This window comes from Eublepharis macularius, chromosome 4 (genome assembly GCF_028583425.1).
Source record: "Eublepharis macularius isolate TG4126 chromosome 4, MPM_Emac_v1.0, whole genome shotgun sequence".
NCBI lineage: Eukaryota > Metazoa > Chordata > Lepidosauria > Squamata > Eublepharidae > Eublepharis > Eublepharis macularius.
The window spans coordinates 170,450,514-170,562,808 of record NC_072793.1 but is presented as its reverse complement, the minus strand read 5'-3'; the positions used below and the strand labels follow the sequence as shown (position 1 = coordinate 170,562,808).

The window sequence follows — 112,295 nt, the reverse complement described above, 5'->3', positions numbered from 1 at the left end:
GTAGGTATATTTATACATTTCCAATAAAATGCTATCCATATTTGTGCAGAAATTAAAATTTTCAAAATCATTTCAAAATCAGCATCATGGACTACATTTTTGAGAAGGCATAGTAAAACTACTTTTGGATTTTGAGAGATAATATATCCAGTGATATATATTAAATTTAATATTGAACCCTAAAATCTCTGGATTTCAACAGTCCCCAAAAATATGACCTAAATCTGCACAAGCAGATTGACTCCTTCAACATATATCAATTGCTATATTATAAATCCAAGCCAGTTTATGTAAAGTTAGATACCAGCCAAATAATATTTTGAAAAATTTTTAGTCTACTAAATTAATTTTTAAGTACTATTTCCCAACCCATTGCCATTCCTCAATAAAGATTTATTCTCCCAATATCCTTTCTTATTTTAATGATTATTTGCTAATGATACTGATCCAGAATTAATTTATACAGATAGGAAAACTTTCAGCGATCAGTCTTAATACAACTTTTTCATAACGGATTCTTAAAACAATACTGCTGATATTTATCGTGAATTGCCATTACAACATATCTTATCTGAAAATAACTGATACAATTTTGGTCTTATTTCTTCCATCTTATCCCTTGGTGGTGGGGAATGCCCTCAAGTCATAGCTGACTTATGGCAACCGCTGGCAGGCTTTTCATGGCAAGAGACTGACAGAGGTGGTTTGCCATTGCCTGCCTCTTCAGCCCTGGCCTTCACTGGAGGCCTCTTATCCAATTACTAACCAAAGCTGACCTTGCTTAGCTTCTGAGATCTGATGAGATCAGGCTTACCTGGGCTATTCAGGTCAGGGCATCTTATCCGTTACCTGTTCAAAAGATAATACACCTTTTACACTGACTAAGCTCAGCTCTCAAACGTTGTCAGGTCAACCTTTTCCCATAATGATATTTCCCCCCCAAATTTAGAATTGCCCATGTCAGATCGTCAGTTTAAATACACATCCAGCTAGTCAAGTGATTGAGGGCTAGAGACCAGGGCCAATAAAAGAGAGGCTGAAGGGTCATGAGTCTGACAATACCCCCTCAGAGTTCCTTGCAAAGATCGACTGGAGAGGGTATTCTCTTGGAGCAATCTGTCTCGGGACAGAGAAATAGTTTGGTTTCCTGGGGATTTACAGATCCTCTTCCTTTCTTTTAGAATGCCCCTGAGCATCTTTGGCCATCTTGTGCCCAGCTTGACTCCGAAGAAGATATTCAGGAAAGGGTTGCCAGCTTCCAGGTGCAGCCTGGAGATCTCCTAGAATTACAGTTGATCTCTAGATTCAGAGATCCCCTGGAGGAAATGCCTGCTTTGGAGTTTGGATTTGATGGCTTTATACCCCACTGAGATCCCTCCCTCAAATCCACCCCTGCCTAGGGTTCACTTCCAAATTTCCAGGAATTTTCCAACCTGGAGTTGGCAATCTTAATTCAGGAAGGGGCCAAGGAGTCTGGAAGCCAGCTGTACACGATACTGCTGAGCTGACGGAGCAAGTAAACTGGGGTGGATGAGGCCACTGCCCTTTGCTGTATCAACCCATTTCATGGTACAGCCCAGGGTAATCAGTCTACAATCTCTGCTTGCAAAATTGTCCACCTCCTCCCTTAATACCTACTGAGTTCTTTCCAAGATTATTCCGTATGAGTCTGCAAATCTGACTCAAGACATGTGCAGTTGAATCAGATGCATATCTTGATGCGCCTTTCACCTTCTCCCAATGGCCCCACCCCATAAGCCAACAGGAAAGGTGAACATCTGCACCCAAGAGCATTGGACTTTCCCTTTCCAAAGCCAGACTTGCCTCAAACCACTGCCAGGGCTATTCAGGAGAAGTTAGACAGGAAGGGGAAGGGAGAGAAGAGACCACTAGATGCAGAGTTCTTTCCAAAGGGACCCCAAGGTTAGAAAGAAGAGAAACTGTGTTGGGCAGGCAAACTGACCTTGAATCCTGTTCTTCCTCTCAGGGCTCAGTGTCAAGAACACCCCCATCCTGTGGCACCAGGAAAATGGCAGCCACGGTGGGCAAGATACCTGGACATCATCCGCATTGGTGAAGTGATGGAAGGGCTTTTCAAAGGCCACCTCTCTGGAGAAGCCAGAGTCTCGGGCAAAGGGTGTCTTTCTTCCCCTCTGCACCCAGGAAGCACAAAAGCCACTATCCAGAAATTCTTTGGGCGGTGGAGTACAGACACATCAGACTCTACCTTTATTTTTATTTTTACTGAGTACCCATTACCCTTAATTCATCATGCCCTTAACAGAATAGCAGGAAGAGATGAGTCCCTGCCCCAAGGAGCTTCCACTCTTCACTCTGAAAGGTGGGGGACTGTGGATGAAGGAAAGGCAGAAGCCCACGTCTCCACAGGAACACATGACAAGGCAATCCCAAGGCTGCAGGTTTCATCACAGCCCGGATGAGAAAAGCCTCAAAGGGTGTCTTGCTGTTTTCTGGTGTTCAGGAAGCCCTTCATTCCCACGCAGGAGTCAGAGTTCCTAAAAGCCACGTGGGACACCATCAGTCTCCAGAGCCAGGAGCGGGTGAGGGTGGGGGGCCTCTACCTCTTCTTCATGCTCCTGGGCCAGGCGCATCAACTGTTTGCCATGGCAAAGAGGCATGCTGGTCCTGTGATACCTGGGACCAGGTCTCCTCTTTCTGCTGAGGCTCAGCATTGGGCAGAGACAGGCATGTTCCTCAGCTGAGTCAGGAAGAGGCCCAGGAGAGTTTCTTTGCTATAGCAGACAGACCCTCCTTGGGCCCTGAATCCAGGAATCTGTTTAAGCAACAGGGCTGGTCTTCAAGTCTTCCCACAGCCAACATGCAAGGAGATCCAGCAACCCACACTCCATTTCCTGGTGGTGCACAGAAGTCCCAAGGCAAGCCTGGAGGGAAGAGCTGATCAAAGCCCCCACCGGGCTGTACCTTCACCAGCCACTCTGGAACTCCACAGCACAGGACTTGCCACTGGCTGTTATGCTGTGGTGGAAATTTCCTGGGAACACACCCTGTTGTCTCCTGGAATTTCAGGTCTGGTATCTAGCAATGACAAGCCCTCCATGGACTGGACCTCTTTGGGGTGCAGGTAGGAGAATGGACCTTTTATGGCTGACTCATCCGAAAACATTTCTGAGTATGGCGAAGAAATTTGTTCAGGAGATAGGTTTAATCTCGCCTTCATCTGATTGGTTCCTTGCTTTCTTCCCGCTGAATTGCTCAGGGATACCTTGTTGGTGCCTCCCTGCCATCCTTAGGTCACACCAACCCTGTGAGGTAGTTTCAGCTGAGAAATAACAGCTGGCCCAAAGTTAATTAGGAAGCCTCTGAGCAGGTGGAGTCTGGTTAGGTAGTCGTGCCCTCTTAGCCAGGGCAATGGTGCGGAGGGACTGCTTCCTTGCTTTTCTTCCACCTACTGGACGCCCAGCAGATGGGTCGTGGGGTGGTGCATTGCAGTGCTGTCTGCCTCATCAGCTCCCTGCTGCAGTTTGCTTTGTCTCTGCCATCTTTTCATGCAAGTAACCCACTCAGCTCTTGCTCTTTGATATAAATGTAATGGGAGAGAAGGGGGTGGTGTAGATGGGACCTTTCTGGGGTGTCAAGGCAAGCCTGGTGGAAACAGATGATCCACTCACTGCTCCACTAGCCCTCTGGAACTCCCCGCCACATGACCTGCCACTGGCCGGTCCACTGACCAGAATTACTGGGAGTACGTTCCTGGAATCTAGCACTGTCAGATGCTTCACTAACAAGTTGGAGATCATAGACTTCATCATTATTTTTGCCTTATATATTATCTGCTGCTTTAAATATGTACACCTATGTACAACCAGCGCTCCATGTTGTCGAATGTTAGTCCTAGAACTGATTATGTTTTGCTCCAGTATTTTTTCTACTCTGTCTTGGATCCTGGCTAATCCTATGTCTTTTAAACTTCTATCTGTTTACCTTACGGTATTGTATTGAAATGTACGTACTTGATACTGATTGTATTAACCTCACACTGTGTAATCTGCCTTGAGTCTCAGTGAGAAAGGCGGACTATAAATGACGTAAATAAATAAATAAATGTATGGGCTGCACCACTTTTGGGGGGGCAGGTGGATGAATGGACCTTGCATGGCTGACTTCTCTTTAAAAATCCCTGAATATGAACTTGTTTTGGAGGAGAGTTCAGCTTCACCTTTTCTATGTTGGTTTCCTGCTTTCTTCCCATCCAAGTCCTCAGAGATACTTTGATGGTCTCCCCCCCAACCGACTTCTGAACAGTCACACCAAGCCTGTGAGGTAGTTTACACTGAGAAATAACAGCTGGCCCAAACGTACCCAAGTGAACCTCTGATCAGAGGGAGACCAACTCTAAGAAAGGTTTGCCAGGGGTCTCCTGCTCAGCCTCCAGCACAGATCTCGAAGACAGTTAAACTGCCAACTCTTCCCAGAACATGGAACAACAACTAGAATACAGAGGCGGAACCTTAAAACTCAGAAGTGCCCCAGTTCCACCCACTGGGCAAAGGGCACTTAGATAACCATTACAGCTTTCCTACCTTAATTAAACATATAACCTAATACTTAGGAAGGCGCATCATCTCTCAACCAAATCTCTGTCTCTTGTTGCTCAAGTTCTGTATTCAGAAGAGAAGCCTGTGTCTTTGGCAGATGGAGTTCAGGACATCTTATGTGGTCCAAACTCTCTGCTATGGCTCTATTAATGTTTGTCAAATGTATCCTGTCAGAGTCACCAGAATTTTCTGGAAATTCCTCCTCAGGGACTGGATACCCCTCAGAAGGTACAAGAATAGAAATAGAAAATCTTTTAACAATATCTATATGCCAGGCTTTTTTTCTGGGAAAAGAGGTGGTGGAACTCAGTGGGTTGCCCTCGGAGAAAATGGTCACATGGCTGGTGGCCCCACCCCCTGATCTCCAGACAGAGGGGAGTTGAGATTGCCCTCTCAACTCCCCTCTGTCTGGAGATCAGGGGGCGGAGCCACCAGCCATGTGACCATTTTCAAGAGGTTCCGGAACTCTGTTCCCCGGCGTTCCCCCTGAAAAAAAAAAAAGCCCTGTCTATATGTACTGCTGGGCCAAGTGTGGCCTTTCCAGCCTTCACATCTGCCAAGTTCTTTCCAAGATCCTTCTGTAAGAATGCATCATCTGAAAGTGTGACTCGGAATACGTGCAGCTGACTCGAATGCCCTTTTCTATCCGCCAAAATAGGTCTGCCTCAGCACCCGTGAGCACTGGACTTTCGCTCTCCTAAGTCAGACTCAAAATCTTCATTTCTTAAGTCTGGCCTCAGACCACTTCCTGATCTATTCAGGAAGGGGTCAGAAGGGGAAGGGTGTTGAGAGAAGGGAAGATCTGCCCATCAGTGCAGATGGGGAATAACAAATCCTGTTACCTTCATGCCAGGTCTCAGTGGCAGGGCCTACTCCCTTTTCTGGAACCAGGAGGGGAAAGAATGGCAGCCAGAATAACTGGACGCCATCTGTGTGGATGAGATAAGAAGAACCTTCCAGGGGTGCTGTGTTCGGTGGAGAGAAGCTGTTGTAGCACAGCATGGTGGGATAGGTGCACCTGCAGGTATGTGGCTCACAGGCCATTCAGGGCTTTGCAGGTGATGATCAGAATCTTGCCTTGAATGTGGCAAATGATCAACAACCAATGGAGCGTTTGCAGAAGGGCGTTGTTCCGCTTGGTACCTGAGAGTAACTAACTGGAATTTCTGAGTTGCCTTTAAGGGCAGGCCCATGTAGACTAGTACACTAGTCTTGAAATTACTTGGAAAACATTCCTTACAATGTAGAAACTGCCAGACTGACCTAATATTGTATTGGCAATTTCACCAATTGCGCATTATTAATTTTAGCAAGCAATGAATCTTTAGAAATGGAAAAATCAGAGAAACAAATAACGCAAAGGAAAATTTTCCACCCCACATCTTTGCTCTTCTTGAACCGTACAATCCAAATCCTGCTTGGATTCCGGATTCGTTTTCGTTTTCTCAGCCATGCCGGACGCTCCTCTCGGCTGGTCCGGGAGGAAACGACCGGGCACCCTGACCGGGCGGCTGATCCGCAAGGATTAGCCCCCAGGACTCCCAGGGAGGGAGCCAGGGTCCGGGACGCGGCGGGAAGAACTCCCCGAAATCAATGCGGGGGGGAATTGCCCGTTTGTCCCTATGGAGGCCGGCAGATGTGCGCGGCGCCTCGAGTGCCGCCGGGCAACGAGAAACGGCAAGTAAAAGAAACAGGCGGAAGCCTGTAAACAAGCGAATCCCTTCTGTTCTACAAGCGTTTGTGAAGGAGAGGTTGATCTGAAGAAGACTCGCTCTTCCCCTTCGTTGAGTTCCAGAATTTTGTTGGCGCCCCCCCCCCAAATGGCAGCAAAGAAGCAAAGTCCCGCTCTCGGTAAGTCAATCTCGGCTACCTTGAAGGGGGAGTCGCTCGAAGAGTTGGTGCGCAGGGCGGTGGTGGAAGCCATAAAACCCTTTGTTGACAAGCTGAACGAAACTGATCAAAGGGTGGGCTTAATTGAAAGCGAGGTGAAAACCATTAAGGCAGCGGGGGGGGGCAGAAAAGTCTGCTCTGGAAAGTGCGTCACTTGTGAAGGCTACAAAAAAGGAGCTGAAGTTGGTGGAGAACCAGCTGATCGGGCTACAGGTGGAACGAACGCAGACAATTTTGCGTCTCCAAAACGTGAAAGAGGAGGAAAATGAGGATCTGTGGGATTTGGTCTCGGAACTACTGGCGACACCCGCGAGGACGACTAAAGAAGAGGTTAAAAGCGCCATTTTGGAGGTCCGTCGGGCTTCTTCAAAATATGCAACAAAGCGACAGTTGCCTCGTGAGATCATTATTGACTTTTCATCTAAAAAGATTCGGGACACCATCCTATATAACTCATACAATGCGGATTTGGACTTTATGGGTTTGAAAGTCAAGATTTTGAAGGACGTTCCATTTCTAGTCCGGAAACGGCATTTTAAATATAAAAAGTTTGCAGCTCTTCTGAGGGACCATGGAATAAAGTACAAATGGTTATTCCCGGAAGGAATATGGTTCAGATATAAAGATCAGGCCTATAAGATATTATCAGAAGATCAACTAAAGGATTTTGAGAATAAAAACCCAGAATTCTGCTGCACCAAGAACGAAGAAAAGGAGGAGCCGGAGGGGGGGGAGGAGGAGGAGAGCATCGCAACAGCAGTTGCACAGAGAGAATTGCGTCCGGGACCTAGAAGGGGGAGGAAAGTTTAATCAGATTTTGAAATGTTTATTCTCTGTATGATTAACCACTCCATCATTATTCTATGGAGCTATTTTTGTATTATGACAGTATGAAGGGAAACATTGAAGTGTAGTGTTTAGTGTTTGTAGTTCATTCCCCCCCCTTTTCTTTTTCCACCCCCCTTTGTCCCTTCCCTCTTCCCTTTCCTTGTGATAGTCTGTAGTGTTTTGTAGTTATGAAAAATAAAAAAATTTATAAAAAAACAAAAACAAATTCTGCTTGGATTCCTTGACTTCCATGGGCTTAGTAGAGTGACCCAGCTCAGTCTCGTGCTGTAATTCTTCCAGGCTCCTTTTCGAATGAAGGAAATGACACTGGACAGAAATCCCATTCAGTGCCTCAAGGAGCTTCACATGCCAGGCCTGAACAGACACTCCAGCAGAGATACCACTGAGAGTCTCCAGAATCCAAAGCATGGAGGATGAAATCAGGTCCTCTGAGACCATGTGATCCATGTCAAGCAGGGGTGTCTCAGCCCAAATTCTGGGACCAATCAAATACATTGGGCCAGAAGCATCAGAGGATGGTGCCCCTAATTACTATCTCTGCTACTTGACAGAGAAAGATATTGTCATCTAATGTACTAACAGAGAGTCAGCAGGGCACTCTTCACTTGCTCTTCCTTTCTCAGAGCTGGTCCTCTTCACAGACACTGCCTGAAACATGGATTGAGAAGGAACCCATATCCAGACATTTAAACGTGTCAGTAAGAGACAGAAGTTGATGTATTAGATTTTTTATGGGACACTTGAGTTCTCCTTTATTTGAGAGAACATTTCAAACATGGGGCGAGAATATCTTTGCACTAACCAAGAAATTTAGCACACAACCAGTCCTGCACATACCTCCAAAGTTCTAACATTCCTGTACTTAGCAACCCATTCCTTGCAAGAAGGGTCTCCCACAGATGCACATTATTTAATCCTCACAGCAATCTTGTAAGATACACAACTGACTGGCCAGAGGTCAGCCAGTCAGCTTCTATGCCAAGTGTGGATTTGAACCCAGAGCCACCCAATCATAACCCCAAACACTAATTCAGGCTTCCCCAACTTGGTGCCCATGGGCTCAGTTGTGCACACCGACACCTTTCCTAGTGCCCACCAAGTGTTTTTAGAAAATGGGTGGAACCCAGTGGGGCTTTTGCCAAGCATGGCTTCTGATTGGCCATTGGTGATTTGATTGGCTGTGCAGATTTTTAAAAACATTGCTTTGGCAGAAGCTGCTTTCACAGCACAAGGATTTTTACTGTGTGACTGAAGGTAAGCTGTAGCAGCCATTTTGTGGCTTGCTCTGCTGTCTGCAGCAGCCATTTTGTAGCAGCTGTTTTCCTATGCCCACCACACCATGTCAGAATTCCAAATGTGCCCGCAGGCTCAAAAAGGTTGAGGACCCCTGCTCTAATTTAACACATCTCAATTAGCTGTGGCAGAAGGTGCCAGTCTAAAGCATTTTCAATAACATTTCTTTATTCTAAATTACAGACAGCTTTTAAAAATACATACAACAAATTTCCGCTAGACTAACATTTCCTTAATTTTAGCCTGTAAAAACCCCTCGAAACACAGAAATGGATATTTGACTTCTCCCGCTTGACTCTGTCTGGGAAAATCAAGGGGAATTCATGTTCCACGACATTCACCTCCCAACTCCAAGGATACCCACCCGCTTCCTGGATACCGGATATTGTTTTCAAGTTATTGACCTTTCTTTTCAATCTGAATTAATCCCCCTGATGAGACCTGTGAGAAGCTCACAGCAGCCTGAACTGGGGGGAGGGAGCCAGATTGGATTGGGGAGATGCCTCCTTACCAAATAGCGCCATTTGTAAACTAGAGAAGCCAGCTGTTGACAAACTGTCGTACACTAGTCACAAGCTACAGATAGCTACTATTCTCAACATCTATTTCTTGATAGCCAGTTTAGTGTAGTGGTTAAGAGCGCGGGACTCTAATCTGGAGAGCCGGGTTTGATCCCCAACTCCTCCACTTGAAGCCAGCTGGGTGACCTCGGGCTAGTCACAGCTCTCTCAGAGCTCTCTCAGCCCCACCCACCTCACAGGGTGATTATTGTTGTGGGGATAATAATGACATACTTTGTAAACTGCTCTGAGTGGGCATTAAGTTGTCCTGAAGGGCGGTATATAAATCGAATATTGTTATTATTATAGGATTTGAAGAGCATAAATGTTTATGCCAATTTTGCAGATGTCAGAAAGAGTTAGCTTAGCAGATTTCCTCAAGTGGTAGGTTTCACAAAGAAGGGCAACCACTGGAAAGGTCCTTCTTCATCTAACTACTTTTTGAGTTTTCAGTGCCTGGGCAATCAAAGAAGAATCACTGGAACCACTCAACTATAGGTGAAAGTTTTACCCTTGTATGAATTATGAACATGATCTCTGCCTAAAGATCTTGCCGTGCACTGAGCATTGATGAGGTTTCTCCCCTATGTTGACCTGTTACAGGGGGGCAGAACTGGTCTTGAATCTCCTTCCATCTTTGCTTTCTTCCACAAGTGATCTATTTGAGGCTAAATTTCTTTCCACTATCTGAGCATTTACATTGTTTCTCCCCATTTCATTTTCTTCCTGTGGTTACAGCAAGGTTTCTGTGCAGATGCAAGCTCTTTTCAAGAGTTTGTATGGTTTCAACACTGTGTGGAGTCTGCAGTTTTCTTTAAGCTGTGAAATATGAGGCTAGCTCTTGTTACAGGCTAAGCAGCTATGTGGTTTCTCCTCATGTGGGCTCTTTGATGTTGTTGAAGGCTAGATTTCTGGACAAATCTCTTTCCACACTCTGAACATTCAAAAGGTTTCTCCCCTGTGTGGGTTCTTTGATGCCGTTGAAGATCACCACTCCATTTGAAGCTCTTTCCACACTCTGAGCATTCAAAAGGTTTCTCCCCTGTGTGGGTTCTTTTATGCTGTTGAAGATTGCCATTGCAGTTGAAACTCTTTCCACATTCGGAGCAGATAAATGGCTTCTCTCCTGAATGAATTCTTTGGTGTTCTATAACGTTTGCTTTACGTGAAAAGTTCTTGCCACAGTCTGAGCAGGTATACGGTTTCTCTCCTGTATGGATTCTGTGATGCCTAAGGAGCTTTGATCTGCACCTGAAGCTCTTTCCACACACCAAGCATTTATGGGCCTTCATTCCACTGTGCATTTGCAAATGGATATCATATTGGGATTGATCTGAGAAGCTCATCCCACACTCAAAGGATTTGCATGTTTCCTCCGACAGATGAATCATTTCATGGAAATCCCTTCCTTGGCAAGGAACGGGGTTATCCCTCTTCTCGACCATGTAGATTCCTTTCTGCCATGTAGGTCCCCCTTGATTCCTGAAGTTTCCTTTGAACTCTTCATCCTTGGCTTTTCCTGGTGATAACTGAAGCAGTTCTTCATCCTCCTCATTCTCCTGCTCATTCCCTGTGGGAATAAAGAGAGAGGTCTCATTAGCAATCATGCAAGAAGGCCTGAGCCACAATTCAATTCTCCCTCCACTCATAACATTTCAGCGGCTTCTTCCTGCTGTACACTGAAGTGTACATTAATGGACTTTCTAAATGTACATTAAATCTAGCTGCATGAGAAATCATTCCACATGTTTGAGTGATTTATACCTGAGTGAATTCTTTGATAAGAAGTAAGAGTTGTCTGATGACTAAAGTTCTTCCCATATGCCAAGCAATTATACAGTATCTCTCCTGAGTTAATTTGTTTCTGGGAAACAACATTCTTTTTCTGAAAGAAGTTCTTTCCAAAAGCCACACTGTCATTTTCTGTTTCCCTGGAGTGGATTCTCTGGCTAGCATGGAGGCCTTCCTTTCTTCTGTTTTTGGTCAGCCTTTCTTCTTTGACTGTGATATCTTGGGAGACCCCACCTTGGCAATGAGTGGGTTTCTCCCTCCTCTCAAACCCATCATTCTCCTCCTTCCTCTTTATTCCGTCTTGATTCCTGAAGTTTCCTTCAGAGTCTTCGTTTTTTACTTTTCCCCATGATGGTCCCTGTAATTCCCCGGCCATGTCACCTGCGCTTCCTGCTGGCATAAAGAGAGAATCCAGTCAGCGGCCACGCAAGAAACAATCTCTCAAATCCTGTCTCCTGGAGTGTATTTGAATTCCTCCCAGAGAGCCTCCTTCAACACCCAAGTAAGCAACTGGTCACACCATTGCCTGGCTCGGTCCTGCAACGAGACTGGTTTTATATTCTGCCTTTCCCTCCCCTCTCCCAAACTCCCAATTTGTACATTAAGAAGAAAGGAGCCTAAAGATTAATTCCACCACCCTTCGTATTTGACCTGCCATGTACATCTGATTTTCTGCAATAGATGGTTAGGTACAAAAACTTCTTGTAAAATCCTGTCCTGTGACCAGACAGAGAGTTTTGTGATAACTGTTATCCATCTCTGAGGACAGGGAAGAAGCCAGGACCTCGTCAAGTGAACCAAACAAGGGAGGCCTGGAGGAAAGAGTAAATGGGGCTCTGGACTTGTCCTGTAGGGATGTCTTATGTCATCAGAATATCAAATACTCTGGAGCATCTAAGCACAGTGAACCAGCCCTTGAAAGAAGAGAAGGCACCACAGCTGAGCTCAGTCCCAGAAGAAGCCTCCAAGCCTCCCTGATCTAAGGCCCCAGAGGGCCTCCTGCTCCCTTCCTACCCAGCAGGCTGGACTCTCCATCTTCCTCTTCCTTGACTCCCATCAAGAGCTGCCTCTGCTCAGTCTCAGATAGATCTTGGTCCACTTCGGAGACACTCCCAGCCTCCTCCTCCAAGGACACCTGCAAGAGGAGAGAGCGACCCTTTCAGGGCAGAGCAACAAAGATGGGTGGGAGACAGAGGGAGGATTTTCCCCCACACAGAACTCTGCAGATTCATTGGTTCGTAATACAGAGAAACCAAACCAAAGTTTCCTCAAGGAATACTGAAAACGTTGAGAACTACATTACAAAACAAAACCTACCCAAAGCAGCCTGGTTCACATGCAGTTAACCCAGGCAGGAAGAAGAATTTGGAAGGCAGGGTCAGGGACACGGCAGTCAATTCAGTTTTTGATTTGTTTATATTTTGATTGCTGAACATATCCAGAAGTTTTAATAACAAATGAAAATATACAATGTTAAAAGTAATATGAATACAGACAGGCTGCAGACGTTACGAATATGTACAGCCACCGAGATAGGGCCACTAATGTGAATCAGACCCCTTCAGGATAGACCAATTCCCTTCCCAAAACATTTCTTTATAACAAGACTCCTAAACACAAGAAATGAGCTGATCACAGCAAACTCCCAGGGTAATGAATTCCACAAAGGTGCCACCACCAAGAACATCCCAAACATGTTGGCAGCTCCCAAAATACATAGGAGGGAGATGAGAGGACTCCTGTGGCCCAGACCTGCAAACGGTGGTCCAGCCAAGCCTGTCAGCTGTGAAGATGCCAAGGGGGCAGGAATCTAGGGCATCCAGAATCCCATGACCTCTTCTTTCAGGGGAGGGTCACCCCATCAAGGCTGACAAAGCACTCATCCTAGACTGAGAGAGAATTCCTCCCCTCCCCAAAAACTCTGGATACAGTTTCCTAGTAAACAAGGCAAGAGCCTCTTCTATTACGTCCCCTGCCACACTCAGGACCCACACTGCAGAAGGGCCGCACCTGATTCTCCTGTCTCTCGGCTTCTTGCTGCCTTAACAGGAACTCCTCAGCCAGGGCCACTGCCTGGGAGCAGCTCTCTGGGCCGCTTTCCCTCACCCAGCTCCGGATCTCTGGGGGCAGGACAGTCAGCAGCTGCTCCAGGATCAAGAGCTCCAGGATCTGCTCCTTGCTGTGGTTCTCCACTCTCAGCCAACCACGGCACATTTCTCGGAGCCGGCTGTAAGCCCCCCGTGGCCCCTCGGCCTCCTCATAGGAGAAACACCTGAACTGCTGACGCTGCTTTTCTCGGCTCAGGGCATCCCCTCGCAAGATGGCTGTCTTCACCTTCCCATAATCTTCTCTGTCTCTGATATCCAGACCAAAAAAGGCCTTCTCAGCTTCTCCACTGAGGGCTGGCAGGAGTCCAATTACCCACACTTCTTTGGGCCATTGACAGGCTTCGGCCACTTGCTCAAAGGAGGCCAGAAAGCCCTTGGCATCATTCCAGGGTGAAGGTTTCTCTGGCAAGTGTGGGATTCCCCATCCAGAGTGAGGGCTCTCCAGTGTCCTGAGGAACTCCTGCCACTTGTCTTCCCACTGCTCAAAGGAGAGGGAACCCTCCCTAGCTTGCAGATTCTTGGGATCTCCCAGTTTCCTTTCCAGGAAATCCTTCATACTCCCAACCTGGAGGACCTGAGGACTTTTTCTTCTCCTGTCTGATACCTCCCCTGAATCTAACTGGAGGCTTGTGGGGGTCTCTGCTGTATTTTCACTTCAGAAGGGTCCCTCTGTAATGTTGCTGTGGAACTGAAAATTCTAGAATATGTTTATCTTCTTCCCAAGTGGGCTTCTCCCTGAAGAGATGGGAAAGAGAGAGAAAAGACACACTCAACTAATAATGTTGCACTCCCTCCACGATTGTTCTTTCTGTATGCACAATAAATATGAAAAACTGCATCACTTTTCTATGCCTACTACTTCAAGAAACACATAAAATAAGATGCTAATTAAAAGGTTCAGGATTTCTTTTTATGCCCTCAGAACTTTATCGACTTGCCTTGCCTATACATTTATGTCAATCACTGGAACAGCTGTTAAGCTGCCATATCATTAAACACCATCCAAGATGGAGTCCCGTGAAGTGACCTTATTCTGATCCTGACTTTTGGTTCACTGACTTTAGGCTCAGCACACATTACAAACTTTTAAAAAGTTTTAAAAACAACCAGTCATCTGTTACCATGCATAAGGGGAGTATCCCCTCTTATTCCCTTCTGGATATGTACCGTAATGCGGTGAGGGGGTTTAGGTATGTCCGTGAAGCTGAGAGCAATACCATCAGGAGCCTGGATTCTGTCAGGAGTCTAAACTCCAAGCAGAGTCACTCAAGACTAAGATGCATCCACCCCCTTCAGGAATCAACGGCCACATCAGCAGAAGAGAACTGACAGTTCCAATAGCAATGGGGGCAAACAAATCCCTGGAGGGTACCTACTGGGTAGCAGCAGAAGTGGAAGTTGACACTGGCAGAGGCTCTTTCACAGACAACATCAGTGACACTTCAGCTAACCCTGATTAGTCCTGTGCAGAAGAAGGCAAGGGTAAACTACTTCTGATCATCTCTTACCTTGAAAATCCTATGATGGGACAACTGAAAACAAAAGACGATCCAGTGCTGGTAGACAAGACGCCCCAGGTCAGATGGCACGCAAGTGGCTACTGGAAAAAAGCAGAGGACAAGTACGAATACTGCTGTTCTTAATGAGGGGACTGGATTAAAGTTGAAAGGATGTCCAATTGCTGATGTGAATAGGTGCAAAAGGAAAATCCACAGCTGGGCAACCCATATCATAGGAACATGGAATGTGAGAAGTATAAAACCAGGTAAGCTCAAAATCATAAAACAAGAAATGGAACATTTAAACATTGTAATCCTGAGAATGAATGAACTAAACAAGCAGTCAAGAGCTATCATGCTGACCAAATAATATCAATTAGACTTCAGGGAAAGCCTATTAATGTAGCTATCATTCAAGTTTATGCTCCAGCTACAAATGCTGAAGAGCTTTTGAAAGTTTTTATGCAAGTGTCCAGGAAGAAATTGATCATATGCCTAAACTAATCATCAGAGGAGTCTGGAACTGAATCAAATATTGTTGGAAAATTTGGACTTGGGCCATGAAATGAAGCAGGAGAGCAACTCATATAATTTTGTGAAGCAAACAATTTGTTCATTGCAAACATATGCTTCAAGGAACTGAACAGATGATTGTATATGTGGACATCACTGAATGGCCAATACAGGAATCAAATAGATTACATAATCAGAAACAGAAAATGGAGAAACTATTCTTGCTGCTAAAACAAGACCAGGATTGTGGTATAGATCACCAAAGTTAGACTGCAGCTGAAGAGAAATATTAAAACAATCATAAATATAAATCATAAATATAATCTAATTAACATTCCTGAAGAATATAAACTCCATGTAAAGGACAAATTTGCACTACTAAATTCAGTTGAATGTGAACTGGAAGAACTGTGGGCTGAAACCACAGACATTATCAAGAAACAGTGTGCAAAGACTATTTCTGTAGCCAAAAGAAAGGAGAAGCCTCAATGGATGACTGAGGAAACTCTTAAATTGCTAAAGATAGACAAGAAGTAAAAGTACAAAGGGACAGAAATAGAACCAGAATTCTGAAAGCAGATTTTCAGCAGCTTGCAGACAGAGACAAAGAGAATGTTTATAATAACCAGAGAAAAGAAACAGAACAACAAAAAAGGAAGAACAAGAGATCTTCTCCACAAGATCCAGGAAATCAAAGGGAAATTTAAGCCACGGTTCAGGATGCTGAAAGATCAACATGGAAATACGATATCTGATCAGGACAAAATAAATAAAAGATGGAACAATACAACAAAGAACTATACAGAAGAGAAAGAAGGATGACAGATTCCTTCCAAGACGAATCTTTTGATGAAGACCTTGCAATTTTAGAAAGTAAAGTGAAAGCTGCACACAAAGCAATTGGGAGAAACAAATCACCAGGAGTAGATAGGATATCAACAGAGCTATTTCAAGCTACAGAAACGCAATCCATCAAAATCTTAACAAGAATATGTCAACAATAGAAAGCAAAACAATGGCCCATAGACTGGAAACATTCAATCTACATTCCAATTTTAAAAAATGAGAGATCAATTTGTAGCAACTATCAGACCACCGCATTAATTTCCCACCAAAAACAAAGTGATACTCAAAAATTTACAACAGATTCTTACCATATATGGAGGAAGAAATGACAGATATTCAAGCTGAATTCAGAAAAGGAAGAGGCGTTGAAGATCATACTGTAAATTTACTATGGTTACTGGAGCTTACCAGAGAATTTCAGAAGAAAATCAGTTTGTTATATTGTTGAAGGAAATCTACAACTAAAAATCAGTTTGTGTTTTATAGATTACAGCAAAGCCGTTGCCTGTGTGGATCATGAAAAGCTGAGAACGTTTTAACAGAAATGGGTGTACCACAACATCTGATTGTGTACATGCACTACCTGTACTCTGGACAAGAGGCTACTGTTAGGACTTGGGGAACAGAATGGTTTCCAACCAGCAAAGGTGTCAGACAAGGATGTAGATTATCTCCCGATTTATTCAATCTATATGGAGATCGTATAATAGGGAAAGATGGATTCCATTTAGATGAAGGTGGAGTGAAAATTGATGGATGGAACATTAACAGTTTTAGATATGCAGATGACAACTTATTACTGGCAGAAAATAACTAAGACCTGAAATGACTAGTGATGGACACTGAAGGAAAAAATGCCAAAGAAGAATTACCGCTGAACATCAAGAAGACAAAAGTAATGAATAACATGGAATTACACAATTTTAATGCTGACAATGGCTGATTCCGCACACGTTGGATAATGCACTTTCAATGCATTTTATCAATCGTTTGAGGTGGATTTTTTGTTCCGCACGTGAAAAAATCCGTTCCAAATGATCTATAAAGAGGATTGGAAGCGCATTATCCAATATGTGCGGAATCAAGAAACTGAAATTGTTAAAAGTTTTCTATTTCTTTGCTCAATCCTCAACCCAAAGTGAGACTGCAATCAAGCAATCAGAAGGAGACTGAGACTTGGAAGAGAGGCCATGAAGGAACTAGTAAAGATCCTTAAGGATAAGGAAGGGGCGCTGGGGACCAAGATCAAGGTAATTCATAATATGGTATTCCCCCCTATAGATGTGAAAGTTGGACAATGAAGAAAGCTGACAGGAAGAAATTTGATTCATTTGAAATGTGGTGTTGCAGAAGAGTTTTATGGATAACAGGAAACACCAGAAAGACAAATAAGTCCATTCTAGATCAGATCAAGCCTGATTTCTCTAGAAGACAAAATAATTAAACTGAGTTTATTGTACTTTGGCCAATCGTGAGAAAAGACTCGCTGGAAAATACAGTAATGCTAGGAAAAATGGAAGGCAGTAGGGAAAGTTGAAGACCCAACACGAGATGGCTTGACTCAATAAAAGAAGCCAGTCACAGCCTTCAGTTTGTAAGACCTGAGCAAGGCTGTTAACAAAAGGACATTTTGTAGCTTAATTCACTGGGTTGCCACAAGTTGATGATGTGTTGGGAGACACTGGCAGGCAGGCTACTCCACCCACTGGGGCCATCACAAGGGATGCTCTGAATGGGCAGCCAGCGACCAATCACACATGTCTGAAAGTGGCCCTTTCAAAAGGCCCAGCTCAGATGGGCACAGCTGCTGCGGCAGAGGATGCGCGTGAGGAGAAGCAGGCCTTCAGGGTTCTGTGTTCAGGCGAGAAATTTATCAGGAGCCAATGTAGCAGCTGCAAAACTTCTGGAACGCACTCCCTCTGCCTAACCCCTACCAGGCTGCAGTCACTGAGAATTCCCTCCTTTCCCAAAAGAGCCCCAGGCCACTCCGGTTAAGGCATCCAGCCTCTTGCTCTGAGGACCTCTCTGAAAAGAAAAGGTTTTCCCTTTTCCCACTCTCCAGTTCTCCCTTTTGGACTCTCCTGTCAAGGGTGATAAACAAGCTACAATCCAGGCGTCAAAAAGGATTCAGGAGTGCCTTGAGGGCACCACAAGAATGCCTTTGCCATGCAACATCTCCACCTCCCACCCTCCAAACAAGGAATCCCTTTTCCCACAACAGGAGAAAGATTCCTTTCAGGAGAGCAGATGGTGACATCCTCCCACCAGCCTCACCTTTTGCCCCGGATACCCCACGCGGGTTTCAATTCCCTTCTAGCCCTGCAGGAGCTCAATTCAGAGGAGACCCAGAGAGGGCAGGCGCCCTCCTCTCTCTCAGACTGGAAGGGGGCCTCCGTGGGGCAGCTCCAGCCCCGCGCAAAACCCTCCCCAGCCGGGCGCCCTGAAGCCCACATGCCTTTCCCCTCGGGTTGCTAAGTGACCGGGCGAAACTCCAGCCTGCCCGGCTCCTCTGCCTTCAGCAGAAGTTTCACACGCAGAGGACCGGGACGGGAACGCGACCCCCTCCTGCTTCCTGCTGCCGAATCAGGGCCGGTTCAAGGGCCCGGATCCAGAGCCGGCAACCCTCCTTGGGAACCGAGACGAGGCCAGTCCGCCTTGCTCCTTCCCGGCCCTGATTTGGACGAGGAACCCAGAGAGACCCCCTTGCGGGCTGCCCAGCATGGTGGCGCTTCTGCCCCTTTCCCTGCCCTGCCCCGCCGCCCTTTACCCTTCCAGGTGTCCCCTAGTCCGCCTCCAGTCTCACTCCTCCCGCTCTCCTGCAAGCAAAGCCGGATCCCAAAGAGGAGGATTATGCCAGGATTTCTCCTCCCCCTTCGGCATCCAGTCTAGGAAACGCAACTCTGTCAACTTCTTAACCTTTTGCTCGCCTTTGGAGGCCAAAACTACAGAAATACTCTTTATTTGAAGGAAATAGGGTCCCCTCCCCCTCCCTTAAATAAAACGTGTGCCTTTCATTCAGGTTCTGGCGAGGAAAGGCTGCTCTGTAATGCGAGAAGCGCAAGGGCTGGATGTGGTTGCTCTGTGTGTGGTGATAGGACTTAAAACGGAGACGCCTTCCCTCACGCTCCTTACGGAAATGCTGGTTTGAAGACTGGCTGTCCCTAAGACCCCAGGGCCTTGGTTAGTTCTAGCAGAGGGCTTAGAGGCTGTTGTAGGTGAAGGGCTTTTAGTTGCTCTTCATACTAACCTTCTTTTATGCCATTCCTTAATCCGTGGAGGGGGCCCCGATTCTAGCACCCCCTAAGGAAGCCTGTTCACAGAAATTGTTTGCAGCCAAAGGGATTACAAAGTACAATCCAAAAACAGAACGCAGTTCACACAATAAATAAATGGTTTTTATTAGGACCAACCCAAAGACACTTAACAGCGTGCGAGGTTTTGAGTTCTCTGGAACTCTTCCCCAGGCTGGAAGTTTGTTCATGCTCTGAAGCTAGGGTTTCCAACTCCAGGTTACAAAATTCTTCAAGACTGGGGGGGGGGGAGGCTTGGAGATGCCAGGTTTGGTGAGAGGAGAGACCTCAGCGGGGTTTATTGCCATAGAGTCCACCCTCCAAAGTAGCCATTTCCTTCAGGGAAACTGATTTCTGTAATCTAGAGATCAATTGTAATTCCAGGGGAAGCCCAGGTCTTTCCTGGAGGTTGGCAACCCTATCAGAGGCATCGTCAGCTAGTGGAGAACCAGGTTAAAAATAAAAAAGGGGAATGCAGAACGTGATCAGGAATTCACACAGAGATCTTTAGGCCAGAGAGATTGCATGCTTTCCTGACTATCAGGCTATATATTTATTTATGTCATGTATAGTCCACCTTTCTCACTGAGACTCAAGGTGGATTACAGTTCAAGATCAGTACAGTCAATTTCAAGGATATTTCCATAAAGAAGGAAAAGCTGTAATGGTTATCTAAGCACCACCTGCCTGTGGGTCGAGCTGGGGCATGTTTGAGTGTCTGGATTCTGCTTCTACAATTTTCTAGTTGCTGTTCTGTGTTCTGGGGGAAGTTGACAGTTTAACTGTTTTAACTGCCTTTAAGATCTGACCTGGAGGCTGAGCAGGAGACCCCTTGGAATCCTTTCCTGGAGTTGGTCTCCCCCTGCCCAAAGGCTCACTGGGTATCTTTGACCCAGCTATTATTTTTCAGCCTGAGCTACCTCACAGGTATGGTGTGACTGTTGCGATGCTGGGTGGGGGGAGACCTTCAAGGTATCTCTGAGGACTTGTGGTGAAAAGCTGGTCTGCTTCTGGTGGAAAGAAGCTCTGCTTCTTTGAGTCAATTTCACTTGTCGGCTAAATAAGCCTGGAATGTATTTGTGGTAGTCAGTGTGGGTAGGGGTTTGTGTGTTGGACTAGGATCTGGGAGGTATAGGTTCAAATTTCCACTCTGCCAGGGAGCTCTTTGTTCAGCTGGAGTTACACACCAGGCCAAGCAATGCTTCAGCAGATTTAGTTCCCCCCAACAAAGGAACTTCTCCAAAGATCCTATATCCCCTCAGAGCTTGTCTCCAGGCTCCGGTTAGACTAACCCTCCCAACTCCTCTTGTCAAAACCTGACACCTTTCCCCATTCTTCAAAACCAACTTCTTCTAACCAACAACCTCTCCTGGTCAGATCTTAACTTTCCCCATACAGCTGTTGTGGGTGGATTCAGGATACACTTCGTTGGCTGATCTGACTCTGGATACGTTTCCGAGACTGACCTGTCAAACGCTTCCACAGAGAAAGTATGGGAATATGCAGCCACCAATCACACCCATTTGCTAACCAAAGTTGTTGCAGTGGGCATAGAGGGAGAGGTGGCCCGGCAGGTGTTTGACCTTAGGTCATTCAGGGCTTTGTGGGCAATAACCAGCACCTTGACTTGGATTCAATAACTGACCGGAAACCAATGGAGTGTTTGCAGAAGGGTCTTTTCATGCAAGTTCTGCCTGGTGCCTGACAGGAACTAACTGGAATTTCTGAGTTGTTTTTAAGGACAGAGCCATGAGGAATGCATTACAGTAGTCTAACCATAAAATTACTTGGACAACATTCCTTACAATGTGTAAACTGCTGGCCTCCCTAATATTGAATGGGCAATGGCACCAATTGAGTGTTATTGATTTTATCAAACAATGCATCTTTGGACATAGAAAATGTTCAGTGGTAAGAAATAAAGCATGGGAAAATTCTCCCCAACACACATACACACCTCTGCTCTTAACCTTTATGAACAGTGCAATCCAAGTCCTATTTGAAGTCCTTGCTTCAGTGGGCTTAGAAGAGTGTGCTCAGCCTTACACTGTAGTTATTCTGGCTCCGGGATAAACCATGAATGAGAGGGATTGCGCCCAATGCCTCAAGGAAGGAGCCTCACATGCCAGCCATGAACAGAGACTCCGGCAAAGAGACCACTGAAATATCCAAAAACCGAAGCACGGAGGATGAACTGGAGCTCTCTGAGACCAGGCGGTTCATGTGAAGCAGGGGTCTCTCAGCATCCCTGCTAGGACCAATCGGATAGATTAGACCGGAGCCACTGGAAGATGGTGCCCCCAGTTGCCATCTTTGCTAGTTAACAGAGAAGGATAACAACATCTAATGTATCAACGGAGAATCAGCAAAAGCACTCTCCAACCACTCTCTCTTTCCCAGAGCAGGGCTTCCTTCGTAGCCGCTGAAGCAGCTGCAGTTCCCAAACATGGGTTGAGAAGGAAACCCCCTTCCGATGTTTAAACATATAAGACATCCAGAGATGGACGTATTAGGAGATTTTTTTATCCTATTAATGAAAGATTTGAGTTGTTGTTTTTTTTTGAGAACCATTCAAGAATGTGACTAGATTATTTCTGCACTAACTAAGAAGTGGAAATTTGGCACCCAACCAATCCAAGTCCTCTCGTAAATCAGCAAAGTCCTGGGATTTCTGTGTTTAACAATCCATCCCACATTTGTGGCAAGATGAGTCTCCCCCAGAAAGTACCATTTCTTTCTTTCCCGGAAAGAACTGCGTGAAAATTAGCGAAGCAGGCTGTTTTACACAAGTCACAGACAGGCTGCAGATATCTGTGCTCCCTCCCTCCCTCTTCACAGGATTTGGAAAATTGTAATGTTTTTCCCTGCAGATGTCAGAAAGAGTTAGCTTGGCAGATTTTTTTGCAGTTGCAGGATTCAGACAAAAGGGACACCACTAAAAAGGCCCTTCTTCATTTAACTACTTTCTGAGCATTTGACACCTGGGCAAGCACAGAAAAGCCTCGTTGGAACCAATGACTGGAAAGGTTTACCCTTGTTTGGATTTTCTGAGGAACATGAGCCTTTGTTTATTTAAAACATTTATTAGCCTCCTTTCCACCTCATGGAACTCAAGACGGCTTACAATATAAACAACAAAGCAAACATTAAAACATATCAAAACCAATTTAAAAGCATAATTTTAAAACACCAGTAAGTAATACTAGCTAATCAGATGTCATCTTGAATAAAACTCTTCAGCTGTACCCTGAAGATCAAGAGTGAGGGGAGTAGGCACAACTACCTGTGGAGATTGTTCCATAGTCATGGGGCTGCCACTGAAAAGGCCCTCTCTCGTGTACCCACCAATGGCGCTTCTTTGGTTGATGGAACAATCAGGAGGGCATGGATGAGAGAAGTCGTTCTTGCAGTTACCTTGATCCAAAGCCATATAGAGCTTTAAAGGATAGAGCCAACACATTGAATTTCGCTCAGGAGGGATTAGCAGCCAGTGCAATTGCAGCAATACTGCGGTCTCATAGTCCCCGTAGTTGGCTCCAGCCACCAGTCTGGCCGCAGCATCCTGCACTAGCTGCACTCTTCATGAGTATCCCCAAGTACAATAGTTCAGTCTAGATGAAACGAGATGCACTTATGAGGTTTCTTCCCTATATGGATTCCTTAATGATTAAGGAAGGCAGAGCTTATCTTGAACCTCCTTCCAACCTCACAGCACATGCTTGCTTTCTTCCCCATGAGATCTATCTGAGGTTTCACTCTGGGCTAAAGCTCTTTCCACAGTCCCAGCATTTACACTACTTCTTCCCAGTTTTAATTGTTGTTGTTGAGCTGCAGTAAAGTTTCTGTGCAGATGCAAGCTCTTTGTAAGCATTGCTATGGTTTCAGCGCTGTGTGGACTCTGTGGTTCTCTATCAGGTGTGAAAAGCGAGACGAGCTCTTCTCACAGGCTGAGCAGCTATGTGTTTTCTCTGATGTCGCTGCAAGAAAGATTTCCCAATGAATTTCTTTCCACACTCTGAGCATTCAAATGGTTTTTCTCCTGTGTGGGTTCTTTTATGCTGTTGAAGACTGCTGCACTGGTTGAAACGCTTTCCACACACTGTACAGAGAAACGGCCTCTTTCCTGAATGAATCTTTTGGTGTTCAAGAAGGTTTCTTCTACATGACAAGCTCTCGCCACAGTCTGAGCAGCTGCATGGTTTCTCTCTTGTATAGATTTTGTGGTGTCTAAGGAGCTTTGATCTGAACCTGAAGCTCTTTCCACAATCCAAGCATTTATGGGACTTCATTCCATTGTGCATTTGCAAATGGATATCATATTGGGTTTGATCTGAGAAGCTCAGTCCACACTCCAAGCATTTGTATGTTTCTTCTGCCATGTGAATTACTTCAGAGAATTCCCCTCCTTGATAAGGAACGGCTTTAAACCTCTTCTGCACCATGTGGCTTCCTTTCTGCCTCTTGGGTCCATCTTGATTCCTGAAGTTTCCTTTCAGCTCTGGATTCCTGGTTTTATCTGGTGGTAGCTGATGCAGTTCCTCAGCTTCCTCATTCTCTTGATTATCCCCTGGGGGCATAAAGAGAGAGAAGACCTTAGCAAGTGACCTGTCACTCAAGGGATCTGCACTGGATGTTCTCTCACATTCAGAACATTTCAGTGGCTTCTTCCTGCTGTACATTGAAATGCACCTTTATGGACACCCTAAATGTACATTAAAGCCCGCTGCATGTCAGAAGATCATTCCGCACGCACGAGTGTTTCACATGGCGCCTCACCTGAGTGAATTCTTTGATGAGAAGTAAGGGCTGTTCTCCGGCTGAAGCTCTTTTCACACTCCCGGCAATGATATGGTTTCTCTCCTGAGTGAATCTGTCCCCCGGAAACAACACTCACTTTCTGAATGGAGGTCTCTCCAAAAGCCACACTTTCATTCTCCGTTTCCCTGGAGTGGGTTCTCTGGCTAGCATGGAGGCCTTCTTTCCTTCTTCTTTCAGCTGGCCTTTCTTCTTGGACTGGGGTCTCTTGGAAGTCCCCTCCTGGACAAGGAACGGGTTTATCCCTCTCCTCAACTGTGTTGTTTCCCTCCTTCCTTTTGATTCCATCTGGATCCCCCATCTGGATCCCTGCTTCTGAACCTTCATTCTTGTCTTTTTCCAGTGATAACCCACGTAACTCGCTGGCTGACTCCTCTTTGCTTTCTGCTGGAATAAGGAGAGAGATCCAGTCAACAGCCTTGCAAGAAACAACGTCTCAAACTCATCACTCCCATCTCCTGGAGTGTTTTTGGGTTCTCCCTCAGAGCATCCCTCAACTCCAAGCTAAGCAGCCAGCTACACCTTTTGCCTTGTCTGGTCCTGCAATGAGACTGGGTTTATTTCCCTCCCCTCCCCAAAACTCCCCATATGGACATTAAAGGAGAAAGGAGGCTAAACATTCCTTCCTCTACCCTTTATATCTGACCTGCTATGGACATCTTCTGATTTTCTGCGATTGATGGTTAACTACAAAAACTTGTCATAAAATCCAGTCCTGTGATTGCACAAGATTTGTGTTAATGGTTTTCAGCCTCTGAGAATCAGGGGAGGAGGCAGGACCTCGTCCAGTGAACCAAACCGGGGAGGCCCGGAGGTATCTCGGTGATGCCAGCAGGAAAGAGTGGGGGGGGGCCCTTTGGTCTCAGTCAGAAGGGCTCTTCTTAAGTCACCAGCCCGTTTTCCTAGAATACTCGGGAGATTCTGAGGACATGAAGCAGCCCTTGAAAGGAGAGAAGGAGCCACTACCAAGCTCAACCCCGGGAGGCGCTTGCAAGCCTCCCCGATCTCAGGCCCCAGAAGGCCTCCCACTCCCTCCTCACCCAGCGGTCTGGCCTCTCCATCTGCCTCTTCCTTGACTTCTATCAAGAGGGATTTCAGAGGGGTTTTAGAGGGCTCAATCTCAGAGGGATCCCGGCCTGCCTCGGAGACACTTGCAGCCACCTCCTCCAAGCACACCTACAAAAGCAGAGAGGGACAATTTCAGCCCAGAGGGACAGGGTTTGGGGTGGGGAGTGAATTCTGGCAGTGTTCCTCCAAGAATGTTGCAGATTAAATTGGCATGCAATACGGATGAAACAGGACAAAGTTTCCTTGAGGAATATTGAAAATGTTAAGCACCACATTACAAAACCAAACCAATCTGAAGCAGCCTGGAAGGAAGAATAATTTGTTAGGCAGGGTCAGAGATACTGAGAATGATTTGGGTTTTGATTCATTTCTATTTTGACTTCTGAATGTACCCCAAAATTTTAATAAAAAATGAATATACATGATATTAAAAGAAACATGAGCAGCTCAAAGTCAGCTTGGAGACTCAAGTCCAAGCTTGGCTCATCTACACTGGCTTCCTATTTGTTTCCATGCTTGGATTAGGACCAGCATACCCAAAGGATCGCCTACTCCCTCATCAACCCTTACGTGACTACTGTGGTCATCTTCAGAGGCCTTGCTTCAGGTGCCCATACCATCCGAGATTAGGCAGGTGGCAACCTGGGAGAGAGCTTTCTCAGTAGTGGCATCAAAGCTCAGGGACTATCTTCCCAGGGACTTTCACCTGGCCCCTTTCGTTGCTATCCTCGGCAAGTGGGTGAAGACTTTCTTTTTTTCATGCAGTATTGCCCCAGTGGTTCCTCCTTCCCCGCCAATATTTTAACTGTTGTTTTTTATCATTTGTATTTGTTTTAAGTTCTGGCTTTTTAATGGCCCCTCCCCAGTGGAACGGCCTTCCTGAAGAGGTCAGGAGAGCCCCCACTTTCCTGGCTTTCTGAAAACAACGCAAAACCAAATTATTCAGAAAGGCTTTTTACTCAGATAGGAGAGCAGTATTGTAGGGACCTATGCTTCATGTTGTCGAATGTCAGTCCTCGAACTGCTTATGTTCTGTTTCATAGATCCAGAAGAGTTAGCCGTGTTAGTCTGTAGTAGCAAAATCAAAAAGAGTCCAGTAGCACCTTTAAGACTAACCAACTTTACTGTAGCATAAGCTTTTGAGAATCGTGGTTCTCTTCGTCAGATGCAAGGAGTTAACTAGTTTCTGAGCATTTGACCACGGTTCTCTTTGTCAGATGCATCTGGCGGGGAGGACTGTGGTTATCGAGGGCTTGTGCCGCAGTGGAATTGGATAGTCTAGGTGCTGCTGCTGAACTCTTTTTGATTTTGCTACTACAGACTAACACGGCAAACTCCTTTGAACCTTTACACAAGCAAACTGATCCCCACACCAAAAGGAGCTGTCTGCATCTCCATATCAAAGGAGTTGTTTACATCCCCCCTCTCCTCCTTCCCCCCTTCCCCCCCTCTCCTCCTATATATTTGGCCAGTTTCCTTCTGCCCTCCATGCATCTGACGAAGAGAACGAGATTCTCGAAAGCTTATGCTACAATAAAATTGGTTAGTCTTAAAGGTGCTACCGGACTCTTTTTGATTTTGCTCTCTGATGAAGTGAGCTTTGACTCAGGAACGCCTATATCCTGGAAAGTTTTGTTAGTATTTAAGGTGATACTGGACTCAAATTCTGTTCATCAATATGAAAGAAATAGGAAATAGGACTTAAAACAAAATCCCCTACATTTCCAGTACAAACTGAACACATGAAGCTGTTTTAGAGCAAGTCAGTCCTTTACAGTCCATTGAACCCCATCCTTATATTGATGTTGGGTTTTGTCAGTGCAGCCCAGTGCCCAACTCCAAAGGTTTTACACTGGGGTGACTGGCCTATCTGAAAAAAGCCAGGCCCGGTGCAGAATTAGGGGGCAGCAGAGGCGTCTCATGGCAGGGTGTGGTTTGGCTCTCCGAGCCCCTTCAGCCCTAGACACATTCTGAGGAGCTATATAATCCTACCATATCTAAGCCAAGCCATATTGGTGACAACTCAGTTCTTATCCTGGTACACCTGTACAGAGGCCACAGTGGTGGGAAAGCCAGGCAAGGTGGTGCATCCCTCCAGAGGCCGTGGCGGCGGCAAGGGCAGGTGCGGTGGCGCATCCCCCCCAGAGGCTGCAGAGGTGAGGCAAAATCAACGACTGCCCGTACACGGGCATTCTTGGTTGGGGTCTCCCTCTTATGGAATGGCCTGCCTGAAGAGTTCAGGAAAGCACCCTCTCGCCTGGATTTCTGCAAATTATGCAAAACCAAATTTTCAGGAGGGCCATTTATGGGAATTAGACCCATTCATAATAGAACAGTTCACTTCTGTCCCCTTCCCCCATCGACCAAAATACTTGTCAGTGTTAAAATGCTTCATGAACCAACTTTGGACAAAATCTCTCTAAAGGCCTAGAGTCTTGTGGTCTCCATTTTCACACATGGTTAAAACCTGCAGATGGTGCCCCAAGCCTGTCACCCGTGGAGATGACACGGTACAGGAACCGAGAGCACCTGGAACCTCTTTCATGGGGAGGGTCACCCCATCAACACTGATCAAAGACCGACTCCCTGACTGAGAAGTCCCCCTCATCCAAAAACTCTGGACTGAGGCCACTCCACCATGCCCTGACATTCCTCTTCTCCCTTTTGAGATGGACAGCAATCTCAGCCCCTGCTCCACCTCAGGCCCTCCCACACTCAGGACCCACACAGCAGAAGGGCCTCACCTGCTTCTCCTGCCTCTTGGCCTCCTGCTGCCTTAAGAGGAACTCCTTGGCCACGTCCACTGCCTGGGAGCAGCTCTCAGGGCCGGTTTCCCTCACCCAGTGCTGGATCTCCAGGGGTAGGATGTTCAGTAGCTGCTCCAGGATCAAGAGCTCCAGGATCTGCTCCTTGCTGTGGTTCTCCACTCTCAGCCACCCTCGGCACATTTCCCGGAGTTGGCTGTAAGCCCCCAGTAGCCCCTCGGCCTCCTGGTAGCAGAAACGCCTGAACTGCTGACGCTGCTTCTCCTGGATCAGTGCATCCGCTCTCAAGATGGCTGCCTTCACCTTCCCATAATCCTCTTTGTCTCTGTCATCCATCCTGTTGAAGGCTATCTCAGCTTCTCCTCTGAGTGCTGGCAGGAGTCGGGTGATCCACGCTTCCTGGGGCCACTGACAGGCATCAGCCACTTGCTCAAAGGAGGCCAAAAAGGCCTTGGCATCGTCCCAGGGTGAAGGTTTACACGGCAAGAGTGGGATTCCCCACTGAGAACGAGGAGACTCTAATGTCCTGATGAACTCCTGCCACTGGGCTTCCCACTGCTCAAGGGAAAGGGAACCCAGCTACATGCTGATCGACTGGATCTCCCAGTCTCTGTTCCAGGAATTCCTTCATACTTCCGGTCTGGACAACCTGAGGGGGTTTTCCTCGCCCCTCTGATCCTTCCCCTGATCTGGGGCCTGTGGGGCCTTGCTGCTCCATTTTCACCTCAGAATGATCCCTCCGTAATGGCACCGCAGAACTGAAAACTGTTTATCACCTTCCAGACTGGGCTTCTCCCTGGAGAGACGAGAAAGGGAGAGAAAGCAGTTTCTGGTGTACTGCCCCCCCATGAGTTTTTTCCCCATTTCCTTCAAGCTCTCCTTAATTGGTAAGGTAAAGGACACATTACAAACAATAGTTTTCAAAATGATTAATTATCTGTTATGAAAGATGAAAATCACAACAGTATTCCCTCAATGAAACATCTGAAAAGATCCTTTTTATGCGCTCTGAGAAATGTCTTTCCAGTGGGAGACATTGGCAGGCAAGCTATTTCACCTGCCAGGCCCTTCACAAAGAAGGCTCTGCACCGGGGCCACTGATTTTGTGGGTTTTCAGGCAGCCCCTTCAAAAATCTGGGTGAGATGGGCAGAGATATCATGGCCCAGGATACCAGCAGAGGCATTCTGCAAAACTTCCGGACTGCGCTCTGGTTAAGACATGGGGTCTCTTACTGTGAGGAGCTCACTATGAAGTAAAGGGGATCCCGACCTTTCCCCACACCCCACTTCTCCATTTTGGACTCTCCTCTCCTGCCCACTGCGGGGCATGAACAAGCCACGAATCAGGAGGCAAAAGGGATTTTGCAGGACGGGCAATTGAAGACCCCACAAGAATCCCATTGTCATGCAACATCTCCCCTCAGCCCCAAGGAAGGGCCCTGCTGGGTCGCCCTCATCGGGGCTGTATTGGCACACCTCCCCCTGCTCCAAAGGAATCCCATTGACCATCACCGGGAAAAGATCTCTTTCAGGCGAGCAAATGCTGGAATTCTCCCCCCCCCCCCAGCCTCACCTTCTGCCCCGCAGACAGACTCCGCGCGGGACCCAGTTCGCCTTCAGCTCTGAGGAGACCCAGGGAGGGCAGGCCCCCTCCCCGCTCCCCCTCCCGGGGTCCAGCTCGCCCCTCCATCCCCCGGCAGGGCTGCCCGTCCTGGGGGCGCCTCGCCTCCCTTTCTCCCTCCCCGCCGCGCCGCGCTTTACCTTGCCCGGCTCCGGCCCCGACCCTCCCGCTCTCCGGCAGGCAAAACCCGGACCCCAAAGGAGGAGGGGCTGAGGGTTTCCCCGCCCCCTTTCGCAGCCGCCCTCGGAGACGCGACCCCGCCCCCTGGCTGACAATTTACTCTTCCCGCCCCGCCCCTTACAGCGACTCGTGCCTTTCCTTCAGCTTCTGGCGAGGAAGGGGCGCCCCCTTCGGCCTCGGTCCCTGGGGAAGCGCTGGGGCGGAGCCTGGCTGGTCCTACGAGCGCAGGGCCCGGGTCCCTCCTGGGAGGGGCGTAGAGGCCGCTGCGAAAGAAGAGCTTCGGGTGGCGCTTCTTTTGAGGTCTTCAGTGGGGCCCAGGCACCCTCCTCGAAGAAGTTACGTGCAGCTGTGTTGATCGCGAATTCATCTTAAAAAGAACACCCCCTGCCCAATAGCTCTGATTCCAATCAGTCAACACTTTACAGTCTGCTAGTTTCCGAGTTCTCTGGAAGTCTTCCCCAAGCCGGAAGTTTGTTCATGCCTGGAGGCTTTGTCGCCAAGTGTAGAATTAGGCAAAAAATGAAAAGCGGCACCCTCTTTCAAATGCCACGGAGTACCAAACGCTTTACGATGTTTTAGGAAAACTCTAAGCCAGTGGAGAACACACATTTGCCACATTTGGAAGAGCCTCATGATTCCTGCATGCCCTGTGACCAGTTCTCCTGGAGGACGGTTCCCCTGGAGAAAATGGCTTCTTTAGAGGTAGACTGTATGGCATCACTTCACCACGGAGCTCTCTCTCATCCCACCACCTCATCCTTCCCAGATCCCACCCCTCAAGTCTCCAGAAATTTCCCAACCTGGCGTTGGCAATGCGTCTTTGCCACCCCGTCTCCCTTTCCCAGATCAGGTCTTCCTTCACAGCCATGGAAGCAGCTGCTGCTCCCAAACCCTGCCATAAACCTGGGTAAGGAACACACAACTGGTGATGGGGAAATGCCTTGGGAACAGAGGAGTAGCTCGTGACCAGTTCCTGCCTACGTCCAGTTCTTTGTTTTCTTTCTTGACTCTTCTGTGCACAACCACCCACTTCTGGTTCTTGCCAAGATTTCCACCCACCCACCCCTGGCTTGATGTCAGAAGGTTCTCCAAGACCTTAACCCCAAAGGCCTCCCTGTCACACCCAAAGTGCGCAACTTCCTCACGGAGCAGCACTTCTCTCTTCTTGTTGGGCCACGGAAGGGAAACACAGTTTGCGTGAATATCCCTCAAGAGCAAAAAGCAATTGGGGTCTTCATGGCCTTCACCTCTGCTCTCCTTGTAAATAAAGCAAATACCTACAAATCGCAAAGGCTCTTGTGCTGTGAAGGGGCTGACTAATTTAAGCACTGGAATTTCTCGCTGCTAAAAGTGAGGAGCATGTAACATTACTTGAAGGAGTAAGAATTGTTCTCTGGGGAGAACAGGCTCCTGGGCATATGCAGAATTTTTGATATCCTGAACCCCTGCCCCACATTGTCCAGCCAACCCAGGGTCAACTTTTTAGGACCACCCAAACACCATCCAGCAAGTTTGTGGAAGAGCAGGTGGTGGCGCAGACAGGTCACTTCTGGAAACGCCCCCCCCCCTTCACTGGCACATGCAGGAGGGACAGCCATGGCGGGCAGGATACCTGGAACGTAAGGGAAACCTTTTGGTGGTGCTGGGAGGGGATACTTGGAAGGGGATACTTTTCAAAGGCCACTTCTCTGAAGAAAAGGCCACTTCTCGGGCAAAGATTTTCATTCTTCTTCCCCTCTAACCTCCAGGAAGCACAAGAGCCATCTCCCAGAATTCTTTGGAAGGTGACAGGAAGAGATACACGGCACTCTCCGCTTGCAGTCATTGTTTTTATGGATTATACATCACGCTCAATTTGCCTTGCTCTTAACAGGCCAGCAAGAAGGCAATAGATAAGCCTCTGCCCCAAGGAGCTTCCCATCACCATTTTGAAAGGGAAGGAGACAGTAGAGGGAGGAAGGGAAGAAGCCACAGTTTCCCAAGGAACAGATGCCAGAAAAGTCCCATGGTGAAGGTTTCATTTTGATGAAGAAGAAAGTCTAAAAAGGTGACTTGGTTTTAGATGCTTCAGAAACACTTCCACACAACAACAATGAAGTGATTTCCTGAAGCTCTTGTGGCATATCATGTGCCTGGGCCAGGAGGGGGTCAGGGAAGTAAAGCTCTTCTTCCTTTTCTTGCTTCTTGGGCCAAGCACATCAACTAACAAAGGAAATGGAGAAGCTGGCTCCACCAGGGTTGGAATTGGGTGGAATCAAACATCCCAACTCTTTCCTAGGATTTAACAAAAGAAGTTGACTTCACTGGGCTTAGACTGCTCAGCCTTGCGCTGTAATTATTCTGGCTCTGGGATAAACCATGAAGAAGAGGGATTGTGCCCAATGCCTCAAGGAAGGAGCCTCACATATCAGCCATGAACAGAGACTCCGGCAAAGAGACCACTGTAATATCCAAAATCCTCAACATGGAGGGGGAAATGGAGCTCTCTGAGAGCAGGTGGTTCATGTGAAGCAGGGGTCTCTCAGCATCACTTCTAGACCTATCTGATAGATTAGACTGGAGCCACTGGAAGGGACACCACTAAAAAGGCCCTTCTTCATTTAACTAGTTTCTGAGCATTTGACACTCGGACAACCACAGAAAAGCCTCGTTGGTACCAACGATTGGAAAGGTTTACCCTTACTTGGATTCTCAGAGGAAAATGAACCTTTGTTTATTTAAAACATTTATTAGCCTCCTTTCCATCTCATGGAACTCAAGACGGCTTACAATATAAACAACAAAGCAAATATTAAAATGTATCAAAACCAATTTAAAATCATAATTTTAAAACCCCAGTAAGTAAATACTAGCTAATCAGAGGTCATATTGAATGAAAAGTCTTCAGTTGCCTCCTGAAGATCAAGAGTGGGGGGCCAGGTGAACCTCGTTATGGAGATTGTTCCATAGTCATGGGGCTGCCACTGAAAAGGCCCTCTCACCAATGACACTTCTCTGGTTGATGGAACAATCAGGAGGGCCTCTCCCTGTGATCGTAACTCCTGGACAGGCATGGATAAGAGAAGTCGTTCTTGCAGTTACCTTGATCCAAAGCCATATAGAGCTTTAAAGGATAGAGCCAACACACTGAATTTCGCTCAGGAGGGATTAGCAGCCAGTGCAATTGCAGAAATACTGCGGTCTCATAGTCCCGGTAGTTGGCTCCAACCACCAGTCTGGCTGCAGCATCCTGCACTAGCTGCACTCTTCATGAGTATCCCCAAGTACAATAGTTCAGTCTAGATGAAACGAGACATACTTATGAGGTTTCTTCCCCATATGGATTCCTTAATGATTAAGGAGGGCGAAGCTTATCTTGAACCTCCTTCCAAGCTCACAGCACACGCTTGCTTTCTTCCCCATGAGATCTATCTGAGGTTTCACTTTAGGCTAAAGCTCTTTCCACAGTCCCAGCATTTACACAGCTTCTCCCCAGTTTTAATTGTTGTTGTTGCGTTGCAGTAAAGTTTCTGTGCAGATGCAAGCTCTTTGTAAGCATTGCTATGGATTCAGCGCTGTGAGGACTCTGTGGTTCTCCATCAGGTGTGAAAAGCAAGACGAGCTCTTGTCACAGGCTGAGCAGCTATGTGTTTTCTCTGATGTCGTTGCAATGAATTTCTTTCCACACTCTGAGCATTCAAAAGGCTTCTCCCCTGTGTGGGTTCTTAGATGCCGATGAAGATGGAAGCTCCGACGGAATTTCTTTCCACACTCTGAGCATTCAAAAGGCATCTCCCCCGTGTGGGTTGTTAGATGCTGTTGAAGATGGGAACTCTGACTGAATTTCTTTCCACACTCCGAGCATTCAAAAGGCTTTTCCCCCGTGTGGGTTGTTAGATGCTGTTGAAGATGGGACCTCTGACTAAATTTCTTTCCACACTCTGAGCATTCAAAAGGCATCTCCCCCATGTGGGTTGTTAGATGCTGTTGAAGATGGGAACTCTGACTGAATTTCTTTCCACACTCTGAGCATCCAAAAGGCTTCTCCCCTGTGTGGGATCTTAGATGCCGTTGAAGATGGGAATTCTGACTGAATTTCTTTCCACACTCTGAGCATCTAAAAGGCTTCTCCCCTGTGTGGGTTCTTAGATGCTGTTGAAGATAGGAACTCCGACTGTATTTCTTTCCACACTCGGAGCATTCAAAAGGCATCTCCCCCGTGTGGGTTGTTAGATGCTGTTGAAGATAGGAACTCTGATTGAATTTCATTCCACACTCTGCGCATTCAAAAGGCTTCTCCCCTGTGTGGGTTCTTAGATGCCGATGAAGATGGGAACTCCGACTGAATTTCTTTCCACACTCTGCGCATTCAAAAGGCTTCTCCCCTGTGTGGGTTGTTAGATGCCGTTGAAGACAGGAACTCTGATTGAATTTCTTTCCACACTCTGAGCATTCAAAAGGCTTCTCCCCTGTGTGGGTTCTTAGATGCTGTTGAAGATAGGAAATGTGACTGAATTTCTTTCCACACTCTGAGCATTCAAAAGGCTTCTCCCCTGTGTGGGATCTTAGATGCCGTTGAAGATGGGAACTCTGACTGAATTTCTTTTCACACTCTGAGCATTCAAAAGGCATCTCCCCCGTGTGGGTTCTTAGATGCTGTTGAAGATAGGAACTCTGACTGAATTTCTTTCCACACACTGAGCATTCAAAAGGCATCTTCCCCGTGTGGGTACTTAGATGCTGTTGAAGATGGGAACTCTGACTGAATTTCTTTCCACACTCTGAGCATTCAAAAGGCCTCTGCCCTGTGTGGGCTCTTAGATGCCGTTGAAGATGGGAACTCTGACTGAATTTCTTTTCACACTCTGAGCATTCAAAAGGCATCTCCCCCGTGTGGGTTCTTAGATGCTGTTGAAGATAGGAACTCTGACTGAATTTCTTTCCACACTCTGAGCATTCAAAAGGCTTCTCTCCTGTGTGGGTTCGTAGATGCCGATGAAGATTGGCACTATACTTAAAGTTCTTTCCACACTCTGAGCATTCGAAAGGCTTCTCTCCTCTATGGATGCTGTGGTGTCTAAGGAGATGTGATCTCCATATGAACCTCTTTCCACACTCCAAGCAGTTATAGGTCTTCTTTCCATTGTGCATTCGCAAATGAGTATCATATTGGGTTTGATCTGAGCAGCTCAGTCCACACTCCAAGCATTTGTATGTTTCCTTTGATGTGTGAATTACTTCACAGAAATCCCCTCCTTGATAAGGAATGGCTTTAAACCTCTTCTGCACCATGTGGCTTCCTGTGTGGGATCTTAGATGCTGTTGAAGATGGGAAATCTGACTGAATTTCTTTCCACACTCTGAGCATTCAAAAGGCTTCTCTCCTGTATGGATTCTGTGGTGTCTTAGGAGCTTTGATCTGAACCTGAAGCTCTTTCCACACTCCAAGCATTTATAGGTCTTCTTTCCATTGTGCATTCGCAAATGAGTATCATATTGGGTTTGATCTGAGAAGCTCAGTCCACTCTCCAAGCATTTGTATGTTTCCTTTGATGTGTGAATTACTTCACAGAAATCCCCGCCTTGATAAGGAATGGCTTTAAACCTCTTCTGCACCATGTGGCTTCCTGTCTGATATGGTTTCTCTCCTGAGTGAATCTGTCCCCCGGAAACAACACTCACTTTCTGAATGAAGGTCTCTCCAAAAGCCACACTTTCATTCTCCGTTTCCCTGGAGTGGATTCTCTGGCTAGCATGGAGGCCTTCGTTCCTTCTCTTTTCGGCTGGCCTTTCTTCTTGGACTGGGGTCTCTTGGAAGTCCCCTCCTGGACAAGGAACGGGTCTATCCCTCTCCTCAACTGTGTTGTTTCCCTCCTTCCTTTTGATTCCATCTGGATCCCCCATCTGGATCCCTGCTTCTGAGGCTTCATTCTTGTCTTTTTCCAGTGATAACCCACGTAACTCGCTGGCTGACTCCTCTTTGCTTTCTGCTGGAATAAGGAGAGAGATCCAGTCAACAGCCGTGCAAGAAACAACGTCTCTAACTCATCAATCCCCATCTCTTGGAGTGTTTTTGGGTTCTTCCCTCAGAGCATCCCTCAACTCCAAGCTAAGCAGCTAGCTACACCTTTTGCCTTGTCTGGTCCTGCAATGAGACTGGGTTTATTTCTGCCTTTCCCTCCCCTCCCCAAAACTCCCCATATGGACATTAAAGGAGAAAGGAGGCTAAACATTCCTTCCACTGCCCTTTATATCTGACCTGCTATGGACATCTTCTCATTTTCTGCGATTGACGGTCAAGTACAAAAACCCGTCATAAAAGCCAGTCCTGTGATTGCACAAGATTTGTGTTAATGGTTTTCACAGCCTCTGAGAATCAGGGGAGGAGGCAGGACCTCATCCAGTGAATCAAACCAGGGAGGCCTGGATGTATCTCGGTGATGCCAGTAGAAAAGCGTGGGTGGCCCTTTGGTCTCAGTCAGAAGGGCTCTTCTTAAGTCACCAGCCCGTTTTCCTAGAATACTCTGAGGACATGAAGCATCCCTTGAAAGGAGAGAAGGAGCCACTACCAAGCTCAACCCCGGGAGGCGCTTGCAAGCCTCCCCGATCTCAGGCCCCAGAAGGCCTCCCACTCCCTCCTCACCCAGCGGTCTGGCCTCTCCATCTGCCTCTTCCTTGACTTCTATCACGAGCTGCCTCTGCTCAATCTCAGAGGGATCCCGGCCTGCCTCGGAGACACTTGCAGCCACCTTCTCCAAGCACACCTACAAAAGCAGAGAGGGACAATGTCAGCTCAGAGGGACAGGGTTTGCGGTGCGGAGTGAAGTTCTGGCAGTGTTCCTCCCAGAATGTTGCAGATTAAATTGGCATGCAATGTGGATGAATCAGGACAAGGTTTCCTTGAGGAATACTGAAAATGTTAAGCACCACATTACAAAACAAAACCAATATGAAGGCGCCTGGAAGGAAGAATAATTGGTTAGGCAGGGTCAGAGATACTGAGGATTATTTGGGTTTTGATTCATTTACGTTTTGACTTCTGAACGTACTCCAAAAGTTTAGTAAAAACTGAAAATACATGATATTAAAAGAAACAGGAGCAGCTCAAAGCCAGATTGGGGACTCAGGTCAGTGCAGAACGATGCAACTCAATTATTATCGGAGCTAGTTGAGGCATTCATATTGCTCCCATTCAGCAGTCACTCCATCGGCTTCCCATCAGTTACGGAGCTCAAGTCAAAGTTTTGGCTATCAAATACCGGGCCCTTTGTGGCCTTGGTCCCTCATATCAGATCTTGGAGGTTTGACGCCTCCCATTTGCCTGTCTGACTCTTGCCCTTCCTGCTTAATTAAATCAGCCCAGGGTGGGGGGCTGCCTGACCGGGTTCAAGAAGGTCCCCACCACCTTCCTTGCGGAATATTGAAAATGTTAAGCGCCACATTACAAAACAAAACCAATCTGAAGCAGCCTGGTGTAGCTAGCTGAAGGTGGTGGGGACCTTAGGGGCAAGTGACCATGTCCTCCTTGAATTCCAGTTGCTGTGGGGGGCCAAGAAAGTTCAGAGCCAGACTTGTAGGTTAGATTTTCGTAGGGCCAACTTCGATGAACTCAGAGGCTTGATGAGATTCATTCCGTGGGGGAGTGTGCTGGAAGGGAAAGGAGCAAGTGAAGGGTGGGCCCTTCTCAAACACGAGCTTTTGCAAGCTCAAGCCCTCACTATCCAAGCAAGACGGAAACATGGTAAGGGCTCTAAGAAACCGATGTGGATGCAGAGAGAGCTCCACAACAAGCTAAGGGAGAAAAAGGAAATGTTCAGGAAATGGAGAGAAGGACAGACCTCTAAAGAGGAGTATATGAGGGTTACTAGGCCATCAGAGTGGCCAAATCTCAGTACGAGCTGGGTCTGGCCAGGAGGGCTCGCTACAATAAGAACAACTTCTACAGATACATGAGGAGCAAACGCAAGATAAAAGAGGCAATTGGACTGCTGTTGGGAGTAGATGGAGAAACTCTGATACAGAACAGAGAAAAAGAAGACAGGCTTAATGACTTTTTGGCCTCTGTTTTCTCCCTGAAGAACTCAGGCACATCTAGAGATAGTAGAAAATGTGGCAGGACACCTGTGGCTAATTGACATTGACAGAGAGGTAGTGGAGAGGCATCTGGCTGCACTGGATGAATACAAATCCCCTGGGCCGGATGGGGTGTACCCAAGAGTGCTAAAAGAACTTTCCAGAGAACTTGCAGAACCCCTGTCCATCATCTTCAAGGCCTCCTGGAGGACTGGGGATGTGCTACAGGATTGGAGAAGAGCGAATGTTATCCCAATCTTTAAAAAAGGGAAGAAGGATGACCCGGGAAACTACAGGCCAGTCAGTCTGACTTCTGTTGCTGGGAAGATATTAGAACAGATTTTAAAGGGATCAATTTGTAAGCATCTGAAGGACCGCTCAGTGATCTGGGGAAGTCAGCATGGTTTTGTTCCTAACAGATCTTGCCAGACCAACCTGGTTTCCTTCTTTGATCGAGTGACCAGCTTACTGGATCGGGGGAACTCTGTTGACGTGATTTATCTGGATTTCAGTAAAGCTTTTGATAAGGTCCCCCATGACATTCTGATAGGCAAACTGGAAGACTGTGGAGTAGACTATAGGGCAGTTCGGTGGATAGGGAACTGGTTGGAGGACCGCACTCAAAGAGTTGTGGTCAACGGCATTTCATCAGATTGGAGGGAGGTGTCCAGTGGGGTGCCGCAGGGCTCGGTTTTGGGCCCGGTGCTTTTCAATATTTTTATCAATGATCTGGATGAAGGAGTCGAAGGGCTGCTCATTAAATTTGCTGATGATACCAAATTGGGAGGAGTAGCAAACACCCAAGAAGACAGAATTAACGTTCAACAAGACCTGAATACTCTGGAGAAGTGGGCAGCTGTGAATAGGATGCAGTTCAACAAAGGCAAGTGCACAGTATTACACCTGGGCCACAAAAATGGGAAGCACAAATACTGGATGGGGGATGCACTTCTGGGCAGTAGTATATGTGAAAGGGATCTTGGGGTAAGAGTGGACTGTAAACTAAATATGAGCAGTCAGTGTGATGCGGTTGCAAAAAAGGCTAATTCAAACTTGGGTTGTATCAAAGGGGCCATAGCGTCGAAATCACAGGAGGTCATAGCCCCTCTCTATACTGCCTTAGTCAGGCCACACCTGTGTGCAGTTCTGGAGGCCTCACTTCAAAAAGGATGTGGACAAAATCGAGAGGGTACAGAGGAGAGTGACAAGGATGATCAGGGGTGTGGAGACTGAGCCCTATGAGGAAAAGCTGAGGGCCTTGGGAATGTTTAGTTTGGAGAAGAGGAGGTTGAGGGGGCACATGATTGGTCTCTTTAAATATTTGAAAGGCTGTCATTTGGGGGAGGGCAAGGAGCTGTTCCAGTTGGCAGCAGAGGGTAGGACCTGAAGCAATGGGCTTAAATTACATGCACAAAGGTACCGGCTGGATATAAGGAAAAACTTTTTCACAGTCAGAGTAGTTCAAAAGTGGAATCAGCTGCCTAGGGAGGTGGTGAGCTCCCCCTCACTGGCAGTTTTCAAGAGGAGGCTGGATGAATACTTGTCAGAGATACTTTAGGCTGATTCTGCACTGGGCAGGGGGTTGGACTAGATGGTCTGTATGGCCCCTTCCAACTCTATGATTCTAAGAGGTAGTTATCGCCTCCTTGAAAGAGGCAGTCGTTGTCCCAGCCTTGAAACGGGCTGTGCTGTGCCCTCTCCTAAAGAAGACTACCTTGGATGCAGAAGATCTTAATAACATTAGTCTCAAAATGTCCATTCTTGAGCAAGGTAATTGAAAGGATGGTGGCTGGACAACTTCGGGCTTTCCTGGAACTGGCAAAATGTTTGGATCCTTTCCAACCTAGATATGGTCCTGAAACAGCATCCTTTGCCCTGGTAGCTGACCTGCACCAGCAGATAGCCAGAGGGCGTGCAGCTCATTGATTTTCCCGGACCTCTCAGCAGCTTTCGATACCATTCATTATGGTATCCACCTGGAGCATCTTTCTGGACTGGGATGGGGGGCACCTTATGCCGAGGTTCTGGTGCTATCTGGTCTGTAAGAGTTCAGAAGGCAGTGCTGGAGGACTGCTGCTCACCCCCTGGGCCTTTGGCCTGTGAGGTCCTGCACATGCTCTTGTCCCCCATGCTCTTTAACATCTACATGAAACCACTAGGAGAGGTCATCAGGAGATTTGGGCTGGGCTGCTACCAATATGCTATAAGATGTGGCAGCATCTCGCACTGCAGAAACCCGCAACCAGTGGCTGGAGGCAGTTTTGGAGTGGAAGCGAGTTAATAAACTGATGCTCAATCTGGAAAAGACAGAAGTGCTATTGTTGAGTGAAAGATCTGACCAGGATCTACAGCGTCGCCTGTTCTGGATGGGGTTGCACTCCTTTGACGGAGCCGGTCCATAGCTTGGGGGTGCTCTTGGATGCAGGACTACTGCAAGATGAGCAGGTGGCGACAGTGGCCAGGGGTACCTTTTACCAGCTGCGAGCAGTTAGCCTCCTGGCTCATCTACACTGGCTTCCTATTTGTTTCCATGCTTGGTTTAGAACCAACATACCCACTCCCTCATGAACCCCTACGTGCCTACTGTGGTCATCTTCAGAGGCCTGGATTCAGGTGCCCTGAATTAGGCGGGTGGCAACCTGGGAGAGGGCCTTCTCAGTAGTGGCGTCAAAGCTCAGGGGCTCTCTTCCCAGGGACTTTCACCCTGCCCCCTTCTGTTACCATCCTCGACAAGTGGGTGAAGAATTACTTTTTGCACTCAGTATTGCCCCAGTGGTTCCTCCTTCCTCCCCAATATTTTAACTCTTGTTTTTTATTATTTACTTACTCAATTACACTTCTAGACTGCCCTCCCCGTCAGACAGGCTAGGGTGGTGTATTATCATTATCATTTTGTATTCATTTCAAGCTCTGGCTTTTTAATGGCCCCTCCCCAGTAGAACGGCCTGCCTGAGGAGGTCAGAAGAGCCCCCACTCTCCTGGCTTTCGCAAATGAGGCAAAACCAAATTATTCAAAAAGGCTTTTTACTCTGATCTTGTAGGGGCCTGTGCTTCACGTTGTTGAATGTCAGTCCTCGAATTGCTTATGTTCTGTTTCAGCAATTCTTCAACTCTATTGGATTTGCTAATTCTATGTAAACTTATATGGCATTGTTGATGGAAATATCCTTGATACTGATTGTACTAATCTCACACTATGTAATCCACCTTGTATCTCAGTGAGAAAGGCTGAACTATAAATGACATAAATAAATAAAATAATATTATGTATTTATGTGTTGTTCTTTTTTTTTGAACTTTTTATTTTCTGATTTTCTGGAATACATAATAATTTAAACAAAAATTTACACATAACATTCAAAAAACATAACCAGTGAACCTTGGAACAGCCAATAAGAGATCAGCTATCACTGAAAAGTACATTATTGTTAGAGAAGGTACAATACGAGAGAAGAATCATAAGATTGCCAAAAAGCTGAAAGTGTTTATATCTGCATTCAGCAGTTGATTGGTAGCATGAAGATGGTTCAAAAAAGGCATCCATCGTGTAAAGAAGGTTGAATGATGCTGTGGATTATCAGCAGAGTGAAGATTTTCTCTATGGTGAAGATATCCCACACTTTCTGGTACCACTGCTGCAATTTTGGAAGTCTGCCTTGTTTCCAGTATAATGCAAGAAGCATTTTCGCTGCAGCTAATAACAAGAGTAGTAAGTTTCTCCTGATCGTTCGTACTCTTGGGTCTTCCCAGAGACCCGGCAGGATTGTCTCAGGATTTTTAGGTACATCATAGCCTGTGATCTCTGTAACAGACCTCAAGATTACGTCCCTGAATGACTGCATTTTAGGGAACGTCCACCAGAGATGAATATAATCTCCAATTGGCCGCATTGCTTCCAACAAAGCGGGGGTATAGTAGGATTAAGGTGATGGAGGGAAATAGGTGTCACGTACCATCTCGGTATTATTTTAAAAGATGACATTTTAATATTGATTGCTTTAGTGTTTAGGTGTCTGTCTGACCAAATCAGGGCCCACTGGTTGTCTGTTAGTTTGTTCTTGCAATCCCTATTCCATTTCATTTGGTATTTTAAGGGTGGATGTTTATTTTTTAGGTTTAAAATGGAATAAATTCTTGCTATAAGTCCCTTACGTTGAGATGAGGTTTGTTTTAGCAGGAACTCAAAATCTGTTCGCTCACGTTTTAAAGCATTCGCAATTGGTTGGCTGCTTATAAGGTGTCAGTTGTAAGTACTGGTACCATGGCAAGGTATCAGCGGCATCTTTTTCAATTTGCCCTTTACTTAGGATGGCCCCTTGTTTGGTTATATCCCTAATTCTACTTTTCTTAAGTATCTTCCATTTCTGGAATGAGATTAAATCCTTTCCAGGTGGAAACCAAGAGTGGTCCAGGAAGGATGATAACGGAGAAGGAGTGGGGGCTAGATAGTGCCTTACCCTGTCCCCCAAGTTATTAGAGTAGATTTCAGAAAAGGATTAGTAAATGTTTGAACTGGTCTGCTTTTATGATCTGTCCAGATTATGTCATGTGGGGAAATGTGTGTTGTTTCAGCATAGCTCCAGTCTAAATTTTCTGTAGGATTTAACAAAAGCACTATATTTGCTACTTGATTAATTAAATTAATTAATTCGCTATATAATGATGTTTTAAATCAGGTATAGCCAATCCACCTCTACTGGAGGCACGTTTCATGGTTGAGAAGTTGATTCTAGGGCGTTTCTTAGCCCAGATACATTTATTTATGAGACTTTGCCATGACTGGATATCTTGATCCATGAGATGAATAGGCAGCATACGAAAGTTAAATAAGAAAAGAGGTAAAATCATGGATTTGACTAGCAGTATTTTTTCAGCCCAGGACAAATTTAACTTGTCCCAACCCTTAAACTTATTTTTAACCCTTACCTCCAGGGGTTCAAAATTAGAATCTTTTAGATTGGTTAAATTTAAGGGAATCGTGATACCTAAATAGTCCCAATTATTACAAATCCAGTGGTATACAAAAGTAGAAGCTATATGTGAAGGTATGGCTGGGGTTAGATTAACAGGGTAAATTTCAGACTTGGATTTATTAATTTTGAGGCCATGTGTTGTTCTTAATGGTTTTAAAGATGAGATTTAAATTAGATGGTTTAATTGGTTCGCCACTTTGGTGGCTTCATGTAGGCAAAAAGGTGGGATAAATATCTTGCCAACAAACAAACAAACAAACACTATTGGGAGGAATGCCTCCCTTCCTATGCTTCGTCACTGCAACGTTGCTCATCTGAGCAGGGCCTTCTGTAGGGGCCACTCTGCAAATGGGCAAAATCAACGACTGCCCGTACATGGGCATTCTCGGTTGGGGTCTCCCTCTTATGGAATGGCCTGCCTGAAGAGGTCAGGAAAGCACCCTCTCGCCTGGATTTCTGCAAAACCAAATTTTCAGGAGGGCCATTTATGGGAATTAGACCCATTCATAATAGAACAGTTCTCTTCTGTCGCCTTCCCTTATTGACCAAAATACTTGTTAGTGTTAAAATGTTTCATGAACCAAACTTTGGACAAAATCTCTCTCAAGGCCTAAAACCTTGTGATCTCCATTTTCACACATGGTTAAAACCTGCAGATGGTGCCCCAAGCCTGTCACCCACGGAGATGGCACGGTACAGGAACCGAGAGCACCTGGAACCTCTTTCATGGGGAGGGTCACCCCATCAACATTGATCAAAGACCGACTCCCTGACTGAGAGGTCCCCCTCATCCAAAAACTCTGGACTGAGGCCACGCCACCATGCCCTGGCATTCCTCTTCTCCCTATTGAGACGGGCAGCAATCTCAGCCCCTGCTCCACCCCAGGCCCTCCCACACTCAGGACCCACACAGCAGAAGGGCCTCACCTGCTTCTCCTGCCTCTTGGCCTCCTGCTGCCGTAAGAGGAACTCTTCAGCCAGGGCCACGGCCTGGGAGCAGCTCTCAGGGCCGGTCTCCCTCACCAAGCGCTGGATCTCCAGGGGTAGGATGTTCAGTAGCTGCTCCAGGATCTGCTCCTTGCTGTGATTCTCCACTCTCAGCCACCCACGGCACATTTCCCGGAGCTGACTGCAAGCCTCCCGTGGCCCCTCGGCCTCCTGGTAGCAGAAATGCCTGAACCGCTGACTCTGCTTCTCCCGGATCAGTGCATCCATTTTCAAGATGGCTGCTTTCACTTTCCCATAATCCTCTTTGTCTCTGCCATCCATCCTGTTGAAGGCTATCTCAGCTTCTCCACTGAGTGCTGGCAGGAGTCGCGTGATCCACGCTTCCTGGGGCCACTGACAGGCATCAGCCACTTGCTCAAAGGAGGCCAAAAAGGCCTTGGCATCGTCCCAGGGTGAAGGTTTACATGGCAAGAGTGGGATTCTCCACTGAGAATGAGTAGACTCTAATGTCCTGAGGAACTCCTGCCACTGGGCTTCCCACTGCTCAAGGGAAAGGGAACCCTGCCCTGCATGCTGATCGACTGGATCTCCCAGTCTCTGTTCCAGGAATTCCTTCATACTCCCAGCCTGGACAACCTGAGGGGGTTTTCCTCTCCCCTCTGATCCTTCCCCTGATCTGGGGCCTGTGGGGCCTTGCTGCTCCATTTTCACCTCAGAACGATCCCTCCGTAATGGCACTGCAGAACTGCAAACTCTCGAATCTGTTTATCACCTTCCAGACGGGGCTTCTCCCTGGAGAGACGAGAAAGAAAGAGAAAAAACAGACACACTCAGTTTCTAGTGTACTGGTCCCCTCACAACTTTTTTTATTCCATTTCCTTCAACCCCACCCCTTTCTTGGTAAGGTAAAAGACATGATACAATCAATAATTTTAAAAATGATTAATTATCTGTCATAAATGATGAAAATCACAACAATATCCCCTCAATGAAACATCCATCTGAAAAGATCCTTTTTACGCTCCTGAGAAATGTCTTCCGGTGGGACACATTGCCAGGCAAGCTACTTCACCTGCCAGGGCCTTCACAAAGAAGGCTCTGCATGGGCAGCTGCTGATCTTGAGTTGTAGGGCAGGCCCTTCAAAAGGTCCGGGTCAGATGGGCACAGATGTTAGTGCAGAGGATGCCAGCTGAGGCAGGCCTACAAGTTTCCCAGTCAGGGCCAGAAATGTATCCGGAGCCAATGTAGCAACTGCAATACTTGGGGATTGTGCTCCCTCTGCCTAGCTCCTTACAGGCTGCAGTCCCTCCTTCCCCAAAAGAGCCCCAGGCCACTCCAGTTAAGAAGACATGGGGCCCCTACCCTATGGAACAGCCTGCTTGAGGAGGCCAGGAGAGCTCCCACACTCTTGGCTTTCCGCAAACAATGCAAAACTGAATGATTCAAAAAGGCTTTTTACTCAGATCGGAGGGCGGTATTATAGGGAGGGGGTCTCGGATGTTTCGCCAATGAGTTGGGAACCATGGGCTCCGCCATTATGTTGCTTTACATATTATCTGTTGCTTTGAATATGTACTTGTATATACTGCTTGTGCTTCATGTTGTCTCTAATGTCCATCCTAGAATGGATTATGTTCTGTTTCGGCAATCCTTCAACCCTGTACTGTAAATTAACTATGGCAGATAGAGAATTTCTAGAAAGACCAATTGCCCAACAAGAAATCTTAGAAGCTATAAAAAATGCCAAAAATAATAAAATGTCAGGTCCAGATGGGTTCCCTGTCGAATTTTATAAAAAATATGCAAAGTTACTAACCATTCACCTAACAAAGACATGCAACGCAATAGTAACATCAGGGAAAACACCACCTACTTGGGAAATGGCTACGATAATAATCATTCTAAAGCACGGTAAAGATCCATTAAATCCAGCTTCTTACAGGCCTATCTCAATACTTAATCACGACTACAAACTCCTTACTGCAATAATGACAAAACGTCTTAATACCTTTATAGACAAATATATCCACTCAGATCAAGCAGGCTTCATCCCAAAACGTGACATAACTAATAACATTCATAGAACTTTAAATCTCCTGGCTCATTGTAAACTCAAAAAAATAGAAGCAGCCTTTCTGTCCTTAGATGTGGAAAAGGCCTTTGATTCAGTTGAAATCAAATACCTAATTAAAACTATGCAAATGATGAACTTTGGCGATCTATAATCCAATCTATCTATAATCAACCAAAAGCAAATATCAAGGTAAATGGGCAGTCAACATTGGACGTGGAACTAGGCAGGGATGCCCGCTGTCACCTATACTGTTTGCCATCGCCCTTGAGCCGCTAGCGATAGCGATTAGAGAAAATGACTCCATAAATGGTATAGATATAGGGACATCCAAATATAAAATCAGCTTATTCGCTGACGATATGTTGCTCTATCTGAAAAACCCCAATCAGTCTTTAAAGCATTTACATCACCTTTTAGAAATCTTTGGTAGAATTTCAGGACTGATAGTAAATCAAGAAAAATCCCAAATTTTGTCAGTGAATTTGCCTAGTCACAAGATAAATCAGATAAAAAACTCATATAACTTCCAATGGACTAATAAACAGTTAACTTATCTAGGTATTAAAATATCAGTGGATGTAAATGATCTTATTAAACTTAATCATGATAAAATAATTTCAGACATAAAATCAGATATGCAAAATAAGAAAAAACTGAACCTTTCTTGGTGGGATAGATTCCACATAATTAAATCCTTCTATGTACCAAAACTTCTATTCCTGTTTAGATCTATTCCGGTGAAAATATCAACAACCCAATTGAAAAAATGGCAATCAATTCTGAATAGATTTTTGTGGCAAAACAAATCTCCACGGGTCTCTTTTAATATCCTCTCGTTGAAACATTCAAAAGGAGGTTTAAACTTTCCTGACTTGGCAATTTACCAAAAAGCAGTTAGTCTGTTTAACATTCTACAACTCTTATCAGCACCTGAAATCTCTAGTTGGAATATACCATTGTGTTCACTCCCAAAATCATTCTCAGTTGGTGACTTGATTTGGAATCAAAGAAAGGATCGCCCTCCATTAAATAATAACATATTACTGTCAGCAGTACTATCAGAATGGGATTTAATAAGAGATAAAATAGTTCCTAAGATTTCAAGATTCTCTTCTTTTCACAATCAAACATGGTTTCCACCAGGAAAAAACAGTACTTATAACTTGGTCCTCAAAGATATGCAACTCAATAGGTTTATAGACATAACTTCTGGGAAAGATATTATGTCAAAACAAGAACTGGAAAATAAAACGCAAAAGAAAATTCATTGGTATGTTTACATGCAGATTAAAAACATGACAGAGAGTATAAATCTTTAAAAAGTTATGAGTACCCCTTTGACTGATTTTGAACAAATTTTAAACTATACACGGAGGGAGAACAAGGGGATGGTATCTAAACTATATGCTATTCTGCTCTCTTGTTTAAAAAGTACTGATTTACCTTGCCAATCCAAATGGCATCAGGATTGCAATATCGAAAAAACACAGGAAAAATGGGAGGAAATCTGGTCATCTTCAATATTTACATCAAAAGTAATTTCTGTAAGACTCCAATCGTTTAAAATTATTCACAGGTGGCACTTGACGCCTAAAAGATTGTCTACAATGTCATCCTCTTGCTCTCCCCTGTGTTGGAAGGGTTGCAATGAGGTAGGAGCCTTCTCTCATTGTTGGTGGGGTTGTTCACGGATAGCCACATTTTGGAAATCTGTTACCTGTGATAATGAGATAACCATTCATAGTCCCTATTCAGTCCCAGCTTGACAGAGTCAAATTTGCATATGAATTCCAATTCAGCAGCCTTGGATTTTGTTTTTGAAAGGTTTCTGTTGAACTACAGCGACCTTTAAGTCTTTGATGGAATGTCCTTCTAGATTGAAATGTTCCCCCACTGGTTTCTGGACGTTTCCATTTCTAATGTCAGAACCACTACTATACTTAAGATTCCTGGATGACATCTTCATCATTTGGACCCATGAGAAGGAAGCCCTTGAGAGATTTCATCAGGACTTCAATAACTTTCACCCTACTATCAACCTAAGCCTGGACCACTCTACACAACAGGTACACTTCCTGGACACCACTGTACAACTACGTAATGGACGAATAAATACCACTTTATACCGGAAACCAACAAACCGATACTCATATCTACATGCCTCCAGCTACCACCCTAAACATACCACTCGGTCTATTGTCTACAGCCAAGCCTTACGTTACAACCGTATCTGCTCCAATGCTCTCGACCGAGACTCACACTTAAGAGATTTACAACAAGCATTTTTGAGACTACAGTACCCACCAAAGATGCAGAGGAGTTAGCCATGTTAGTCTGTGGTAGCAAAATCAAAAAGAGTCCAGTAGCACCTTTAAGACTAACCAATTTTATTGTAGCATAAGCTTTCGAGAATCAAGTTCTCTTTGTCAGATGCCTGATACAGAGACTGGTCAAATATAGAAGAGGAGGGAGGAGAAGGGGAGGAGAGAGAAGAGGCAATTAGGGGGGGAGGGTGCAACCAAAACATTCCTTTGCTAGTATATGTAAACATCTCCTTTTGGTGTGGGGATCAGTTGGCTTCAAAGGAGTTTGCCCTGTTAGTTTGTAGCAGCTGTTTTACTGCTGCAAACTAACACGGCAAACTCCTTTGAAGCCTCACCCAAGCCAACTGACCCCCACACCAAAAGGAGATGTTTACATTTACTAGCAAAGGAATGTTTTGGTTTCACCCTCCCTCTCCCCCCCTAACTGCATCTTCTCTCTCCTCCCCTCCTCCCCCCTCCTATATTTGACCAGTCTCTGTACCATGCATATGACAAAGAGAACTTGATTCTCGAAAGCTTATGCTACAATAAAATTGGTTAGTCTTAAAGGTGCTACTGGACTCTTTTTGATTTTGTTTATGGAAATGTCCTTCCCATTGTATGGAAATGCCTACCCTTGTCCTTGCTACTGATTGTACTGATCTAACACTGTGTGATCCGCCTTGAGTCTCAGTGGGAAAGGTGGACTATAAATGACATAAATATAATAAAAATAAAACTTAAAAAATCTTGCTGTGAGGAGCTCACCATGAAGTAAAGGGGATCCCGACCTTTCCCCACACCCCACTTCTCCATTTTGGACTCTCCTCTCCTGCCCACTGCGGGGCATGAACAAGCCACGAATCAGGAGGCAAAAGGGATTTTGCAGGACGGGCAATTGAAGACCCCACAAGAATCCCATTGTCATGCAACATCTCCCCTCAGCCCCAAGGAAGGGCCCTGCTGGGTCGCCCTCATCGGGGCTGTATTGGCACACCTCCCCCTGCTCCAAAGGAATCCCATTGACCATCACCGGGAAAAGATCTCTTTCAGGCGAGCAAATGCTGGAATTCTCCCCCCCCCCCCAGCCTCACCTTCTGCCCCGCAGACAGACTCCGCGCGGGACCCAGTTCGCCTTCAGCTCTGAGGAGACCCAGGGAGGGCAGGCCCCCTCCCCGCTCCCCCTCCCGGGGTCCAGCTCGCCCCTCCATCCCCCGGCAGGGCTGCCCGTCCTGGGGGCGCCTCGCCTCCCTTTCTCCCTCCCCGCCGCGCCGCGCTTTACCTTGCCCGGCTCCGGCCCCGACCCTCCCGCTCTCCGGCAGGCAAAACCCGGACCCCAAAGGAGGAGGGGCTGAGGGTTTCCCCGCCCCCTTTCGCAGCCGCCCTCGGAGACGCGACCCCGCCCCCTGGCTGACAATTTACTCTTCCCGCCCCGCCCCTTACAGCGACTCGTGCCTTTCCTTCAGCTTCTGGCGAGGAAGGGGCGCCCCCTTCGGCCTCGGTCCCTGGGGAAGCGCTGGGGCGGAGCCTGGCTGGTCCTACGAGCGCAGGGCCCGGGTCCCTCCTGGGAGGGGCGTAGAGGCCGCTGCGAAAGAAGAGCTTCGGGTGGCGCTTCTTTTGAGGTCTTCAGTGGGGCCCAGGCACCCTCCTCGAAGAAGTTACGTGCAGCTGTGTTGATCGCGAATTCATCTTAAAAAGAACACCCCCTGCCCAATAGCTCTGATTCCAATCAGTCAACACTTTACAGTCTGCTAGTTTCCGAGTTCTCTGGAAGTCTTCCCCAAGCCGGAAGTTTGTTCATGCCTGGAGGCTTTGTCGCCAAGTGTAGAATTAGGCAAAAAATGAAAAGCGGCACCCTCTTTCAAATGCCACGGAGTACCAAACGCTTTACGATGTTTTAGGAAAACTCTCAGCCAGTGGAGAACACACATTCGCCACATTTGGAAGAGCCTCATGATTCCTGCATGCCCTGTGACCAGTTCTCCTGCAGGGCGGTTCCCCTGGAGAAAATGGCTTCTTTAGAGGTGGACTGCATGGCATCACTTCACCACTGAGCTCTCTCTCATCCCACCACCCCATCCTTCCCAGGTCCCACCCCTCAAGTCTCCAGAAATTTCCCAACCTGGCGTTGGCAATGCTTCTTGCCACCCCGTCTCCCTTTCCCAGATCAGGTTTTCCTTCACAGCCATGGAAGCAGCTGCTGCTCCCAAACCCTGCCATAAACCTGGGTAAGGAACGCACAACTGGTGATGGGGAAATGCCTTGGGAACAGAGAAGTAGCTCGTGACCAGTTCCTGCCTACGTCCAGTTGTTTGTTTCGTTTCTTGACTCTTCTGTGCACAACCACCCACTTCTGGTTCTTGCCAAGATTTCCACCCACCCACCCCTGGCTTGATGTCAGAAGGTTCTCCAAGCCCTTAACCCCAAAGGCCTCCCTGTCACACCCAAAGCGTGCAACTTCCTCACGGAGCGGCACTTCTCTCTTCTTGTTGGGCCACGGAAGGGAAACACGGTTTGCATGAATGTGCCTCACTTCACCACCGGAGCCACTGGAAGATGGTGCCCCCAGTTACCATCTTTGCTAGTTGACAGAGAAGGTTAACAACATCTAAGGTATCAACAGAGAATCAGCAAAAGCACTCTCCAACCACTCTCTCTTTCCCAGAGCAGGGCTTCCTTCGTAGCCGCTGAAGCAGCTGAGAAGGAAACCACATTTGGGTGTTTAAACATATAAGACAGCCAGATATGGACGTATTAGTAGGGTTTTTCTCCTATAAATGAAAGATTTGAATTGTTCATTTTTTGAGAACGATTCTAGAGTGTGACTAGATTATTTCTGCACTAAACAAGAAGTGGAAATTTGGCACCCAACCAATCCAAGTTCTCTCATAAATCAGCAAAGTCCTGGGATTTCTGTATTTAACAATCCATCACACATTTCCGGCAAGATGAGTCTCCCCCAGAAAGTACCATTTGGAAATTAGGGAAGCTGGCTGTTTTACACAAGTCCCAGACAGGCTGCAGATATCTGTGCTCCCTCCCTCCCTCTCCACAGGATTTGGAAAATTGTAATGTTTTTCCCTGCAGATGTCAGAAAGAGTTAGCTTGGCAGATTTTTTTGCAGTTGCAGGATTCAGACAAAAGGGACACCACTAAAAAGGCCCTTCTTCATTTAACTACTTTCAGAGCATTTGACACCTGGGCAAGCACAGAAAAGCCTCGTTGGTACCAACGATTGGAAAGGTTTACCCTTGTTTGGATTCTCAGAGGAACATGAGCCTTTGTTTATTTAAAACATTTATTAGCCTCCTTTCCATCTCATGGAACTCAAGACGGCTTACAATATAAACTACAAAGTAAATATTAAAACGTATCAAAACCAATTTAAAATCATACTTTTAAAACACCAGTAAGTAAATACTAGCTAATCAGAGGTCATATTGAATGAAAAGTCTTCAGTTGCCTCCTGAAGATCAACAGTGAGGGGGCCAGGTGAACGTTGTGGAGATTGTTCCATAGTCATGGGGCTGCCACTGAAAAGGCCCTCTCACCAATGACACTTCTCTGGTTGATGGAACAATGAGGAGGGCCTCTCCCTGTGATCGTAACTCCTGGACAGGCATGGATAAGAGAAGTCGTTCTTGCAGTTACCTTGATCCAAAGCCATATAGAGCTTTAAAGGATAGAGCCAACACATTGAATTTCGCTCAGGAGGGATTAGCAGCCAGTGCAATTGCAGAAATACTACGGTCTCATAGTCCCGGTAGTTGGCTCCAGCCAGCAGTCTGGCCGCAGCATCCTGCACTAGCTGCACTCTTCATGAGTATCCCCAAGTACAATAGTTCAGTCTAGATGAAACGAGATGCACTTATGAGGTTTCTTCCCTATATGGATTCCTTAATGATTAAGGATTAAGGAGGGCGAAGCTTATCTTGAACCTCCTTCCAACCTCACAGCACACGCTTGCTTTCTTCCCCATGAGATCTATCTGAGGTTTCACTCTGGGCTAAAGCTCTTTCCACAGTCCCAGCATTTGCACTGCTTCTTCCCAGTTTTACTTGTTGTTGTTGAGTTGCAGTAAAGTTCCTGTGCAGATGCAAACTCTTTGTAAGCATTGCTATGGTTTCAGCGCTGTGTGGACTCTGTGGTTCTCTATGAGGTGTGAAAAGCAAGAAGAGCTCTTGTCACAGGCTGAGCAGCTATGTGTTTTCTCTGATGTCGTTGCAAGAAAGATTTCCCAATGAATTTCTTTCCACACTCTGAGCATTCAAAAGGCATCCCCCCCATGTGGGTTCTTAGATGCCGTTGAAGATGGGAACTGCGACTGAATTTCTTTCCACACTCTGAGCATTCAAAAGGCTTCTCCCCTGTGTGGGATCTTAGATGCCGTTGAAGATGGGAACTCTGACTGAATTTCTTTCCACACTCTGAGCATTCGAAAGGCTTCTCCCCTGTGTGGGTTCTTAGATGCCGATGAAGATTGCCACTATAGTTAAAGTTCTTTCCACACTCTGAGCATTCGAAAGGCTTCTCTCCTCTATGGATTCTGCGGTGTCTAAAGAGATTTGATCTCCACATGAAGCTCTTTCCACACTCCAAGCATTTATAGGTCTTCTTTCCATTGTGCGTTCGCAAATGAGTATCATACTGGGTTTGATCTGAGAAGCGCAGTCCACACTCCAAGCATTTGTATGTTTCCTTTGATGTGTGAATTACTTCACAGAAATCCCCTCCTTGATAAGGAACGGCTTTAAACCTCTTCTGCACCATGTGGCTTCCTTTCTGCCTCTTGCGTCCGCCTCGATTCCTGAAGTTTCCTTTCAGCTCTTGATTCCTGGTTTTATCTGGTGGTAGCTGATGCAGTTCCTCATCTTCCTCGTTCTCTTGATTATCCCCTGTGGGAATAAAGGGAGGGAAGACATTAGCAAGTGACCTGTCACTCAAGGGATCTGCACTGGAAGTTCTCTCACATTCAGAACATTTCAGTGGCTTCCTCCTGCTGTCCATTGAAATGCACCTTTATGGACACCCTAAATGTACATTAAAGCCTGCTGCATGTCAGAAGATCATTCCGCACGCACGAGTGTTTCACATGGCGCCTCACCTGAGTGGATTCTTTGATGAGAAGTAAGGGCTGTTCTCCGGCTGAAGCTCTTTTCACACTCCTGGCAATAATATGGTTTCTCGCCTGAGTGAATCTGTCCCCCGGAAACAACACTCACTTTCTGAATGGAGGTCTCTCCAAAAGCCACACTTTCATTCTCCGTTTCCCTGGAGCGGATTCTCTGGCTAGCATGGAGGCCTTCCTTCCTTCTCTTTTCGGCTGGCCTTTCTTCTTGGACTGGGGTCTCTTGGAAGTCCCCTCCTGGACAAGGAATGGGTTTATCCCTCTCCTCAACTGTGTTGTTTCCCTCCTTCCTTTTGATTCCATCTGGATCCCCCTTCTGGATCCCTGCTTCTGAACCTTCATTCTTGTCCTTTTCCAGTGATAACCCACGTAACTCGCTGGCTGTCTCCTCTTTGCTTTCTGCTGGAATAAGGAGAGAGATCCAGTCAACAGCCTTGCAAGAAACAAAGTCTCAAACTCATCACTCCCAACTCCTGGAGTGTTTTTGGATTCTTCCCTCAGAGCATCCCTCAATTCCAAACTAAGCAGCCAGCTACACCTTTTGCCTTGTCTGGTCCTGCAATGAGACTGGGTTTATTTCTGCCTTTCCCTCCCCTCCCCAAAACTCCCCATATGGACATTAAAGGAGAAAGGAGGTTAAAGATTCCTTCCACTACCCTTTATATCTGACCTGCTATGGACATCTTCTCATTTTCTGCGATTGATGGTTAAGTACAAAAACTTGTCATAAAATCCAGTCCTGTGATTCCACAAGATTTGTGTTAATGGTTTTCACAGCCTCTGAGAATCAGGGGAGGAGGCAGGACCTCGTCCAGTGAATTAAACCAGGGATGCCTGGATGTATCTTGGTGATGCCAGTAGGAAAGAGTGGGTGGCCCTTTGGTCTCAGTCAGAAGGGCTCTTCTTAAGTCACCAGCCCGTTTTCCTAGAATACTCTGGAGATTCTGAGGACATGAAGCATCCCTTGAAAGGAGAGAAGGAGCCACTACCAAGCTCAACCCCGGGAGGCGCTTGCAAGCCTCCCCGATCTCAGGCCCCAGAAGGCCTCCCACTCCCTCCTCACCCAGCGGGCTGGCCTCTCCATCTGCCTCTTCCTTCACTTCTATCACGAGCTGCCTCTGTTCATCCTCAGAGGGATCCTGGCCTGCCTCCGGGACACTTGCAGCCACCTCCTCCAAGCACACCTACAAAAGCAGAGAGGGACAATGTCAGCTCAGAGGGAAAGGGTTTGGCGTGAGGAGTGAAGTTCTGGCATTGTTCCTCCCAGAATGTTGCAGATTAAATTGGCATGCAATACGGATGAAACAGGACAAGGTTTCCTTGAGGAATACTGAAAATGTTAAACACCACATTACAAAACAAAACCAACCTGAAGCAGCCTGGAAGGAAGAATAATTGGTTAGGCAGGGTCAGAGATACTGAGAACGATTCGGGTTTTGACTTCTGAATGTACTCCAAAATTTGAATAGAAACTGAAAATAAATGATATTAAAAGAAACAGGAGCAGCTCAAAGCCAGACTGGGGACTCAGGTCAGTGCAGAACGATGCAACTCAATTATTATCGGAGCTAGTTGAGGCATTCATATTGCTCCCATTCAGCAGTCACTCCATCGGCTTCCCATCAGTTATGGAGCTCAAGTCAAAGTTTTGGCTATCAAATACCGGGCCCTTTGTGGCCTTGGTCCCTCATATCAGATCTTGGAGGTTTGATGCCTCCCATTTGCCTGTCTGACTCTTGCCCTTCCTGCTTAATTAAATCAGCCCAGGGTGGGGGGCTGCCTGACCGGCTTCAAGAAGGTCCCCACCACCTTCCTTGAGGAATATTGAAAATGTTAAGCACCACATTACAAAACAAAACCAATCTGAAGCAGCCGGGTGTAGCTAGCTGAAGGTGGTGGGGACCTTAGGGGCAAGTGACCATGTCCTTCTTGAATTCCAGTTGCTGTGGGGAGCCAAGGAAGTTCGTAGCCAGACTCTTGGGTTAGATTTTCGTAGGGGCAACTTCGATGAACTCAGAGTCTTGATGAGAGTCATTCTGTGGGGAAGTGTGCTGGAAGGGAAAGGAGCGAGTGAAGGGTGGGCCCTTCTCAAACACGAGCTGTTGCAAGCTCAAGCCCTCACTATCCAAGCAAGACGGAAACATGGTAAGGGCTCCAAGAAACTGATGTGAATGCACAGAGAGCTCCAGAATAAGCTAAGGGAGAAAAAGGAAATGTTCAGGGAATGGAGAGAAGGACAGACCTCTAAAGAGGAGTATATGAGGGTTACTAGGTACTGCAAATCAGCCATAAGAGAGGCCAAAGCTCAGTACGAGATGGTCTGGCCAGGAGGGCTCGCTACAATAAGAAAAACTTCTACAGATATGTGAGAAGCAAACACAAGGTAAAAAAGGCAATTGGACCGCTGTTGGGAGTAGATGGAGAACCTCTGATGCAGGACAGAGAAAAAGTAGACAGGCTTAATGACTTTTTTGCCTCGGTTTTCTCCCTGAAGAACTCAGGCACATCTAGAGATAGCAGAAAATGTGGCAGGACACCTGAGTGGATAATTGACATTGACAGAGAGGTTGTGGAGAGGCATCTGGCTGCACTGGATAAATACAAATCCCCTGGGACGGATGGGGTGCACCCAAGAGTGCGGAAAGAACTTTCCAGAGAACTTGTAGAACCCCTGTCCATCATCTTCAAGGCCTCCTGGAGGACTGGGGATGTGCCACAAGATTGGAGAAGAGCGAATGAGCGAAGAGCGAATCTTTAAGAAAGGGAAGAAGGATGACCCGGGAAACTACCAGTCAGTCAGTCTGACTTCTGTTGCTGGGAAGATATTAGAACAGATTTTAAAGGGATCAATCTGTAAGCATCTGAAGGACCGCTCAGTGATCCGGGGAAGTCAGCATGGTTTTGTTCCTAACAGGTCTTGCCAGACCAACCTGGTTTCCTTCTTTGATCGAGTGACCAGCTTACTGGATCGGGGGAACTCTGTTGACGTGATTTATCTGGATTTCAGTAAAGCTTTTGATAAGGTCCCCCATGACATTCTGATAGGCAAACTGGAAGACTGTGGAGTAGACTATAGGGCAGTTCGGTGGATAGGGAACTGGTTGGAGGACCGCACTCAAAGAGTGGTGGTCAACGGCATTTCATCAGATTGGAGGGAGGTGTCCAGTGGGGTGCCGCAGGGCTCGGTTTTGGGCCCGGTGCTTTTCAATATTTTTATCAATGATCTGGATGAAGGAGTCGAAGGGCTGCTCATTAAATTTGCTGATGATACCAAATTGGGAGGAGTAGCAAACACCCAAGAAGACAGAATTAACATTCAACAAAACCTGAATACTCTGGAGAAGTGGGCAGCTGTGAATAGGATGCAGTTCAACAAAGGCAAGTGCACAGTATTACATCTGGGCCACAAAAAGGGGAAGCACAAATACTGGATGGGGGATACACTTCTGGGCAGTAGTATATGTGAAAGGGATCTTGGGGTAAGAGTGGACTGTAAACTGAATATGAGCAGTCAGTGTGATGCGGTGGCAAAAAAGGCTAATTCAAACTTGGGTTGTATCAAAGGGGCCATAGCGTCGAAATCGCAGGAGGTCATAGCCCCTCTCTATACTGCCTTGGTCAGGCCACATCTGGAGTATTGTATGCAGTTCTGGAGGCCTCACTTCAAAAAGGATGTGGCCAAAATCGAGCGGGTGCAGAGGAGAGCGACGAGAATGATCAGGGGTCTGGAGTCTGAGCCCTACAAGGAAAGGCTGAGGGCCTTGGGAATGTTTAGTTTGTAGAAGAGGAGGATGAGGGGGGACATGATTGCTCTCTTTAAATATTTGAAAGGCTGTCATTTGGAGGAGGGCAAGGAGCTGTTCCAGTTGGCAGCAGAGGGTAAAACCTGAAGCAATGGGCTTAAATTACATGCACAAAGGTACCGGCTGGATATTAGCAAAAACTTTTTCACAGTCAGAGTAGTTCAAAAGTGGAATCAGCTGCCTAGTGAGGTGGTAATCTCCCCCTCACTGGCAGTTTTCAAGAGGAGGCTGGATGAATACTTGTCAGAGATACTTTAGGCTGATCCTGCACTGGGCAAGGGGCTGGACTAGATGGTCTGTATGGTCCCTTCCAACTCTATGATTCTAAGAGGTAGTTATCGCCTCCTTGAAAGAGGCAGTCGTTGTCCCAGCCTTGAAACGGGCTGTGGTGTGCCCTCTCCTAAAGAAGACTACCTTGGATGCAGAAGCTCTTAATAACATTAGTCTCAAATGGTCCATTCTTGAGAAAGGTAATTGAAAGGATGGTGGCTGGACAACTTCGGGCTTTCCTGGAGCTGGCAAAATGTTTGGATCCTTTCCAGCCTAGATATGGTCCTGAAACAGCCTCCTTTGCCCTGGTAGCTGACCTGCACCAGCAGATAGCAAGAGGGCGTGCAGCTCATTGATTTTCCTGGACCTCTCAGCAGCTTTCGATACCGTTCATTATGGTATCCACCTGGAGCATCTTTCTGGACTGGGATGGGGGGCACCTTATACCGAGGTTGTGGTGCTATCTGGTCTGTAGAGTTCAGAAGGCAGTGCTGGAGGGCTGCTGCTCACCCCCTGGGCCTTTGGCCTGTGAGGTCCTGCACATGCTCTTGTCCCCCATGCTCTTTAACATCTACATGAAACCACTGGGAGAGGTCATCAGGAGATTTGGGCTGGGCTGCTACCAATATGCTATAAGATGTGGCAGCATCTCGCACTGCAGAAACCCGCAACCAGTGGCTGGAGGCAGTTTTGGAGTGGAAGCGAGTTAATAAACTGATGCTCAATCCGGAAAAGACAGAAGTGCTATTGTTGAGTGAAAGATCTGACCAGGATCTACAGCGTCGCCTGTTCTGGATGGGGTTGCACTCCTTTGACGGAGCCGGTCCATAGCTTGCGGGTGCTCTTGGATGCAGGACTACTGCTAGATGAGCAGGTGGCGACAGTGGCCAGGGGTACCTTTTACCAGCTGCGAGCAGTTAGCCTCCTGGCTCATCTACACTGGCTTCCTATTTGTTTCCATGCTTGGTTTAGAACCAACATACCCACTCCCTCATGAACCCCTACGTGCCTACTGTGGCCATCTTCAGAGGCCTGGATTCAGGTGCTGTTACCATCCGAGATTAGGCGGGCGGCGACCTGGGAGAGGGCCTTCTCAGTAGTGGCATCAAAGCTCAGGGGCTCTCTTCCCAGGGACTTTCACCCTGCCCCCTTCTGTTGCCATCCTCGACAAGTGGGTGAAGACTTTCTTTTTGCACTCAGTATTGCCCCAGTGATTTGTCCTTCCTCCACAATATGTTAACTGTTGTTTTTATCATTTTGTATTCATTTTAAGCTCTGGTTTTTTAATGGCCCCTCCCCAGTGGAACGGCCTGCCTGAGGAGGTCAGAAGAGCCCCCCCCCCTCTCCTGGCTTTCCGCAAATGATGCAAAACCAAATTATTCAAAAAGGCTTTTTACTCCGATCTTGTAGGGGCCTGTGCTTCACGTTGTTGAATGTCAGTCCTCGAATTGCTTATGTTCTCTTTCAGCAGTTCTTCAACTCTGTATTGGATCCTTGCTAATTCTATGTCTTTGTAAACTTGTATTTATTTACCTTATGGCATTGTTTATGGAAATATCCTTGCTACTGATTGTACTAATCTCACATTATGTAATTCACCTTGAGTCTCAGTGAGAAAGGTGCACTATAAAAGTCTGAAATAAATAAATAAAATAGAATGATGTATTTGTGTTTTTAACGGCTTTTGAGATGAGATATAAATGGTATGTTTTAATTCGTTTGCCACCTTGGTGGCCCCATGCAGGCAAAAAGGTGGGGTAAAAAACTTGCCAATAAATTAATAAATGCCAGGGAGAGGAAAGTCTCTCGCCCTATAGTTCATCACTGCCGCTCTGCTTATCTGAGCAGGGCCTTCTGTAGGTGCTGCCCTGCAAATGGGCAAAATCAACGACTGTCCATAGATGTGCATTCTCAGTTGTGGCTTCCGCCTTATGGAATGGCCTGCCTGACGAGGTCATGAAAGCTTCCTCCCTCCTGGCTTTCTGCAAATTATGCAAAATCAAATTATTCAGGAGGGCTTTTTTCTCAGATAATAGGGCTGTGCTATAAGTAAAATGTTCCGACAGATGCATTGGGAAAGGGATAGGGACTGTAGACTATACTACTGGATACTCTCCGTGGCTTCAAATATGCTCCTTTGGTGTTCTTTCTGGATTGATTAATAAGTCACATTAAATTGTTTATGCTTTGTTTCAGCCGACTTTCAACTCTTTATCAGATTTCTCCTTGTTTTTGAATTTCTGCAATCCGTACCCTATTGTTTTGTTTAGTGAATGTATAGCCATTGATTATACTGCATGATGCCCCTGGAGTCTCAATGAGAAAGGTGGACTATAGACAATGAAACAAAATAAAAAACTTGTAATACATTTAACAACAAAGATCTGGCCATTTATGCGAATTAGACCCATTCATAATGGCAAGGTGCAGGAATCTAAAGCACCTAGAAACCCAAGACCTCTTTTTTCAGGGGGAGGGTCACCCTATCAACACTGACCAAAGACTGACTCCCCAACTGGAAATCCCTCCTCACCCAAAAAACTCTGGACTGAACTTGCAGGGAAACAAGGGAACAGACCACTCCACCATGCCCTGGCATTCCTCTTCTCCCTATTGAGACGGGCAGCAATCTCAGCCCCTGCTCCACTCCAGGCCCTCCCACACTCAGGACCCACACAGCAGAAGGGCCTCACCTGCTTCTCCTGCCTCTTGGCCTCCTGCTGCCTTAAGAGGAACTCCTCGGCCAGGGCCACGGCCTGGGAGCAGCTCTCAGGGCCAGTTTCTCTCACCCAGCTCTGGATCTCCGGGGGCAGGACAGTCAGCAGCTGCTCCAGGATCAAGAGCTCCAGGATCTGCTCCTTGCTGTGATTCTCCACTCTCAGCCACCCACGGCACATTTCCCGGAGCTGACAGCAAGCCTCCCGTGGCCCCTCGGCCTCCTGGTAGCAGAAATGCCTGAACTGCTGATGCTGCTTCTCCCGCATCAGTGCATCCATTTTCAAGATGGCTGCTTTCACTTTCCCATAATCCTCTTTGTCTCTGCCATCCATCCTGTTGAAGGCTATCTCAGCTTCTCCACTGAGTGCTGGCAGGAGTCGCGTGATCCACGCTTCCTGGGGCCACTGACAGGCATCAGCCACTTGCTCAAAGGAGGCCAAAAAGGCCTTGGCATCGTCCCAGGGTGAAGGCTTACGTGGCAAGAGTGGGATTCTCCACTGAGAACGAGGAGAGTCTAATGTCCTGAGGAACTCCTGCCACTGGGCTTCCCACTGCTCAAGGGAACCCTGCCCTGCATGCTGATCGACTGGATCTCCCAGTCTCTGTTCCAGGAATTCCTTCATACTCCCAGCCTGGACAACCTGAGGGGGTTTTCCTCGCCCCTCTGATCCTTCCCCTGATCTGGGGCCTGTGGGGCCTTGCTGCTCCATTTTCACCTCAGAATGATCCCTCCGTAATGGCACCGCAGAACTGCAAACTGTTTATCGCCTTCCAGACTGGGCTTCTCCCTGGAGAGATGGGAAAGAGAGAGAAAACAGACAACCATACACGTGCTTATCTGTTGCTTTGCTGTCCACTCGCCCGGAGCGGCCACACCGCGCCTTTCCCTGTGTTCAAGATTCCACGAGTTTCTCCCAATCACCTCCAAGACGGGAGGCAGCATCCCATCCTGCTCCTCCATTTTGCACATGCTCAAACCGTCTCGCCAATAATTTTTCTTTCAGAAAACCTTTTCCTTAAATAACCACCAGGAGGCGCTCTAAGTAATTTCCCCTCTAGATAGTTTGTGTTTCATTCAAAATGTTAGCATTGCAAAGCTCATTAATCCCCCTTGTAGAGTGTAGTGGGGGGGTGAGGGAGTGAAGGGGAAGCGGAACGGCCATCATAAAATTTGCCAAAAACCTGGATTTTATTGTGGAACGTGGAGAGGTCATAGTTTGGGGAGAAGAGCCAGCTCACCGGGTTATACTGCTCTTATTTAATTACTGAATTTAATGCGGGGGTGGGGGTGGGGGACGGAGATGAAGAAAGATGGTCACTCAACGGTTCTGTATGCTCTGTTTCCCTGGAGTAGCAGACTGTCCCCTAAGCATTGGTCGCGTATTTATAATTTTATATTTAGGGGTGCTTAAGCCGCTCCAATCTCAGCAAAAGGGAACGAAGAGAGGACAGTTCCTAAGCCCGGGTTTGTCCAAGTCGAGTCCCTCTCTCTCTTTTTTCGCGCGCTGATAGTTAGGCAAGGCTGCACTCCCTCTTGCCTGCCAGCACACCAATACATTAAGATATTCCTGGCCGCATCTGCACAGGGGAAATTAGAGCATTACCTGCTCTTCGCCACTGTGCCAGCTTCCTAGCGGCCTGCACAACCCATGCTGAGCGACCAGCTGTCTGGGGATGTGGCACTACGATCGGTATACAGAAGCCATGGGATCACTTGGGAGAGTAGCTCTAATATTACAGCTGCTTCGATGCAGGACGGTTCCCTTCATAGCACAGTTTTCAAACACTTCTTTCCCCCCCCTCTTCCACCCCCCCATACCTACCAACAATTTTCAGTTCCAGCAGAAAATGGAGGGGGGGGGCAAGCAGGGGCCATTATGTGATGTGATGTTGACTCAAGGGGACTACAAGATCAAAATTCCCTTCCACTGTCATTGCGGGCCAGTAAGCTTTGTTCATGGAAAACCGAAAGGTTACCAGTCGGCTGAGATATCGTGGCTGGTATAATCTCTTCCGGTCTAGCGATGCAGGAAGAGAGATTTTCATATTCTGCCATGAAGCAGTGGATGGGTGAATTTCTTGGTTCCATTTGTAGCAATGGACATGTTCTGGAATCGAATGGTGGAGTATGGGTGGCCCACCATAAAAATCTAGAGGATCCATGAGGATCCGCGCTTTTGAAACATGCTTTTGCACTGTGCGGTTGAAGGCTGATTTTTTTTTTGTCCCATTTATGGCAGTGTACGTGATCTGAAATTGTATGCTGGAATATGGGTATCCCGATTTAAAAATCAAAAGGATCCCTAAGGATCTGTGCTTTTTAATCATATCTCTGCACTGAGGCGGTAGCACAAAGCGGTGGATGGCCGAAGATTTTGGTCCCATTTGTGGCCTGGACATAGTCTCGGATTGTATGGTGGACTTTGGGTGGCCCTGTGTAAAAATCAAGAGGATCCCTGACGACCCGTGCTTCAGATCCTCATCTTTGCCCCGTGGTGGTGCCATGAAGTGGTGGGCGGCTGGTTTTTTTGGTCCCATTTGTGGCAATGTAAGCAAGGGTCACCAGGCTGGGCCGGCGACGGAACGACATGTGCTGAGGTGCCAGCGGTAGGCTGGCGGGTGATGCATCGGTTGGCAGCCAGGCCTACGATGCCAACGGGGATCCTGCCCAGATGCCAGGCCAATGCTCCATACAGCAGTAATCAATAAAGTTGTTGTTGTATGGTAGATTTTGGTTTAACCATTTTAAGAATCAAGAGGATCCATGAGGAGACGTAAGTTTTAGAGCATATTTCTGTGCCGTGGCATATCCACGGATTGGGAGATGCATGACTGTTTTGTTGCTGTCTGTTGACTAGGACATGATACATAATATGACAGCCTTTTGATTTTGTCTCTATATTAAAATTTAAATGAGTGCATGAGGATGTATTTCAAATAATCGGGATATGGCTTTTACCCACTCCACTAACATTGCCAGTGGTCTCGGTCAGACCGTGCTACTGGACTTGTCATTGGGTATCTGAATGAGATTGCTGTGACTCAGGAAATCTAGTTCCCCAGCACCAGCCGTGTCAGTTTTATGGGTGTCATTATTTCTCCGACTCATCGCCTACTCCCACTACTTGGAATCCGCCCTAACCCCCTCCCCAGCTCAGCCACCCCCGCAGGGAGGGAGAGGGAAAAAACCAAGTGGTGGAGATGCATGGGGAATCCCCAGTCCGAGGCACAGCAGCTCCTTCCGCTGCAAACTCAACCAGTGTTGCCTGCCGTCGAGCACCAGGGGCAGGCCAGCAAGATGATGGGAGGGAGGGAGGGATGGTGGACGGAAGGGTGCGCTCAGGGAGCGGCCCAAACAAGGACCCAGGGTGCATTGGGAAGCCCTGTCCGTCTCCTTGGGGCGGATTTGCTCCAGCCGCCTCTTCCCTTTCCCTCCCAAATATTTTCCTGCACAAAGGATGCTGAAAGCTGCCAGATGAACAGCCACTCGCCAGTTCCCGCTGATCATAACTATGCTCCCTCCGCTATGCTCGAAGGAGGTCTACAATGTAATGTTTAAAGGGAAAATATTGTCCAGTTCGCACTCCCTCCCCAGCCCCAGGTTTAGCGATTCAAATTGAAAAGAGGGAGTTTCTATGGAGTAATAACCAAATGCAAGCCACCACCCTCCCTCAGATCTTGTTATCTGATTACTCTGAGCATGCAAAGAGTATTTCGTCCTCGCGTTCACAAAGGCTCTTGTCAGTTTCCCCTCTCCAATCTAAAGTACTGTGCGGTTGCAAGCAGAGCGCAGTGCTGAAGGAATTGCCTTGGGGCCACTTTAATTTAATTTATTATATTTATATTCCGCCCTCCCCGCTTTCGCAGGCTCAGGGTGGATAACAAAATACAAATTACACATACCATTAAAAACATTTAAAAACATTAAAGAGTACATGTAAAACATTTTAAAACATAGGGGCGATGATTTAAACCCCCCCTCCACGGGGGGGGGCACCGCCCAGCGTCAGCCATATGCCTGGCGGAATAGCTCTGTCTTACAGGCCCGGCGAAATGCAAGCAAATCTTGCCGGGCCCTTGTCTCGCAAGACAGAGCATTCCACCAGGCCGGGGCCAGGACCGAAAAGGCCCTGGCCCTGGTCAACACCAGGCAGGCCTCCCTAGGGCCAGGGACACTTAAAAGATGTTTCCACTGGATCGGAGAGTCCTCCGGGGCTCATATGGTGAGAGACAGTCCCGTAGTTACGTCGGTCCGAGTCCGCATAGGGCTTTGTAGGTTAACACCAAAACCTTGAGCCTGATTCGGTACTCCACTGGCAACCAATGCCGCTGGCGTAGCACCGGTGTAATATGCTCCCACACCAGTGCTCCAGCAATGACCCGCGCTGCTGCATTCTGTACCAGCTGTAACCGCCAGATCAGGCCCATGGGAAGCCCAGCGTAGAGCGCGTTACAGTAGTCCAGCCTAGAGGTGACCATTGCTTGGACCACTGTAGTCAAGTCACGGGGAGACAAATAAGGGGCAAGCTGCCTGGCCTGCTGAAGATAATAAAAGGAAGACCTGGCAACTGCAGTGATCTGGTCCTCCATCTTCAGGGAGGGATCCAGAATCACCCCCAGGCTCCTCACTCTCGGGGCCAGCGTAAGCAGTGCCCCATCAAGTGTAGGAAGCCGGGGTCCCAAAGCCATCTCCCCACGATTCACATACAGGACCTCCGTCTTCGTGGGATTCAATTTCAGCCGACTTTGTCTCAACCAACCAGCCACAGCCTCAAAAGCACACTCCAAGGCATCAGGGGCCGATCCAGGCCGCCCGTCCAACAACAGATAAAGCTGGGTGTCATCCGCGTATTGGTGACACCCAAGCCTGAAACTCCGGGCGAGGGGGCGCATATAGATATTAAATAGTAATGGAGAGAGTATTGCTCCCTGTGGCACACCACATACCAGTGGCCTACGAGATGACACTCTTTCCCCAAGCGCCACCCTCTGTCCCCGATCATGGAGAAAGGAGACCAGCCACTGCAGTGCTGTCCCCTGAATCCCCACATCGGCAAGGCGGTGGGTCAAGAGCTCGTGATCGACCGTATCAAACGCTGCTGACAGATCCAGTAAAATCAGCAGTGCTGATCCACCCTGATCCAGATGTCTGCAGAGATCGTCCATGAGGGCGACCAGCAGTGTCTCGACCCCATGTCCTGGGCGGAAACTGGACTGGAAGGGATCAAGGGCCAAGGTCTCCTTCAGGAAATTCTGCTATTGCTTCTCTGCCGCCCGCTCAATCACCTTACCCAAAAACGGAAGGTTGGAAACCAGTCGGTAATTGAGCAGGTCAGCAGGATCTAATGATGATTTCTTCAGAAGAGGCCGTACCACAGCTTCCTTCAGCGCCTTGGGAAAAACCCCAGAGCTCAAGGACAGGTTTATAATCACCTCCAAGGAATCCCGAAGCCCGTCAACACTGGCCTTCACCAGCCATGACGGGCACGGGTCCAAGGGGCATGTGGTAGGCCATACCACCTGCAGAATCCTGTCCACCTCTTCCCCGAAAAGAGGGTTGAAATGATCTAATATGGGTCCCGAAGACGGCCAAGGGGCCTCTAGTTCATTTACCGTATCAACTGTGGCTGGTAAGTTGCGGCGGAGACACAATATCTTATCAGTAAAAAAGCTCGCAAAAGCCTCACAGCTTTAGAGACCCGGCCTTGGAACAAGAGAGGTTGTTACAGGCCGAGGTTTCCCTTCCGGCCTTTCTCAGGCCCCTCACACAGCTTTTGTGAACTGCAAAGCATTGTTCCTCGCTGGAGCTCTGTCCTTTAAAAAAATCTTTGCCACCCGAACACAGCCTTCAAGCCATCCCTTCGGCTCTGCTTTTGGCATGGGTTACCCATGCTGCATCCAGAATGTGGCACTCAACCCCAAGTTTAAAAAAAAACATTAAAGGCCAGAAACATCAACACAGCATTATACCGGTTCTTTTTTATTAATGATGATGTTAAAAGTCTCTCTGTCCTTGAAGCGACCAAACCTCCCCCCTCCAAGTTGATTCTCAACAGCGGAGGAGACAGTTAATGAGCCTGTTGGGGGGTGAGGAGCGTGGGATGAATAAACAGAAAGGGTCATCGGAGATTGACTTCTCTATGGTGATGTAAATCGTCAAATACCAACAATTTTTAAAAAATGGTGTTCTAGGGAAAATTGCTAGGAGGGCAGTTACCGAAGAGGCATTGGTGGGATAGCCGTGCTTCTGCAGACATAATTTCTCCTCTAGTGAGGACCCTTCGAGGAGAAGCTAGCTATCTGATTACTCTGAGCGTGCAAAGAGTATTTCGTCCTCGCGTTCACAAAGGCTCTTGTCAGTTTCCCCTCTCCAATCTAAAGTACTGTGCGGTTGCAAGCAGAGGAATTGCCTTGGAGCCACTTTAGAGACCCGGCCTTGGAACAGGAGAGGTTGTTATGGGCCGAAGTTTCCCTTCCGGCCTTTCTCAGGCCCCTCACACAGAGCAGAACCACAAGTGACAAAAGGCACAGGTTGGACACTTGTCAGTTTCCCCCAAGTTTTGGCGGGAAATGTAGGCCGCTTGGCGGAATGTTGGACAAGTGACAGTTGAAAAGTCCATTGGACAGCAGTCGGAGAGCGAAGCTGCGAGACCAGGATGCCTACATTTCCCATCAAAACTTGAGGGAAGCTGACAAGTGTCCAATCTGTGCCTTTTGTCACTTGTGGTTCTGCTCAGACCTTGTGTATAGCAAAGCATTTTCCCTCGATCAAGAGCAGTGTTTTGACCGATCGCTGCAACTGGTGGCCAGTCTGCAAGAAATCCCTTCGGCTCTGTTTTCAGCATGGGACACCCGTGGTGCTTTTTGATTCTGGCACTTAACCCCCCCCCTTTTTTTTTAAAGCTCAGAATCATCATCACCACATCGTCTCATGGCTCAAAAACAAGTGAAGATTTAAAATTCTCTCTGTTCTTGAAAAGACCCAATCCAATCATTTCCCAGAGAGATTTCAGTAAGGGGAGGAGACCGGTTAGCAGTCTGTTGGGGGGGGGTTGGCGGTTGAACAATCCCCAGGAGCAGCGGTAAATGCGATCAAAACTGAGATGGAAATAGTCAAAGCCCATCCCATTTTTTCTTGTCTTAGGAAACTTTTTCTGGATAAAGTTGCTGTGAGCCTGGCATTGCTCAAAGAAGCAGATTTGTTTGTGGTTGTGTGTGTCTCTGTGTCTGTGTGCTGTTTGGTGTGTCGGCTGGGGCAGAATTTTTTCGGGAAATTTTCAGTGCACAGAGAACTGATTCCAATCAACTGGAGCTCCTCAGTCCATCCTCTGATCTTGCCCTTTCATTGACAGCTATGTTCCTTCGTCAGTAAGACCGACCATTCCGAGGGGGAAGGGTTCCAGCGAATGTGTAAACGCACCTCTTCCCCCTGGCCTCTTCTAGGGCTCCTTCACTTAAAAAGTAAATAAACCTGGAGGTGGGAAGTTATGGCATGAGGAACATTTATTGGCTTGGCGTTTCCTGCCTTGACCTCATGATCTTGTTTCCCTCTGTTATCTGTTGAATGGCAGCTATGGGGGATTTAGGCTTTCCAATTTACAAACACTCTCCTTCCCCACGCCTCTTCACAGCCAGCGCTTTACAACAGGGTTGTGGGAGGAGATTTCCCTGAATAGCCACAGAAAAGACTGATCATTCATTAAGCTGTTTATTTCCAATTGAAGTTATACTGCCCCCCCCCCCAATATTTGGCCAATTTAAGAAAGTGCAGCAGAAATTATCGTGACAGTAAAGAGTCCAGTTGCTCCTCAATGACGTGACAACTTCAGATACTCCATGTATCTGACAAGGAGAACTGTGATTCTCTAAAGCTTACGCAAAAATGAAGTTGGTTAGCCGTTTGGGTTGCTGTTGGAATCTTAACCAATTTGGTACTACAAACCAACATGGCTAACTCCTCTTAATCTATGAACATAGACAGTATCCAGTTTTCAAAATAGAACAAACATTTTGCCACCATTGGTGTGTTAGATGGATGTATTGTAAATAGGCTTCCAGTTTGGTGGGAAAGGGTTGGTGCTGTAGAAGTGTTCTGGAAACGGGAAAAAACACAGAATATGAAAATCTCTCTTCCTACATCTCTAGACCGGAAGAGATTATACCAGCTATGACATCTCAGCCGACTGGTAACCTTTCCGTTTTCCATGAACAAAGCTTACTGGCCCGCAATGACAGTGGAAGGGAATTTTGATCTTGTAGTCCCCTTGAGTCAACATCACATCACATCACATAATAGCCCCTGCCTCATTTAGTGCACTCTGAAGCTGCTTTCCACGATTCTCAATGGCACCGGTTTAAGACTCCCAAACATGCCACACAATGGTGCTTTTTGATCTCTTTGACATAAAAGAGTCATATTAATTGGTGGGGGATCAATTGAGGCACTCCTTGTAATGAAAGAAACTTCCCATCTTCCGGCTATTTAAAAATTGCCTGTTTTGTGTTAGATGACCTGCTCTCAGGGCCTCTTTACCCTCTTCTCACTAACGTGTCACTGCAAGGTATGAATAGTCACTTCGGACCAACCCTTAACCCACAAGCCAATACTATGCAATGCGATCAACAGCTACCACGGCGCCAGAGGAGAGATAGTTGCTTACCAAATGTTGCTGCGAAAACGCTCCATGTCGAGTGGCCTGCTGTGAGGCTAGCTCCACATCTAAAAGCCAAGTACAGATTTCTAAGTGTGTATGAATGTGTGCTGTCTGGCAGGAATGTTGGGGAGGGCTTGATAATCACTGGACCATCACAAATGATTTGGGCATCCCAGAATCATAATCAAAGCAAAATTTTGTTCCAAAATTCTTTTTTTGATCTAACTATTTCATTGACAGCTATTTCAACATATCTGTGGGATCAAAAGGAGGGGGGGAATTTGGCTACCAAGTATGTTCAAATGTCCCTCCTCTGCCACTAGCAAGTTATTGAAAAAAGAAGTCCAGTGGTGGGAGGAGATGTCCTGTATTCACTCAGAAAGAATTGGACACGCCTCAAATTTTTTATCCCTTTTTTTGTTTCAATTAGTTTAGTGATTCATGGTACTCTGCAGTCTGATTATGTTTCCCATTAACCATAACTCACTAGTAATCAAGACACCAGCAATTGTGATCCATATAAAATTAGTGAGTTTTAGTGACACAAAAGTAGATGCCCTGCCATGTCCGGACACATGCATAATGCATAGCCATAAAGTAAAATCAACAGCACTTTCCAAAGTGGTGGCTGGAAATTCTGAGGAATTGCATCTAATCCCCAGTATGGAAAGATCAGCTGAGCATCTGCAGTCATACTGTATGCTTGGGATGGGCTTGTGTGAACAGAATCAAGCGATTTTATCCATTCGACTTTGCCTACAGTATGTCGGCCTCGCATTCACTAAGGCTGTTGTCAGTTTCACCTTTCCTGCGTTGTGCGTTTGCCACCAGAGCGCAGTGCTGAACGAATGGGACGGAGCAGCCTTAGAGCCAAACTACAAGTGACGTCTTACACAGGTTGGACACTAGTCGGCTTCCCTCAAGTTTTGATGGGAAATGTAGGCATCCTGGTCTTGCAGCTGTAATGGAGAGCCAAGCTGTAAAACCAGGGCGCCTACATTTCCCATCAAAACTTGAGGGAAGCTGACAAGTGTCCAACCTGTGTAAGGCGTCACTTGTAGTTTGGCTCTTAGAGACCCCGCCTTACAACCAGATAGGTTATTATGGGCGGAAGTTTCCCCTCCGGCATTTTGAAGCCCCCTTTTCACAGCTCTCCTGTGTAGCAAAGCATTTTCCCTGGCTCCAGATCTGTCCTGTAAAATCTGTTCCTCCAAGCTACTTTGTTATTTCTTTGATACCATTCAATTGCCCAAAATGACTCATAAACTAACCTACTATTTATGTGTGGAACTGAAACCTGTTGCCCATGGAGGGCTATCAACAAAGAGGTTTTGGCTGGCCAGCCGAGCATCATCAGACACACTTTCTGAACGGGTGAGGACTGTGAGAATAGATGTAAGCTTTCTGATCACTTTGAGCGTGCAAACAACATTTCTTCCTCTCATTCACAAAAGCTCTGTCAATTTCACTCCTCCAATCTAAAATTGCGTGTTTCAGCAGGCTCTATTGATTTCTCTGCTCAGATGTAAAGGTGTGCGCTAAGGGCAGCACAGAGTGGTACAGAAGGAGTGGAAGTAGCACCGAAGCGGCCATAAGGGCATCATTGGGGGCAGGGTATGAGATTTTTTTTAATTGACATCACAGTTTTGCAGACACCACGGTACTCTTGAAAAACGGACTGTGATCCCCCCCACAAGAAACCCAACTATAGGTCAGGCAGCATTTGTAGTATTTCGTGAGTCACAGCACACCTCATCAGATATTAGGGGAAATGTGAAGGTGCCTCAGTTCCTTCCACCTTCCCTCACCGCATCTGGCTAACCGGCTGCTTAAGCTGGGTAGGAGGGAGCACTGAATCAATTTCGAACTGTTTACATAAGTAGTGTGGCAATTCTCCTTTACTACTGACCGATTCCAGAGGAAGGTCATCTGCTCTGAGTTCCATCATGATCTGCAGCTTAGAAGACGCATTGAAAAGAGAGAGAGAGAGAGAGAGAGTGATAGCAGAACCACAAGTGACAAAAGGCACAGGTTGGACACTTGTCAGCTTCCCTCAAGTTTTGATGGGAAATGTAGGCAGCTTGGCGGAATGTTGGACAAGTGACAGTTGAACAGTCCATTGGACAGCAGTCGGAGAGCCAAGCTGCAAGACCAGGACGCCTACATTTCCCATCAAAACTTGAGGGAAGCTGACAAGTGTCCAACCTGTGCCTTTTGTCACTTGTGGTTCTGCTCAGAGAGAGAGAGAGAGAGAGAGAGAGAGGGAGAGAGAGAGAGAGAGTGTACAGCATCTTCCTCTCTTTCAGAAGCCGGCCATTTAAGGGCTAAATGGTCGAGGATGAGGGGAAGAAGGAGGGCACCCATGGTCTTCATCTGCAAATGGAGCCGCCTGATGAAAGAGTCACATTTCACAGCTGTTCCAAACACCAGCTTCTGGAAGCAGGCTGAGATTTCCCAACAAGTTTTAGCGCCCCCCGCCCGCCCCCCGCCCCCAGCAAAAGCAGCCCATATTTCTTACAATCCTAAACTTTACTCCGTTCCTGCCTATACAATAGCAATGTTTTTACAACAGCGCCACCTATCGGAAACAGGGAAAATAACACGCAGGAAAAACTGGCAGAGAAAGCGGAAGCCAAGCAAAAGCCGTCACTCTTCAACAGCAACTCAATGATGTTCATCGGGGACACTCGCAGCCGCGACTACGGGCCAAGCTACACATGACGAATGACACTTGAACGGCAAGTGTATTTCTCCCTGTTCACTTGCCCTCCACTCAATCCACTTGCCGTTCAAGTGTCATTCGTCATGTGTAGCTTGGCCCTACAATATCAATCCTGCACGTGTACAGTGTACTGGTGCACGACACGTGCTCACAAGGGGATAACAACACGAGAAGGTAAGAACAGACGTGATTACCGCCACTAGCACATTCACGAGTATTTCGTCTTGTTTGGTTTGGCAGGCCCCGCCCCCTCCCCGGGTCCAGCTCGCCCCTCCATCCCCTGGCAGGGCTGCCCGTCCTGGGGGCGCCTCGCCTCGCCTCCCTTTCTCCCTCCCCTCCCCGCCGCGCTTTACCTTGCCCAGCTCCGGCCCCGACCCTCCCGCTCTCCTGCAGGCAAAACCCGGACCCCCAAAGGAGGAGGAGTTGAGGGTTTCCCCGCCCCCTTTTGCATCCGGCTTAGGAAACAAGACTCCGCCCGCTTTCTAATCCTTTACTAGTCTATGGGGGCTTTTAAAAAACCCAAACCTCTACCTTATTTTAATGGAGAAGCTGTATTGATCTCAAAAAGAAAGAAAGAAAGAAAGAAAGAAAGAAAGAAAGAAAGAAAGAAAGAAAGAAAGAAAGAAAGAAAGAAAGAAAGAAAGAAAGAAAGAAAGAAAGAAAGAAACCATGTGCAAAATACCTCTTATAACAATCCGTCAATTGACACTGTACAGAGTGCTAGTTTTTGAGTTCTCCAGAACTCTTCCGCAAGCTGGAAGTATTCATGCACTGAAAGTTTTGTCAGCGAGCACAAAAGTAGGTGAAAAATAAAAAAGGGCACCAAGGAGTGCAAAGATAGCTTTAAGAAGAATCTAAAAACACACATTCACCACATTTGGAAGAGCCACAGAGATCGGTTCCCCTGGAAAAAAATGGCTGCTTTGGAGGGTGGACTGTATGGCATCACTTCATTGCGGCACTTCCGCTTCTCCCGAAACCCCATCCTTCCCAGGTTCCAACCTTCACGTCTCCAGAATTTTCTCAACCTGGAGTTGGCAACGCTTCTTGCCACCCCGTCTCCTTTTCCCAGATCAGGTCTTCCTTCCTAGCCACTGAGGCAGTTGCTGCTCCAAACCCCTGCCTAAAACATGGGTAAGGAACGCACAATTGGCAATGGGGAAAGGCCTTGGTAATAGAGGAGTCGCTCATGACCAGTCACATTCTGTGTTTTCAATTTATTGTCCAATTGTTCATTTTGTCCATTGTCTAGGCTGTTCCGTTGTCACGGAACAGCCAATGACGGTTCCGTGCACAATCATCCACTTCCGGTTCTTGCCAAGATTGCCACCCATCTGTCATGTATGCCTGCATACCTGCCTTTAATGTGTTTTGCATTTTGTACTGATCGTAACTGTTTGCTAAAGCTGTATTCTGTATCATTCATCTGATTCATTCATCTTTCAGTTTTCCAGCAAGTGTCCTTGGAAAGCAAGCTGCAAGCGATGCATCTTTTCTCAGAGACTGAGATGTTTCATTTTGTACCTTGTCTAGTCTAAACTAATCAGTTCCTACATAACTCTTTGGGGTGTCGCGCCAGAATGCAACAGACCCAAAGGGTGGGAAGTCTCCCTATAATTAGTAGTGTCCATTTTGAATAGTCACTTCTGCCAATTGCTACCTTTATGTGAACACCTTGAGCTGTATGGATCTCTAATAAAAGTTACTTCAACCAAGGCACCAGAGTACTTGTAGTATATAAATCAAATGTTACTATTGGTATTATCATTAATGTTTTATACACTTTAAAATACATGTTAACTATCACTTCCCCTACCCCTTTCCCATTTATAGAGCATGCAGTGGAGGTGAACCATTTATCCAGTGCAGACCATGATTCAGCAGTCGGTATCAGAGGAAAGGCAATTTAGATGAGCAATCATGGAGTCCATGCGTGAGGAGACGTGCAGGCATAATGTGTTCACAGAGCATTCAGAGCACTACCATAAAGAAATGATGAAGTAAAGGAGGATAGGTTGATGTTTATGGAGATGCTCACCCAAAATCTTAACGCAATGGAGAATGCAGTTAGGGCTCTAAACTCATTAGGTGATTTGCTGCTAGGTAACTCATCAGGCACATGGTCACAACACAGGGCTGCTGGTTCTGAGACCATGACTAAGGAGCACAGGTGTCCAAGGAAAATGCCCTTGGCCAAAAGAGTGATTGCACGTAAAAGGCAACGCTAGAATGCCTCGATAACTGTAACACGGCAACCCTAAGCAGAGTTACACCAGTCTAAGTCTATTGAATGCAATGGGTTTAGACTGCAGAAACACTGCTTAGGATTGCACCGTAAATGCAGATCTGGCAAAGAAAAGGGAAGCTGATTTGCACAAAAAAAGCATATTCTTCCATCTTTAGTCTTTCAAAATTTTATAGGCCTGTATTCTACAAGAATTAGGAAAATCAGGTAAACCGTTTAATTTGGGTTAAGCAGAAAGTAAAATCAATACAACGGCATTGATTTTCTCCTTGCAAAGATATATTGGGAGGCTTAAATAACAACGCTATAAATTACCTACGATTCCCTGGGAATTTAAAGATAAAAGGGTTTCCAGAACAGTTCTCCTGAAATTGTGCTCAATTTTTAACTGCAGGGTTTCTTCCCTTTCATTACGGTAACCAATGATTAGACTGCACGAAACACAAACAAATCATCCTTTATTATTAGTTTTTATACTGTTAAACATACCTTGTCAATTTTTTTCAAAAATTACACAATAACTTACTGTTTTTCAGAGCTGTGAGGGTTTTGTTAGCTTTTTTTTAGAACAAAAGTGCGAGACATGGCATTGCCTCAGTCTCAAGAAGGCAGTATCAAACAGAAAATCATTTTGTTTTTCCATTTAAATATTTCCAATCTGTTTTTCCACAGTTACATTATGATAATTGTGAAAATTAAGTTTCCAAGATATGTTCTGTACTCTTTTTAAGAGAACTGTTTTTTAAATATATATATTCCTATATATATTATATAGGAATATATTCCTATATATATATTCCTATATATATTATAGGAATGTCCAAAGACAAGACTATTTTCCAGTTCCTAATCAAACAATGGTTGCGGTGTGCATCTGGTATTCTCATTCTTATGTGTTTTTTTTTCTTTTAAGTCTTCCTTCAGGCTCCTCCTGAGGTCCTTCTCTACTGATGACAGTTTTCTTCTCATGATAGCCATATTGCTTTGCAGTCTCCGTTTTTTTTCCCTCAAGGGTATGTTGCCTAGCATGGTATTTCTTCACTGCTGGAAAAGAATTCACAGGTTACACATTGTATTCACTACTGCAACAGAGAACTTTTTAACGATAATACCACAGGAGTTCGCGTTTTTTGAAAACTGACAACAACAACAAGGGTTTGATTATCATCAACAGTACAATATACACCTTAATGCTGAACCATTTTTTGACAGGCGCAGCTGTCTGGATTCAATGCACAGGGATGTGGCTCCCGAAGGCTCCTGCCACAATTAATTGTTGGTCTCAGAATGCTGTGGGTCTAGGAGAGCTGGTTCAGTATAGTGGTTAAGATCATGGGATTCTGATCTGGAGAGGCGGGTTTGATTCCCCACTCCTCCACTTGAAGCCAGCTGGGTGACCTTGGGTCAGTCACAGCTTCTAGGCGCTCTCTCAGCCCCATCCACCTCACAGGGTGTTCTGTTGTGGGGATAATGATAACATGGTTGTTGGGGGTTTTCCGGGCTGTATTGCCGTGGTCTTGGCATTGTAGTTCCTGACATTTCGCCAGCAGCTGTGGCTGGCATCTTCAGAGGTGTAGCACCAAAAGACAGAGATCTCTCAGTGTCACAGTGTGGAAAAGATGTAGGTCATTTGTATCTACTCAGGAGGGGTGGGGTTGAGCTGAGTCATTCTGTAAGAGTTTCCCAGGGTGTGGAATGCTAATGGCGGGAGGCTTCACTGTATCCTGAGGAGGTTCTTTTGCATATGGATTGGTGCTTGATGTGCTAATCTTCTCTGCAGGGCTATTGTCGGGTGTGGAGTGTTTTGTTGGCCTGGTGTTTTTCAGAACTGGCGCCCATGCTCTGTTCATTCTTAAGGTTTCTTCTTTCCTGTTTAAGTTTTGCTTATGCTTGTGAATTTCAATGGCTTCCCTGTGCAGTCTGACAAAGTAGTTGGAAGTGTTGTCCAGTATTTTGGTGTCCTGGAATAAGATACTGTGCCCTGTTTGAGTTAGGCTATGTTCAGCCACTGCTGATTTTTCAGGCTGTCCAAGTCTGCAGTGTCTTTCATGTTCTTTTATTCTTGTCTGGATGCTACGCCAGGCCAACAAAACACTCCACACCCGACAATAGCCCTGCAGAGAAGATTAGCACATCAAGCACCAATCCATATGCAAAAGAACCTCCTCAGGATACAGTGAAGCCTCCCGCCATTAGCATTCCACACCCTGGGAAACTCTTACAGAATGACTCAGCTCAACCCCACCCCTCCTGAGTAGATACAAATGACCTACATCTTTTCCACACTGTGACACTGAGAGATCTCTGTCTTTTGGTGCTACACCTCTGAAGATGCCAGCCACAGCTGCTGGCGAAACGTCAGGAACTACAATGCCAAGACCACGGCAATACAGCCCGGAAAACCCCCAACAACCATCGTTCTCCGGCCGTGAAAGCCTTCGACAATACAATGATAACATGCTTTGTAAACTGCTCTGAGTGGGCATGAAGTTGTCCTGAAGAGCGGTATATAAATCTAATGTTGTTGTTGTTACTATTGTCATCATCATCATCATCATGATTATAGGAGACTGGGCCCTCTAAATATTTGTCTGCTCTGTAAGGGGCTTCTTCACTGGTCCATTTATGAGAGTTCACAATACGCCTGAGTTTCTCACTTGTCTCCAAACAGCTTGTCTTGATCACCTCAAGATTCCTAAACAGGCTGTCAGTAAGGGTCTGGAAATTATGGGAAGCCGAGGCGAATTGATCGCCCGCGAATGGAAGGCACAAAAACAACCAAGTAAGTGTGCAGTGCAGAAAGACAGTCTATGAGGAGACTGGCCAGAGGCCTTTCATGACGGTTGCAACTGATGTGCATTTACGTGGCCCTCACTTCCTGCACCCCCCTCCCCTTACCACCTATATATCTCTGGCCAGTTTCTTCATACCTCCATGCATCTGATGAAGAGAGCTGTGATTCTCAAAAGCTTATGCTACAATAAAGTTGGTTACGTCTTAAAGGTGCTACTAGATTCTTTACTATTTTGCAACTACAGACTAACACGGCTAACTCCTCTGGATCTAAATCCTGCTTGAAGTCCATGACTTCCATGGGCTCAACAGGTTGTGACCACTCAGCCTTGTGCTGTAATTCTTCTGGTCCTGATGTGACCTGTGGAGCCAAGCTCCTGTTTGACAGACAGCAGGGACACTGGAGGGGGATCCCACCCAAGGCCTCAAGGAGACTCACATTCCAGTCCCAAACAGAGACTCCAGCAGTGATACCACAGAGCGTCTCCAGAATCCAAAGCATGGAGGATGAAATAGAGCCCTCTGAGACCATGTGGTCCATGTCAAGCAGGGGTGTCTAAGTCCAACTTCGGGGACCAATCAGATACTTTGGGCCAGAAGCATCAGAGGATGGTGCCCCTAATTACCATCTCTGCTACTTGTCAGAGAAGGATATTGCCATCTAATGTATCAGTGGAGAGTCAGCAGGGACTTCACTTGCTCTTCCTTTCTCAGAGCCGGTCCTCTTCACAGACACGGAGGCAGTGGCAGTTCCAAAACCCTGCCTGAAACATGGGTTGAGAAAGACTCTACTAGGGGTTTGTGCCGCTTACGGATTTATTAGATTTTTTCTTATCCCATAAACAGGACCTTTGGGGAGAATTATTCAAAAACATGGCTAGGATATTTCTGCACTAACCAAGAAATTTGACACAAAAGCAATTTACCAGCAAAGTCCTGAGATTTCTGGAGTTGTCAACACATTACACATTTCTTACAAGAAGGATCCCACTCTAGATCCGCGCCATTTAATCCTCACAGCAGTCCTGTAAGGTATACCAGGCCCAGAAAGTTATCGGCCATAGCTTAGCCATAATATGCATTTGGACCCTGATACACCTGTGGAGAACCGGCCTGCTTTGGGCCTAACCTATGCTAACTTGCCTGCTCGACAAAAGTCTTGCAAAGCTTGTTGGGTAAAAGTATTCCTAAAAAAAAATCTCATTTCCAGACGTATCTGGAAGGGTGGGAGCTTTCCAGGCCTCCTCGGTCAGGCCGTTCTATAAGGTGGGGGCTACCACAGAGAAAACACGTTGATTTTATCTGTAGAGCAGTTTCTACAGAAGGCCCTTTTAAGATGAGTGAAGCTGCTGTGGCAGAAGATAGGGGGAAAGGTGCTTGCACAGATATGAGGGGCTGAGGCCACGAAGGGCTTTGAATGTGATAGTTATGACACTGGATTGAGTCTGGTAACTGCTGAACAGCCAGTGCAGTGACTGCAGAATGGGAGTGATATGCATGCTGTGTCTAGCTCCTGAGAGTAAAACGCACTGCAGCGTTCTGCTCCAGATTCAGGTCCAGTAACACCTTAGAGACCAACAAGATTTCAGGGTGCAAACTTTCGAGAATCAGACCTCCCTTCTTCAGGTACAAGTAGGATTGGAGATCTCTGAGCTTTTATATCCCAGCCAGAAAGGGAGGAGGGTCAGGATGCAAAGATAAAACACAGCTTTATTAGATAGGAGGGGTGTAGGAAAGAAAGGTGTCAGGATGCAAAGATACAAGCAGCTGGATCCAGAGCTAGCAACCCTCCCTGGGAACAGAGAAGGGGACAGTCTGTGTTTCTCTTTCCCGACTCTGCTCTGCACAAGAGACCCCGAGAGAACCCCCTGGCAGGGCGGACCAGCCTGGAGTGGCCTCTCCCTTTCCCACTCTGCCACTCTCTCTCTCTTTTTTTAAAAAAATATTTTTCCCAGCTTTCAGTGTACTGTTTTACTTTTTTTTCTGTTCTAACAATGTTTACCCAACAATTATAACAGTTCTAATAACCTTTGATTATTAACACACTATAATCAAACTAGACTAAATAACTATAGTAAAATTTAGCGTTTTGCTCTTAACTATTAATAATAACAATAATTTATATTAAAGCCAGTATATTTTACCTTTTTAAAATCTACTTTAACCACTTAACTTGTAAATATCTTAACCAAAAGAAAGTATTTTAGAATCTTTCCCTCTTTTCACTTTCCCTTCCCTCTCCTTTATAGTCATTATTTCCTTCTTCTTTTCTCCTTTCCCCACTTTTATTCAGATGATTATTAATTGAATTATAATAGTGATTAATCACCTCCTAAGCCCTTACTACCCCTTTGTATAACAGCAAACCTTATATCTTAATAAATAATTAACTTATAGAATCTTAATACATTTCTTCCTTAATATGTTTCAGCGTCTGTAAGTTCCTTGCCACTTTAGAGTTGTTTTTCTTCTTTTTTTGTGATGCATTGTGCATATTATTTTGTCAATCCTGTTTCGCTGAATGCTTTTTAAAGAAGGTTTGGGAGTTGGGAGGGGCAGAGCCCGCGCTCTCTTTTTGAAGAACAATGTTGTTAGTCAAAAATAATGTCGCCACATGAGGAAGAGGAAGAGGCAACTGGTGCCGCTGAAGAGTTCTTTGTGCTTCCATGGGTGGGGCCTGAAGGAGAGGCCACAGAGTTGGCTGGGGCTCCAGTCTGAGATCTGGCGTGCACAAACGTCCGCCTCTCGTCCATTGACTTGAGCTGGGCCTCCGTCTCTTGCATTGCTGATGCTGAGCACGCTTGGTTGATATTCTGGCCAAGCGTCTCAAGCGCGGGAGGGATCCCCCGTTGGCCCTGCATCGATCCCAGAAGTCGCAGGATCTTCTCCTGAGTTGCCTCTATTCGTTTAAGGCTAGAGGAGCAGGCTTCTTGATTCCGCTCGAGCTTTTCCATCCTTCTTATGAGGACGTCTATCTTCGGGCCAGATGTTGACAACGATGCGCCCCTTTCCAGCAGTTCCTCATCGGGAAGCTCTTCCGCGCCGGTTGGCGCCTCTGCTGGGCTATGGAATCCGTCCGGGCTGTTCGCCGGATTGCTCCCTTTTTGGCCTTCGTTGCCACCGTCTTGAAAATCGCCCCTTTCCTTTCCTCGGCTGCTTTTGTTAACTGCTCGGTCCTCGCTTCCTTCCTCCTCATTGCTGGACTCGTTCCTGCCGTCTCCCCTGCCGACTCCTCCGACTCCTCCCCGTTCACCGGCGGCATCCAAACGCCTGAGCAATTCGACTAGGCAGAGTATGAGGTCGGCCTGCTTGTCCATCCAGGGCTGTTTTCCTAAAGCTCCGTTCCTGCCCCGCCGCTCTTTACCTTTCCCGGCCCAGCCCCAGCCCTCCCGCTCTCCTGCAAGCAAAGGCCAATCCCAAAAGGCGGAGGACTTCAGGGTTCACTTCCCCCTTTTGCATCCTCTCTAGATAAAACCAACTCTGTCACCTTGTAACCCTTTAGTAGCCTGTGGAGACCAATTTTTTTTAAAAAAAATCCTTTTATTATAAAGTAGTGATCTGAGTTTCTTTCTTTTCTTGAGTAAAGCAATAACGACAACAACAATACTCCACCCTCCCCTCTCCACCTATATATCTGACCAGTTTCTTCTCGCCCTCCATGCATCTGACGAAGAGAACTGTGATTCTCAAAAGCTTATGCTACAATAAAGTTGGTTAGTCTTAAAGGTGCTACTGGACTCTTTTTTATTTTGCTACTACAGACTAACACGGCTAACTCCTCTGCAACAATAATAAAGTGTGCTTTTCTTTAAGCGTCTGGTGAGGAAAGTTTGCTCTGTGATTTGAGGAGTTTGGCCGTGGTTGCTTGCTCCACGTGTGACACAATTTAAAATGGAGACACTTTCCCTTATACTCCATGGGGAAATGCTAGTTAGAAGACTGGTTTGCCCCAAGAGCAGAGGGCCTTATTTAGTTAGTACTGGAAGAGGCTTAGTGGTTGCTGCTGAAGAAGATATTTTAGTTGCTCTTCATATCAATCTTGTTTTAAGCCATTGCTCAGTCCGTGGAGGTGGCCCAGATTCATTCATTCCTCTCCATAGAAGCTATTGGCAGCCATGTGGCTTCACAAGAAAATCCAAATAAACACAGCCCACAGGCTGTCTTTTGTTAAGACCAACCAAATGATATTTACTAGCATGCAAGTTTTTGAATTCTCTGGAACTCTTCCCTACGCTAGGCTGGATGTTTGTTCACGCCCAGAGGCATTGTCGAGAACTAGGTTAAAAATAAAAAAGGGGCACCTCTTCCAAGTGCAAAGGAGTACAAAGGTAACATCCACCCAATGCTTAAGGAAGACTAAGCCAGTGGTAGTCAAACATTTGGCACATTTGGAAGAGCCACATGACTACTGTATGCCCTATAAGTCACCAAGGGTTGCCAACCTCCAGTAGTGGCATGGACTTCCCCTAGAATTATACCTGATCTCTAGACTGCTGTGATAAGTTCTCCTGGAAAAAATGGCCGCTGTGGAGGGTGGATTATACCTCACTGAGGTCTCTCCACTCCCCTAACCTACCTTTCCCTTCCCAAGCTCCACTTCCAAATCTATTGACATTTCCCAACCCTTCTTGCCACCCCCTGTCCCTTTCCCAGAGTAGGTCTTCCCTCAGAGCCACTAAAGCAGCTTCCATTCCAAAATCCTGCCTCGAAAACAGGTTGAGGAGCCTACATCTAGATCTTTAAACGGAGGCATTACCACAAGTTATCTGTACTAAGTTTTTATCCTATAAATGGGATATTTGTACACTTTCTCCTAGAAAAGAACTCAGAACTATTGCTTTGGTATTCCCACACCCACTGAAAAGTTGATATTTGGCACCAACCCAACCGTAGCCAAAACCTGAGATTTCTGTATTTAACGATCTATTACACATTTCTTGCAACTTTCTTCTATGTCGTTTAATGTGTTATGTCAAAAGAAAACAGGCCCTGAGTTTGTTCCACCTTCCTTAGGTTCCTGTAAAACATCCATTTATTTATATGCAGACAATATGGTTCTATTGTCTCTCACATGCACAAGTCTCAAATAGATGCCTCAAATATTAGGCAACATCTGCAGAGAAGAGGCTTTGATATTACTTAAGCTAAAACCAAAGTGATGATCTTTAGAAAATGACCGTATAAATCCATGTGGTCTGTTGATGGCTCCCCAATTGACCAATGCAGCACCATCAAACATCTTGGGGTAGTCTAGCAAAACTTTTTCTTGGCAGGCTCATTTGGCCGCACTAGATCTACTGTTCTAAGAAACACTGGCTTTATTCTGAAATTCTACAGTACTAAGGGATTGACCCAGCTCTGAAATTATTCCAGAGTAAGATCAACAACTTCTGCATGGAGAGGAGGTTTGGGTCTAGAATGGTGACCTCGTTACAAAACTGGAATCCATTCAGAATCACTTGAATTTTAGCTGTATCCAGAAGCACTCCAGTGGCACTGATGCAGGCAGAACTTTGGTTTGCTTTGTCAGGGCCTGTGCACATGTTGTCATGCTTACATTCTGAAAAAGGCCAAGCGACGACACGGAGAGTCTACTCTTCAGGCAATGTCTCGTGAGGATGCAGAAAGATGCTGCATGGGTAGCTTGTTACAATGCTTCACACTGCTACTCTCAGATACCCAGGGTGTCCCTATGGTGGGCATCAATATCCATGAGTGCGATGCTGCCATAGATAGACAATCTCCAGCTCCGCATTCTCACTCTGGTTCAAACAGTTCAAAAGGGACCAGGTCAGAGCCTCGTATCTGTCCAGCCTCCCTAATCTTGGTACAGCCTTTACATCTATTCAGTTTGAGGCCACACCAATAGCTTTGCCTAATGGTCTCTATTCCTAAACACCATTTGCTTTGGGCTTCTATATGCTCTGCTTCCGGAGGATTTAACCTATTATATTCTATTCTGTTCTCTCTATGCAGAGCCTAAACCAAATTTCTTGCCGTGCTTCTGAGGGATTTAAACTTTTCCTTGGAAGCAGAGAAGGTATTCTATCTTTTTTCAGGTTCTGACCTGCTCATATATAGTTGTTTGCTCTGGCAACTAAGAAAATAAAAGCAAAAGTTGTATCCAAAGCGTGAAAAGTTTTAACCAGGAGAGCATTTTTTACATTGGGTTATTTTAGCAATGTCATTCATGTTTTGTGTCTTAAGTTTTCTGCATGTCTGATTGTAATGTCCTTTGGCTATATGCCATAAATGCTTTTGAACCGTTCATATGTTTATTTGGGTTAATTATCAACCTCAATTCATCTTGGCCTTAAGAGGGAAGCAAGAAGAGATTAGAAATCTTCCCATCTCCATTTTGAAAGGGAGTAGACAGTGGAGGGGGGGGAAGGCAGAAGTCGAGGTCTCCCTGGGAACTGATACCAGGGCAGTTCCATGGTCACAGGGTTTGTTGCCTGGATCCGCCTCCCAGAATCAGGACACGGACTCTATATATGGTCTTAGATCCAGAGGAGTTAGCCGTGTTAGTCTGTAGTAGCAAAATCAAAAAGAGTCCAGTAGCACCTTTAAGACTAACCAATTTTATTGTAGCATACAGCTGCTCATCCTCCAACGTGATATATGCCCTCATGTGCCAACAATGTCCATCTGCTCTGTACATTGGACAAACCAGCCAACCTCTACGCAAAAGAATAAATGGACACAAATCTGACATTAGAAATGGCAACGTCCAGAAACCAGTGGGAGAACACTTCAATCTACCAGGACATTCCATCAAAGACTTAAAGGTCACTGTAGTTCAACAGAAACCTTTCAAAAACAAAATCCAACGGGAGGCTGCTGAATTGGAATTCATATGCAAATCTGACTCTGTCAAGCTGGGACTGAATAGGGACTATGAATGGTTATCTCATTATCAGAGGTAACTGATTTCCTCAACGGAAGCAAACTGATCTCCATATCAGAAGGAGCTGTTTGCATCTCCATATCAGAAGGAGCTGTTTGCATATACTCCGCCCTCCCCTCTCCTCCTCTCCTCCAGTTTCTTTTTGCCCTCCATGCATCTGACGAAGAGAACTGTGATTCTCGAAAGCTTATGCTACAATAAAATTGATTAGTCTTAAAGGTGCTACTGGACTCTTTTTGATTATATATGGTCTGTGCATAAGTTGGTTTTGAGGCCAATACGATGCTTAAGAAAGGGAACATCATGGGACTGGCAGGGCAACCCCCTGGTCAGTGCCTACAAGCCACCCTCTCTGCAAACACTCTGGAGTGGCCATCCTGCACCCAGGTGAATGAGCCTGCTTGCCAGGATGCCAGCCTCTGCGGAGGTACCTGTAGGAACCAAGGCTGGCAGTGGGAAATGGAGAAGCCATGATCCCGGGCAGTTTCAAAAAGACAACAACTTTTCCTGGGGATGCCATAGCCAGCCAGGGTTGCTGGCACGAACTGTTTACCCCCGTTGCACCTTTGATGTGCAGATACCCGTAGGGAAGACTGGGAACTGAGGCGCCACAGTCTCTGAGAACCTCACCTCAAGATCGCCTCCAACTAGCAAAACATCGGGGACACCAAGCACCATCAACAAGTCAGTTGCTTCCTTTCCGCTCCTTCCCCCTCCCTCCTGCTCTCTCTCAAGATGTCACAACAGAAAACGATTGATCCTAAATTACATATCTTAAGATATAAATCGCCCTGCTATTTTTGACACATTTATTACTTTTGTTCAATTTCCTGAGAACCATTAAAGGGCTGCAGATAACTTCATTTGATCACGGCCCAGAACATCGAATTGGCTATTTAAGGGACAGTATTGAGCTTCCCAGGCGCACCATTTCCCCCCCTCCCCCCGTCCCGACTAATGCAGTGTAGGCATTGCATGAGCCATCTCATTCCTCACTGCCGAATCTCTGCCTCTTGCCGGACAGGTGCATATTGCCCATCAACGATATTCCCTGCTCATGCAACTGTGTCTGTATATTTTCCACCCGTTTATTTCCTAGCCTTGTATTGACTGTGCGTATGATTCGTGTTCTCTGTATGCTCAAAAGCCGATAAGTAAAAGCATTGATTCGTTGAAGCATTGGTTTCCTCTTTTATTAGGGGTGCTCCAGGAATTCTAACTCTGGTATACATAGGTCATGACCCCTTGATGTAAGCCTACTGCCTATTAATCCCCCATCTTTAGAGCAGTCTGGCTAACAGGTTCCTTTTAGCTGGGAGAAGAAAAGGCTAAAAGGGTGACTTGTTGGTTTTAGGAGCTCCAGGAACACTTCACCCCAACGTAAAGACTAGGAATGCCAACTTCCAGGTGGGGCCCGGCTATCTCCCAAAATTACAATTCATCTTCAGATGAGAGAGATCAGCTCCCCTAGAGGAAATGGCTGCTTGGGAGGGTGTATCCTATGGCTTCATAGCTTGCTGAGGTCCCTCCCCAAACCATACCCTCCCCAAGCTCCACCCACTAATCTCCAGGAATTACCCATCCCAGAGTTGGCAGCCCTAAAACAAACTGATTACCTGAAGGCCTCATGCAACAAGGTCATGAACCTGGGCCAGGAAGGGCTGAGAGGGAGAGGCCTCTTCCTCCATTTCTGACTCCTTGGCCAAGAGCACATGGACTGAAGGAGGAGGAGGAGGGAGGGGCAGCAGTTGGATAAACTGGGCAACTGGATAAACTGAGTGGAAGCAAACACCCTCTTTCCTGGGGTTTAAATAAAGAAAAATGTTAATAATTTTTTGCAGGGCTCACATCTTGGGTCAGTCACAGCTCTTCTAGAGCTCTCTCAGCCCCACCCACCTCACAGGGTGATTGTTGTGGGGATGATAATAACATTCTTTGTAAACCGCTCTGAGAGGGCGTTAAGTTATCCTGAAGGGAGGTATATAAATCAAATTTTCTTCTTCTTATCTACGGGAGGAAGAAAATAGGAGTACACAAATGCAGAAAACAGAATGACAAAGGGACAAGACAAAGCAATAAGAACAGCACAGTACACACAGCAAACACGGCAACAGAGCACAATTCTGTTCACTTCCTAGAAACGCCCCCTCAAACCATTCTAGTTTTACACGATCTCTGGAACGTCAAATGCAAAGAAGCCTTCCTGACATCCTCAGGCAGGCTGTTCCACAAGGTGGGAGTTGTCATGGAGAAAGTACGTGGATAGGCAGTTGGTCATTTTTACCCATTTGCAGGGTAGCAGCCTTAGAAGGCTTTGCTTAAAGGAACGAAGCTGTTGCCGTGGAGCACAGTGGCAGAGGCAGCCCAGAAGGCCTGTGGGTCCTAGACATGAGCTCCCTTCTTCAGACACCTTCAGACAAGAAGCATCATCTCCCACAACGCAATGCAACGCAACACAACACAAAAAGAAATGCTATAAACAGCCTCAGAAACAATCCAGACATAATGATTTAAAAAACTGACAAAAAGAGGAGCAGTTGTCATCAAGGACAATTCTGATGACTTTCAGGTGGCCAAAAGACAACTCTCCAAAGCTGCTTTCTCCAAACAACTAACTTCAGACCCTGCTCAGGAACACCAAACAGAACTAAAGAGGTGTTAAAAGGAATTACCCACACACATACAGGAGCAAACCCATATCGACACACTACAGGAACCTCGACCGGGCACTTCCTATCTTCTGCCCCAAATACACAAGCCGGGCAACCCAGGATGTCCTACTGTCTTGGGCACAGGGACCATTGCGGTTGGGGCGTCTAGATACAGGGACTCCATTACCAAACCCCATCCCATCAATACACCCACTTGTGTGCAAGACACCACAGCATTCCTGAGAAAAGTACAACCAGTTGACAATTGACCAGGTAACGCTATTTTGGCAACCATGGATGCTGAGTCTCTATACACCAACATCTCTCCTAAAGATGAACTACAAGCCATTAGGAACACCATCACTGACAATACCACAGCTGACTTCACTATCGCGCTCTGCCAGTTTCTCCTCACTGGCAACTGCTTCAGTTTTGGTGAAGATGCATTCCTCCAAATCAATGGCACAGCCATGGGCACTCGCATGGCGCCACATTTCCATGGCAGACTTGGAAGAGCATTTTCTCAGTTCCCACCTGCTAACACCCATCTTGCCCTTGGAGACATTTTTTTATCATCTGGGTAGATGGGAAAGAAGAACTTGAGAAATTTGACCAGGCCTTCAGCAACGTCCACTACGTCATCAACCTGACCATGAATCAATCCCCACAGGAAATCTATTTCTAGACACCACTGTACAAATAAATAATGGATGCTGAAGAACCACCTTATACCAGAAACCTGCCAGTTGCAAAACATAGCTACATGTTCCCATATCTGCACCAAACAATCCATCAGCTAAAGCGAAGCTCTACATTGCAGCCACATCTGATCTAGGTGTCTGAAGAAGGGAGCTCTGACTCTCAAAAGCTTGCACTCTGAAAATCTTGTTGGTCTCTAAGGCACCAATGGACTCAAATCCTGCTGCTTGACTGCAGACCAACACGGCTATCCACCTAAACTATTCCCTGTGTGAATTCCTTGATGGTTAAGACAGGCAAAGCAGATCATGAAAGCTTCTTGCACCCTCAGAGCATATCTTTGCTTTCTTCCCTTTGAGATCAGTTTGAGGCGCCCACAATCTGAGCATTTATTCTGATTCACTCCAGTTAATATTTGTGTTTCTATGGGTATGGTAAGGTTTCTGTGCAGATGCAAGCTCTTCCCAAGAGTTTATAGTGATTCAACCCTGTGTGGAGTCTGTGGTTGTCTTTAAAGTGTGAAATAGGAGAGAAGCTCTTGTCACGGGCTGAGCAGCTACACCATTTCTCCTCATTTGGATTCTCTGATGTTGCTAAAGTGTGGATTTCTGATGGAATTTCTCTCCACTCACTAGCATTCAAAAGGTTTCTCTTCTGTGTGCATTCTTAAATGTTGTAGAAGATGGCAACTCTGATTTAATTTCTTTCCACTCTGAACATGCAAAAGATTTCTCCTCTGTGTGGATTCTTCGGTGCCGTTTAAGATTGCTGCTCCAGCTGAAGCTCCTTCCACATTCTGAACAGAGAAACGGCCTCTTTCCTGAATGAATTCTTTGGTGTTCGATAAGGTATGCTTTACGTGAGAAACTTTTGCCGCAGTTTGAGCAGTTGTATGGTTTCTCTCCTATATGGATTCTGTGATGTCTAAGGAGATTTGATCTCCGCATGAAGCTCTTTCCACACTCCAAGCATTTATAGGTCTTCTTTCCATTGTGCATTCGCAAATGAGTATCATATTGGGTTTGATCTGAGAAGCTCTTTCCATATTCCAAGCATTTGTATGTTTCCTCTGCCATGTGAATTACTTCACAGAAATCCCCTCCTTGATAAGGAATAGCTTTAAAGCTCTTCTGGACTATGTGGCTTCCTTTCTGCCTCTTGGGTCCACCTCGATTCCTGAAGTTTCCTTTCAGCTCTTGATTCCTGGTTTTATCTGGTGATAGTTGATGCACTTCCTCATCTTCCTCATTCTCTTGATGATCCTCTGTGGGAATAAAGAGAAAAATCCTATTAGTACTCACACAAGAAGGTCTGATCTGCGGTTAAAGTTCCATTCACACTCAACATATGTCAATTGCTTCTTCCCACCATGTATTGAAGTGTACATTAATGGACTCTTTAAAGCCTACTTTATTGTACACTACATTAGAGCCAGTTTGGTGTAGTGGTTAAGAGCAATGGGACTCTAGTCAGGAGAACTAAGTCTGATTCCCCACTCCTCCACTTGAAGCCAGCTGGGTGACCTTGGGTCCATCACAGCTCTTCCAGATCTCTCTCAGCCCCATCCACTTCACAGGGTGATTGCTGCAGGGATAATAATAACACACTTTGTAAACCGCTCTGAGTGGGCCTGAAGGGCGGTATATAAATTGAATGTTATTATTATTATTACTGCTTCAGAAAACATAATTCCACAGTCTTGAGTGTTTATACCCTTCCTCACCTAAATGAATTCTTTCATGTGAAGTAAGGGTTGTTCGGCGACTGAAGCTCTTTCCACACTCTAAGCAATTATATGGTTTTTCTACTAAGTGAATTTGTCCCTGGGAAATTACGTTTGTTTTCTGTACAAACGTCTTTCCAAATATCGCACTTTCTTTTTCTCTTTCCCTGGAGCGGATTCTCTGGCTAGCATGGAGGTCTTCCTTCCTTCTTTTTTCGGTTGGCCTTTCTTCTTGGACTGGGATTTCTTGGAAGTCTCCTCCTGGGCAAGGAATGGGTTCATGTCTAGTTTCAACTGCATTGATTCTCTCCTGCTTTTTTCCATCTTCATCCCTGAAGTTTCCTTCGGAGTGTTCATTCTTGACTTTTTCCAGTGATGATCCCGGTAATTCCCCAGCCGCCTCACCTCTGCTTCCTACTGGAATAAAGTGAAAGATTCAGCCAGCTGCCATGCAAGAAACAAAGTCTCAGATCCCTCCCTCCCATCTCATGAAGCACATTTGGATTCCTCCCTCAGAGCCAATTTAATGCCAAATTAAGCAGCTAGCTACAACTTTTGCCTGGCCTGGGCCTGCAATGGGATCAGTTTTATCTTCTGCCTTTCCCTCACCTCCCCAAAACTTCCCCTGTGTACTCTAAGAGGGAAAGGGACTAAAGCGCCATTTCTCCAACCCTCATAGTTAACTTGCCATGCACATCTTCTGATTTTCTGCGACTGATGATTAAGTACAAAAACCTCTTGTGAATCCTCTCCTATGCTTCCACAGAGATTTGTGATAGCTGATTTTCAGCCTCTGAGAATCAGGGGCTGTGCCAGGACCTTGTGAAGTGAACCAAACAAGGAAGGCCCAAAGGCATCTACATGACCACTGTAGGAAAGAGTAGATGGGCCTTCGGTCTTGTCCAGCAGGGCTCTTTTTAAGTCTTCACCTCCTTTTCCTAGAATACTCTGGAGAATCCAAGGAAAGTGAGCATCCCTTGAATGGAAGGATCCCAGAAGGAGCTTCCAAGCCTCCAGAGACCCAGAGGCCTTCTGCTTTCTCTTCTTACCTAGTAGGCTGGCCTCTCTGTCCTCCTCTTCCTTGATGTCCATTAAGAGATGCCTCCACTCACCCTCAGGCGGAGCCTGGCTTGCCTCGGAGACACTCCCAGACACGTCCTCCAAGGGCACCTGCAGCAGCAGAGAGGGACCCTTTCAGGGCACAGGGACCAGGCTTTGGGTGGGGAGTGAAAAGGGGGGAGGTTTCTGTGCCCCACACAGAACTTTACAGATTTATTGGTATGTAAGAGGGGAAAACCAGGACAGAGATTTTGTAAGGAAAATTGAAAAAGTTGAGCCCACATTACAAAACAAAACCTACTTATCTTTATTCTTGTTGAGACTCAGCCTTTCTCATCGAGACTCAGGGCAGATTATACAATTCAATATAATCAACAGCAAGGGCATTGGACAAACAATGCAGATGTGAATTTACGGAGATTTCAAAGCAAGCAGAGATCTGATGCAGAGCTTAAACTGTGCTAAAGCAGAGCATAAGCAATTCTAAACCTGATATATTAAACGACACAGGACCTAGCCAGTATGATCATACTAAAGGCTTCAAACATTCTGGTAGCTACCAAACTGCATGGGAGGAGGGAGATGGGAGAAGATCTTCAGGACTCTCCAGGCCACACCTGTCACCTGTGCAGACGGCAAGGGGGCAGGAATTGAGAGCAGCCAGAACCCAAAGCCCTCTTCTTTCAGGGAGAAGGTCACTCACTCAAGACTGGCCAAAGACTGAGTCCCAGATGGAGAGAGGATTCCTCCCCACCCAAAAATTCTGGATTGAGCTTCCAGGGAAATGAGGCAAGAGACTGTTCCACCACATACTGGCATTCCCCTTCTCTCCACTGAGATGGACAGAAATCTCAGCCCCTGCCCCACCCCAGGCCCTCCTGCACTCAGGACCCACACAGCCAAAGGGCCTCACCTGCTTCCTGAAGAGGAACTCTTCAGCCAGGGCCACTGCCTGGGAGCAGCTCTCAGGGCCGCCTTCGCTCACCCAGCTCTGGATCTCCGGGGGCAGGACAGTCAGCAGCTGCTCCAGGATCAAGAGCTCCAGGATCTGCTCCTTGCTGTGCTTCTCCACTCTCAGCCACCCACGGCACATTTCCTGGAGTTGGCTGTAAGCCCCCCGTGGCCCCTCGGCCTCCTGGTAGCAGAAACGTCTGAATTGCTGACGCTGCTTCTCCCGGCTCATGGCATCCCCTCGCAAGATGGCCGCCTTCACCTTCCCATAATCCTCCCTGTCTGGGAAATCCAGTGTGCTAAAGGCCTGCTCGGCTTCTCCACTGATGGCTGGCCGGAGTCGGGTCACCCACTCTTCCTGGGGCCACTGACAGGCTTCAGCCACTTGCTCAAAGGAGGCCAGAAAGGCCTTGGCATCATCCCAGGGCGAAGGTTTCTCTGGCAAGTGTGGGATTCCAGAGCGAGGCTTTTCCAGTGTGCTGAGGAAGTCCTGCCACTGGGCTTCCCACTGCGCCAGGGAAAGGGAACTCTCGGTTCCTTGATGATGCCCTGGAGCTCCTGGTCTCCTTTGCAGGAATTTCTCAATACTCACAGCCTGGAGGATGTGATGGGGTTTTGATATCCCCTTCGATGCTTCCCCTGTTGTGGTGCTTTGCCCCTCCATTTTCATATTGGATGATCTCTAGGTGATGTTTTCTTATAGAAAACTGTCAGACGAATAAGATTCTAGATTTGGCTCCTCCCTGTAAAAAAGACAGAGAAACAGAAAAGGGAAAGAACAGATAAAAGTGGTATTCTCTATTTGGGTTTCTCCTGGTCATATATGTAAGTTGTAGATAAAGCTACATCTGCACGATTTTATATACATAATTGGTTATAAAATGCATACATTAAAATTCCCATTAAAATGTTTAGTCTTTTAAAGGTGTGGGATCAGCATCTGCCACAGGCCTTTCCACAGTGCATTGTTTCCTGGGAGCACAACCTGTTCTCTCCTGGAACCAAAGGCTGGCTTCTAGCATGGTCAAGCCCTCCATGGACTAGACCACTTTGGGGTGCAGTGGGCAAATGGACCTTGCATGAGTGACCTCATCTTTAAAAAATCCCAGGATATGGAAGATGAACCTGTTCTGGAAGAGGGTTCAGCCACACCTTCTCCATGTTAGTTTCCTGCTTTCTTCCCACCAAAGTCCTCAGGGACACCTTGATGGTCTCCCCCCACCCAGCATCTTAACAGTCACGCCATACCTGTGAGGTAGCTCAGGCTGAGAAATAACGGCTGGCTCAAAGTTACTCTGGGCAGAAGGAGACCAAGTCCAGGAAAGGTTTCCAAGGGGTCTCCATGCGAGGAGACACCAGGGCAGCCCCATGTCAACAGGCTTCCTTTTAGCTCATTTATAGTTGACCCCCAACCTCTCTTCTTTCCAAAGTTTTATCTGTGACATGGAATTAGATTTCTAGAACTGCAGGACTTGTCTTATGGCTCTGCCCGTTGTTGCCTGTAAAATCTATAGTTTATTTCTTTATATCCCACCTTTCCTCATGGCTTAGGGCAGCTTCATTTTATTTATTTTGTTTATTTCACTTCATTTATACCCCGCCTTTCCCCTCAATGGGGACCCAAGGGGGTTTACATCATTCTCTTCTCCTCCTTTCCCCCCTCACAACAATCCTGTGAAGTAGGTTAGTTTGTGACTCGCCCCAGGTCACCCAGCAAGCTTTCACGGGAAAGGGGGGGAATCGAACCTGGGTCACCCCGATCCATCACTCTAGCCACACGACACTACACAAAGCTCTTCCTGGCGTGGATGTAAATTATATCACCTGGTACAGAACATTTCCAGCAGACCTCTACCAAAACGAGAGGAGTTTCCCCCCTCTCCAGGCAGCTGGCAACGGGCCCACGATCCTGTCACACTCTCCTCCTGGAAAGAAGGCACCGGCGGATTTCAAACTGCTTCGCTCTGGCTGCGCCGTAAGGCCTAAGCACGTCCGGTGGCTGTCCATCCAGCGAATCTGGGAATCATGACTTTTTTAAGCCTCCGCATTTCATCGTATATCCCTTTTTTGTGCAAAGAAACGTCCACCTGTTTGGCATTTATACCCGTGCGAGAGGCCCTCCTTCCTGGCTTTTTCTGGCCCGAAGCAAACTTCCCTGCAATAACCAACGTCCCAAAAAATTGCTTCAGCGGCGCAGCTCCCTAAGGGTTAAAGACAGAGAGCTGCTATTCCTAGAGAGGCCGGGAAGATGAAAGGGGTGTGTGAATGTCTGTGCTACAAAAAAAGTCAAAGTTCCTTCCTGCTTGAATTTCCTTTTGCAGGAGATGAATGGGGAGGGGGGGCGGCGGCGGATAGAAGGACCAAGCTGAGAGATGCTTCCCGTACGCAAGGGATGCAGAAGCTGCGGTGAGTATCTCAAAGAAGAAACAGATAGGGGATAATCGCCCCCTTCCTGGGAAATCTGTGCCTTTTACAACTGCAACAGAAGCTTTCCTTCACCCTTGCCTCTGCACCTGCAGAATTTCCGTCTGTCCTGCAGCTTATAAAGACATACGCTCTCTGCCAGGGAAGAAACAACAATTCTCCTCCTCATCCATTAAACCCAAAGAAAGGGACCCTCCATGTTTAGAGGCAGTATACCACGTGCTCAGTGATTGGGGGCAAAGATCAGGGAAGGGTTATTGCTTTTGCACCAAGTGCAGTATAGGGCTTACCATGCCAGACTACCAATGTGGAGCCCTGGGTTCAAATTCTACACACGCATCCAGTCATGAAACAGACTGGGTGACCTTGGGCTGGTGTGCCCTACCTCACCTAGTTGTTGTGAGGGTAGAAGGGGAGGGAAGAAGCATACGTGCTGCTCTTGAGCTCCTTGGAGAAAGGGCAGGGTGAAAATGTGTTTGGTAGATCTGGCTGGTTATTCTTGGAAATAGAATGCTGGGTTGTGCATATGGGAAAAAGTTCTGCAGGGGCCTTGCAGGAAATAAGGCTAGCTTTGAAACTACACTAAGTTCTTTGCCCGGTAAAGGTTTTTGAAGCAAAAAAAAATCGTGCAAAGATGCTGTGTTTGGAGGTGAGTGATCATGAAAGGAGTATGATAGCAGGACACCGCAGGAATTAGGACATCAGACCTTGTGGGAAAGTTGAGGTTAATACAAACCCACAGTTTCCCCCAAACAGTGGAGAAGGCATTTCTGGAAATTCTGGTGAAGAAATTTGGATAAGCCTAGCTGATTTTGGAAAGAATTTAATCCATATTCAGATGTATTGGTGGTCTCCAGAGCCAGGCGGGTGGTAATGGCCCTAGTTTGTAGTTTCCAATGTTTCTCCCAGTGAAAGCCTAGAAATTGTTATTTATTAGATTAACGCAGTAGGCTTGCTGGTATAAAGATATTATGAGGAAGATAGTTTGGCTGCCTACCTCTGTTGTATTTTTCTTGGTGCTTTTACAGAATGTGGATGTTTAAATTAAAATAAATAGGATTTCTGTTTTAAAAAAAAACTTTAAAGACTTTTTGGCCGTTGTTTGTTATGAGTAGTCATTTTTAAAAATGTGTTCTTGTTATCAATGTTTTTATTGTAACCTGCCTTGAGAATCATAATTGAGTGGAAGTGCAGGACGTAAATATCTAAAATAAAGAGATGCAAAATAAATGACGTTTGTATTAGATTTTACAGGTTCAGTTTGACGTCGTTTGTATCAGATACAAAACACATACTGCTGAGAACACAGTGAAAGATGTAAAGATTGTTCCCGCATCTTCCTGTCCTAGGCTTTATTTTTTGTTGAGGTTATTGACTGATTCCTTCCATTTAATTTCACCCCATAAATATCCACAGATTCCCTGTAGCCAGCAGAGTTGTGTCTTTCTTATTACTTAAACAAGCAGTTGGCCCTTTCTGAGTGTGTGAAATATTTTTTGCCTGGCAATCAATTGTAATGTTTAAAGTAAAAAACAGTTTTCCCATATATTAAATTGCAGATGCTTTTGTATACTGTTGTCATACGCATGGGGCTGCAGTCAGGGAAGATTCTATCGCTACAGAAAATTGAGTGACAGTTGAGGGAAGGGGGGAACGTTTCTTGCTGAGTTAATAGAGATTGATTAGAGGAGGTTTGGTTTCCTATACCGCTTCAAGGAGAGGGAGGAAGGTGACAAAAATCCTAGATGCGTTAGGAGTTATATGCTGTTTTGAGGGTCCTTTTAAAAATGTTGCCTTCTTGCATTGTATTAAATGTTCAGTGCCTAAGTTCTTCCAGCCCCTGTATATTGTTCAATATTTTGTTCGATGTTTAGGGGTTTATGGATCCTAACGTATTCCACTTCTTTTTGTCCCACAATAATTTGCGTTTTTCTCTGCAGTCTTGTGTGAAGAGCAGTCCCAAAGGAAGGACTTGGAGAGCGTGGGGCTTGCTTTGCCTGTGGCAGTTTAAGTCTGCTACAAGGAGGAAGCTATATCTAGAGAAGTGAAGATTCTTCTGGTACAAACTTGGGGAGAAAGAAAAGCAAAGATGTTCCCCGTCCCGTAAGTCAAGAACTTGGTGTTGGCTTATTCCTGGAGCCTAATGGGATTGTGAGGAAAGCTCCAGGGCCTTTCTCCTCACCTGTGGCAACCCTGCTGAGAGGCGGCACTAGGGTTACCAGGCCTGGACTGGCAACTAGAGGGAGACCAGGAGGGCAGGGACATGGGAGCAGTGACAGCATGATGTCACTTCCAGAGGAAACCCAGAGTGACATCATGCCCCTGTAGGAATCACTGGTAAAACCATAGAGTTCCTGATAATTTGTAGAGAGTACTAATGTCGACAATATATAGTACTGATGTCACTTATAAGAAAAACCTGGACATGATGTAATGGTTGCTGGTCTGAGTGGTGATAGGAAATGACAACTGGAAGTGGGGAATTCCAGGCGGTACTGTGTGCCTTCAGAGTATGGCAGTAACAACAAGCCTTCAATATTTTTCCTCTCAGTATTTGGTATTGTACAAATAAATTTGCATGTCACCTATTGATTGATCAATTCAGAAGGCTGGTGATTATAATAATAGTAATAATAACATATGATTTATATACCACCCTTCAGGGCAACTTAACACCCACTCAGAGCGGTTTACAAAAGTATGTCATTACATATCTCATACGCCTCTCCCGGTACATTCCCCGGAGATCGCTTCGATCAGCAAATAAATATTTACTTGTGGTCCCCGGCCCTAAGGAAGCCCGCCTCGCTTCAACCAGGGCCAGGGCCTTTTCAGTCCTGGCCCCAGCCTGGTGGAACGCTCTCAATGGAAACCTGGGCCCAGCGGGACATATTATCGTTCCGCCGGGCCTGTAAGACAGAGCTGTTCCGCCAGGCATTCGGTGATTGAAGGGGGCGGTGCCATGTCGGCCTCCCTCCTTTGGGGTGGGGGAGGGATCTCCCCACCACTGCACTTTGTTAATTTGTTTTATTGTTTGTATATTGATTTTAGTTCTTGTTTTTATCGATTTTAACTGTTCACCGCCCAGAGCCCCTGTGGATGGGCGGTATATAAATTGAAATATAAATAAATAAATAAATAAATTATTATCCCCACAATAAACACCCTGTGAGGTGGGTGGGGCTGAGAGAGCTCCAAGAAGCTGTGACTGACCCAAGGTCACCCAGCTGGCTTCAAGTGGAGGAGTGGGGGAATCAAACCCGGTTCTCCAGATTAGAGTCCCACACTCTTAACCACTACACCAAACTGGCTCTCCAGTTTAATCATTGTATAATAGATGAGCCTCTCAAATACGAGTAAACAGTCCTTCCAGGCCTTGAACGGTTCCATCCCAAGCTCTGGAGGTTTACTCGAATGCCGTGAGTGGCAATTTTGGTAGATTTCAGAAATGTTTTGTGGTTTAACCAGCAAATCAAACCCGTATGCTAGATGGAGACTTTGTAACTTGGCAGTATGGCGTTTGATTTCTTAAAAATCTCACATACTAGGTTCTTTGTTAACAAAATTCACCATTCCAATTTTGTACCTTAAATATTTAACCCATATCTGGTATGTTTCTCATTTTGGGCTACGTTTCCCAGGTGTTTCATGACAAGGTGCTTGTTTATTTACATTAGCACAAAGGAGCTGTTTGGGTCAGAAATAAGAGCCAGCTATATAAGGAACGGCAGGAAGAGGGAACAGTTTCGAAATCCCACCTGAACTCTCCCCCCAAATCTCCTTTTATGAGGAGATTTGGGGGGGAGGGTTATTTTTGAGGGTTATTTTCAATAATTTACAGTCCAGGGGTGGGCAATTGTTTTGGCTTGGGGGCCACTTTGTGGGAGCGGAGGTTAGCAGAGGGCCGCACCTTTTAAAATGATTGCATTCATTAGTTAACTTTGCATTTCAGAAAAGGTATACATTGTATCATAAAAATCAATAAATATAAATTAAATAAAGTAGTGGTAGTTTTATTCAATTTATTTATTGTGCTAATTTCATATAATCTATAGCTGCATTTTTCTGACTGTCTTGGTGGGCCACAAAAAACTGTAGCGGGCCTCATGTGGCCCGCGGGCCGCAATTTGCCCACCCCTGATTTACACAATCAGATTTTTCTGTGTACATAGAGACTCCACTGAGTAGGTGTACATCTTTATCTGTGATAGTCTGATTTTGCTGCTTTAGTGATTGACATGGGGGCTAGCCACTTCATTCATAGATTTAGAGATCCATTTGGGAAGGGAAATAAATATGGCTATCAATATTATTGAAATAATTTGGCTTCCCCATGTCACAATATTTATTGACACTAAATATGCCCAGCTTTTCCAAGCAGCTTCAGGCCCTTGTTATAAGTTCTTGTTTGGTATCTGATTTGTCACTTAAGCATAGGGACAAAATTTAATTATGGCTGGGTAAGAAGTTTTAGCAAAACCAGTAAAGAGCTTTCTCAATTTTATTTCCTTAGTCCTTTCCTTAGACAGGGGTCCTCAACCTTTTTGAACCCATGGGCATCTTTGGAATTCTGATATAGGGTGGTGGGTGCAACCACAAAATGGCTGCCTCAGGTGGCAAAAGCAACCATAGAATGTCTGAAATTGAGGTTATACATAACTCTAATAGAAACACTTAAACATTTCAGGCAAAAGATCTGTTTAAGAGGATGCCTTTTTAAATGCATGTATTGTTTAAAATCCTTTTGCAATGGTGGCAACACAGTTTGCAAACAGCCAATCAGAAGTCCTGCCGGGCAGAAGCCCAATCTGGCCCCACCCACTTTCTAAAAACACTTGGCGGGAACCAGGAAAGGTGTCAGTGGCTGCTGTGGTGCCCACGGGCACTATGTTGGGGATCCCAGTCTAAAAACTGAGATAAATGAAGATCTTTTCAGGGCAAAAAAGGAGCCCTGAAGCAGCTTGAATATATTTTCTCTTCCTGTTCTAAAAAAGGTGAAAGTTCGGCCGCCAAACCCATATACAGTATTTAAGAGTCAATCACATTGCATTTAGTGGGGACTCACTTTTGAGAAAACGTGTAAGATTGCAGCATGTATGTTTTAATAGAGTGGAAGGGCTTAAGGAAGGAGATTTGAATGGGGCTACAAAACACCGCTCTGTTTACCTAATCTTTGAGTTACTCACTTTTTACTGATGGGAAACTGAGGCTGCAAGAATTAGACAATCTCTGAGCCCAGCTGGGATTCAGTCGGTGACCTATTAGGGAGAATTCTGCCAGATCTCTCTTCCCTCAACTTCGGGGAGTTTTGTTCCACGGGCGGCTGAAGATTAAAAAGCTCTCAAAAGAGTGAATCCTGCTTACCCTGCCCCTGCCTCCTTTTGGAGTACTAGAGACTGGCAAAAGTTGAGACGAGACGTTAACTGGGACGAGTTTCTAATCCCACTAAAAATTCTTCCAGAGAAACTGAGTGGATGAGTTCTTCGCTCCTGATTGGGACTTGTTTGAAAGTTTGTTTACTTGTGTGTATTTATCTAAGAATTCCCTATCCCAACTTATCTCAAAAATCACTTTAGATATCTATACTCCGCTTCTCTCCTCAATGAGTACCTAAAGTGGCTTGCAACATTGTTCTCCTCCTCTCCATTTTATTTTCGCATTTTATCTTTATCCTTAATACAGGCAGCAGCGGCTAATAATCACTAACTAAATTAAATCCCTGTTTGTCTCTCTTTCCCTCAGGGAGAATTTCCCCTTTCTTGGGAACGTCAGTCTTTCATCTTTCTGTTAGTTCAAGAACCCTAATAACATCTGTTGTCCATGGAGAGACGCCCATCAGAATTCCACAGGGAAGTATTTTGGAGGCATTAGAATAGATCTATAGTCAGAGGCTAGTTATTGGTCCTGATATTTCCTGGGAAAGTCAGAAGCCTTGAGCAAAGACTCAGGTTTAACTTCGAATGAGGCTGATCTTCGCCCAAAACAAAATGGCTGCCAGGGAGTGTACACAGTCTGGCTTTGGACTGAGGTTCCATGCAGAACTAGAGCAGGGGCTCCATCGGCGGATCAAAATGGAAGAAGAGGATCCATTGGATTTTATATTAGGTGATGGATCACGGGAAGCTCCACCTATTGTGCCAGCTGGGAGTTTCCGGGAATTCCTACACAAACCCCTGGGAGAACAGGAAGCAGGTGAAGGGCTGCTTCAGCGTTGGGAAGCTCAATGGCAGGAGTTTCTGAAGACGCTGGAATACCCTCAGGTGGAATGGGAGACCCCACAGCTGTTGGAAGAGCCCACTCCCTGGGACAACACGAAGGCCTTCCTGGCCTCTTTCGAGCAGGTAGCCGAAGCCTGCCGGTGGCCTAAGGAAGACTGGATGGCCCGTCTCCTGCCGGCCCTTGGCGGGGAAGCAGAACAGATCTTTAGCAGCCTGGATATCCGAGACAGAGTTGACTATGACAAGGTGAAGGTGGCCATCTTGCGAGGGGATGCCCTCAGCAGGGAGAGGCAGCGGCAGAATTTCCGGCGTTTCTGCTACCAGGAGGCTGAGGGGCCACGAGGCGTTTACAGCCAACTCCAGAAGCTTTGTCATCGGTGGCTGAAAGTGGACAGGCACACAAAAGAGCAGATCCTGGAGCTTTTGATCCTGGAGCAGTTCCTGGCCATCCTGCCTCTAGAAATGCAAAACTGGGTCCGGGAACAAGGACCGGAGACCTGCTCCCAAGCAGTGGGCCTGGCTGAGGATTTCCTGGAGAGGCAGCAAGTGGGTGAGAATTGGGATGTCCAGGTGAGATCCAGCCGTCTCCACTTTGTCTTGCAATGAGGGCCCCCCCCCTTTAAATCACACCTTATAATAACATTCGATTTATATACCACCCTTCAGGACAACTTATTGCCACAATCAGAGTAATTTAGAAAGTGTATTATTATTATTCTCACAATAATCACCCCGTCAGGTGGGTGGGGCTGAGGGAGCTCTTGAACATGGAACAATTCCTGATGAGACTCTATGGATATAATGAAATCAAGCCCCTTTTCTTTGGCTTGATGGTTTTTCCCTCCTACCTATTCCTCAAGCTCAGCTCCACTGAAACTGAAGCACAACTTCATTCCCTTGTCTGCCCTCCCTTCCCAGATCCTGGGAAGAGCCAGTTTGGTGTAGTGGTTAAGAGCGCGGGACTCTAATCTGGAGAACCGGGTTTGATTCCTCACTGCTCCACTTGAAGCCAGCTGGGGGACCTTGGGCTAGTCACATCTCTCTGGAGCTCTCTCTCAGCCCCACCCACCTCACAGGGTGTTTTGTTGGGGGGATAATAATAACATACTTTGTAAACCACTCTGAGTGGGTGTTAAGTCATCCTGAAAGGCAGTATATAAATCGAATTTTGTTGTTGTTGTTGTTATATTTCCCAGGGTTGGAAGGGGTTGCATAAATGAATGCAGGAAATACTCATGTTCCTTCATACAACCTTTTGAGGTAGTTCAGGCGAAGAGTGTGTGATCGGCCCGAGGTCAACTAGTGAGCTTCCATAGCAGAGTGAGGATTCGAACCTGGGTCTCCCAGTTCTTAGTTCCTACTCTAACTGCTACACCAAGCTGGCTGTCATTGACCGCTATTGTTTTTCATTTGTTTATTTATATGAATAAATAAATGGGCTCAGGGCGAATAACAACCTTAAAATCATTTAAAAACATTCCATATTAAAACATTAAAACATCATATAAAAACAGCGGCACTGTTTTGCCTGGCGGCACTAATATAACTAATGACCAACAATACAGCAGTACAACTGAATATAGTAGCACAGTCACAGCAGCTGAAAAACAAACAGTGGTGGGCAGCTTTCACAGGGAGGGGGGTAGATGTTGCATCCTCCGGCCAGTAGAGGCCCAACCTCAGCCATGAGCCTGGCGGAACAACTCTGTCTTACAGGCCCGGCGGAAAGATAGTAAATCCTACCGGGCCCTGGTCTCAGCAGACAGAGCGTTCCACCAGGTAGGAGCCAGGACTGAAAAAACCCTGGCTCTAGTCGAGGCAAAGTGGGCCTCCCTGGAGCCAGGGACTGATAACAGTTGTTTTTCTCCTGATTGGAGAGTCCTCCGGGGAATATATAGGGAGAGGTGGTCCCTCAAGTACGCTGGCCCCAGTCCGCACAAGGCCTTATAGGTCAATACCAGAACCTTGAACCTGATCCAGTTCAAGGTTCTGATATTGTTGTGAACCTTGTTTTGAACCTTGAACCTGATCCGATTTGGGAAATCTTTCCACAGTTCTTCCTGCTTTCAGGTCTCCTTGACAATGGGGGAGGAGAGAGGTAAAGAAAACACAGCATTCCTGCTGTGAGAGCACACAGTCACATAGCGCACAGTCTCTCCCATCAAACAAGAATACTGAGGTAACTCAGCTAAGTACACTTTACCTAGGTTGTAGCAAAACATGGAGGAGTCCTCAACCCCTGACCCACTGGTCTTGGGGTCTCCAGATGTTCCAAAGTGGGGACCGGAGAAAAGTCCAGAGCTCCTAGATATTTTTGGGCAATGGAATCTGACCTAAGCCAGCCTCCTCGGTGAGATTGATGAGCAGACCTAACCAATCTTGAGCATTTCAGAGACTATTTCCACCCATCAGAGAATTATTACAGGATGGTCCTGCCATTTTAATAGATCCAGAGGAGTTAGCCGTGTTAGTCTGTAGTAGCAAAATAGGAAAGAGCCCAGTAGCACCTTTAAGACTAACCAACTTTACTGTAGCATAAGCTTTCAAGAACCACAGTTCTCTTCGTCAATCTGATAAAGAGAACTGTGGTTCTTGAAAGCTTATGCTACAGTAAAGCTGATTAGTTTTAGAAGGTGCTACTGGACTCTTTTCTATTATGCCATTTTAATGCTCTGAACTTCCATGACAAAAAGGGAGTCTGGCACAAACCAGCTGCCCATTGTAAAAAAAAAAAAAAAAAGGATTAAGTTGGCCAGGTTGCCTCAATGTGGAATGAGGGAGAAAATCTTATTCTCATGCAAGCCCCAGGGGTCCAAGAACCCAGACCCTCTAGGTGGCGCTCTTAAGCTGTTTTGAATCTTGGGATTCTCTGTATCAGGCATCTGACGAAGAGAACTTGATTCTCGAAAGCTTATGCTACAATAAAATTGGTTAGTCTTAAAGGTGCTACTGGACTCTTTTTGATTTTGCTAACACGGCTAACTCCTCTGCATCTATGTCCCAAGCGGTTAGTTTAGTTTTAGTTTAGTTTATTATATCTATATCCTGCCATCCCTGCACGCAGGCTCAGGGTGGCTCACAACAATATTTAGATACAAACTTAAAACATACACTTAAAACCATAACGTATAACAATCATTACATAAGGCATCAGTGCTTACGTAAGAGGCTGTCCTAGAACTGTAAAATAGAACAAATGGAACAGTTGCTCTCAGGGCAGCATGGCTGGAACATGGCAGTCAGGGCGGTCAGGAAGGAACATCGTCAGGCCTCAGTCACAGGCCCAGCAGATCATCTCTGTTTTACAGGCCCTGTGGAACTGCAACAGGTCCTGCAGGGCCCAGATCTCCATTGGGGGAGGGTTCCACCAGGCCAGTGCCAGGGCTGAAAAAGCCCTGGCCCTGATCGAGGCCAGAGGGATGTCCCTTGGGCCGGGGACCACCAGCAGCTGCTTGTCAGCCGAGTGCAAAGCTCTCCATGGGACATATTGGGAGAGGTGGTCCCGCAAGTATGTTGATCCCAATCTGTTAAGGGCTTTGAACGTCAAGACCAAAATCTTCTGATCCAGAATTCAACAGGGAGCCTGACGTAGCACCAACTGAATATGTGCCCTGAATGGGGTTCTGGTAAGCATACGTGTCGCTGCATTCTGGACCAGTTGTAGCCCAAGGGCAGCCCTGCATAGAGCGAGTTACAGTAGTCCAGTCTGGAGGTGACTGTTGCATGGATCACTGTGGCTAAGTCCTGGGAGGAAAGGTAGGGGGTCAGTTGCCTGACCTGCTGAAGATGAAAAAAGGCAGACCTGGCAACTGCTGAGACCTGGGCCTCCGTTGAAAGTGTGGCACCCAAGTTCATGTCCAGACTCCTCACTGTCAATGCAGGCATCAACTGCACTCTGTCTAGGGCTGGGAGCTGGATCCTCCCACCCAACATCCCATGGCCCAGATCCAGGACCTCCATCTTCAGAGGGTTCAATCTCAGGCGGCTCTGTTTCAACCAAGTAACCAAGTTTAGAGTATTCAGTCCATGGGACCCGGATTCAAATCCCCTCTGCCATCAAAGCTCACTCAGTGAGCTTGGAGGCCAATCATCCTCTCTTAGGCTAGCCTACCTCACAGGGTTGTTGTGAGAATACAGCTGAGGGAGGGGACAGTTATGCACACTATCCTGAGCTCTTCAGGGGAAGGGCAGGACAAAAATGCAGGGAGGGGTATAAAGAGAGTAGGAACACAGAAGTTCATGAATAAACCGCATGGGGCACTCTCCACAAAGAAAGTCCACCTTGATTGTGATGGTGCACACTGGCGGGCCGTCCCCCTTGCCAGTCCTGCTTTTGAACCGGATTTTCACCTTTCCTTCAGGAGCTGGGGCCAATTGAAGAGGTAGCTTTGGATTTTTCGGAGGAAGAGGAGCCTCCACTGAATGGTGAGCGAAGGCAGGCTTACAGAGCAGCGGATCATAAGGCCGATGATGGAGAAGCCAGCTCACTGGGTAAGGGGTCCCAGGTCTTGAGTTCTTTGAGACACGTTTCTCTCCAGGGCTGGTGCCAGAGGTCGGCAAATTCAGGATGGCCCGTGGCGGACTGCTGATTGAGGGAGGAACTTAAAGGATTTGTGGCTTCCCTTTTGGGCTGCCTCTCGCTTCCAAGCGTGGGAGATCATCCCAGAATCCCTTGCAGTGGTCTAAGAGCCTGTGGTTTGGTCTCCATTTCTAAATGGGAAGAAAGAGCCGGGCCCTGCTCAGGTGCCTCCAGGACCGGCAAAGCAGAGATCTGCAAGAGCTAAGAAGACGTCCCTCCGAGGATTTGCCAGTCCTGAGATGCTTTGTTTTAACCAGAAAGGCCGTGGCGGAAACCTGGGCCGTCTGCAAATGAAGCTGACTTCTGCTGACCAAGAAGCTCAAGTGCTGCCCGCTCTGACTGGCAGGGGCTCTCCAGGATCTTAGAAAGAGAGAGAGAGATCTTCTAAATTCTCCTCCCTGAGATCTCTGGAGATGTTGGGGTGGGTGAAAAGAGGCCTCCTGTGTGTCCAAGCAGGCGCTCTGCTGCTGAGCATCAGAAATGAGCCCTATTTTAACACGTGTCCTCTTTCTTCCGGTAGGTGAAGGCTGTCTGAGCTCCAGCGAGGAGGAGGCATACCTGCCAGAAAGTCTGGATCCGGACCATCTAAACTGGGCTGCAAAGGGAAAGAGAGCAGAAAGGCAGGCTTCCTTTGTTCGAGAGCAGGAAGACACTTCAGAGGGTTGGTACCAAGCCGAGAAAAAGAAAGGAAATTGCCCTCCAGAGAGAGCGGAAACTTCTGTCCTTTGGGAAGGTGATGAGCCCCTCAATGGGGTGAGGGGACAAAAGAAAATCCCAGTAGGGCAGAGGAAGGACTCCTGCGAGGTGGATGGCTGGAGTTCCAGGCAGAGGCCAGGCCTGATTCAAGAGGACACAGCCTGTCCAAAGGAGAAGCCGTTGAAATGCTCTGACGGAGGGGTGAACTTCAAGGTGATCGCTCACTATATTTCCCACAAAGGAAGCCATGGAGCAAGCAAGTCGCATAGGTGCCCAGACTGTGGGAAATCCTTTATTGCTAAGGCGCACCTTATAATTCATCAAAGAACCCATACTGGAGAGAGGCCTTTTAAATGCCTAGCCTGTGGGAAAACATTTGCCCAGAGCTCTAACCTCACGGTCCATCAAAGGATCCACACAGGGGCGAAGCCATTCCAGTGTCCAGATTGTGGGAAAGGCTTCTGTTCCAGCACCAACCTTGTCAAACATCAGAGCATCCATGCGAAAGGGGCTCCATATAAATGCTCAGCCTGTGAGAAAACCTTCAAGGTGCGTTCTCACTTCCTTGCCCACAAGAAAATTCATGCCAAGCAGAAATCACACAAATGCCCCGACTGTGGGAAGTGCTTTCTTGCCAAGTCTCATCTGATTATTCACCGCCGAATTCATACTGGGGAAAGACCATACAAGTGCTTGGAGTGTGGGAAAAGCTTCACCCAGAAGGCTCACCTTTCTGTCCATCGAAACATCCACAAAAGAGCAAAATCCCTCCAGTGTTCTGACTGCGGAGAAAGTTTCCGTTCCAGGGTGAACCTCATCCAGCATCAGAGAATGCACACAGGAGAAAGCCCGTATAAATGTACAGAGTGTGGTAAAACCTTCCGGTTGAATTCTCACCTTATTGCGCATAAAAGGAGCCACTCAGTCAAGAAGCCACATAAGTGTTCATACTGTGGGAAATCCTTCTTCGCCAAATCATACCTCATCATCCATCAGAGAATCCACACTGGGGAGAGACCATTTAAATGCTTAGCCTGTGGAAAAAGCTTTAGCCAGAGCTCACACCTTAATGTCCATAAACGAACCCACACGGGGGTGAAGCCATTCCAGTGCCCAGAGTGTGGGAAAAGCTTTAGTTCTAGCACAAATCTTATGAAGCATCAAAGAAGCCACACTGGAGAGGGCCTGTATATATGCACTGACTGTGGGAAAAGCTTCCGTGTGCACACTCATCTTATCGCTCACAAGAAAATACATGCAGCAAAGAAACCACACAAGTGCTCCTACTGTGGGAAATCTTTCTTTGCCAAATCGTACCTTATCATCCACCAGAGAATCCACACAGGAGAGAGGCCATACAAATGTTTGGTGTGCAGCAAAAGCTTCACACAGAGCTCACACCTCACAGTGCATCAAAGAACCCACGCAGGAAAGAAGCCATTCCAGTGTTCAGACTGTGGCAAAAGTTTCAAGGTGAGTTCCCACCTTCTTGCTCATAAGAGAATCCATGAAGACAAGAAACCCCACAAATGCTCCTACTGTAATAAATCCTTTGTTTTCAAGTCCTACCTTATCATCCATGAGAGAATGCACACTGGCGAGAGACCATTCAAATGCCTGGCTTGTGGGAAAAGCTTCACTCAGAGTTCACACCTGAATGTTCATAAAAGAACCCACGTGGGGAAGAAGCCATTCCAGTGTCCCAAACGTGGCAAAGGTTTTAAAGTGAAGTCTCAGCTTCTGGCCCACCAGAGAATCCACCCAGTCAAGAAGCCCCACAATAAATGCTTAGACTGTGGGAAATCCTTCATTTCCAAATCATACCTGATTATCCACCAGAGAATCCACACAGGAGAGAAACCTTACAAGTGTTCAGTTTGTGGGAAATGCTTCAGCCAAAGTTCACATCTGAACGTCCATCAAAGAACCCACAAGGGAGTGAAGCCATTCCAATGCCCTGCCTGTGGGGATAGTTTCAGTTCCAGCATGAAACTTCTCAAGCACCAGAGACTCCACATTAAAGGGAACTTTTTCCAGTGCTCAGACTGTGGGAAATCCTTTGTCGCCAAGTCACAACTTGTGATCCATCAGCGAAGCCACACGGGGGAGAGACCGTACAAGTGCTTGGACTGTGGGAAAGGGTTCAGCCAGAGTTCCAACCTGCTCAGACATCAGCGCATTCACGCAAGGAAGAACCCCTATAAATGTTTGGACTGCGGGAAAAGCTTCTCCTCTGAAGAGAATCTCCATAAGCATAAGAGAACCCACATGTAGAGGAAAGGGGCAACAGACTCACTTTGTGGGAAAGCCATCTTAAGCACAGGCCTTTTACCACCAATCCCATTTTATTAGCCATTAAGAAAAATAAAAATATTACCAGTGCCACAGCCGCTGCTTGGTGTGCAGAAAACTTTGGCTGCAACTCAAGCTCTGCTGCTCCTCCAAGAATCTGTGAGGGAGGCAGTCCAGATAATGTGCTTAGGCCTCAGGGAAACTTTCCACAGAGGCCACGTCATGTGTCTTTCTGTGTGCTGAAGAACCCAGTGATGGAACTTTGAACCAACAAGGGATCCCAAAGGATGCTGGGGAGTGATTCAGGTGGCACCCCCCGCCCTCCACACTCCAGCTGAAAGCAGGAACTGTAGCTTGAGCCCAAGAGAGCTTCTTAGCAACGGGCCAGATTGGATCTATAAACACTTCCAGGTCAAAGTCACTTACTGAATTTCAAGAGAACTCTGTCTCTTTGCTCTTAGGGAGAAATTCCTTGGTGTTGTACCACCCTCCACTCCACGACTCAACAAAAGCTGCTACAACCTCCTACACAGGTGGAAAGACCTGTAAAGAACCATGATTCCAGCAAAAATGTCCAGGAGAATTCAAAAGAAAATGGATAAGGCCGCAGAGAAGGGGAGCTTATGGACGGAAAAAACCATCAACAAAGCCATATGAACTCTGAAGGTAGATAAAGCTTTCGTGGAGGCTCCAGCTTTAGAAAATATTGGAAAACCGTACACTCCCTAAGTAAATGCATCCCAGCATTCGGTCTGTTACGTGTCAGAGAATGCACACCGAGAAGAACTCATGGGTGTCAAATGAAATGATACCCATTCGGTGAAGAGGAAAAGAACAAGTCTGTAGACCAATGTCAGGCTTTTAAGGTATTCATGGATGTCCCTTTTAACCTGCTGTACTTTTTTCTTTTATCGTGACATACCAAAGCTCTTTCTAGCTTCAGTAGTGCTGTGTCCCTCCACCCCCAATAAATTCACACAAGCACTGCTTGTTGCTTGGGAACAGTCCTTTAAGCAGACATCGCCTGAGTTTTGAACACCTTCTAAGTGGAAGAAAGAAAAACGATAAATATTTGAGAGGCCCACACATTTTCCTACCGTGTTTTGTGGCAACTCTCAAAGACTCCGGTTTTGTGAACCTGGCGACCACTCACAGACGGGAAGAGGAACCGTTCTGTCGCAAGAGCTTCGTCCATAAACTGGCGTTTAATCGCAGGCAGCTAGAATCGTCTGCTTGTCTCAGAAAGTCCCTCAGACCAAAAAGGGAAACAGACTGAAGCCAACGCTCCCCAATCTTCTCTGGCTACAGAACCAGTGCTCCATGTGACCTATTTGACTTTGATCTGCCTCCATGTACTACCCCAAGCTTCTGGAGGGATCATGGCCAAAGACATTTCTCTCCCCCTGAAGTAAACATTTCAAAATGAATAGGAAATGGCTGTCTTTGCATTTCCAGCCTGCTTCCTGCCTGACACTTTCCCAGCTGGCGATTTCTTCCCCTGCTCCCCACCCCCAGTGGCTTCCCATTTCCTATAAACTCTGTTATGGGACATGGAGTGTTGTTGCCGCCGTTTCTTGAATGAAATCTGTTCTATTTTCTTTTTGTTGGGTTTCCTTCATTTACAGACCTGGCAAAGCACTGTAATGATTTGTTTTTATGGACATTAGTATATTTTCCCCTCTGATTTTTTCCCCCTGATCTAAAATTATACTATTACTGTTGTTTCGATGATGTCTCGTGTTTAGTGCAAAGTGACCTAGCTGCCACTTCACTGGGAAAAAAATTATTTGATTGGCAACTGCTTTCAGACCCCAGAAATAGTTTCGAGCGACTTACATTGCCAAAGTTGCATAAAGGGTCACAATGCCGCAAATCTATGTAGCGTTCCATACAAGCTCACGTTCTAGTTTCGTTCTCTCAAAAACAATTGTAACCTGACACAAAAACCATCTAAAATCAGCAGCTGGACTAGGTGACTTTAAAAGGAGATTAGACAAAGGCAGAGAGGACAAACCTCTCAATGGAAGTACCCTGTTTTGAGTTGTGGAACCTAAATAGAACCTCCATGTTCAAAGGCAGTTAACCTGTATAGTACCAGTTGCTTCTCAGAGGCATCTAGCTGGACTAGGTGGGCCCAGTTTGTTTAACCAAGGCAATTATCATAACGTCAAGGGTTAAATAAATTTGTGATATATGTAACATCAGCTATTAACCAGGCCTCCTGAGAATGAAACCTCCATGGACTGAGGTATCTCTCTGAATGCCAAATGCCCAGCTTCTGGGCTTCTCTCAGCCATCTCTGTTGGAAACCGAATACTAGAACCTCTTCCATCCTGGGTTCAATGCTGTTGGTAGTGTTTTTTTTAGTTTGCCATGCCATTGTGGAATTTGTGCACCTCATGGGGTTTTCTCTGACTATTCCCTGCTCTTTCCCAAACCTGCTTCACTGCAGTTTTTTAGGAAAGTTCACAGTAAACCCTGGCTGGCTAGCAAAATCCGTGTTTTCCCGGTCATGCCCACATGGCTTTCCTTTCCCCTGCCCTACAGTGCACGTTTCCCCCACCGCTGGGGACCATTTTGTTTTTCAAACCAGCCATCGAAGAGCATTATAACAATTTGCATATCATATTCTCTGAATTCCCAACTCTTACTTTTTAAAATAACTCACTGTACCTTTTGGTTGTGGAGATATAAGGCAAAAGGCATATCTTGGTAACAGCAGGGGCTAGAAACTTTTAAAAAAATGGAAGTTGGGAATTCAGAGAACCTGATACACAGATCATTTGAACAATAGTCAAATGGCATTAAAAAACTGGAAAAGGGTGTGCGTGCGGCTGTTACTGGGGAAACGGGAAACCTACCAGGTGGACGCCACGTGGCTGCTGTGCTGTATCGCCACATGTGGATTGTTAATCCAGTGTTTGGATTAACTGTTTGGATGGATTGTTAATCCAATCCCATGAGGCTCTGCCTATCTCTTTATGTAGGGGGTTGCAGGAGCCAATGATTAACCTGCAGCTGTGAGTCATGTAGCTCCTGGACTGCGAAGCATAATTGGGGAGGATACAAAGTTTATCGGAGGTGAGCAGCCAAGGCAGGGGGTACTTAACACTCCTCCCTCCACCCCAAGTAAAAGCAGATCAGGAATAATCTTAATATTCAGGATTCATACAGCGCTTCCAGCATTCGCAGGGCTTGACCTGCTATCTTGTAAACTTCACTGCTGTCTGGTAAACTTCACACAACCTTGTAAGGTAGGCGAGCGTTGTTATTCCCCCCCCCCCCCATAGCGCAGATGGGAGGCTGAGAGGGTGTGGCTTGCTTGAGGTCACCTAATAAATTGGTGGCAGGAGTGACATTTGAACGCTGAGACTTCCCAGATCACAATTTGTTCTTATAGCCGTTATTGCCGTGTTTTAGGGGGTGAAAGCAGCAGGTAGTGGCGTTTCCAGGGGAAAGACGCTGGCAGGAAAGAGTGAAGCACAGCCTCCCCTTCTGCTCCAGGGCTTGCCTTCCCAAGGACACTTGGCAGGGACAGACAGGCCAGGAGTGCTGAACATCTGCAGTGTGGCTGGGCAGTTGGCCTGTGTGCTGGAGCATTGCTTGTGAACATGGCTCTCTCAACAACATTTTAATGCCCACCCGAACCAAAACAATGTTATGTTTTAAATTCAGATGATCCTGAAGCCTGCACTTGTTCCATTATTTGATAATAGTGTGGGTCATGATTCTTTTTGGTTTGATTCTCCCCCTACACACTCTTCTTGAGCTCACCTCCCCCCAACACAAATCCGAAACACATATTGCAGCAAGCTTATGCGAATTTAATCATCTCTCTTGTCCTTCATCCCCATGCCTCCGGCAGGCTGTCTCATTATCTTGAAAGTGTCACATATACTTTTATTAAAACAATTTGTGTATGTGCCCACCCCCTTTTTAAAAAGAAAAAAGCCAAGCTGATTTTGAAAGTGTTGAAAAGCACTTCTGGGAGGAGGGGGGTTAGTGACAATTAGTTGCTGGTCAATCAGTACTGTGCGTAGCAGGCGTCTGCTGTAAGAACATCGGATGGGTTTCCCCCAAGAGTGTACATCCAAACCAAAAACAGTGTGCTTCCTTGAGAGTGAAATCACCACCCTAATAAGGTATATTTGTACTCCTTTGAACTAAAATTCAGGCTTCCTTCATTCTTGCACCCTTTACCACTAAAGTTGCCTCTAAAAGGTAGTGTCAGGCATGGAGTGGCGGAGCGCAGCACAGGGCTGGTTTAGCACATCCTGCTGCTTTTACATTAAGCAAAGTCCCGTCCCTCTCCCTTGGCTCCTGCTGATAGCTGTGCTTCCCATTCATTAGCATGCAGACCTTCCTAAATATACAATTGAAACCACAGTCTTTTCTTTTAGGATTAATCAACACTTACCTGGAAAGAAGTCATGGAACTTTGTTTTTATATATGACAACAGCAGCGATATTATTATATGTGCAAAAGTGGAAGAGTTCAGTATTACCTACAAAAGAGGAATGATTGGTGAAGGTCCTGAAACTTGCAGCAATGGCTAAACTTACTTCACTTATTAGAAAAAAGACAATAAGTTTGTTTGTTGCTGATTGGAAACCCCTTATAGACTTTTTGCATGAAACAGATTAACAATGAATTGATGATTTGTGGGGTTGATGAATAAGAAATTTAGACAACAGGAAAAAAAACTTTTCTTTGTAAACAGAGAGTAAGAGAAAATTATGTAATATCTGTATTTTTCGCAGAGAAAATTGGAAGCTTGCTTTTAGTTTATATAGGTTTTTTTAGTGTTTTTCTGTTGTTATTTTTTCTATTATTAAAGACTTTAATAAAAAAATGTAATTTAGCGAAGCAGATTTAATTATATTAATGATGTTAGCCCAGTTGGTCTCTCCTAGCCTAGCCTACCTTACAGGGTTATCACAAAGTTAAAGCATGAGAGAGAAATCCACAATGAAATTTGGACCAGTGATGCTGAAGAACTTGTGGGAAAGACATTGGTTTGATTTTCAAGGCAGGCATTATTAAAATTGCTACGGAGGGAGGAAGTATTCTAAGAGGAGAACGGAGCAGAAAAATGTTGCATGAATAAGAATGGCACGAAACAACCTCCAAACAATTATTGTTTAACTTTGGGAGAATGGAAGGGGAGTAAAAGGTGGTCGTGGGGAAATCTAGAGATACTGGAATAACTGTTATCACCAAATGTGATGTATTAATTGGAAAGAAGTGACAGCTCCAATATTCCATTACAAGCACTCTGAAATATATAATTAAATGGATGATATGACAAGCTTCAAAGGGAATGTCTTCTATCAGTGTTGAAAATGCATGAAGAAAAAGGAGGAGATGAAAATGAATTGCTGGGACGATGGACTGGAAATGATCTGAGAAATTCCACAGGACTTGTTGATTCCCTCCACCCTCTTCCGGACTGAAAGGAGTAACAGACAAATGTTGAGAGAATCTGTTCTTTAAGCTGTGTTTGCTAGAATGGCTAGGAATAAGAACTGTGTTTGCTAAATGTAGAAAGCCAAACAGGACCACTATAGATAACTACTGAAACTATGGGACTTAGCACTGACATTCATTGAAGAGTGATAAGGGGATGAAAAGGTGAAGAGATCCATGACATAAATAGCTGTCTCAGTGGCAGTGGTGGGGAGTCCAAACAGGGCTATGGAACGACAGCCCTACCCCTTATACCACTATTTCCCCCATGGGGCAGCTT

The 112,295-nt window shown here is 46.4% G+C and overlaps 7 protein-coding genes across 12 annotated transcripts; 1 reads left to right on the top strand and 6 right to left on the bottom strand.

Annotated features, from left to right (window-relative positions):
• Nucleotides 1-9,420: 9,420 nt before the first annotated feature.
• On the bottom strand, nt 9,421-18,756 carry LOC129328708 (zinc finger protein 3-like). Of its 2 annotated transcripts, none has more exons than XM_054977949.1 (6): nt 18,694-18,756; nt 14,577-14,668; nt 12,971-13,803; nt 11,975-12,095; nt 10,934-11,353; nt 9,421-10,739 (listed from the first exon to the last, which is right to left on the bottom strand). In XM_054977949.1, exons 3-6 carry the CDS (start codon nt 13,622-13,624, stop codon nt 10,021-10,023), a joined length of 1,914 nt encoding a protein of 637 aa, XP_054833924.1. In that variant the 5' UTR covers nt 13,625-13,803; nt 14,577-14,668; nt 18,694-18,756; the 3' UTR covers nt 9,421-10,020. The 2 variants fall into 2 exon arrangements, with proteins under 2 accessions (XP_054833924.1, XP_054833926.1); XM_054977951.1 differs by having other exon boundaries at nt 10,934-11,350.
• Nucleotides 18,757-22,289: 3,533 nt separating this feature from the next.
• Nucleotides 22,290-29,692, bottom strand: LOC129328729 (zinc finger protein 397-like). Of its 2 annotated transcripts, none has more exons than XM_054977990.1 (5): nt 29,626-29,692; nt 27,844-28,660; nt 25,072-25,207; nt 23,993-24,418; nt 22,290-23,783 (listed from the first exon to the last, which is right to left on the bottom strand). In XM_054977990.1, exons 2-5 carry the CDS (start codon nt 28,198-28,200, stop codon nt 23,128-23,130), a joined length of 1,575 nt encoding a protein of 524 aa, XP_054833965.1. In that variant the 5' UTR covers nt 28,201-28,660; nt 29,626-29,692; the 3' UTR covers nt 22,290-23,127. The 2 variants fall into 2 exon arrangements, with proteins under 2 accessions (XP_054833965.1, XP_054833966.1); XM_054977991.1 differs by having other exon boundaries at nt 23,993-24,415.
• Nucleotides 29,693-32,373: 2,681 nt separating this feature from the next.
• Nucleotides 32,374-71,731, bottom strand: LOC129328667 (zinc finger protein 420-like). 3 transcript variants are annotated; one of them, XM_054977884.1, is made up of 4 exons: nt 71,665-71,731; nt 59,911-60,723; nt 54,208-54,328; nt 32,374-35,634 (listed from the first exon to the last, which is right to left on the bottom strand). In XM_054977884.1, the coding sequence occupies exons 2-4, from the start codon at nt 60,643-60,645 to the stop codon at nt 33,206-33,208; spliced, it is 3,285 nt and encodes a 1,094-aa protein (XP_054833859.1). In that variant the 5' UTR covers nt 60,646-60,723; nt 71,665-71,731; the 3' UTR covers nt 32,374-33,205. The 3 variants fall into 3 exon arrangements, with proteins under 3 accessions (XP_054833859.1, XP_054833860.1, XP_054833858.1); XM_054977885.1 differs by having other exon boundaries at nt 32,374-35,631; XM_054977883.1 differs by lacking the exon at nt 71,665-71,731 and having other exon boundaries at nt 59,911-60,895.
• Nucleotides 41,023-49,364, bottom strand: LOC129328748 (uncharacterized). Its single transcript, XM_054978027.1, has 3 exons — nt 49,299-49,364; nt 43,618-44,430; nt 41,023-41,411 (listed from the first exon to the last, which is right to left on the bottom strand). The coding sequence occupies exons 2-3, from the start codon at nt 44,341-44,343 to the stop codon at nt 41,316-41,318; spliced, it is 822 nt and encodes a 273-aa protein (XP_054834002.1). The 5' UTR covers nt 44,344-44,430; nt 49,299-49,364; the 3' UTR covers nt 41,023-41,315.
• Nucleotides 71,732-74,364: 2,633 nt separating the features above from the next.
• On the bottom strand, nt 74,365-79,727 carry LOC129328752 (uncharacterized). 2 transcript variants are annotated; one of them, XM_054978030.1, is made up of 2 exons: nt 78,758-79,727; nt 74,365-74,600 (listed from the first exon to the last, which is right to left on the bottom strand). In XM_054978030.1, the coding sequence occupies exon 1, from the start codon at nt 79,664-79,666 to the stop codon at nt 78,941-78,943; it is 726 nt and encodes a 241-aa protein (XP_054834005.1). In that variant the 5' UTR covers nt 79,667-79,727; the 3' UTR covers nt 74,365-74,600; nt 78,758-78,940. The 2 variants fall into 2 exon arrangements, with proteins under 2 accessions (XP_054834005.1, XP_054834006.1); XM_054978031.1 differs by having other exon boundaries at nt 74,365-74,597.
• Nucleotides 79,728-84,259: 4,532 nt separating this feature from the next.
• On the bottom strand, nt 84,260-92,490 carry LOC129328712 (zinc finger protein 397-like). Its single transcript, XM_054977958.1, has 5 exons — nt 92,164-92,490; nt 90,302-91,082; nt 89,379-89,499; nt 88,330-88,746; nt 84,260-87,870 (listed from the first exon to the last, which is right to left on the bottom strand). The coding sequence occupies exons 2-5, from the start codon at nt 91,007-91,009 to the stop codon at nt 87,245-87,247; spliced, it is 1,872 nt and encodes a 623-aa protein (XP_054833933.1). The 5' UTR covers nt 91,010-91,082; nt 92,164-92,490; the 3' UTR covers nt 84,260-87,244.
• Nucleotides 92,491-98,817: 6,327 nt separating this feature from the next.
• Nucleotides 98,818-108,666, top strand: LOC129328666 (zinc finger protein 585A-like). Its single transcript, XM_054977882.1, has 3 exons — nt 98,818-99,551; nt 103,343-103,472; nt 104,081-108,666. The coding sequence occupies exons 1-3, from the start codon at nt 98,835-98,837 to the stop codon at nt 106,528-106,530; spliced, it is 3,297 nt and encodes a 1,098-aa protein (XP_054833857.1). The 5' UTR covers nt 98,818-98,834; the 3' UTR covers nt 106,531-108,666.
• The last annotated feature ends 3,629 nt before the right edge of the window (nt 108,667-112,295 follow it).

Excerpts from the sequence above, each read along its gene's own strand:
- LOC129328729 (XM_054977990.1), bottom strand. The coding sequence starts at position 28,200 with ATGGATGACAGAGACAAAGAGGATTATGGGAAGGTGAAGGCAGCCATC. Across the intron at positions 25,208-27,843 it reads CCAAGAGGCAGGAGAAGCAG|GTGTGCTTGGAGGAGGTGGC; the intron begins GTGAGGCCCTTC and ends CTGCTTTTGTAG. Across the intron at positions 23,784-23,992 it reads TCATCAAAGAATTCACTCAG|GGGATAATCAAGAGAATGAG; the intron begins GTGAGGCGCCAT and ends TTATGCCCCCAG.
- LOC129328708 (XM_054977949.1), bottom strand. The coding sequence starts at position 13,624 with ATGAAGGATTTCCTGGAAAGGAAACTGGGAGATCCCAAGAATCTGCAA. Across the intron at positions 12,096-12,970 it reads CCGAGAGACAGGAGAATCAG|GTGTCCTTGGAGGAGGAGGC; the intron begins GTGCGGCCCTTC and ends CTCCTCTTGCAG. Across the intron at positions 10,740-10,933 it reads TTATCAAAGAATTCACTCAG|GGAATGAGCAGGAGAATGAG; the intron begins GTATAAATCACT and ends TTATTCCCACAG.
- LOC129328752 (XM_054978030.1), bottom strand. The coding sequence starts at position 79,666 with ATGGACAAGCAGGCCGACCTCATACTCTGCCTAGTCGAATTGCTCAGG.
- LOC129328748 (XM_054978027.1), bottom strand. The coding sequence starts at position 44,343 with ATGGAGCAGCAAGGCCCCACAGGCCCCAGATCAGGGGAAGGATCAGAG. Across the intron at positions 41,412-43,617 it reads CCAAGAGGCAGGAGAAGCAG|CTGCAGCGAAAATGCTTCTT; the intron begins GTGAGGCCCTTC and ends TCTTGTTATTAG.
- LOC129328712 (XM_054977958.1), bottom strand. The coding sequence starts at position 91,009 with ATGAAAATGGAGGGGCAAAGCACCACAACAGGGGAAGCATCGAAGGGG. Across the intron at positions 88,747-89,378 it reads CAGAGAGGCCAGCCTACTAG|TAGGAAGCAGAGGTGAGGCG; the intron begins GTAAGAAGAGAA and ends ACTTTATTCCAG. Across the intron at positions 87,871-88,329 it reads ACATGAAAGAATTCATTTAG|AGGATCATCAAGAGAATGAG; the intron begins GTGAGGAAGGGT and ends TTATTCCCACAG.
- LOC129328666 (XM_054977882.1), top strand. The coding sequence starts at position 98,835 with ATGGAAGAAGAGGATCCATTGGATTTTATATTAGGTGATGGATCACGG. Across the intron at positions 99,552-103,342 it reads GTGAGAATTGGGATGTCCAG|GAGCTGGGGCCAATTGAAGA; the intron begins GTGAGATCCAGC and ends CCTTTCCTTCAG. Across the intron at positions 103,473-104,080 it reads TGGAGAAGCCAGCTCACTGG|GTGAAGGCTGTCTGAGCTCC; the intron begins GTAAGGGGTCCC and ends TTCTTCCGGTAG.
- LOC129328667 (XM_054977884.1), bottom strand. The coding sequence starts at position 60,645 with ATGGAGCAGCAAGGCCCCACAGGCCCCAGATCAGGGGAAGGATCAGAG. Across the intron at positions 54,329-59,910 it reads CCAAGAGGCAGGAGAAGCAG|GTGTGCTTGGAGGAGGTGGC; the intron begins GTGAGGCCCTTC and ends CTGCTTTTGTAG. Across the intron at positions 35,635-54,207 it reads TGGAGAGGCCAGCCCGCTGG|CAGAAAGCAAAGAGGAGTCA; the intron begins GTGAGGAGGGAG and ends TCCTTATTCCAG.